Consider the following 144,179-nt stretch of genomic DNA (forward strand, 5'->3'; position numbering starts at 1 on the left):
GTTGCGGTTCAAAGGGTCAAAAGGCAGGACCTTCCGGCACAATCCGGGACATGTAGGCACCCTAAGTATATTCTACCTGGTGGTAGCCCTGTGTAGTAGCTGTGGTTCAGTAAGAGGTTTACTTGGTAAGTACTGTCACGTTCGTCATAAGGAGTAGACCAAGATGCAGTGTGGTATGCCAAATACAATTAAACTCAGTTTTTCACAATTCCTGACATTTAATCCTAGTAAAAATTCCCTGTCTGAGATCAGTTAGGATCACCACTTTATTTTAAGAAAGTGAAATTTCAGAATAATAATAGAGAGAATGAGGACACCAGGAATATCTCCCTTACGTAACTCTACAGTAGGTCATGCAGTGACGTCAATGGGAGTGGGAGATTTCCACCAAAGCTCCAGTTATACATGCAGATCTCAAGCTAGTATTGATTCAAGAATCTTTAGATTCAGAACAGTGGTGTTCTTTAATAAACAAATTAGGCACATTTGGACAGTCTTGATACAACATTTTGAACAGAAATGCAATGGTTCATTGGATCTGTCTGAAACATACACAGCTGCCATCTAGTGGCCAAAATATAAACCTGGGCTGGAATAATTCGTTGTTGCCTTTCTCTTGCATTTCAAAGATGATGGTACCAAAAAAATAATTCTTTGTATTATCTTTTACCAGATCTAATGTGTTAAATTCTCCTACAATCCTTTCACATTTCCACAAACTTCAAAGTGTTTCCTTTCAAATGGTACCAAGAATATTCATATCCTTTCTTCAGGGCCTGAGCTACAGGCAGTTAGATTTGGGTATGTCATTTTAGGCGAAAATGTTAAAAGGTTGAAGGTTGAAATTCAGAGGTTGAAATAACTTTCCATGTTCAAAACTGTGCACTCTCCTCAAACAATAGCATGGTATTATTTCACTGTAATAGCTACTGTAAATTGGTCAGTGCAGTTAGATTAACAATAATTTAAGCTTTCTACCAATATCAGATATGTCTATGTCCTGGGAAATGTTCTTGTTACTTACAACCTCATGCTAATCACATTAGCCTACGTTAGCTCAACCGTCCCGCAGGGGACCCACCAATCCTGAAGTTAAATACATTTCTAAGGCATTCTGTTTGGAGTGATAAATATGTCCTAACAGGACATGGATCTCAAGACAGGTATCAACCCTATTGGAGCCTGAGGGGTTTCACATCATAATTCTCCTTTCAACTGATAAAGCATTCTGCTTGGAGTGAGTGATACCTTTTGACTGTTTCCTCATCTTCACTCTGTTTCTCCTCCTCAGCTAGTCGTCTCGTCTCGTCCCGTCCGTCTGTCTGTGTGTGTCTTACCAGGCAGTCTCTTCTGGAGGTTAGCCATGGCCTCAGGCTTGTCAAAGTTAGCTTTCATGTGAAACAGCATGTCCATGTTTTCTATCACTAGTTTCTGACAGGAAAGAAGGAGAGGAAAAGGTAAGAGGAGAGGAGAGAAAGATAATATGATTAAAGGAAAGGACACAAGAGAGGACAAGAGAAGAGAAGAGAGGAAGAGGAGAGGGGAGGAAAAGGAGAGGAGAGGAGAAAGAGAATAAGATAAAAGAGAGGATAGGAATAGGAGAGGAAGAGGAAATTGGAGGAGAAAGAGAAAAATATGAAACGAGGGGAGAGAAGAGGAGAGGAGAGGAAGAAGGAGGGAGGGAGAGAAATGTTGGATACTGTCAAACTACCAGGTTAAGAGTGTAATCACAAAGTGGATGTCAAGTTCAATCTTATTGTCAACTTTCTATCATGTACTGTAAGAGGTCTAACATATTGATCAAGAGATCAGACTGTATGTGGATGGAGGCTGTAACACTCCATGGGATAAAAAAAAAAAGTGTTTTAAATAGAGATGTTAAAAGGGGATGTTCCGGTCACAACTACCTTCTCTTTTGGACTGGGTGAGGTGAGTAGAACTGACTTCATAGTTCCACAGCTGCAGATCAGGCCACTGTCAAATATTTATGAGCCACCTGTAATTGTTTGACGCTTAATCCGACCCCCAGTTCTCCAGTTCATGAGGTGATATGCCACATCCGGTTCTCACTGAGGAATTTGAGACCGTCCATATGGACCAATCAGCTGGGCCAGGGCCTGCATCTCTGGGCAGATTAGGGATGACGTGGAGAATATGGATGTGCTATGTTAGACTGTTAAACTGTTGTTTAGACTGTAGTTTAGACTGTGGCTTAATTCAATCCTACCTACATTCAGATATGTACAGTTGAAGTCGTAGGTTTACATACACTGAGGTTGGAGTCATTAAAACTAGTTTTTCAACCACTCCACACATTTTTTGTTAACAAACTAGTCAAAAATAGTTTTGGCAAGTCGGTTAGGACATCTACTTTATGCATGACACAAGTCATTTTTCCAACAATTGTTTACATACAGATTATTTCACTTATAATTCACTGTATCACAATTCCAGTGGGTCAGAAGTTTACATACACTAAGTTGACTGTGCCTTTAAACAGCTTGGAAAATTCCAGAAAACGATGTCATGGCTTTAGAAGCTTCTGATAGGCTAATTGACATCATTTGAGTCAATTGGAGGTGTACCTGTGGATGTATTTCAAGACCTACCTTCAAACTTAGTGCCTCTTTGCTTGACATCATGGGAAAATCAAAAGAAATCAGCCAAGACCTCAGAATTTGTTTTAGACCTTCACAAACCTGGTTCATCCTTGGGAGCAATTTCCAAATGCCTGAAGGTACCACATTCATCTGTACAAACAATAGTACGCAAGTATAAACACCATGGGACCACGCAGCCGTCATACCGCTCAGGAAGGAGACGCGTTCTGTCTCCTAGAGATGAACGTACTTTGGTGCGAAAAGTGCATATCAATTCCAGAACAACAGCAAAGGACCTTGTGAAGATGCTGGAGGAAACAGGTGCAAAAGTATCTATATCCACAGTTAAACGAGTCCTATATCGACATAACCTGAAAGACCGCTCAGCAAGGAAGAAGCCACTGCTCCAAAACCGCCATAAAAAAGCCAGACTACGGTTTGCAACTGCACATGGGGACAAAGATCGTACTTTTTGGAGAAATGTTCTCTTGTCTAATGAAAGAAAAATAGACTTGTTTGGCCAAAATGACCATCGTTATGTTTGAAGGAAAAAGTGGGACGCTTGCAAGCCGAAGAACACCATCCCAAACGTGAAGCACGGGGGTGGCAGAATCATGTTGTGGGGATGCTTTTCTGCAGGAGGGACTGGTGCACTTCACAAAATAAATAGCATCATGAGGTAGGAAAATTATGTGGATATATTGAAGCAACATCTCAAGACATCAGTCAGGAAGTTAGAGCTTGGTCGCAAATGGTTCTTCCAAATGGAAAATGACCCCAAGCATACTTCCAAAATTGTGGCAAAATGGCTTAAAGACAACTAAGTCAAGGTATTGGAGTGGCCATCACAAAGCCCTGACCTCAATCCCATAGAACATTTGTGGGCAGAACTGAAAAAGCGTGTGTGCGCAAGGAGACCAATAAACCTGACTCAGTTACACCAGCTCTGTCAGGAGGAATGGGCCAAAATTCACCCAACTTATTGTGGGAAGCTTGTGGAAGGCTACCCGAAATGTTTGACCCAAGTTAAACAATTTTAAGGCAATGCTACCAAATACTAATTGAGTGTATGTAAACTTCTGACCCACTGGGAATGAGATGAAAGAAATAAAAGCATACAGCTGTGTATGTTTCAGACTGATCCAATGAACCATTGCATTTCTGTTCAAAATGTTGTATCAAGACTGTCCAAATGTGCCTAATTTGTTTATTAAAGAACACCACTGTTCTGAATCTAAAGATTCTTGAATCAATACTAGCTTGAGATCTGCATGTATAACTGGAGCTTTGGTGGAAATCTCCCACTCCCATTGACGTCACTGCATGACCTACTGTAGAGTTACGTAAGGGAGATATTCCTGGTCTCCTCTTCCAGAACGTTCTGAAGAGGATGACGTAAGACACACTACTACTTATGATATACTGAATGGAGAATTTGGTAGTACTTTACCTTATAGCGTGGTAATAACAGGGTAATTACCATGTTATTATTAGGTCATTATTATTAGTAACCAGTAGTAGTTTGTTAATTTCAGTCTTTTTGGGCATAGGGTTGTTGTGTGTATTGTTTAGGTTATGTTATAACAGTGTAAAGTCAGTTGTCATAAGGTGACTCCAGCTGCCATGAAAATCTCCTGACCCAAGGTATGACCAATCTAATCTCTCTGTTCCCTGGCTTCAGCTCATGCACAAGCTGATGAGCCCATTGAGAGCCTGAGGGACCTGGTTTCCCCTCAAACAGACATCAAGGTACAGTAGAAACATTTTACATCAGCCCTGGTCTAGAGTAGAGTTTTGATGTTAACATCCAGATGTCAGGAACGGCTAAAATATCACAGCAAATGTTCTGTTTTTTCATACATACAGTGTTCTTTATATAGATTTATTTCAGAATGTGCGAACATGTGGGCCTACATGCATGTTTTGTTGACCATTGGTATAGAATACACTAGAACAGAATAGATAGAACGGAACATAATACAATAGAACACGTCTTTATTTTAACTAGGCAAGTCAGTTAAGGACAAAATCTTCTTTACAGTGACGGCCTACCCGGCCAAATCCGGTACTACAGTGACACCTCTTGCACTGAGATGCAGTGTCTTAGACCACTGCGCCATTCTGGAGCCCAGCAGAATAGAATAAAACAGAACAGAATACAACAGAACAGAATACAACAGAACACAATAGAACAGAACACAATAGAACAGCATACAATAGAACAGCATACAATAGAACAGCATACAATAGAACAGCATACAATAGAACGGAATACAATAGAACAGCATACAATAGAACGGAATACAATAGAACAGCATACAATAGAACGGAATACAATAGAACAGCATACAATAGAACGGAATACAATAGAACAGCATACAATAGAACGGAATACAATAGAACAGCATACAACAGAACGGAATACAACAGAACGGAATACAACAGAACGGAATACAACAGAATACAATAGAACAGAACGGAATACAATAGAACAGCATACAATAGAACGGAATACAATAGAACAGCATACAACAGAACGGAATACAACAGAACGGAATACAACAGAACGGAATACAACAGAACGGAATACAACAGAACGGAATACAACAGAACGGAATACAACAGAACGGAATACAATACAACGGAATACAATACAACGGAATACAATAGAACGGAATACAATAGAACGGAATACAATAGAACGGAATACAACAGAACGGAATACAACAGAACGGAATACAATAGAACGGAATACAACAGAACGGAATACAACAGAACGGAATACAACAGAACGGAATACAATAGAACGGAATACAATAGAACGGAATACAACAGAACGGAATACAACAGAATACAATAGAACAGAACACAACAGAACAGAACAGAATAGAACAGAACATAATAGAACAGAACATAATAGAACACAATAGAACAGCATACAATAGAACGGAATACAATAGAACGGAATACAATAGAACGGAATACAATAGAACGGAATACAATAAAACGGAATACAATAGAACGGAATACAACAGAATACAATAGAACAGAATACAACAGAACGGAATACAACAGAACGGAATACAACAGAACGGAATACAACAGAACAGAATACAACAGAATACAATAGAACAGAATACAACAGAACGGAATACAACAGAACAGCGTACAACAGAACGGAATACAACAGAACAGCATACAACAGAACGGAATACAATAGAACAGCATACAATAGAACGGAATACAATAGAACAGCATACAATAGAACGGAATACAACAGAACGGAATACAACAGAACGGAATACAACAGAACGGAATACAACAGAACAGAATACAACAGAATACAATACAACAGAATACAACAGAACGGAATACAACAGAACAGCATACAACAGAACGGAATACAATAGAACAGCATACAATAGAACGGAATACAACAGAACGGAATACAACAGAACGGAATACAACAGAACGGAATACAACAGAACGGAATACAACAGAACGGAATACAACAGAACGGAATACAACAGAACGGAATACAACAGAACAGCGTACAACAGAACGGAATACAATAGAACAGCATACAATAGAACGGAATACAATAGAACAGCATACAATAGAACGGAATACAACAGAACGGAATACAACAGAACGGAATACAACAGAACGGAATACAACAGAACGGAATACAACAGAACGGAATACAACAGAACGGAATACAACAGAACAGCGTACAACAGAACGGAATACAATAGAACAGCATACAATAGAACGGAATACAACAGAACAGAATACAACAGAATACAATAGAACAGAATACAACAGAACGGAATACAACAGAACAGCGTACAACAGAACGGAATACAATAGAACAGCATACAATAGAACGGAATACAATAGAACAGCATACAACAGAACGGAATACAATAGAACGGAATACAACAGAACGGAATACAACAGAACGGAATACAACAGAACGGAATACAACAGAACGGAATACAACAGAACGGAATACAACAGAACGGAATACAACACAACGGAATACAACACAACGGAATACAACAGAACGGAATACAATAGAACGGAATACAATAGAACGGAATACAATAGAACGGAATACAATAGAACGGAATACAACAGAACGGAATACAACAGAACGGAATACAATAGAACGGAATACAACAGAACGGAATACAACAGAATACAATAGAACAGAACACAACAGAACAGAACAGAATAGAACAGAACATAATAGAACAGAATATAACAGAACACAATAGAACAGCATACAATAGAACGGAATACAATAGAACGGAATACAATAGAACGGAATACAATAGAACGGAATACAATAGAACGGAATACAACAGAATACAATAGAACAGAATACAACAGAACGGAATACAACAGAACGGAATACAACAGAACGGAATACAACAGAACAGAATACAACAGAATACAATAGAACAGAATACAACAGAACGGAATACAACAGAACAGCGTACAACAGAACGGAATACAATAGAACAGCATACAATAGAACGGAATACAATAGAACAGCATACAATAGAACGGAATACAATAGAACAGCATACAATAGAACGGAATACAATAGAACAGCATACAATAGAACGGAATACAATAGAACAGCATACAATAGAACGGAATACAACAGAACAGAATACAACAGAATACAATAGAACAGAATACAACAGAACGGAATACAACAGAACAGCGTACAACAGAACGGAATACAACAGAACGGAATACAACAGAACGGAATACAACAGAACGGAATACAACAGAACGGAATACAACAGAACGGAATACAACAGAACGGAATACAACAGAACGGAATACAACAGAACGGAATACAACACAACGGAATACAACACAACGGAATACAATACAACGGAATACAATACAACGGAATACAATAGAACGGAATACAATAGAACGGAATACAACAGAACGGAATACAACAGAACGGAATACAATAGAACGGAATACAACAGAACGGAATACAACAGAATACAATAGAACAGAACACAACAGAACAGAACAGAATAGAACAGAACATAATAGAACAGAATATAACAGAACACAATAGAACAGCATACAATAGAACGGAATACAATAGAACGGAATACAATAGAACGGAATACAATAGAACGGAATACAATAGAACGGAATACAATAGAACGGAATACAATAGAACGGAATACAATAAAACGGAATACAATAGAACGGAATACAACAGAATACAATAGAACAGAATACAACAGAACGGAATACAACAGAACGGAATACAACAGAATACAATAGAACAGAATACAACAGAACGGAATACAACAGAACAGCGTACAACAGAACGGAATACAATAGAACAGCATACAATAGAACGGAATACAATAGAACAGCATACAATAGAACGGAATACAATAGAACAGCATACAATAGAACGGAATACAACAGAACGGAATACAACAGAACGGAATACAACAGAACGGAATACAACAGAACAGAATACAACAGAATACAATACAACAGAATACAACAGAACGGAATACAACAGAACAGCATACAACAGAAGGGAATACAATAGAACAGCATACAATAGAACGGAATACAATAGAACAGCATACAATAGAACGGAATACAACAGAACGGAATACAACAGAACGGAATACAACAGAACGGAATACAACAGAACGGAATACAACAGAACGGAATACAACAGAACGGAATACAACAGAACAGCGTACAACAGAACGGAATACAATAGAACAGCATACAATAGAACGGAATACAATAGAACAGCATACAATAGAACGGAATACAACAGAACGGAATACAACAGAACGGAATACAACAGAACGGAATACAACAGAACGGAATACAACAGAACGGAATACAACAGAACGGAATACAACAGAACAGCGTACAACAGAACGGAATACAATAGAACAGCATACAATAGAACGGAATACAACAGAACAGAATACAACAGAATACAATAGAACAGAATACAACAGAACGGAATACAACAGAACAGCGTACAACAGAACGGAATACAATAGAACAGCATACAATAGAACGGAATACAATAGAACAGCATACAACAGAACGGAATACAATAGAACAGCATACAACAGAACGGAATACAACAGAACGGAATACAACAGAACGGAATACAACAGAACGGAATACAACAGAACGGAATACAACAGAACGGAATACAATACAACGGAATACAATACAACGGAATACAATAGAACGGAATACAATAGAACAGCATACAATAGAACGGAATACAATAGAACGGAATACAATAGAACGGAATACAACAGAACGGAATACAACAGAACGGAATACAACAGAACGGAATACAACAGAATACAATAGAACAGAACATAATAGAACAGAACATAATAGAACAGAACATAATAGAACAGAATATAACAGAACACAATAGAACAGCATACAATAGAACGGAATACAATAGAACGGAATACAATAGAACGGAATACAATAGAACGGAATACAATTGAACGGAATACAACAGAATACAATAGAACAGAATACAACAGAACGGAATACAACAGAACGGAATACAACAGAACGGAATACAACAGAACAGAATACAACAGAATACAATAGAACAGAATACAACAGAACGGAATACAACAGAACAGCGTACAACAGAACGGAATACAATAGAACAGCATACAATAGAACGGAATACAATAGAACAGCATACAATAGAACGGAATACAATAGAACAGCATACAATAGAACGGAATACAACAGAACGGAATACAACAGAACGGAATACAACAGAACGGAATACAACAGAACAGAATACAACAGAATACAATACAACAGAATACAACAGAACGGAATACAACAGAACAGCATACAACAGAACGGAATACAATAGAACAGCATACAATAGAACGGAATACAATAGAACAGCATACAATAGAACGGAATACAACAGAACGGAATACAACAGAACGGAATACAACAGAACGGAATACAACAGAACGGAATACAACAGAACGGAATACAACAGAACAGCGTACAACAGAACGGAATACAATAGAACAGCATACAATAGAACGGAATACAATAGAACAGCATACAACAGAACGGAATACAACAGAACGGAATACAACAGAACGGAATACAACAGAACGGAATACAACAGAACGGAATACAACAGAACGGAATACAACAGAACAGCGTACAACAGAACGGAATACAATAGAACAGCATACAATAGAACGGAATACAACAGAACAGAATACAACAGAATACAATAGAACAGAATACAACAGAACGGAATACAACAGAACAGCGTACAACAGAACGGAATACAATAGAACAGCATACAATAGAACGGAATACAATAGAACAGCATACAATAGAACGGAATACAACAGAACGGAATACAACAGAACGGAATACAACAGAACGGAATACAACAGAACGGAATACAACAGAACGGAATACAATAGAACAGCATACAATAGAACGGAATACAATAGAACAGCATACAATAGAACGGAATACAACAGAACGGAATACAACAGAACGGAATACAACAGAACGGAATACAACAGAACGGAATACAATAGAACAGCATACAATAGAACGGAATACAATAGAACGGAATACAATAGAACGGAATACAATAGAACGGAATACAACAGAATGGAATACAACAGAACGGAATACAACAGAACGGAATACAACAGAACGGAATACAACAGAACGGAATACAACAGAACGGAATACAACAGAACGGAATACAACAGAACAGAATACAACAGAATACAATAGAACAGAATACAACAGAATATAATAGAACAGAATATAACAGAACACAATAGAACAGCATACAATAGAACAGCATACAATAGAACGGAATACAATAGAACGGAATACAACAGAACGGAAATCAACAGAACGGAAATCAACAGAACGGAATACAACAGAACGGAATACAACAGAACATAATACAACAGAACAGAACAGAATAGAACAGAATATAATAGAACAGAATATAACAGAACAGAATAGAACAGAACACAATAGAACATAACACAATAGAACGGAATACAACAGAACGGAATATAACAGAACAGCATACAATAGAACGGAATACAACAGAACGGAATACAACAGAACGGAATACAACAGAACGGAATACAACAGAACAGAATACAGCAGAATACAATAGAACAGAATACAACAGAACAGAACAGAATACAATAGAACAGAATACAACAGAACAGAACAGAACAGAATAGAACAGAATATAATAGAACAGAATACAACAGAATACAACAGAATAGAACATAATAGAACATGATAGAACATAACATAATAGAACATACCCTAATAGAACAGAATAGAACATAATAGAATACAACATAATAGAACATAATAGAACATGATAGAACATAACATAATAGAACATACCCTAATAGAACAGAATAGAATAGAACATAATAGAACAGAATAGAATAGAACAGCATACAATAGAACAGCATACAATAGAACGGAATACAATAGAACAGCATACAATAGAACGGAATACAATAGAACAGCATACAATAGAACGGAATACAATAGAACAGCATACAATAGAACCTAATACAATAGAACAGCATACAATAGAACGGAATACAATAGAACAGCATACAATAGAACGGAATACAATAGAACAGCATACAACAGAACGGAATACAACAGAACGGAATACAACAGAACGGAATACAACAGAATACAATAGAACAGAACGGAATACAATAGAACAGCATACAATAGAACGGAATACAATAGAACAGCATACAATAGAACGGAATACAACAGAACGGAATACAACAGAACGGAATACAACAGAACGGAATACAACAGAACGGAATACAACAGAACGGAATACAACAGAACGGAATACAACAGAACGGAATACAACAGAACGGAATACAACAGAACGGAATACAATACAACGGAATACAATACAACGGAATACAATAGAACGGAATACAATAGAACAGCATACAATAGAACGGAATACAATAGAACGGAATACAACAGAACGGAATACAACAGAACGGAATACAACAGAACAGAATACAATAGAACGGAATACAACAGAACGGAATACAACAGAATACAATAGAACAGAATACAATAGAACAGAACACAACAGAACAGAACAGAATAGAACAGAATATAATAGAACAGAATATAACAGAACACAATAGAACACAATAGAACAGAATACAACAGAACGGAATACAACAGAACGGAATACAACAGAACGGAATACAACAGAACAGAATACAACAGAATACAATAGAACAGAATACAACAGAACGGAATACAACAGAACAGCGTACAACAGAACGGAATACAATAGAACAGCATACAATAGAACGGAATACAATAGAACAGCATACAATAGAACGGAATACAATAGAACAGCATACAATAGAACGGAATACAACAGAACGGAATACAACAGAACGGAATACAACAGAACGGAATACAACAGAACAGAATACAACAGAATACAACAGAACGGAATACAACAGAACAGCATACAACAGAACGGAATACAATAGAACAGCATACAATAGAACGGAATACAATAGAACAGCATACAATAGAACGGAATACAACAGAACGGAATACAACAGAACGGAATACAACAGAACGGAATACAACAGAACAGCGTACAACAGAACGGAATACAACAGAACAGCATACAATAGAACGGAATACAATAGAACAGCATACAATAGAACGGAATACAACAGAACGGAATACAACAGAACGGAATACAACAGAACGGAATACAACAGAACGGAATACAACAGAACGGAATACAACAGAACGGAATACAACAGAACAGCGTACAACAGAACGGAATACAATAGAACAGCATACAATAGAACGGAATACAACAGAACAGAATACAACAGAATACAATAGAACAGAATACAACAGAACGGAATACAACAGAACAGCGTACAACAGAACGGAATACAATAGAACGGAATACAATAGAACGGAATACAATAGAACAGCATACAATAGAACGGAATACAATAGAACGGAATACAACAGAACGGAATACAACAGAACGGAATACAACAGAACGGAATACAACAGAACAGAATACAACAGAATACAATACAACAGAACGGAATACAACAGAACAGCGTACAACAGAACGGAATACAATAGAACAGCATACAATAGAACGGAATACAATAGAACAGCATACAACAGAACGGAATACAACAGAACGGAATACAACAGAACGGAATACAACAGAACGGAATACAACAGAACGGAATACAACAGAACGGAATACAACAGAACGGAATACAACAGAACGGAATACAATAGAACAGCATACAATAGAACGGAATACAACAGAACGGAATACAACAGAACGGAATACAACAGAACGGAATACAACAGAACGGAATACAACAGAACGGAATACAACAGAACGGAATACAACAGAACGGAATACAACAGAACAGAATACAACAGAATACAATAGAACAGAATACAACAGAATATAATAGAACAGAATATAACAGAACACAATAGAACAGCATACAATAGAACAGCATACAATAGAACGGAATACAATAGAACGGAATACAACAGAACGGAAATCAACAGAACGGAAATCAACAGAACGGAATACAACAGAACGGAATACAACAGAACATAATACAACAGAACAGAACAGAATAGAACAGAATATAATAGAACAGAATATAACAGAACAGAATAGAACAGAACACAATAGAACATAACACAATAGAACGGAATACAACAGAACGGAATATAACAGAACAGCATACAATAGAACGGAATACAACAGAACGGAATACAATAGAACGGAATACAACAGAACGGAAATCAACAGAACGGAAATCAACAGAACGGAATACAACAGAACGGAATACAACAGAACATAATACAACAGAACAGAACAGAATAGAACAGAATATAATAGAACAGAATATAACAGAACAGAATAGAACAGAACACAATAGAACATAACACAATAGAACGGAATACAACAGAACGGAATATAACAGAACAGCATACAATAGAACGGAATACAACAGAACGGAATACAACAGAACGGAACAGAACAGAATAGAACAGAATACAACAGAATACAACAGAATAGAACATAATAGAACATGATAGAACATGATAGAACATAACATAATAGAACATACCCTAATAGAACAGAATAGAACATAATAGAATACAACATAATAGAACATAATAGAACATGATAGAACATAACATAATAGAACATACCCTAATAGAACAGAATAGAATAGAACATAATAGAACAGAATAGAATAGAACATAATAGAACAGAACAGAATAGAACATAATAGAACATAACAGAAAATAATAGAATAGAACATAATAGAACATCATATAATATATTAGAACAGAACATAATAGAACATAACAGAAAATAATAGAATAGAACATAATAGAACATAATATATTATAATATAACAGAACAGAATAGAACATAACAGAAAATAATAGAACAGAAAAGAATAGACAGATTATTACCTTGTCAGCTCGGGGATTCAATCTTGCAACCTTTCTGTTACTAGTCTAATGCTCTAACCACTAGGCTACCTACCGGCCCACATAATAGAATAGAATAGAACATAATAGAACAGAACATAAAAGTACAGAACAGAACATAATAGAACAGAACAGAATAGAACATAATAGAACAGAATAGAACATAATAGAACAGAATAGAACAGAATAGAACATGATAGAACAGAATAGAACATAATAGAACATAATAGAACATAACAGAATAGAACAGAATAGAACAGAATAGAACAGAACATAATAGAACAGAATAGAACATAATAGAACAGAACAGAATAGAACAGAACAGAACAGAATATAACATAATAGAACAGAACAGAACATAATAGAACAGAACAGAATAGAACATAATAGAACAGAATAAAACACAATAGAACAGAACAGAATAGAGCAGCATATAATAGAACAGAATAGAACACAATAGAACAGAACAGAATAGAACAGCATATAATAGAACAGAATACAGTAGAACAGAATAAAAGAGAATAGAATAAAAGACAATACAATAGATTAGAATGAACTGAGCCACTTACAGAAATGCTCTGCTGACTCTGCTATAGTAAGCTGCTCATCGCAGAGAGATATAACTGAGTCCTTTGTGAAATGGTGCGAGGCCAATTACTTGGACCTAAATGTACTTAAGACCAAGGGGCTAGTTGTTATGCTGGTGAATGAGGACCCAAAAGCGACTTAATAGAAACAGAGTCTTTAATCCAGTCTTAAACAAACAATGATACTCCTGGATAATATCATAGGTAAATCCAAAACAGGAAACTGAAATCCTCTCGTCAGTAGAGAGGAACGACTGGAGACGCGACCACAGACTGCAGGTCGCTTCAGGAAGGCACAGGCCGTAGCTGACATAGACACCTGCTCACACGCAGCATCTGAAGAAGGCAAAAACACGACAGGGCGGAACAAGGACACAGAACAGCAAACATCAAACAAGAATCCGACAAGGACAGAAGCGGAAAACAGAGGGAGAAATAGGGACTCTAATCAGAGGGCAAAATAGGGGACAGGTGTGAAAGAGTAAATGAGGTAGTAGGAGAATGAGGAACAGCTGGGAGCAGGAACGGAACGATAGAGAGAGAGAGCGAGAGAGGGAGAGAGGGAGGGGGAGAGAGAGGGATAGAAAGAGGGAAAGAACCTAATAAGACCAGCAGAGGGAAGCACAGGGACAAGACATGATAATCAATGACAAAACATGACAGTACCCCCCCACTCACCGAGCGCCTCCTGGCGCACTCGAGGAGGAACCCTGGCGGCAACGAAGGAAATCATCAATCAACGCACGGTCCAGCACGTCCCGAGATGGAACCCAACTCCTCTCCTCAGGACCGTAACCCTCCCAATCCACTAAGTACTGGTGGCCATGTCCCCGAGAACGCATGTCCATGATCCTCCGTACCTTGAAAATAGGTGCGCCCTCGACAAGGACGGGGGGGGGGGAGGGAAGACGAACGGGGGCGCGAAGAAAAGGCTTGACACAGGAGACATGGAAGACAGGGTGGACGCGACGAAGATGTCGCGGAAGAAGCAGTCGCACAGCGACAGGATTGACGACCTGAGAGACACGGAACGGACCAATGAACCGCGGAGTCAACTTGCGAGAAGCTGTCGTAAGGGGAAGGTTACGAGTGGAAAGCCACACTCTCTGACCGCGACAATACCTAGGACTCTTGATCCTACGTTTATTGGCGGCTCTCACAGTCCTCCCCGCAGACAAAGGCAGACCGGTAATAAAGTCTAAGGCGATGTGAGACCATGGTCGAGAAGGAATGGGAAGCGGTCTGAGACGACCGGCAGGAGGAAAGTTACCTGACTTAGTCTGCGCGCAGTCCGAACAAGCAGCCACGAAACGGCGCGTGTCACGCTCCTGAGTAGGCCACCAAAACCGCTGGCGAATAGAAGCAAGCGTACCCCGAACGCCGGGGTGGCTAGCTAACTTGGCAGAGTGAGCCCACTGAAGAACAGCCAGACGAGTAGAGACAGGAACGAACAGAAGGTTACTAGGACAAGCGCGCGGCGACGCAGTGTGAGTGAGTGCTTGCTTTACCTGTCTCTCAATTCCCCAGACAGTCAACCCGACAACACGCCCTTCAGGGAGAATCCCCTCGGGGTCGGTAGAAGCCACAGAAGAACAAAAGAGACGGGATAAGGCATCAGGCTTGGTGTTCTTATTTCCCGGGCGATAGGAAATCACGAACTCGAAACGAGCGAAAAACAACGCCCAACGAGCTTGACGTGCATTAAGTCGTTTGGCAGAACGGATGTACTCAAGGTTCTTATGGTCAGTCCAAACGACAAAAGGGACGGTCGCCCCCTCCAACCACTGTCGCCATTCGCCTATGGCTAAGCGGATGGCGAGCAGTTCGCGGTTACCCACATCATAGTTGCGTTCCGATGGCGACAGGCGATGAGAAAAGTAAGCGCAAGGATGGACCTTATCGTCAGAAAGGAAGCGCTGGGACAGAATGGCTCCCACGCCCACCTCTGAAGCGTCAACCTCGACAATGAATTGTTTAGTGACGTCAGGAGTAACAAGGATAGGAGCGGAAGTAAAACGCTTCTTGAGGAGATCAAAAGCTCCCTGGGCGGAACCGGACCACTTAAAGCAAGTCTTGACAGAAGTCAGAGCTGTGAGAGGGGCAGCCACTTGACCGAAATTACGAATGAAACGCCGATAGAAATTAGCGAAACCGAGAAAGCGCTGCAACTCGACACGTGACTTAGGAACGGGCCAATCGCTGACAGCCTGGACCTTAGCGGGATCCATCTGAATGCCTTCAGCGGAAATAACAGAACCGAGAAATGTGACAGAGGAGACATGAAAGGCGCACTTCTCAGCCTTCACGTAGAGACAATTCTCTAAAAGGCGCTGGAGTACACGTCGAACGTGCTGAACATGAATCTCGAGTGACGGTGAAAAAATCAGGATATCGTCAAGGTAAACGAAAACAAAGATGTTCAACATGTCTCTCAGTACATCATTAACTAATGCCTGAAAGACAGCTGGAGCATTAGCGAGACCGAACGGCAGAACCCGGTATTCAAAATGCCCTAACGGAGTGTTAAACGCCGTTTTCCACTCGTCCCCCTCTCTGATGCGCACGAGATGGTAAGCGTTACGAAGGTCCAACTTAGTAAAGAACCTGGCTCCCTGCAGAATCTCGAAGGCTGACGACATAAGGGGAAGCGGATAACGATTCTTAACCGTTATGTCATTCAGCCCTCGATAATCCACGCAGGGGCGCAGAGTACCGTCCTTCTTCTTAACAAAAAAAAACCCCGCTCCGGCGGGAGAGGAAGAAGGCACCACGGTACCGGCGTCGAGAGAAACAGACAGATAATCCTCGAGAGCCTTACGTTCGGGAGCCGACAGAGAGTATAGTCTACCCCGAGGGGGAGTGGTCCCCGGAAGGAGATCAATACAACAATCATACGACCGGTGAGGAGGAAGAGAGTTGGCTCTGGACCGACTGAAGACCGTGCGCAGATCATGATATTCCTCCGGCACTCCAGTCAAATCACCAGGTTCCTCCTGAGTAGAGGGGACAGAAGAAACAGGAGGGATAGCAGACATTAAACACTTCACATGACAAGAAACGTTCCAGGATAGGATAGAATTACTAGACCAATTAATAGAAGGATTATGACATACTAGCCAGGGATGACCCAAAACAACAGGTGTAAAAGGTGAACAAAAAATCAAAAAGGAAATGGTCTCCCTGTGGTTACCAGATACTGTGAGGGTTAAAGGTAGTGTCTCACATCTGATACTGGGGAGAAGACTACCATCTAAGGCGAACATGGGCGTGGGCTTCCCTAACTGTCTGAGAGGAATGTCATGTTTCCGAGCCCATGCTTCGTCCATAAAACAACCCTCAGCCCCAGAGTCAATCAAGGCACTGCAGGAAGCAGCCGAACCGGTCCAGCGTAGATGGACCGACAAGGTAGAACAGGATCTTGATGGAGAGACCTGAGTAGTAGCGCTCACCAGTAGCCCTCCGCTTACTGATGAGCTCTGGCTTTTACTGGACATGACATGACAAAATGTCCAGCAGAACCGCAATAGAGGCACAGGCGGTTGGTGATTCTCCGTTCCCTCTCCTTAGTCGAGATGCGAATACCTCCCAGCTGCATGGGCTCAGTCTCTGAGCCGGTGGAAGGAGATGGTTGAGATGCGGAGAGGGGAAACACCGTTAACGCGAGCTCTCTTCCACGAGCTCGGTGACGAAGATCTACCCGTCGTTCTATGCGGATGGCGAGTGCAATCAAAGAGTCCACGCTGGAAGGAACCTCCCGGGAGAGAATCTCATCCTTAACCTCAGCGTGGAGTCCCTCCAGAAAACGAGCGAGCAACGCCGGCTCGTTCCAGTCACTGGAGGCAGCAAGAGTACGAAACTCTATAGAGTAATCCGTTATGGATCGATCACCTTGACATAGGGAAGCCAGGGCCCTGGAAGCCTCCTTCCCAAAAACTGAACGATCAAAAACCCGTATCATCTCCTCCTTAAAGTTCTGATAAACGTTAGAACACTCAGCCCTTGCCTCCCAGATAGCTGTGCCCCACTCCCGAGCCCGACCAGTAAGGAGTGATATGACGTAAGCGATCCGAGCTCTCTCTCTAGAGTATGTGTTGGGCTGGAGAGAGAACACAATATCACACTGGGTGAGAAAGGAGCGACACTCAGTGGGCTGCCCAGAATAACATGGTGGGTTATTAACCCTAGGTTCCGGAGACTCGGAAGACCAGGAAGTAGCTGGTGGCACGAGACGAAGACTCTGAAACTGTCCTGAGAGATCGGAGACCTGAGCGGCCAGGGTCTCAACGGCATGACGAGCAGCAGACAATTCCTGCTCGTGTCTGCCGAGCATTGCTCCCTGGATCCCGACGGCAGTGATGAGAGAATCCGTAGTCGCTGGGTCCATCTTGGTCGGATTCTTCTGTTATGCTGGTGAATGAGGACCCAAAAGCGACTTAATAGAAACAGAGTCTTTAATCCAGTCTTAAACAAACAATGATACTCCTGGATAATATCATAGGTAAATCCAAAACAGGAAACTGAAATCCTCTCGTCAGTAGAGAGGAACGACTGGAGACGCGACCACAGACTGCAGGTCGCTTCAGGAAGGCACAGGCCGTAGCTGACATAGACACCTGCTCACACGCAGCATCTGAAGAAGGCAAAAACACGACAGGGCGGAACAAGGACACAGAACAGCAAACATCAAACAAGAATCCGACAAGGACAGAAGCGGAAAACAGAGGGAGAAATAGGGACTCTAATCAGAGGGCAAAATAGGGGACAGGTGTGAAAGAGTAAATGAGGTAGTAGGAGAATGAGGAACAGCTGGGAGCAGGAACGGAACGATAGAGAGAGAGAGCGAGAGAGGGAGAGAGGGAGGGGGAGAGAGAGGGATAGAAAGAGGGAAAGAACCTAATAAGACCAGCAGAGGGAAGCACAGGGACAAGACATGATAATCAATGACAAAACATGACACTAGTGGTTGATTTTAGGAAAAAGAAAGATGTTATTAATCCTATTTCTGTTAAGGGTGAAGAGATTGGCACCGTTGATTCTTATAAGTACTTGGGTGTAAAAGTGGACAACAAACTGAACTGGAAAAAGAACGCTCACCGTGTCAATAAAAATGACCTATCCAGACTGTGCTTTATAAGGAAGCTTAGATCTTTTAAAGTATGTGACAAAATGCTTTGAATGTTCAATAGCAGTGTCGTGTCGAGTGTAATGACCTATCCCATTGTGTGCTGGAAAGGGAGTTTAACGAAAAAGGACTTACAAAAGATTGAACAAATCATTAAGAAGGACATTGCTACAATTGGCTGCAGCCTGGAATCACTGCAGGACATGATCATAACAAGGCTGCAAGTAACAACACATGATCATGGATAATGGCACCCACCCACACCACAGGGCTCTGATGACACACACCAGCTCCACAGGGCTCTGATGACACACACCCACACCACAGGGCTCTGATGACACACATCCACACCACAGGGCTCTGATGACACACACCAGCTCCACAGGGCTCTGATGACACACACCCACACCACAGGGCTCTGATGACACACACCAGCTCCACAGGGCTCTGATGACACACACCAGCTCCACAGGGCTCTGATGACACACACCCACTCCACATGGCTCTGATGACACACACCAGCTCCACAGGGCTCTGATGACACACACCCACTCCACAGGGCTCTGATGACACACACCAGCTCCACAGGGCTCTGATGACACACACCCACTCCACAGGGCTCTGATGACACACACCAGCTCCACAGGGCTCTGATGACACACACCCACTCCACAGGGCTCTGATGACACACACCCACTCCACAGGGCTCTGATGACACACACCCACTCCACAGGGCTCTGATGACACGCACAAACTCCACAGGGCTCTGATGACACACACCCACTCCACAGGGCTCTGATGACACACACCAGCTCCACAGGGCTCTGATGACACACACCAGCTCCACAGGGCTCTGATGACACACACCAGCTCCACAGGGCTCTGATGACACACACCAGCTCCACAGGGCTCTGATGACACACACCAGCTCCACAGGGCTCTGATGACACACACCCACTCCACAGGGCTCTGATGACACACACAAACTCCACAGGGCTCTGATGACACACACCAGCTCCACAGGGCTCCGATGACACACACCAGCTCCACAGGGCTCTGATGACACCCACCCACTCCACAGGGCTCTGATGACACACACCCACTCCACAGGGCTCTGATGACACACACCCACTCCACAGGGCTCTGATGACACACACCCACTCCACAGGGCTCTGATGACACACACCCACTCCACAGGGCTCTGATGACACCCATCCACTCTACAGCACTCTGATGCAACACAGGAGCAGCTTCAGTAGCAGGTTATTCCTGCCCAGATGTTTCACAGAAAGGTTTAGACAGTCATTTTTACCCACAGGCATTTAATGAGTGTAATTGATGAATTGTTTTGAGGTCGTCCTATTGGAAAATTATGCTGCCTTTTCCCCCCCCAGAGTAGGATAGAAAACAGCACTTGAATCAGACTATTATTTTAGGGACACTGTGGTGCATGTGCCTTTATGTGTCTTCATGTGTGTTGTTTTTTATATTGTGTTTGTCATTGTTAAGTGTCCTGTCATTGCAAGTCATTGATGATGCATGCTGTAATAAAACAGTTTCCCAAGTTGGGATTATTAAAAGTAATATTCTACTCTGTCTCTACTCTAGAACAAAATAGAATAGAACAGAAAATAACAGAATAGAACAGAATATAACATAGAATACAATGATAGCTAACTTGTTTACGGAACTTACGTAGGAAATATAGCCACAGAATTAGCATTTTTAGCATCAGCATGTGCTCTAATTTGAGAGGCAATCAGAGCAGGCGAACGCTTATTTTAATAGTTGTCTCTGACTGTGGAATGCCCCCTGGTCTACTTACGTCACTCCCCTGAGAGTGAGAGTGGAACAGACCGAGCAGACATGCCAGACTTGGGTTCAAATACTATTGGAAATCATTTGAAAAATGTTATCTGTGCTTGATTGAGCTTGTCTGACAGAATGGAACCACTAGAAAAGTCCCAAAATTGAAAACGTTACCCACTTGGCACTCCAGGCAGGCTAAAGCAAACACTCAGAGTATTTAACAGACTTCTAATAGTATTTGAACCCAGGTCTGCAGCGCAAACAGTCCGGTCCAGGATAACCCCTAAGACGTCAGAACCACCAGGCACCAAGCAGAGGCAGGCTGACCTCCCTGAGAGAGACACATATCATGTCTGTCTGCTCTGAAACCTCTCCGCTAAAATAACCGCCTTATCGGAAACATTCTGCTTCCACCGCTGTGTGCTCCAGAAAGAGGACACGGGTAGTTGTTAACTAATGATTTATTGTCTCAGTTTAGGAAAAATATTAACTTAATGGGTGCCCTTTTCAAGTATGTAAATGACAGTATCAGTAAGAGATGTATTTTTTGAGATATGATACAGGTACCCATAAGGGTGTTTAAGATGGCGTCTGCGGCAGGTCTGACTTGTGACATTGCCCCTGGTCTGGGGGAAGCCATTGCTAGTACGCGAATAGGTAAACACAATGGCCTCTGGTGGAATGTCACTGTTCATACTGGTAATGGTCCAAGACAATTGATCCTATCCGGCTCGTAGGACCACTATATGGGTTTATGACAAGATGGGAGGATAATACAACCTATTCCCCTTGAAAGTTGGACTCTGCACAATACAGCTTTATGACAAAATTACATGTCTTATGATGCCTCTCTACCCCCAATCCAGAGCATCCCAAACATGCTCAATGGGTGACATGTCTGGTGAGTATGCAGGCCATGGAAGAACTGGAACCTTTTCAGCTTCCAGGAATTGTGTACAGATCCTTGCGACATGGGGCCGTGAATTATCATGCTGAAACATGATGTGATGGCGGCGGATGAATGGCACAACAATGGGCCTCAGGATCTCGTCACGGTATCTCTGTGCATTCTTGCCATCGATAAAATGCAATTGTGTTCATTTTCCGTAGCTTATGTCTGCCCATACCTTAACCCCACCATAACCCTTACTATAGAAAACAGTAGGGAGGTGACTCCAACTCTTACTATAGAAAACAGTAGGGAGGTGAGTCCAACTCTTTCTGTAGCAGACAGTATGGAGGTAAGTCCAACTCTTACTATAGCAGACAGTAGGGAGGTGAGTCCAACTCTTACTATAGCAGACAGTATGGAGGTGAGTCCAACTCTTACTATAGCAGACAGTAGGGAGGTGAGTCCAACTCTTACTATAGCAGACAGTATGGAGGTGAGTCCAACTCTTACTATAGCAGACAGTATGGAGGTAAGTCCAACTCTTTCTGTAGCAGACAGTAGGGAGGTGAGTCCAACTCTTACTATAGCAGACAGTAGGGAGGTGAGTCCAACTCTTACTATAGCAGACAGTAGGGAGGTGAGTCCAACTCTTACTATAGCAGACAGTAGGGAGGTGAGTCCAACTCTTACTATAGCAGACAGTAGGGAGGTAAGTCCAACTCTTACTATAGCAGACAGTAGGGAGATAAGTCCAACTCTTACTATAGCAGACAGTAGGGAGGTGAGTCCAACTCTTACTATAGCAGACAGTAGGGAGGTGAGTCCAACTCTTTCTGTAGCAGACAGTAGGGAGGTAAGTCCAACTCTTACTATAGCAGACAGTATGGAGGTGAGTCCAACTCTTTCTGTAGCAGACAGTAGGGAGGTGAGTCCAACTCTTACTATAGCAGACAGTAGGGAGGTGAGTCCAACTCTTTCTGTAGCAGACAGTATGGAGGTGAGTCCAACTCTTACTATAGCAGACAGTAGGGAGGTGAGTCCAACTCTTTCTGTAGCAGACAGTAGGGAGGTAAGTCCAACTCTTACTATAGCAGACAGTAGGGAGGTAAGTCCAACTCTTACTATAGCAGACAGTAGGGAGGTAAGTCCAACTCTTACTATAGCAGACAGTAGGGAGGTAAGTCCAACTCTTACTATAGCAGACAGTAGGGAGGTAAGTCCAACTCTTACTATAGCAGACAGTAGGGAGGTAAGTCCAACTCTTTCTGTAGCGACAGTAGGGAGGTAAGTCCAACTCTTACTATAGCAGACAGTAGGGAGGTAAGTCCAACTCTTACTATAGCAGACAGTAGGGAGGTAAGTCCAACTCTTACTATAGCAGACAGTAGGGAGGTAAGTCCAACTCTTTCTGTAGCAGACAGTAGGGAGGTGAGTCCAACTCTTTCTGTAGCAGACAGTAGGGAGGTGAGTCCAACTCTTACTATAGCAGACAGTAGGGAGATACGTCCAACTCTTACTATAGCAGACAGTAGGGAGGTGAGTCCAACTCTTTCTGTAGCAGACAGTAGGGAGGTAAGTCCAACTCTTACTATAGCAGACAGTAGGGAGATAAGTCCAACTCTTACTATAGCAGACAGTAGGGAGGTAAGTCCAACTCTTACTATAGCAGACAGTAGGGAGGTGAGTCCAACTCTTTCTGTAGCAGACAGTAGGGAGGTGAGTCCAACTCTTACTATAGCAGACAGTAGGGAGGTAAGTCCAACTCTTACTATAGCAGACAGTAGGGAGGTGAGTCCAACTCTTTCTGTAGCAGACAGTAGGGAGGTGAGTCCAACTCTTACTATAGCAGACAGTAGGGAGGTAAGTCCAACTCTTACTATAGCAGACAGTAGGGAGGTGAGTCCAACTCTTTCTGTAGCAGACAGTAGGGAGGTGAGTCCAACTCTTACTATAGCAGACAGTAGGGAGGTAAGTCCAACTCTTACTATAGCAGACAGTAGGGAGGTGAGTCCAACTCTTTCTGTAGCAGACAGTAGGGAGGTGAGTCCAACTCTTACTATAGCAGACAGTAGGGAGGTGAGTCCAACTCTTTCTGTAGCAGACAGTAGGGAGGTAAGTCCAACTCTTACTATAGCAGACAGTAGGGAGGTAAGTCCAACTCTTACTATAGCAGACAGTAGGGAGGTAAGTCCAACTCTTACTATAGCAGACAGTAGGGAGGTGAGTCCAACTCTTTCTGTAGCAGACAGTAGGGAGGTGAGTCCAACTCTTACTATAGCAGACAGTAGGGAGGTGAGTCCAACTCTTTCTGTAGCAGACAGTAGGGAGGTAAGTCCAACTCTTACTATAGCAGACAGTAGGGAAATAAGTCCAACTCTTACTATAGCAGACAGTAGGGAGGTAAGTCCAACTCTTACTATAGCAGACAGTAGGGAGGTGAGTCCAACTCTTTCTGTAGCGACAGTAGGGAGGTAAGTCCAACTCTTACTATAGCAGACAGTAGGGAGGTGAGTCCAACTCTTTCTGTAGCAGACAGTAGGGAGGTAAGTCCAACTCTTACTATAGCAGACAGTAGGGAGATAAGTCCAACTCTTACTATAGCAGACAGTAGGGAGGTAAGTCCAACTCTTACTATAGCAGACAGTAGGGAGGTGAGTCCAACTCTTTCTGTAGCAGACAGTAGGGAGGTAAGTCCAACTCTTACTATAGCAGACAGTAGGGAGATAAGTCCAACTCTTACTATAGCAGACAGTAGGGAGGTAAGTCCAACTCTTACTATAGCAGACAGTAGGGAGGTGAGTCCAACTCTTTCTGTAGCGACAGTAGGGAGGTGAGTCCAACTCTTTCTGTAGCGACAGTAGGGAGGTAAGTCCAACTCTTACTATAGCAGACAGTAGGGAGGTGAGTCCAACTCTTTCTGTAGCAGACAGTAGGGAGGTAAGTCCAACTCTTACTATAGCAGACAGTAGGGAGATAAGTCCAACTCTTACTATAGCAGACAGTAGGGAGGTAAGTCCAACTCTTACTATAGCAGACAGTAGGGAGGTGAGTCCAACTCTTACTATAGCAGACAGTAGGGAGGTGAGTCCAACTCTTACTATAGCAGACAGTAGGGAGGTGAGTCCAACTCTTTCTGTAGCAGACAGTAGGGAGGTAAGTCCAACTCTTACTATAGCAGACAGTAGGGAGGTAAGTCCAACTCTTACTATAGCAGACAGTAGGGAGGTAAGTCCAACTCTTTCTGTAGCAGACAGTATGGAGGTAAGTCCAACTCTTACTATAGCAGACAGTAGGGAGGTGAGTCCAACTCTTACTATAGCAGACAGTATGGAGGTGAGTCCAACTCTTACTATAGCAGACAGTAGGGAGGTGAGTCCAACTCTTACTATAGCAGACAGTAGGGAGGTGAGTCCAACTCTTTCTGTAGCAGACAGTAGGGAGGTAAGTCCAACTCTTACTATAGAAGACAGTAGGGAGGTAAGTCCAACTCTTACTATAGCAGACAGTAGGGAGGTAAGTCCAACTCTTTCTGTAGCAGACAGTATGGAGGTAAGTCCAACTCTTACTATAGAAAACAGTAGGGAGGTGAGTCCAACTCTTACTATAGCAGACAGTAGGGAGGTAAGTCCAACTCTTACTATAGCAGACAGTAGGGAGGTAAGTCCAACTCTTTCTGTAGCAGACAGTATGGAGGTAAGTCCAACTCTTACTATAGAAGACAGTAGGGAGGTGAGTCCAACTCTTACTATAGCAGACAGTAGGGAGGTGAGTCCAACTCTTTCTGTAGCAGACAGTAGGGAGGTAAGTCCAACTCTTACTATAGCAGACAGTAGGGAGGTAAGTCCAACTCTTACTATAGCAGACAGTAGGGAGATAAGTCCAACTCTTACTATAGCAGACAGTAGGGAGGTGAGTCCAACTCTTACTATAGCAGACAGTAGGGAGGTGAGTCCAACTCTTTCTGTAGCAGACAGTAGGGAGGTAAGTCCAACTCTTACTATAGCAGACAGTATGGAGGTGAGTCCAACTCTTTCTGTAGCAGACAGTAGGGAGGTGAGTCCAACTCTTACTATAGCAGACAGTAGGGAGGTGAGTCCAACTCTTTCTGTAGCAGACAGTATGGAGGTGAGTCCAACTCTTACTATAGCAGACAGTAGGGAGGTGAGTCCAACTCTTTCTGTAGCAGACAGTAGGGAGGTAAGTCCAACTCTTACTATAGCAGACAGTAGGGAGGTAAGTCCAACTCTTACTATAGCAGACAGTAGGGAGGTAAGTCCAACTCTTACTATAGCAGACAGTAGGGAGGTAAGTCCAACTCTTACTATAGCAGACAGTAGGGAGGTAAGTCCAACTCTTACTATAGCAGACAGTAGGGAGGTAAGTCCAACTCTTTCTGTAGCGACAGTAGGGAGGTAAGTCCAACTCTTACTATAGCAGACAGTAGGGAGGTAAGTCCAACTCTTACTATAGCAGACAGTAGGGAGGTAAGTCCAACTCTTACTATAGCAGACAGTAGGGAGGTAAGTCCAACTCTTTCTGTAGCAGACAGTAGGGAGGTGAGTCCAACTCTTTCTGTAGCAGACAGTAGGGAGGTGAGTCCAACTCTTACTATAGCAGACAGTAGGGAGATACGTCCAACTCTTACTATAGCAGACAGTAGGGAGGTGAGTCCAACTCTTTCTGTAGCAGACAGTAGGGAGGTAAGTCCAACTCTTACTATAGCAGACAGTAGGGAGATAAGTCCAACTCTTACTATAGCAGACAGTAGGGAGGTAAGTCCAACTCTTACTATAGCAGACAGTAGGGAGGTGAGTCCAACTCTTTCTGTAGCAGACAGTAGGGAGGTGAGTCCAACTCTTACTATAGCAGACAGTAGGGAGGTAAGTCCAACTCTTACTATAGCAGACAGTAGGGAGGTGAGTCCAACTCTTTCTGTAGCAGACAGTAGGGAGGTGAGTCCAACTCTTACTATAGCAGACAGTAGGGAGGTAAGTCCAACTCTTACTATAGCAGACAGTAGGGAGGTGAGTCCAACTCTTTCTGTAGCAGACAGTAGGGAGGTGAGTCCAACTCTTACTATAGCAGACAGTAGGGAGGTAAGTCCAACTCTTACTATAGCAGACAGTAGGGAGGTGAGTCCAACTCTTTCTGTAGCAGACAGTAGGGAGGTGAGTCCAACTCTTACTATAGCAGACAGTAGGGAGGTGAGTCCAACTCTTTCTGTAGCAGACAGTAGGGAGGTAAGTCCAACTCTTACTATAGCAGACAGTAGGGAGGTAAGTCCAACTCTTACTATAGCAGACAGTAGGGAGGTAAGTCCAACTCTTACTATAGCAGACAGTAGGGAGGTGAGTCCAACTCTTTCTGTAGCAGACAGTAGGGAGGTGAGTCCAACTCTTACTATAGCAGACAGTAGGGAGGTGAGTCCAACTCTTTCTGTAGCAGACAGTAGGGAGGTAAGTCCAACTCTTACTATAGCAGACAGTAGGGAAATAAGTCCAACTCTTACTATAGCAGACAGTAGGGAGGTAAGTCCAACTCTTACTATAGCAGACAGTAGGGAGGTGAGTCCAACTCTTTCTGTAGCGACAGTAGGGAGGTAAGTCCAACTCTTACTATAGCAGACAGTAGGGAGGTGAGTCCAACTCTTTCTGTAGCAGACAGTAGGGAGGTAAGTCCAACTCTTACTATAGCAGACAGTAGGGAGATAAGTCCAACTCTTACTATAGCAGACAGTAGGGAGGTAAGTCCAACTCTTACTATAGCAGACAGTAGGGAGGTGAGTCCAACTCTTTCTGTAGCAGACAGTAGGGAGGTAAGTCCAACTCTTACTATAGCAGACAGTAGGGAGATAAGTCCAACTCTTACTATAGCAGACAGTAGGGAGGTAAGTCCAACTCTTACTATAGCAGACAGTAGGGAGGTGAGTCCAACTCTTTCTGTAGCGACAGTAGGGAGGTGAGTCCAACTCTTTCTGTAGCGACAGTAGGGAGGTAAGTCCAACTCTTACTATAGCAGACAGTAGGGAGGTGAGTCCAACTCTTTCTGTAGCAGACAGTAGGGAGGTAAGTCCAACTCTTACTATAGCAGACAGTAGGGAGATAAGTCCAACTCTTACTATAGCAGACAGTAGGGAGGTAAGTCCAACTCTTACTATAGCAGACAGTAGGGAGGTGAGTCCAACTCTTACTATAGCAGACAGTAGGGAGGTGAGTCCAACTCTTACTATAGCAGACAGTAGGGAGGTGAGTCCAACTCTTTCTGTAGCAGACAGTAGGGAGGTAAGTCCAACTCTTACTATAGCAGACAGTAGGGAGGTAAGTCCAACTCTTACTATAGCAGACAGTAGGGAGGTAAGTCCAACTCTTTCTGTAGCAGACAGTATGGAGGTAAGTCCAACTCTTACTATAGCAGACAGTAGGGAGGTGAGTCCAACTCTTACTATAGCAGACAGTATGGAGGTGAGTCCAACTCTTACTATAGCAGACAGTAGGGAGGTGAGTCCAACTCTTACTATAGCAGACAGTAGGGAGGTGAGTCCAACTCTTTCTGTAGCAGACAGTAGGGAGGTAAGTCCAACTCTTACTATAGAAGACAGTAGGGAGGTAAGTCCAACTCTTACTATAGCAGACAGTAGGGAGGTAAGTCCAACTCTTTCTGTAGCAGACAGTATGGAGGTAAGTCCAACTCTTACTATAGAAAACAGTAGGGAGGTGAGTCCAACTCTTACTATAGCAGACAGTAGGGAGGTAAGTCCAACTCTTACTATAGCAGACAGTAGGGAGGTAAGTCCAACTCTTTCTGTAGCAGACAGTATGGAGGTAAGTCCAACTCTTACTATAGAAGACAGTAGGGAGGTGAGTCCAACTCTTACTATAGCAGACAGTAGGGAGGTGAGTCCAACTCTTTCTGTAGCAGACAGTAGGGAGGTAAGTCCAACTCTTACTATAGCAGACAGTAGGGAGGTGAGTCCAACTCTTTCTGTAGCAGACAGTAGGGAGGTAAGGGCTTGGATTTGATTTGTTAACTTTATTTTCCACTGGGGAAATTCTTCTTGAAGGGCCATATGTTTACCTTACCTTGATACATGTTCTTCACTCCAAAAAACAACATTAGTCAAATGTTTTCTTTTGGATATCAAAATCTGGTCCAATATTGCATTGCCCATGTGTCTGGACTTCATCATGCTAACTGGTTCACTCTGGTTGACATTCCATGTGCATGGACTCTACCGTGCTAACTGGTTCAATATGGTTGACATTCCACACCAGTTTAACAGAATTTTGGAGCACAGTGACATCAGCGTAGTAGCACAGTGACATCTTTAAATACTATTAATTCCTCACTGACTTTAACTGATGGACATCACAGGGACTCTGTCTGTTACCAGGGACTCTCAGAGACTCTGTCTGTTACCAGGGACTCTGTCTGTTACCAGGGACTCTGTCTGTTACCAGGGACTCTCAGAGACTCTGTCTGTTACCAGGGACTCTGCCTTACCAGGGACTATGTCTGTTACCAGGGACTCTCAGAGACTCTGTCTGTTACCAGGGACTCTCAGAGACTCTGTCTGTTACCAGGGACTCTGCCTTACCAGGGACTCTGTCTGTTACCAGGGACTCTCAGAGACTCTGTCTGTTACCAGGGACTCTGTCTGTTACCAGGGACTCTGTTTGTGTCCCAAATGACACCCTATCCTCAATAGTGTGTACTACCTTTGAGGTGGCACACCCCATAGGGCTCTGGTCAAAGTTAGCGTACTATATAGGGAATAGCAGATTTTGTTTACAGGCAGGCAAATGTTGATGTGCTTTCATAAAGTTAGTCTTGGCCAACAGCCTGTTGACCTAAGTGACTTGGCACAGAGCCGGAATAAAAAGGAGTTAAAGGACACCTGAGATCTTGGAAATGCGCAGTTTCCTGCTGCACCACAAAGTGTTGTGTTTAACTTGTTTACTTGCTTTAGGTGGTACTGAATGCATCTAAAAAAAAAACACTTTGTTCTTCATGGAAGCTGCAAGGTCCTCCTTCTGATACCCGTGGTTGATGCTATCCACCAATGTCTTCTGAGAGATCTTTGTCAATATAAAAATAAGACCTCCCATTTGGTTTCTCGATACCTGTGTGATTGTGTCTTCTTTATGCAGGTCACCACAACAACATCCACTGTCTGGCTACAGCAGTCAACCAGCTGATTAATTGATTAAATTAATTTGTTGATTGATTGCAGGGCACCCCTGATTGTAAGTCGCTATGGACAAGAGCGTCTGCTAAATGACCGAAATATAAATGTTAAAAATGAACATTTGCAAAGCACATTACTGGGTATTATTCTAATGAGCTCCGCCCTCAAACTATTTGTATTTTGATCAAATTCGGTCTTGTTTGGGGGCGGAGCTCATTAGAATAATAACCACCAGTGTGCTTTGCAAATGTTCATTTTTAACATTCATATTTTGGTCATTTAGCAGACGCTCTTGTCCAGAGCGACTGACAGTCAGTGGAATCATCTCAGGTTGATTAAAAAAACAAACATCACACTCATAGAAAGTAAAAGGTATCTGTAACCGTTACTAGGAATGTTGTTGTAGTTGAGAATACATTGGTCTTCAAAACCTCATCTTTTTGTAACAAGATACCTTTTGGTTGAATCTTGGCCCATTGCTACCTGCTCTTTGGGGTCCAGGCCATGTAGCTGTCTCTGTCTCTGTACCTGTACAAGCACTTTGTGACAACTACTGAAGGGATTTATAAATAACATTAATTGATTGATTTGATTGGTAATTGATTTGGTACTATGCATAGCTAACAGAAGATACTGTATCTAACTTTGTAACTTTTCAGAAATGGTCTGTGCTTTAACTTTGTAACCTTTCAGAAATTATCTATGCTTTATTTAACCTTTAAAGGGTATACGAAACGAAATTAAGACGTTTTTGGAGAGGATTTGACAAAATGTAGACTAATAATTCGTACTTCCATTTTCTATGAATAAAGATGGCTAACATGTATTAAATGACATGTTTACAGTAAAGGAGAACAACAACATGTAAATGAACGGTAATTTGAGTGTATTTCCAGCCCACTGGAACCTTACCATCCTATATCCACAATCCCCTGTGTTCACCCTGGGGTCTGTTGTTAGGCTGGGGAAAGGTGGATGATCACATTCTGGTGTGTGTTTGTGCTGTGCTTCCCAATGGTCTAGATTAGAAGTTCTAGGTAGGACCTCTATGTACAGTACTCAGTGGAAGGACACAGTCTACTGGCTGGAGAGTTGGCGGGCCAAATGTAGCCTCAAACCAAGACACCCCACATCCCAGTGGACAGGAACACCCCACAGGTTTCAGAACATCACTATTTATAAAAATTTTACTTCCCCATACTACTAGCATGCTCCCTTTGTCACGATGCATACACAGTGAACGGTTAAGAAACACATTTTAATGAAATTGTGTAGACATGACTAACCTTGATCAGATAGGGATTGGATCATATTGATACTCACATGTTAGCGCAACGAAGCTTCTTTGTCTGTTTGTGTATGGGTGGGGTGGAAGGGGAGGGAGGGGAGGGTGATAATGACAAAATAAGAATAGTGTGGCTCCTGACAAATGAAACTACTAAGCAGATATTTGGGTTTAGCTCTGATAGTCCATTTATTTTTAGATATAAGACTGTATATTCCAAATCTAAAGACCTGTTTATACCTGGTGCTAACATGCATCATTTGTCCTGATCTTTGCCACATTCTGATTAAGCCCACATTTTTGGACAGCTGTAGATAATTAAAAGACACATTGTGATCTGTATGTGATCAGATCTTTCTGACCGTCTACGGAGGTAGTCAGGCACTCATTGTTTCTGGATATCGATCAAGTGTAAACAGAACTGGATGGTCAAAGCATTTTAATCATCATTAACCCGACCTTTATAATCATTGACAGGTGGCACCATTGACTTATGACATCGGTAAATAAATGAATCCATATTATTTTTAAAGAATATCTGTCCAAATTATTTGCATACAGAGAGGAACCAACTAATCTGGTCACAATGCGGACACAGTGGCCAGATAAGAGACATTTTAATACAGTGTTGATCATATCACAGAACTCAAATGTTAGCGCAAGGCTTTTGATCAGTTGGTGAATGACCTTGCTTGAACCCTCTTATCACAGTGTATCCTCCCTGCCGGATCTTGTCCCTAGCTTCCTGTCGGAACTTGTCCCTAGCTTCCTGTCGGAACTTGTCCCTAGCTTCCAGTCGGAACTTGTTCCTAGCTTCCTGTCGGAACTTGTCCCTAGCTTCCTGTCGGAACTTGTCCCTAGCTTCCTGTCGGAACTTGTCCCTAGCTTCCTGTCGGAACTTGTCCCTAGCTTCCAGTCGGAACTTGTCCCTAGCTTCCTGTCGGAACTTGTCCCTAGCTTCCTGTCGGAACTTGTCCCTAGCTTCCTGTCGGAACTTGTCCCTAGCTTCCAGTCGGAACTTGTCCCTAGCTTCCAGTCGGAACTTGTCCCTAGCTTCCAGTCGGAACTTGTCCCTAGCTTCCTGTCGGAACTTGTCCCTAGCTTCCTGTCGGAACTTGTCCCTAGCTTCCAGTCGGAACTTGTCCCTAGCTTCCTGTCGGAACTTGCCCCTATCTCTCTGTCGGGCCTTGTTCCTAGCTCCATGTGAGGCCTTGTCCCTAGTGCCCTGTCGAACCTTGTCCCTTGCTCCCTGTGAGGCCTTGTCCCTAGTGCCCTGTCAGTCCGTGTCCCTATAGCTCCCTTTGAGGCCTTGTCCCTAGCTTCCTGTCGGGCCTTGTCCCTAGCTTCCTGTCGGACCTTGCCCCTATCTCTCTGTCGGGCCTTGTTCCTAGCTCCCTGTGAGGCCTAGTTCCTAACTCCATTGACAGTGAGGACAAACACAGCCTGCCTCTCTCCATCCACACTGAGTCCACAAGATGGCACCGACAGAGAGGGCTGCCTCGCTTTTAGTCCTTAGGAAACTTTGCAGTATTTTGTTTTTAGATGTATTATTTCTTACATTGCTAGCCCAGAATATCTTACGTGTTATTGCATACAGCCTGGAAGAACAATTAGATATCAGAGCAGCGTCAACTTTCCAGCACTACGACCAGGAATACGACTTTCCTGAAGCGGATCCTTTGTCAGAACTACCCAGGGCATTTGAACTGATTCCAGAGGCTGACCCAAAACAACGCCGCCAGAGAAGAGGTAGAGAGAGCGGTCTTCTGGTCAAACTTCGGGGGGGGACGAACACCATCCACCGCTTCCGAGTATATTACTCGCTAATATCCAGTCTCTAGATAACAAGGTATACGAAATTAGGGCAAGGATTGCTTTCCAGAGAAAAATCAGGGATTGTACCATACTCTGTTTCACGGAAACATGGCTCTCTCGGGATATGCTGTCGGAGTCGGTACAGCCACCTGGATTCTCTGTTCTCTAAACATCTCTCCGGGAAAAAGAAGGGCAGGGGTGTATGTTTCATGAATAACAACTCATGGTGTAATTGTAACATCATACAAGAAATCAAGTCCTTTTGTTCACCTGACCTAGAATTCCTCACAATCAAATGCCAACCGTGTAGTTATTCCCTCCGCAAGGCAATCAAAAAAGTGAAATGTCAGTATAGAGACAAAGTGGAGTTGCAATTCAACGGCTCAGACACGAGACGTATGTGGCAGGGTCTACAGACAATCACGGAATACAAAAGAAAAACCAGCCACGTCACGAACACCGACGTCTTGCTTCCAGACAAACTAAACACCTTCTTTCCCTGCTTTGAGGATAATACAGTTCCACCAACGTAACCGTTAACAAGGACTTTGGGCTCTCCTTCTCCGTGGCCGACGTGAGTAAGACATTTAAACGTGTTAACCCTCGCAAGGCTGCCAGCCCAGACGGCATCCCTAGCCGCGTCCTCAGAGCATGCGCAGACCAGTTGGCTGGTGTGTTTTCGAACATGTTCAATCTCTCCCTATTCCAGTCTGCTGTCCCCACATGCTTCAAGATGGCCACCATTGTTCCTGTAACCAAGAAGGCAAAGGTAACTGAACTAAAAGACTACCGTAGCACTCACTTCCGTCATCATGAAGTTCTTTGAGAGGCTAGTCAAGGATCATATCACCTCCACCTTACCTGTCACCCTAGACCCACTTCAGTTTGCTTACCGCCCCAATAGGTCCACAGACGATGCAATTGCCATAACACTGCACACTTCTCTATCCCCTCTGGACAAGAGGATTACCTATGTAAGTGAAAGATTAGTGGAATCTGTGTGGGTAGCTGGACAGGTAGGATGACTGACAGTGAAGGTGAACAGGTGGTCACGTGTCAGGTGACAGAGGAATGGATGAGACTGAGGCAGGAATTCCTTTAACCATAAAGTGGTATATTTACTGAGTAGTCTGTGCTGCATAACAAAGGAAACAAAATAACATGTATCCAATCAAATTCATAATCACAAAGATCAAATCATAACAATCATTCATTATTAACATAATTAGGGAATTCAACAATCCAGTTCATTTAGAAGTCAATAGTAATCACCCGTGAGTCATTTAGGCTCTTAACTATTTATCATAAATCATGAAAGAATACAAACAGTGAATGGTCATTCAATCCATAATCCCCTTTAGTTTGATATGAAAGTCAATCAGTTAGCAAACAATGACGTTCACCCTTTCAATTGTCTCCATGTGTACATGTAATTAATTTAATTACATATACAACCATATCGATTGCATAATTGGCCTATGAGGATCCGTATGGCCGTGATCATTGACCATTCACATTACACAATATGTTTGAAGCGTGCGCTCCAAGCCGCGCTCCGCGGTAATAACTATAAACAATAACTGATGGCCCACTCTCCCGATCGCAACAGATAGTTCAGATGAAAGGTAACAGAGTCGGTGGACTTACGTGGATTCATAGAACGCACAGAACTTCTGGAGCAGACGGAGTTAAGGAAGAGAAAGCAGCGAGATCAGGCGATGCCGTTTTCCTGCTTTTATGTGGATGAGATCTGTCGATCATTGCCACCTGACCTAATTAAAGCGCCCCTGGCCCAGCTGAGTAAGTGGCCATGAATTAAAGGATTAATCCACCAACTCCATGGGCCTTTTCTACAGTAAGAATGCTGTTCATTGACTAAAGCTCAGCATTCAACACCATAGTACCCTCCAAGCTCATCGTTAAGCTTGAGGCCCTGGGTCTCAACCCACCCTGTGCAATTGGGTCCTGGATTTCCTGAGGGGCTGCCCCCAGGTGGTGAATGTAGGTAACAACTCCACTTGCTGATCCTCAACACCCACAAGGGTGCGTGCATAGCCCCCTCCTGTACTCCCTGTTCACCCATGACTGTATGGCAATGCACGCCTCCAACTCAATCATCAAGTTTGCAGACGACACAACAGTAGTAGGTTTGATTACCAGGTGAGGGCACTCAGAGTGTGGTGTCAGCAAAACAACCTCTCACTCAACGTTAACAAAACAAAGGAGATGATCGTGGACTTCGGGAAACAACAGGGGGAGCACCCCCTTATCCACATCGACGGGACAGCAGTGGAGAAGGTGGAAAGTTTTAAATTCCTCGGCGTACACATCACGGAAAAGCTGAAATGGTCCATCCACACAGACAGTGTGGTGAAGAAGGCGCTACAGCGCCTCTTCAACCTCAGGAGGCTGAAGAAATTTGTCTTGTCACCTAAAACTCTCATAAACTTTTACAGATGCACAATCGAGAGCATCCTGTTGGGCTGTATCACCGCCTGGTATGGCAACTGCTCCGCCCACAACCGCAAGGCTCTCCAGAGGGTGGGGCGGTCTACACAACGCATCACAGGGGGCAAACTACCTGCCCTCTAGGACACATTTACATTTACATTTACATTTAAGTCATTTAGCAGACGCTCTTATCCAGAGCGACTTACAAATTGGTGCACCTACACCACCCGATGTCACAGGAAGGCCAAAAAGATCATCAAGGACAACAACCACCCGAGCCACTGCCTGTTCACCCTGCTATCATCCAGAAGGCGAGGTCAGTACAGGTGCATCAAAGCAGGGACCGAGAGACTGAAAAACAGCTTCTACCTCAAGGCCATCAGACTGTTAAACAGTCATCACTAACACAGAGCTGTGTACTAGGTATTTGTTGTGGAATTGTTAGATTACATGCTAGATATTGCTGCACTGTCAGAACTAGAAGCACAAGACATCTGCTAATGCAATAACATCTGCTAACCATGTGTATGTGACCAATATAATTTGATTTCATTTGATGTGGGACCCTGTTCCTCGCACCATGTGAGGCCTTGTTCCTAGCTCCTTGTGAGGCCTTGTTCCTAGCTCCTTGTGAGGCCTTGTTCCTAGCTCCTTGTGAGGCCTTGTTCCTAGCTCCTTGTGAGGCCTTGTTCCTAGCTCCTTGTGAGGCCTTGTTTCTAGCTCCTTGTGAGGCCTTGTTCCTAGCTCCTTGTGAGGCCTTGTTCCTAGCTCCTTGTGAGGCCTTGTTCCTAGCTCCTTGTGAGGCCTTGTTCCTGGCACCATGTGAGGCCTTGTTCCTAGCTCCTTGTGAGGCCTTGTTCCTAGCTCCTTGTGAGGCCTTGTTCCTAGCTCCTTGTGAGGCCTTGTTCCTAGCTCCTTGTGAGGCCTTGTTCCTAGCTCCTTGTGAGGCCTTGTTCCTAGCTCCTTGTGAGGCCTTGTTTCTAGCTCCTTGTGAGGCCTTGTTTCTAGCTCCTTGTGAGGCCTTGTTTCTAGCTCCTTGTGAGGCCTTGTTCCTAGCTCCTTGTGAGGCCTTGTTTCTAGCTCCTTGTGAGGCCTTGTTTCTAGCTCCTTGTGAGGCCTTGTTTCTAGCTCCTTGTGAGGCCTTGTTCCTGGCACCATGTGAGGCCTTGTTCCTGGCACCATGTGAGGCCTTGTTTCTAGCTCCTTGTGAGGCCTTGTTCCTAGCTCCTTGTGAGGCCTTGTTCCTAGCTCCTTGTGAGGCCTTGTTCCTAGCTCCTTGTGAGGCCTTGTTTCTAGCTCCATGTGAGGCCTTGTTCCTGGCACCATGTGAGGCCTTGTTCCTGGCACCATGTGAGGCCTTGTTCCTGGCACCATGTGAGGCCTTGTTCCTAGCTCCTTGTGAGGCCTTGTTTCTAGCTCCTTGTGAGGACTTGTTTCTAGCTCCTTGTGAGGCCTTGTTCCTGGCACCATGTGAGGCCTTGTTCCTGGCACCATGTGAGGCCTTGTTCCTGGCACCATGTGAGGCCTTGTTCCTAGCTCCTTGTGAGGCCTTGTTTCTAGCTCCTTGTGAGGACTTGTTTCTAGCTCCTTGTGAGGCCTTGTTCCTAGCTCCTTGTGAGGCCTTGTTGAGGAGACATCCTCCTCCTACTGTACTCCACAGTGGCTGCTCTGCTATGTCCCGAGGCACTGATGACGGTCACTGATGGAAAAATGGGCTTACATAAAGACTCACAGCTTGTAGTGTTGGTGACACAGTTGGTAGAGATGCTCACCTGCTGAGAGCTGGGGAGCTGGAGATCTCTAAGGCGCAGGATCTCTGACACACATACTCACACACGTCACATACACTCTGTCACACACCTTCCAGATATACATTTACGCGCACAATCTCACACACACTCCAACCTCTGCAGCACCAACCAACAGCCAGGAACCACGCTATGCAGGCTAGAATATCGAATTCTGACATCCGCCTGGAGACATGGAAGACAAATTTCAAACAGTAAGAACCGAAGCTGTAATAGAACTATGCTATAGTTTCATAATGGTAGACAAAGTGGTAGGTAGTGGTTCCTAATGGATAATGTTAGATAAGAGAATGTTAAACTACAAATGTATGATCTGTTGGTGATTCATGTTTAAATATAAGACGAGACAATGTATTGTCTGTTTGCAGTTTGTACGTAAAGTTACTTTGAATCTTCAAACTGCTCCTGATAATGCTGAATCCTCACAACATTTTTAAACGGGGACTAAAGGTTCCCGTGTCTCTGGGATTTATTGAGATACTGTAAGAATTCAAGTCTCTGCAATAAAAGTAAATAGACAGTGAATTACATCTGCTCTGAGGTCAGTTCCTGGGCAGAGAGACCAGAGGTGGTGGTTGACATAGTTAATGGGGATAGAGAGAGGAGTGGAGAAGGAGAGAGAGATAGAGGGGGAGAGACAGGGGAGAGGGAAAGAGATACTCAGTGGGAGGAGAGGAGTGGCCAGGACCAGACTAGCACGTTTAATCTACACAAGATGAAGAGGTTTAATCTTGACTAGATGAAGAGGTTTAATCTAGACTAGATGAAGAGGTTTAATCTAGACTATATGAAGAGGTTTAATCTAGACTAGATGAAGAGGTTAATCTAGACTAGATGAAGAGGTTTAATCTAGACTAGATGAAGAGGTTAATCTAGACTAGATGAAGAGGTTTAATCTAGACTAGATGAAGAGGTTTAATCTAGACTAGATGAAGAGGTTTAATCTAGACTAGATGAAGAGGTTTAATCTAGACTAGATGAAGAGGTTTAATCTAGACTAGATGAAGAGGTTTAATCTAGACTAGATGAAGTGGACGTCCAGCAGTCATTATAAAATCAGATCAATCATTCTAAATGCAATCAAAAGACACTGAGAATCCTTGGCTAATGAACACTGGAAGACTCCTCCCACTCTGCTGTTTGATTGGTTCTCGGTTTTTAATTCTCCCACTGGGCACAGAGGTCAATTCAATTTCTAATTTTGATTTACAATTGGTTGAAATTTCAACTAATAAGAAATCAACAAAAAAAGTAACTATGTGATTGGATTTAGGTTAAATGTTGGGTGTAAAAAATACAAAATTCTCTTACGTTGATTACTATTTTCAAATCCTGTCATTTTCCCACGTTGATTCAGCATCCTCATCACATATATTGTTGTTGTTGAAATGACGTGGAAACAAATATGATCCAAACAGTTTTTGGCCAGTGGGCTAATACTTCTACTAAGTCATTATATCCGGTTAAAGATTCATTATCCTTTTTTAGCATTTTTTCCCCTTTCGATGGTGAAGATTTTCCCCAACCACCCTGATGCCAAAGCGTAAACGTAATTTTTGGCAACATATCAAACATTTAACAACCAACTAATTAAAAATGCCTTTGAATGTAACAACAACAACAAAAAAATTATGGAAATTGAAACCTCTGAATCGACTTAATCGATAAGAGTCTATTGATGCACACGTGCTTCAATCTCAGTAACATAATTTAAAAAATCCCTATCAAAATCCGTATATATCGGCCTTCCACATCTTCAGTGGAAGGTGGCCGAGCTACAGCGGTGTTTGTCAGACCATGAGATGTCCCGAAAATGTCTTCTCACGAAAAATTACCATTTAGCATTTAGTGTCATGAAACTCATGTGAAGGTAACCCATACAAATGAATGGAAGTATGGAGATATATATATATAGATATTAAACATTCATCTGAAGGTAACCCATACAAATGAATGGAAGTATGGAGATAGTTTTGTGCCAACAAAAATAAGGGGTTAAATATGTGTTCCAAAAAGCAAAAATATTTCTGGATCTTTCTTGGTAAAGGACAGACACTTCAAAACCTTATTCCTTCTGATAAATGTTTTGACTGTCCTTTTTTTGTTTATTTATGAATGCATTCATAAAAATGAAATAAGAATGCGTCTATGGTCTATAGTAGTGAAGCACAAATTCTATATTTTTTGTATACCTAAAGAGGTCCTACAATTCAAAACCAAATCGCTAAATGATCCATGGTATGACCATCTTAAAACATTTCTATTTGTTCTCTTAGTAGAACCCACCCCCTTTTATACAATTCTCAGAATGAAATGCAGTCATACGCTCTGAAATGAAGAGGCAAGTCAAAGAGCATGGGAGCATGGGAGTGACCCAGCCACCAAGCAAGACAAGCAACCAGGGAAAGTCACTCTGCTGCATTTCCCCAGTGACGTCGCCAGACAGCTCTCACAGCCTCACAGTTATAAAATGAGGCTTAATGAATTGAAGCTATACATGATGTATGTATGCCCCAGCAGTGCTCCAAGTTAAAAATGAATTGAATGTCATCTCTGATCTTGTACTGTAAGTGACTAGAATCTCTTAGATTTTTTTTGCATGAAAGCTATGAAAGAGAAGGAGATTAAGGTGGGTAGAGAAGATGACACTATACCAGATAATACTGTAGCTTCAGCCTCCACATCTGACATGTTGTTGGTTATTGACTCTTGTTATGGTTGTATGTTTTCATTTGACCTGGCCTGTAAGGTTGTTGTTTTTCTGGGTAGTCGAAGAGTAGTTAGCCTGCGGAGAATTGTTGTGGGTGACTTTCCGGGACAGTTTTTATTGGTTTATTTTGGTTTGGTCATTCTATCACACAGGCTTTGTAGTGAACAAGACTTTGGTCTGTGCTTTGCCATTGCAGTGGAAAATTCTCATTGGGGTTTAGAGTACACACACACATTGCCTCGAAAGCAACACCCCAACAGTGAGGTTGCCTCGCCCCCCCCCCCTCTCTCTCTCTCTCTATTTCTATCTATCTCTCCCTCCAGCCCAGCCCTGCTTCCTTTCACAGCATTGACAGAACTGACACACTTTGGCCTGGACCAATCACAGTTCAGCTAGGTCCCCTCAGATATGGGTGCTGGCTACGCAGGCTGGGGTGTACCAGAAGTCTTTCTCGGGACAGAGAACTTTGTCTGATTCAGTTGAACAGTAGGCTATCTGAGAGAACTTTTTGCTTTCTAGTATTTTCTGGATAGTCTCTCTCTGTTCTCTGTGTCACTGCGCCTGAGCTCTGAGCTTAGGGCTGTAAGAGACAGTACCTTTGGGCTGTGCAGGCAGTGTTTAACTGTGGGCTATAAGGGGTTGTAAAGGTTTTGCCTTGCTGTGGGCTGGATGGCTGAGTTGGTGAGAGTGAGGAAGAAACATCTCCAGACACCTATCTCCAGGTAAGAGAAGGGGGAGAAAAAGTGAGTAGCAATGAATTTCTGAACCGTATTAACCTTTCCTGTCTGTGAGAAGGTAGGAAGTAAGGGGTTATACTGTAAATACTGAGGTTACTGTACATACTGAGGTTACTGTGCATACTGATGTTACTGTAACATCCTGAGGTTACTGTACATATTGAGGTTACTGTACATACTGAGGTTACTGTGCATACTGAGGTTACTGTAACATCCTGAGGTTACTGTACATACTGAGGTTACTGTACATACGGAGGTTACTGTAACATCCTGAGGTTACTGTAAATACTGAGGTTACTGTGCATACTGAGGTTACTGTAACATCCTGAGGTTACTGTACATACTGAGGTTACTGTACATACTGAGGTTACTGTGCATACTGAGGTTACTGTACATCCTGAGGTTTCTGTAGATACTGAGTTACTGTAACATCATGAGGTTACTGTACATACTGAGGTTACTGTACATCCTGAGGTGAATGTACATACTGAGGTTACTGTACATACTGAGGTTACTGTAACATCCTGAGGTTACTGTAAATACTGAGGTTACTGTGCATACTGAGGTTACTGTAGCATCCTGAGGTTACTGTACATACTGAGGTTACTGTACATACTGAGGTTACTGTGCATACTGAGTTTACTGTAACATCCTGAGGTTACTATAGATACTGAGGTTACTGTAACATCATGAGGTTACTGTACATACTGAGGTTACTGTACATCCTGAGGTTACTGTACATACTGAGGTGAATGTACAGACTGAGGTTACTGTACATACTCTACTGAGGTTACTGTACATACTGAGGTTACTGTAACATCCTGAGGTTACTGTAACATCCTGAGGTTACTGTATGTACTGAGGTTACTGTAACATCCGGAGATTATTTCAACATACTGAGGTTACTGTACATACTGAGGTTACTGTACATACTCTACTGAGGTTACTGTAACATCCTGAGGTTACTGTAGATACTGAGGTTACTGTAACATCCTGAGGTTACTGTACATCCTGAGGTTACTGTACATACTCTACTGAGGTTACTGTACATCCCGAGGTTACTGTACATCCTGCGGTTACTGAGCATCCTAAGGTTACTGTACGTACTGAGGTTATTTTAACATCCTGAGGTTACTTTAACATCCTGAGGTTATTGTACATACTGAGGTTACTGTACACACTGAGGTTACTGTATGTACTGAGGTTACTGTAACATACTGAGGTTACTGTATGTACTGAGGTTACTGTAACATACTGAGGTTACTGTATGTACTGAGGTTACTGTAACATCCTGAGCTTACTGTAAAATACTGAGGTTACTGTACATACTGAGGTTACTGTACATACTGAGGTTACTGTACATACTGAGGTTACTGTAACATCCTGAGGTTACTGTAGGTACTGAGGTTACTGTACATACCGAGGTTACTGTAACATACTGAGGTTATTTTAACATCCTGAGGTTACTGTAGGTACTGAGGTTACTGTAACATCCTGAGGTTAGTGTACGTACTGAGGTTACTGTAACACCCTGAGGTTACTGTAACACCCTGAGGTTACTGTAACATCCTGAGGTTATTGTAACATCCTGCGGTTAATGTAACATACTGAGGTTACTGTACGTACGGAGGTTACTGTACGTATTGAGATTACTGTAACATACTGAGGTTACTGTACATACTGAGGTTACGGTACGTACTGAGGTTATTGTAACATCCTGAGGTTGCTGTAAAATCCCGAGGTTACTGTACATACTGAGGTTACTGTACATCCTGAGGTTATTGTACATACTGAGGTTACTGTAACATCCTGATGTTACTGTGCATACTGAGGTTACTGTACATACTGAGGTTACTGTAATATACTTAGTTTACTGTAACATCCTGTGATTACTGTATATACTCTACTGAGGTTACTCTTCATACTCTACTGAGGTTACTGTAACATCATGTGGTTACTGTACATACTCTACTGTGGTTACTGTACATACTCTCCTGAGGTTACTGTAACATCCTGTGGTTACTGTATATACTCTACTGAGGTTACTCTACATACTCTACTGAGGTTACTGTACATACTGAGGTTAATGTACATACTGAGGTTGCTGTACATTCTAAGGTTACTGTAACATCCTGAGGTTACTGTAATATCCTGAGGTTACTGTAACATCCTGTGGTTACTGTACATACTCTACTGTGGTTACTGTAACATCCTGTGGTTACTGTACATACTCGACTGTGGTTACTGTACATACTCTACTGTGGTTACTGTAACATCCTGTGGTTACTGTACATACTCTCCTGAGGTTACTGTAACATCATGTGGCTACTGTAACATCATGTGGTTACTTTACATACTCTACTGAGGTTACTGTAACATCCTGTGGTTACTGTACATACTCTACTGTGGTTACTGTACATACTCTCCTGAGGATACTGTAACATCCTGTGGTTACTGTATATACTCTACTGAGGTTACTCTACATACTCTACTGAGGTTACTGTACATACTGAGGTTACTGTACATTCTAAGGTTACTGTAACATCCTGAGGTTACTGTAATATCCTGAGGTTACTGTAACATCCTGTGGTTACTCTACATACTCTACTGTGGTTACTCTACATACTCTACTGTGGTTACTGTAACATCCTGCGGTTACTGTAACACCCTGTGGTTACTGTACATACTCTACTGTGGTTACTGTACATACTCTACTGTGGTTACTGTAACACCCTGTGGTTACTGTACATACTCTACTGTGGTTACTGTACATACTCTACTGTGGTTACTGTACATACTCTACTGTGGTTACTGTAACATCCTGTGGTCACTGTACATACTCTACTGAGGTTACTGTAACATCCTGTGGTTACTGTACATACTCTACTGTGGTTACTGTACATACTCTACTGTGGTTACTGTACATACTCTACTGTGGTTACTGTACATACTCTACTGTGGTTACTGTAACATCCTGTGGTTACTGTACATACTCTACTGAGGTTACTGTAACATCCTGAGGTTACTGTACATACTCTACTGTGGTTACTGTACATACTCTACTGTGGTTACTGTAACATCCTGCGGTTACTGTAACATCCTGTGGTTACTGTACATACTCTACTGTGGTTACTGTACATACTCTACTGTGGTTACTGTAACATCCTGCGGTTACTGTAACATCCTGTGGTTACTGTACATACTCTACTGTGGTTACTCTACATACTCTACTGTGGTTACTGTAACATCCTGTGGTTACTGTACATACTCTACTGTGGTTACTGTACATACTCTACTGTGGTTACTGTAACATCCTGTGGTTACTGTAACATCCTGTGGTTACTCTACATACTCTACTGTGGTTACTGTACATACTCTACTGTGGTTACTGTAACATCCTGTGGTTACTGTACATACTCTACTGTGGTTACTCTACATAGTCTACTGTGGTTACTGTACATACTCTACTGTGGTTACTGTAACATCCTGCGGTTACTGTAACATCCTGAGGTTACTGTATATACTCTACTGTGGTTACTGTGACATCCTGCGGTTACTGTACATACTCTACTGTGGTTACTCTACATACTCTACTGTGGTTACTGTACATACTCTACTGTGGTTACTGTAACATCCTGTGGTTACTGTACATACTCTACTGTGGTTACTCTACATACTCTACTGTGGTTACTGTAACATCCTGCGGTTACTGTAACATCCTGTGGTTACTGTACATACTCTACTGTGGTTACTCTACATACTCTACTGTGGTTACTGTAACATCCTGCGGTTACTGTACATACTCTACTGAGGTTACTGTAACATCCTGTGGTTACTGTACATACTCTACTGTGGTTACTCTACATACTCTACTGTGGTTACTGTAACATCCTGCGGTTACTGTAACATCCTGTGGTTACTGTACATACTCTACTGTGGTTACTGTACATACTCTACTGTGGTTACTGTAACATCCTGTGGTTACTGTACATACTCTACTGTGGTTACTGTACATACTCTACTGTGGTTACTGTACATACTCTACTGAGGTTACTGTACATACTCTACTGTGGTTACTGTAACATCCTGTGGTTACTGTACATACTCTACTGTGGTTACTCTACATACTCTACTGTGGTTACTGTAACATCCTGTGGTTACTGTACATACTCTACTGTGGTTACTGTACATACTCTACTGTGGTTACTGTAAAATCCTGTGGTTACTGTACATACTCTACTGTGGTTACTGTAACATCCTGTGGTTACTGTACATACTCTACTGTGGTTACTGTAACATCCTGTGGTTACTGTACATACTCTACTGTGGTTACTCTACATACTCTACTGTGGTTACTGTAACATCCTGTGGTTACTGTAACATCCTGTGGTTACTCTACTGTGGTTACTGTACATACTCTACTGTGGTTACTCTACATACTCTACTGTGGTTACTGTAACATCCTGTGGTTACTGTAACATCCTGTGGTTACTGTACATACTCTACTGTGGTTACTTTACATACTCTACTGTGGTTACTGTACATACTCTACTGTGGTTACTGTAACATCCTGTGGTTACTGTACATACTCTACTGTGGTTACTTTACATACTCTACTGTGGTTACTGTACATACTCTACTGTGGTTACTGTAACATCCTGTGGTTACTGTACATAATCTACTGAGGTTACTGTACATACTCTACTGTGGTTACTGTACATAATCTACTGAGGTTACTGTAACACCCTGTGGTTACTGTACATACTCTACTGTGGTTACTGTACATACTCTACTGTGGTTACTGTAACATCCTGTGGTTACTGTACATACTCTACTGTGGTTACTGTAACATCCTGTGGTTACTGTACATACTCTACTGTGGTTACTGTAACACCCTGTGGTTACTGTACATACTCTACTGTGGTTACTGTACATACTCTACTGTGGTTACTGTACATACTCTACTGTGGTTACTGTACATACTCTACTGTGGTTACTGTACGTACTCTACTGTGGTTACTGTACGTACTCTACTGAGGTTACTGTACATACTGAGATATTACAACTGGTACTGTATCTCATGAAACTGACACGGTACATTAAACACATGTTTTCCTTCCTTTTTGATCCACAACAAAGCAGTCACATTATCAAACAGATTATTATAAATTCACCATCAAGCATGAAGCCCTCCCGCTGTGTCGCAGCCTTCCCATGCCTGCTATTTTTATGACTGGACAGCTTTCAGAACCCCCTCGCTGACGTGTGATAAACACACAAGCGTCTCATGTCACTTTCATGGAGTTGGCGCCGTCTTCATTTTGTTGGCCAACAGTGCAACTGTGATTAGAAATGAAGTGATTGTGGTCCCACTGTGACTAACCTCTTCATAATGCATGCTGTGCATAACGCATTATAATGCAGGCTAGATCTTAATAGCTGCTCATAAACATCTATAACAACATTCATAGAGCATTATGAGCAGGCAGCGCACGAGAACTGGAACACTCATAAACCCTATTTTATGAGAAATGGATTATCACCATCCCTTAAATCAATTGTCAAATGCCAGTGGTTGTTTTTGAACTCTTGAAGTGCAGTGTAGTCTACTCGGGGGGTATTTTATGTTCTAAGATTGGCATATGAGGTCAGAGCAATAGTATGTGAGTTAGTGTTACTGATTTCCCTGTCAATTTTATTTCCTGTGAAGGTATTATTCCTTGGGGGGGCTGTAGTTTTAGCCTGGGCTGTGTTGTGTTTGATCCAGCGCGTTATAGGCTACATGTGTTTTTTTATATTCTTGAATTAGTAACTGTAGACCATAATGGATAGCAGCCTTATAACAGAAATGTAGTGAAACACTTGTGGTGTCAAGAGTCAGTTTGAAGCAGCAACTAGTAACGCACCAGAGAAAAAGTTCAGATTTGCATTATATATGGTGAAAAGCACTTACTGTATGTATTGCTAGGATGCACTATCAGCATTCTATGAGCTTTCCATCTGGATTCTATCAGCCTTCTATGAGCATTCCATCTGGATTTTATCAGCCTTCTATGAGTATTCCATCTGGATTTCATCAGCCTTCTATGAGCATTCCATCTGGATTTTATCAGCCTTCTATGAGCATTCCATCTGGATTTTATCAGCCTTCTATGAGTATTCCATCTGGATTCTATCAGCATTCTATGAGCATTCCATCCGGATTTTATCAGCCTTCTATGAGTATTCCATCTGGATTCTATCAGCCTTCTATGAGCATTCCATCTGGATTTTATCAGCGTTCTATGAGTATTCCATCTGGATTTTATCAGCCTTCTATGAGTATTCCATCTGGATTTCATCAGCCTTCTATGAGCATTCCATCTGGATTTTATCAGCCTTCTATGAGTATTCCATCTGGATTTCATCAGCCTTCTATGAGCATTCCATCTGGATTTTATCAGCCTTCTATGAGCATTCCATCTGGATTTTATCAGCATTCTATGAGCAGTCCATCTGGATTCTATCAGCATTCTATGAGCATTCCATCTGGATTCTATCAGCGTTCTATGAGCATTCCATCTGGATTCTATCAGCGTTCTATGAGCATTCCATCTGGATTCTATCAGCGTTCTATGAGCATTCCATCTGGATTCTATCAGCGTTCTATGAGCATTCCATCTGGATTCTATCAGCGTTCTATGAGCATTCCATCTGGATTCTATCAGCGTTCTATGAGCATTCCATCTGGATTCTATCAGCATTCTATGAGCAGTCCATCTGGATTCTATCAGCGTTCTATGAGCATTCCATCTGGATTCTATCAGCGTTCTATGAGCATTCCATCTGGATTCTATCAGCGTTCTATGAGCATTCCATCTGGATTCTATCAGCGTTCTATGAGCATTCCATCTGGATTCTATCAGCGTTCTATGAGCATTCCATCTGGATTCTATCAGCGTTCTATGAGCATTCCATCTGGATTCTATCAGCGTTCTATGAGCATTCCATCTGGATTTTCTCAGCGTTCTATGAGTATTCCATCTGGATTCTATCAGCGTTCTATGAGCATTCCATCTGGATTTTCTCAGCGTTCTATGAGTATTCCATCTGGATTCTATCAGCGTTCTATGAGCATTCTATTTAGATTCTATCAGCGTTCTATGAGCATTCCATCTGGATTTTATCAGCGTTCTATGAGTGATCCATCTAAATTCTATCAGCATTCTATGAGCATTCCATTTGGATTCTATCAGCGTTTTATCAGCACTCAATCAGCCGATTCGACCCTTTGAATTGATATACACTAAATATAAGTATGTGGACACCCATTCAAATGACTGGATTCGGCTACTTCAGCCACACCCGTTGCTGACAGGTGTATAAAATTGAGCACACAGCCATGCACAAACGTTGGCATATTTATTTTTATTTATTTATTTTACCTTTATTTAACTGCATAGATAAACATTTGCAGCAGAATGGCCTTACTGAAGAGCTCAGTGACTTTCAACGTGGCACCGTCATAGGATGCCACCTTTCCTACAAGCTAGTTCCTCAAATTCCAGCCCTGCTAGAGCTGCCCCGGTCAACTGTAAGTGCTGCTTTGGGAAGTGGTAGGCCACACAAGCTCACAGAACGGAATCATCGACTGCTGAATAGCGTAGTGCGTAAAAATCGTCTGTCCTTGGTTGCAAAACTCACCACCGAGTTCCAAACTGCCTCTGGAAGCAATGTCAACACAATAACTGTTCATCGGGAGCTTCATCAAATGACTGAACAGGCTGAACAGCCACACACAAGCCTAAGATCACCATGCGCAAAGCGTTGGCTGAAGTGGTGTAAAGCTTGCTGCCATTGGACTCTGCAGCAGTGGAAGCGTGTTTTCTGAAGTGATGAATCACACTTCACAATCTGGCAGTCCGACGGACGGGTTTTGCTTATGCCAGGAGAACGCTACCTGCCCCAATGCATAGTGCCAACTGTAAAGATTGGTGGAGGAGGAATAATGGTCTGGGGCTGTTTCTCATGGTTCGGGCTAGGCCCCTTAGTTCCGGTGAAGGGAACGCTTAATACTACAGTATACAATGACATTGTAGATGATTCTGTGCCTTCAACTTTGTGGCAACAGTTTGGGGGAAGGCCCTTTCCTGTTTCAGGATGACAATACCTCCGTGCACAAAGCGAGGTCCAAACAGAAATGGTTTGTTGAGATCGGTGATGAAAAACTTGACTGGCCTGCAGCCCTGACCTCAACCCATGTTCCTTCTAATTCTAATTGACCTGCCAATGCATTGTTGTTCTGGACATTTATTTAAATTATATTTGAACATTTGAGGTAGGCTATATTATCACAGGCTATAATAGATCCGTTGTTGTATTGCTTGTGAGGCACAGCCGTACAATTAAATCATTTTTTAATTTAATTTAATTTTACTGGGCTGAAGATATATGCATCTGATGGTCAGTCGGAAGGAGAGAGCATGCCTCCACTCTCCCTTTCCTCCACTGACACTGACCAAAAAAGGACACAGTATTCAAGCTGATGGCTAAACTCTAAACATCTTTGCAATCTCTCAGTATCGATCTTTCAGTAACATTCTTGTATGCCTGCTATGTTACTGAGACATCCGATTGGCCAGCAGCAGGCCTATAGTGCACTTGATTTACTCTCTGTGCCCGCTGGGAAGGCAGAGTTTGTACCTTCAGACACTTTAAATGATTAAAAATGGCAACAATTGGCCTACCCTGGGCAGCTGAATCGGGTGCACCTACTGCCAACAGCCCAAGACGAATACAAATAATAAGAACACAAGGCTTTATAGTTGGGTTTTTACAGAAATGTTTGGTGATCGACTAGGAATGCCTTGGAGATCGTGATCGACCGGTTGGTGACTACTCCTCTAGAAAGTTGAGTGAAGTTCAAGCTCGTGCTTCTCTCCGTGGGCTGATATTTGACCTCCACCCCATCGAACACCTTCGGGATGAATTGGAACACCAGCTGCCAGTTCTAATTGCCCAACATCAGTACCCGACCTCACTAATGCTCTTGTGGCTGAGTGGAAGTAAGTCCCCGCAGCAATGTTCCAACATCTAGTGGAAAGCCTTCCCAGAAGAGTGGAGGCTGTTATAGCAGTAAAGGGGGACCAACATATTAATGCCCATGATTTTGTAATGAGATATTCGATGTGCAGGTGCCCACATACTTTAGGTCATGTACTGTATCTAATTCTGTATGCATTTTAAGACAATGCGGCGGCCGTATAACCAAATGATGGAACGTTTGGGCAGTTTTCCTATTTAATGGAAAATGTGGGGCTAATGGAAAAAGTGGGGCTAATGATGCCTTCTTGCCACTGGTTCTCTGGTCCGCTCCACACATCACGGAATAGTATTACAACTCTTCCAAATGATTGATATTTATTAATTTTCTCTCTGTCCCTCTCTCTCCCTCCATCTCTCACTTTCTCTCTTACTCTTTCTCTTTCTTTCTTTTTCTCCCTCTCTCTCTCTCACACTCTTCTCCCCCTCTCTCTCTTTCCCTCTCTCCCAGTTTCCCAGACCTTTCATCCTATTGTCAAAGCATTGCCAGCTCATAACATTGAACCGTAACATACAAACACAAGGCTTTTCGGGGGGAAATTGCTTAGTAATTGCTCCCATCACATACCTGACTGTGTTTTGAAAACACTGCTGTCTTACTGATTATCTTGTTGTTGATGATAGTGTTGTGCTATGACAGGAACCAAGGTTATTCATCAACAAAATGACGTCCTCCACTCCTACTTTAAATGAAACACAACTTTAAAGGCTTTAAAGCTCTGGTGAAGGCCGTGAGGCTGATACTAAGCAAGTGCAGCGTGCAGGATTTTCTTTCCTCTAAAAGTTCATTAGTAACACCATCATAAATCCTTTATATTGCCTATATCATGTATAAAGTGCTTATGAAGACATTTCTAAGCTGTTTGTTCAAAGTGGGACTCTCTTTCCAGGCTGAGGTGTATGGTCAAGCAACTGGAGGCGAAAGACGTGGACTTCGAAGATCTGAAGAAGAACCTGGACTACACAGCATCATTACTGGAGGCTGTTTACATTGATGGGACCAGGTACAGTGTGGCCTTTAGTGTGATTATATTGTATGATACTGTAAGGCCCTACTGCCTGCTTAAGGCCTGAAACGCACACACACACCAACTATATCAGCATATCCTTGTTTCCACTCTGAACACAATGCTCCACATTATGTGTTGTCTATATTTAATATTTGAGCCATAAGGTGTTCCAAGGCAACCCTGTCTACTTGTCTATATTTAGTATTTCCCTAAGCCACCCTGTCTCCTTAAATATGACCGCAAAGCACCTTGATGAAGGCTGTGATGAAGGCTGTGATGAAGGCTGTGATGAAGGCTGTGATGAAGGGTATAAAGAAGGCTGATTTGCTCTCTTTTTCCTCTCTCAGGCAGGTCTGATTTGTTCTCTCTCTGCCCTTTCAGACATGGTCTGACTTGCTCTCTCTCTCTCTCCCCTCTCAGGCAGGTCTGATTTGCTCTCTCTTTCCTCTCAGGCAGGTCTGATTTGCTCTCTCTCTCCTCTCTCAGGCAGGTCTGATTTGCTCTCTCTCTCTTCTCTCTCAGGCAGGTCTGATTTGCTCTCTCTCTCCTCTCTCAGGCAGGTCTGATTTGCTCTCTCTCCTCTCTCAGGCAGGTCTGATTTGCTCTCTTTCTCCTCTCTCGGGCAGGTCTGATTTGCTCTCTCTCTCTCCTCTCTCAGGCAGGTCTGATTTGCTCTCTCTCTCCTCTCAGGCAGGTGTGATTTGTCCTCTCTCTCCTCTCTCAGGCAGGTCTGATTTGCTCTCTCTCCTCTCTCAGGCAGGTCTGATTTGCTCTCTCTCCTCTCTTAGGCAAGTCTGATTTGCCCTCTCTCTCCTCTCTCAGGCAGGTCTGATTTTCTCTCTCTCTCTCCTCTCTCAGGCAGGTCTGATTTTCTCTCTCTCTCCTCTCTCAGGCAGGTCTGATTTGCTCTCTCTCCTCTCTCAGGCAGGTCTGATTTTCTCTCTCTCTCCTCTCCCAGGCAGGTCTGATTTGTCCACTCTCAGGCAGGTGTGATTTGTCCTCTCTCTCCTCTCTCAGGCAGGTCTGATTTGCTCTCTCTCTCCTCTCTCAGGCAGGTCTGATTTTCTCTCTCTCTCCTCTCTCAGGCAGGTCTGATTTGTCCTCTCTCTCTCTCTCCTCTATCAGGCAGGTCTGATTTGCTCTCTCTGTCCTTTCAGACAGGGTCTGGACGCAGAGGACGACCTCCAGAAGCTGCACTCTGATGGCGTGCCCACGGAGGTCACTGATTGGCTGGCTTCAACCTTCACTCAGAGGGCCCGCCGCCCCGCCCGCCGCTCTGACGACAAACCAAAGTTCCGCAGCATCGTCCACGCAGTGCAGGCTGGGATCTTTGTCGAGAGGTAGATGGAAAACGTTATTATCTTCAATGAGGGCATGAATTTGTAATATAAAGTAAAGGAGGCTCGCTCTGGTCCTCCTCATTAATTTGAGAAAAACAATGCAACATTAAAAAACCCTCCTTCTATATAATATTGTGAATGGGGTTTGTAAAGTGTGTGTTATAGGGTCAGGATAAATTCACTTCTGTACATTTGCAGTGGAATTCTTGATCCACATTCTGTTGTAACAAGGACATTACAGATTCACTACTGAGATTGTCCGATGCAAAGCATTTAATATGCTGTTGTTCCAGGATGTTCAGAAGGGCCTACACTGCTGCCATGCCTGACCAGCCTGCAGCAGTAGTTAACTGTCTCAGGGTAAGAATATATGATCTGTTATCATTTCTAAAGTCTTTAATTGGGCTACAACATAAGGAGCAGAGCCAGGAGTTTCCCTGACCGTATGACTACAGTATGAGCTTTTTCAATTTCAGACTCTAATTCTTGAAAAACTCAATGTGCATTGGACATAAACAGATATCTGTTATCTGTTTGTCTCTATCATCTCCATCTTAAGGACATTGACCGGTGGAACTTTGATGTGTTTGCCCTGAACACAGCCAGTGATGACCACGCACTACAGACCCTGGTCTTCGAGCTGGTGACACGATACGAACTCAACAGCAGATTCAAGGTCTCCACATATCACTCTGCATGTCCTTACTATTTTACCATAACTCCTTCTGTTTCTGTACAGCTTTAATTTTACATTAGCCTCTAAAAATTCTAACTTTTCTCACTGCCATAAACAGCTGATGCAAACACACATATTATTGTCTACCTTTTCTAGTGTGTAAAGCTGTTTCCATAAGTAGTACCCTAGAGGGCAGACTCAGACACAGGCCAGTTATGATGTAGTGTGCTCGAACACAACAGATGAACTCCGTGTGAACTTTCCATGTCATACTGTGTGGTATTACAGATCCCAATCTCCTGTCTGATGTCCTTCTTGGAGAAGCTGGAGAAAGGGTACAGTAAACACAGCAACCCCTACCACAGCAGTGTCCACGCAGCCGACGTCACACAAACCCTACACTGTCTGCTCCTCCGTACAGGACTAGTGGTACAGTACAGTTCGTCTTCTCTCAGTTTACAACAGGTCATCCCTGTCATGTATTTGTTTGTCATAGCTCAGGAAAGGAGATTTCCCAAATTGTGTCTGCCTGGTCAGGTCACTAGCTACAGTGTATGCACGGACTTGTATGAAATAGCAGAAGAAAATGTATAGGGTTTGTGGGAAATAATAAAGGAAAATATATTTTTTAAAGATATGTATGTTTGTATGTGTATTTGTATGTGTATATTTATGTATGTATATGTATATACATATGGGTATGTGTATGTACAGTGGGGAGAACAAGTATTTGATACACTGCCGATTTTGCAGGTTTTCCTACTTACAAAGCATGTAGAGGTCTGTAATTTTTATCATAGGTACACTTCAACTGTGAGAGACGGAATTTAAAACAAAAATCCAGAAAATCACATTGTATGATTTTTAAGTAATTAATTCGCATTTTATTGCATGACATAAGTATTTGATCACCTACCAACCAGTAAGAATTCCGGCTCTCACAGACCTGTTAGTTTTTCTTTAAGAAGCCCTCCTGTTCTCCACTCATTACCTGTATTAACTGCACCTGTTTGAACTCGTTACCTGTATAAAAGACACCTGTCCACCCACTCAATCAAACAGACTCCAACCTCTCCACAATGGCCAAGACCAGAGAGCTGTGTAAGGACATCAGGGATAAAATTGTAGACCTGCACAAGGCTGGGATGGGCTACAGGACAATAGGCAAGCAGCTTGGTGAGAAGAAAACAACTGTTGGCGCAATTATTAGAAAATGGAAGAAGTTCAAGATGACGGTCAATCACCCTCGGTCTTGGGCTCCATGCAAGATCTCACCTCGTGGGGCATCAATGATCATGAGGAAGGTGAGGGATCAGCCCAGAACTACACGGCAGGACCTGGTTAATGACCTGAAGAGAGCTGGGACCACAGTCTCAAAGAAAACCATTAGTAACACACTACGCCGTCATGGATTAAAATCCTGCAGCGCACGCAAGGTCCCCCTGCTCAAGCCAGCGCATGTCCAGGCCCGTCTGAAGTTTGCCAATGACCATCTGGATGATCCAGAGGAGGAATTGGAGAAGGTCATGTGGTCTGATGAGACAAAAATAGAGCTTTTTGGTCTAAACTCCACTCGCCGTGTTTGGAGGAAGAAGAAGGATTAGTACAACCCCAAGAACACCATCCTAACCGTGAAGCTTGGAGGTGGAAACATCATTCTTTGGGGATGCTTTTCTGCAAAGGGGACAGGATGACTGCACCGTATTGAGGGGAGGATGGATGGGGCCATGCATCGCGAGATCTTGGCCAACAACCTCCTTCCCTCAGTAAGAGCATTGAAGATAGGTCGTGGCTGGGTCTTCCAGCATGACAACGACCCGAAACACACAGCCAGGGCAACTAAGGAGTGGCTCCGTAAGAAGCATCTCAAGGTCCTGGAGTGGCCTAGCCAGTCTCCAGACCTGAACCCAATAGAAAATCTTTGGAGGGAGCTGAAAGTCCGTATTGCCCAGCGACAGCCCCGAAACCTGAAGGATCTGGAGAAGGTCTGTATGGAGGAGTGGGCCAAAATCCCTGCTGCAGTGTGTGCAAACCTGGTCAAGAACTACAGGAAACGTATGATCTCTGTAATTGCAAACAAAGGTTTCTGTACCAAATATTAAGTTCTGCTTTTCTGATGTATCAAATACTTATGTCATGCAATAAAATGCGAATTAATTACTTAAAAATCATACAATGTGATTTTCTGGAATTTTGTTTTAAATTCCGTCTCTCACAGTTGAAGTGTACCTATGATAAAAATTACAGACCTCTACATGCTTTGTAAGTAGGAAAACCTGCAAAATCGGCAGTGTATCAAATACTTGTTCTCCCCACTGTATATGTATATATAAATATATATATTTACCCCAAAAATATATGGGGGATTGGAAATGACGAAGACAATTACATTGATGGAATCTACAATCAAAAAAAGGGGGGAAAAAGTATCCAATACAGAAGATGTATTTACTGTAAGCCAATGTAAATGAAGGGGGTGTCTGTGTTGGTCTAGCCTCCAGCACTGGTTACTCTATAATAACGATACACTAACTCTATATGTAGGTTATGTATGTGATGTTTATAACAAGGGTATCCGTGTGGTTCTCACGTGCAGCACTGGTTGACTGAACTGGAGGTCCTGGCGTCCCTGTTTGCTGCGGCCATCCATGACTACGAACACACTGGAACTACAAACAACTTCCACATTCACACAAAGTAAGAGAAAGTAAAGAATTACTGAGGTGTTTGAAGATGCATTTGATTTCAGAGTGAAATCGAATCCACATTTACACCAACTAAGATAAACAATAATTGTATGTTTTAATCTCTGAATTTATTAAATGACTGAGGTGCTCAAAATGCATTGAAGAGTGGGAAAGGGGGAGAGAGAGAGAGAGAGAGAGAGAAAGAGAGTGAGAGACAGAGAGAAAGTGGGCAGGACGGAGAAAGAGAGAGAGAAAAAAGAAAGAAAGTTCATCATGTAAGAGAGAGAGAGAGAGAGAGAGAGAGAGAGAGAGAGAGAGAGAGAGAGAGAGAGAGAGAGAGAGAGAGAGAGAGAGAGAGAGAGCTCCTATTTCTTCTTAAGCAAACATGTCTTATGGAGGGAAGCTGCTAATTTGAGCAGTAGATTTTCCACATAGAGACACAGAGGCACCTAAGAACTCTGTCTCCTGGCACACAGATCAACTCGTTATTTTGGGAACAAAAACACAAGGGCCTATAAACACTACAAAGAACAACACTGTGATCACACTTCACCAGACCCGGCGCCAGGATACAGTGATTAAGGGGGCAGTTGAAATCGGCAAGGGGTAAACATTTTTGAGGGTTCTTGCATTGGAATTATATTGAATAGTCACACTATACATAAATAAACAATAAACATAAAGTTCAAATGCAGAGACTCTGAGATCATAGAGTGCTTTCGACATTTGTGGCATATATCTGCTGCACTGCATCAGCACACTGGACAGCGCCATACAGCTAGGACATGTTGGTAATGAATATAGGCTACAAGATAGATAGGGAAATTCACCAAATACAAACAGCCTATGTGAATGCAGCCGTACACACAGCTGTCTTAACTAAAATAATGCTAACAATAATGCTAACTAAGTGCTGAAAGTAGTAGCCTAGTTATTCACGCATACTAACAAAAATGTGAATAGCAGTTTAGCTTAGAATACCGACACAACGAATGAGAACAGAACAAAACAGCGATACCAAGTAGCAGGCCGAGTAAACTAAATATCTGATCGATAAAGACATGACACAATCTATATTCAGGCTAGTTTCATGAACAGTAAACAAAATATCTGATCGATAAAGACATGACACAATCTATATTCAGGCTAGTTTCATGAACAGTAAACTAAATATCTGATCAATAAAGACATGACACAATCTATATTCAGGCTAGTTTCATGAACAGTAAACTAAATATCTGATCAATAAAGACATGACACAATCTATATTCATGCTAGTTACATTAGCAGCAAACAGGCGAATGGACATCCAAATAACCAGAACAGCCTACTACAGTGAGATGCAGCCCTGCACAGCCGTCTATACAGGCCCATTTCAAACATGGAGAATCATGCCTCTCGCTCATGAGTTCAGCAACATGTCGTGATATGGAACAATACACTTCTGTGATTCAAATTCGACCCACGTAATCAATTAAGCAATGCCGGCCTACCATAAACACCATTATGTACAGTTCCATTTACAGCAATGAAAACCAACAGGCTACCAAGAAAACCACAATAGAATGTAGCCTATGTAATTTCTTGTACTTTTTTATTAGGATCCCAATTAGCTAACGCCGTAATGCTAGCTAATCTTCCTGGGGTCCAACACCAATTAACAAGACATTACAAACAACCATAATTAAGACTTCACAAACATTCAACAAGTAAACAATACAAACAATTAAAATACCGGTGCAGGAAACACATTTAACATTCAATTGATTTGCTATTTGCTGTCTAGTCATATGGTCTATCGCATTAGATGTTCTGTTATTTTTTTCTTGAAGGTGGATTTACTTTTTGTCTGAGAAATATGGTTTGGTAGTTCCATTCAGCTATGGCTCTATATAAAACTAGATTTAAGGCGATTTGTCCTTGGCTTGGGTTGTTTTAGCTGCCCTGAATTTGCCTGTTTGGTTTGGTGCTTATGTGTGTTGCTAGTATGTACTAACTAGACTGACAAATACTGTGTGTTTTTAAAAAATATAACATTCCTAAAGAAAATCAGAAGACTAGAAAGTAATATGTTTTTAACATGAAGCCATGAGAGATTCTGATAATATTTGGATAATATTCATACGGTCAAATAATCTGGCAGCCCTGTTTTGAGACTTTTGGAGCTTTTTATATATATTTATTTGCTGCAGATTACCATATAACTGGACAGTACTCTAAGTGTGATAGGACCAGGGATTGACCATATAACTGGGCAGTAGTCTAAGTGTGATAGGACCAGGGATTGACCATATGACTGGACAGTACTCTAAGTGTGATAGGACCACGGATTGAATCACCTGATTCAGTGTGCTAGATGTTACATACTCTGAACATTTTCTTGTGACAGCGATTCCCTTACCCATCTTAATAACAATAGTATCTATGTGTTCTGACCATGATAAAGCTGGGTCCAATGTGACGCCTATTAGTTTTTTAAAAATTCACTCACTCTACATGCGTTCTATTCATCGACAAATTCATTAGGGGATCATCAGCAAGCATATATCTTGAACCAAATACAATACATTTAGTTTTAGAAATGTTCAACACCAATTTGTCCATATCAACCCACTCAGACACCATTCTTAGTTCACTGCTCTGTTAGCTCATTACATTCTGATGCTGCGCTATACGTTGTAGAGTCATCAGCATACATTACCACTCTTGCTTTGTTCATTACTGAAGGTAAATCATTAGTAAAGATAGAGTAGAGAAGTGGGCCTAGGCAACTTCCTTGAAGAACACCACAGTGTATATCTTTACTGTTTGAAAAGCTACCATTAAATAACCATTTTTGCCTTCTCCTGAATAGATAGCTTTCCATCCAGGATAGAACTGCAGACTTAAAACCATAACATTTGAGTTTACCTAGTAACAGTTCATGATCAATTACATCAAAAGCAGCACTGAAATCTAGCAACACTGCACCAACTAACTTCCTGTCATCCATACTCTTTAACCAATCACCTGTCATTTGTGCTAAGTCCGTACTCATAGAATGCTCTTCTTTGTATGCTGGGAACCCGTTATCAGACCATTACATGAGAAATGATCCTTGATTTGTACAGATACAATTGACTTAACACAGGCAGCAAGCTTATAGGACGGCTATTAGGACCAGTGAATGCAGATTTTTTATCCTTAGGTAATGTATCTCTTTAATGAAACATACCAATATGTAGCTATTACCACCGGAATCATTTGGTTCTTGCTTTGGAATTATATTGAATTCTGCTTATATCACACTATACCACAATAAAAATACGTTTTATTCTGCTTATATCACACTATACCACAATAAAAATAAGTTTTAAAAAATTATTTTGAGCAAGAAGTGACAGATTCAATCCCATGGAATCTCGCTGCACTCGATCAGCATCATGGACAGCGCCATGCACACTAAAGCAAGATTTAGATTTTTAAAAAACTACCAGCTAGATTGTTTCAATCTTACTTTTTTCAAAAGAGTTACAGCTTCCTTGACTCTCTGTGGAATTTCCTGAGTAATTGATTATTCCATTCTCCCCGAAATCTTCTGGTAAGATCCCCTTCAAATGCCAATTGGATTAGTTGAGCTTTCCTCGTGTGCAGCATGTCTCTTCTGTGTTGACTGAACACGTTTGTCAAAGTGGGAAATGAGTTATCGCATGTAGCTGTGGATGCCCCAGAAGTCAGTCCATGTTTAAGTGAGGTAAGCAGAGAGCGGCCCAGAGAATCATTGCAGCATATCAAGTGGGATCCATTTGTTCTCATTGGAGCCAGAGCGAGCGATTTCAGTCTGCAAAAACTGCCGAGCGACACTAAATTCAGCTTCCCATCTAATCTTTTGCTTTGATTAAGCAGTGGTTTCACAGTTTTCATATCTAGAAAGTCATGCCCATATGGGTCAAGGGCACACAGGGCCTCCACCAGTTGGCTGTAGCGTTCACTGAATCGTTCGGACATTTCACCGTTGACAGCATCCAATGTGCTGAAGAACAGTCTTTTAAGCCTCTTCTCCTCTGTCCTGCTGGCCTATTATACTGTTCTCCATATATTGCTGGAGATGTGTATGTACAATACGTCATAGTTAGCTTGGAGCTGGTGGTGCTGGTGCATTAGTACTACCGGCACTGTGCCCAAATGGCTTGGAACTCGCTGTCGCACCTCAGCTTCTCGACGCTCTCCATCTCACTGTGGACCACTTTGACTCCAGTGTAAAGTTCCATTGCTTTTGCCTGCAGTGATAGGATTGAGAAGACTGAAGATTCTATGCACCATGATGGCTGTAAACTTAAAGCCCGGGCTACCGTCACCGGCTTCAGCAGCCCTGTAGGCTCGAGTCTTAGGAACACATGCGGTTCCCCCCCCCCCCCGCTTTTTATGGAAACCCAAAGGAGTCCTACTAATGACCCTAGTGGCTTTCCATAGCCCTCCTACACACAGCACAGCGCACCCTGTCCATTGCGAAGAGGAAATACATACATTTTTGTTCCGCCAATCTGTCACTCAATCATTGAAAAGCCCCCTTTAGCCCCCTCGTGGTACCGGGCCGTACCTCACTGACATCTTCAGAGGTTCAAAAGTAGGCTGCCACAGACATGCCTAATCAATCAGAAAATACTCTTTGTTGGGAAGTCTGTTCAGATCTACTGTTTGCATTTTAGACAAATAAACATTTGACATTAAATTATGAAACACCCCACAGCTAATGTGAAGTGGCAAAACCAAGTAAAACCATGACACAAGAATTCAGCTGTGTCCCAAATGGGACCCTATTGGCCCTGGTCAGAAGTAGTGTCATTGGGATTCCCAGTGTCTTCTTTATAAACTGTGACCTAACTGTTCATCTCATTAAACAAACTACTGTGACCTGACCTAACTGTTCATCTCATTAAACAAACTACTGTGACCTGACCTAGCTGTTCATCTCATTAAATAATAATAGAACCTGGGTGTAGGAGAGCGAGAGAGAGGGGAATGCCACGATCTATACTCAGAAAGGGCCACGTCATGACACCTGTCATAGCTGTACATCTCATTAAATAAACTACTGTGACCTGACCTAACTGTTCATCTCATTAAACAAACTACTGTGACCTGACCTAACTGTTCATCTCATTAAACAAACTACTGTGACCTGACCTAGCTGTTCATCTCATTAAACAAACTACTGTGACCTGACCTAACTGTTCATCTCATTAAACAAACTACTGTGACCTGACCTAGCTGTTCATCTCATTAAACAAACTACTATGAACTGACCTAACTTTTCATCTCATTAAACTAACTACTGTGACCTGACCTAGCTGTTCATCTCATTAAACAAACTACTGTGACCTGACCTAGCTGCTCATCTCATTAAACAAACTACTGTGACCTGACCTAACTGTTCATCTCATTAAACAAACTACTGTGACCTGACCTAGCTGTTCATCTCATTAAACAAACTACTGTGACCTGACCTAACTGTTCATCTCATTAAACAAACTACTGTGACCTGACCTAGCTGTTCATCTCATTAAACAAACTACTGTGACCTGACCTAGCTGTTCATCTCATTAAACAAACTACTGTGACCTGACCTAGCTGTTCATCTCATTAAACAAACTACTGTGACCTGACCTAGCTGTTCATCTCAGTAAACAAACTACTGTGACCTGACCTAGCTGTTCATCTCATTAAACAGCATTTACCAGCATTTTGTGAAGTGCACCAGTCCCTCCTGCAGCAAAGCACCCCCACAACATGATGCTGCTACCCCCGTGCTTCACGGTTGCTTCACGGTTGGGATGGTGTTCTTCGGCTTGCAAGCGACCCCCTTTTTCCTCCAAACATAACAATGGTCATTATGGCCAAACAGTTCTATTCTTGTTTCATCATTCCAGATGACATTTCTCCAAAAAGTACAATCTTCGTCCCCATGTGCAGTTGCAAAACGTAGTCTGGCTTTGTTATGGCGGTTTTGGAGCAGTGGCTTCTTCCTTGCAGAGCGGCCTTTCAGGTTATGTCGATATAGGACTCGTTTTGCTGTGGATATAGATACGTTTGTACCTGTCTCCTCCAGCATCTTCACAAGGTCCTTTGCTATTGTTCTGGGATTGATTTGCACTTTTCGCACCAAAGTACGTTCATCTCTAGGAGACGCGTCTCCTTCCTGGGCGGTATGACGGCTGCGTGGTCCCATGGTGTTTATACTTGCATACAATTGTTTGTACAAATGAACGTTACACCTTCAGGCATTTGGAAATTGCTCCCAAGGATGAACCAGACTTGTGGAGGTCTACAATTTCTGAGGTCTTGGCTGATTTATTTTGATTTTCCCATGATGTCAAGCAAAGAGGCACTGAGTTTGAAGGTAGGCCTTGAAATACATCCACAGATACACCTCCAATTGTCAATAGCTTATCAGAAGCTTCTAAAGCCATGACATCATTTTCTGGAATTTTCCAAGCTGTTTAAAGGCACAGTCAATTTAGTGTAAACTTTTGACACACTAGAATTGTGATACAGTGAATTATAAGTGAAATAATCTATCTGTAAACAATTGTTGGAAAAATGACTTGTGTCATGAACAAAGTAGATGTCCTAACCGACTTGCGGAAAAGATGGTTTGTTAACAAGAAAATTGTGGAGTGGTTGATAAAGTAGTTTTAATTACTCCAACCTAAGTGTATGTAAACTTCTGTCTTCAACTGTATATTCCGTTCTGATATTTCAGATATTTTTTTACTTGTGGATGATGTGTGTATTGTTGTTGTACTGCTAGATATTACTGCACTGTTGGAGATAGAAACACAAGCATTTCACTGTACCTGAGATAACATCTGCAAATCTGTATACTTACCAATAAATGTTGATTTGATTTGACGTGTGTGTGTGTGTGTGTGTGTGTGTGTGTGTGTGTGTGTGTGTGTGTGTGTGTGTGTGTGTGTGTGTGTGTGTGTGTGTGTGTGTGTGTGTGTGTGTGTGTGTGTGTGTGTGTGTGTGTGTGTGTGTGTGTGTGTGTGTGTGTGTGCGTGCAAAGCTTCATGTTTTATTTTGATTTCAGGCATTTTTACTCCCCAGTAAAATGTTATTTTTACTCCTGAATCTTGGGCACCTCCATTGGGATTATTCAGTTGCATTGCATCGCATTTCCTCATTATACTGTTACAACAGAATTACATATATGCTCTTTTTGTTCTGCTTGCAAATGGAAGCAGATGAATCCTAAAAACACAACTAAGCTGTTGCTGCAGTCTTGAAAATGTGTTGTACATCCAAAACATTGACAATTAAATATCTCCTTTTTTTGCACTTGCCTAAGTTTTCTATGCAGTGTTTATCCCTACGGGGAGTCCCATTTACGGTGTAGCGCTGATATCTGTTTATTATCCATTTCTAAGTGCCTAGTAAACATGTATGCAAATTACTTTCGACAGGGGGCTTGATAATGGATGTGACTCAATTAACTTGCTCCTGCTCCTTTCTCCTGAGTCATTTATGTCCATCTGTTCTCTTCTCTCATTACCACATCTCTTTCTTCCAGTTCCACCACTCAGAGTCTCACTATATGGTGCTGTCTCTATACATATGAGCCTGGTCATCTATGTACAGTGCCTCGGAAAGTATTCAGACCCCTTGCCTTTTTCAGCATTTTGTTATGTTACAGCCTTATTCTAAAATTGATTAAATTCTTTCTTTCCACTCATCAATCTGCACACAATACCCAAATGTGACAAAGCAAAAACAGGTTTTTCAAAATGTTTGCTAATTTATTAAAAATGAAAAACGGAAATATTACATTCACATAAGTATTCAAACCCTTTGCTCAGTACTTTGTTGAAGCACATTTGGCAGCGATTACAGCCTCGAGTCTTCTTGTGCCTTTGAATGAGGAGTGGCTTCCGTCTGGCCACTCTACCATAAATGCCTGATTGGTGGAGTGCTTCAGAGATGGTTGTCCTTCTGAAAGGTTCTCCCATCTCCACAGAGGAACTCTCGAGCTCTATCAGTGACCATCGGGTTCTTGGTTACCTTCCTGACCAAGGCCCTGGTACTTCAATTGCTCAGATTGGCCGGGTGGCCAGCTCTAGGAAGAGTCTTGGTGGTTCCAAACTTCTTCCATTTAAGATTTGTCAATTCCTTTGACCTCAGAGCTTGGGTTTTGCTCTGACATGCACTGTCAACTGTGCTACCTTATATAGACAGGTGTGTGCCTTTCCAAATTAATTGAATTTACCACAGGTGGACTCCAGTCCAGTTGCAAAAACATCTCAAGGATGGTCAATGGAAACAGGTTGCATCTGAGCTCAATTTCGAGTCTCATAGCAAAGGGTCTGAATACTTATGTAAATAAGGTATTTCCTTTTTTTATCTTTAATACATTTGCAAGAATGTACAAAAAACTGCTTTTGCTTTGTCATTTTGGGCTATTGTGTGTAGATTGCTGAGGATTTTTTTGCATTTAATCTTATTCTAAATAAGGTTGTAACGTAACAAAATGTGGAAAAAGTCAAGGGGTCTGAATACTTTCCGAATGCACTGTATGTGCTTTAGCCAACCCCTCTGACTGTCATTGTCATGCTATACATGTTTCTGTAAGACAAAGGACAAATTATACCCTGGTCCCAGATCTGTAGGATTAGGGTTAAAGCTAAGGGATGACAACAGTAGTCAGATGATTTAGCTAAAGCCCGATCATTGTAGTAGAACCAATCTAGCTATTACTTCATGATTGTTTTTCATCTGTGTGTTTTGTGTAGGTCAGACTTTGCTATGATCTACAACGACCGGTCAGTCCAGGAGAGCCATCACATCAGTGCTGCGTTCCATCTTCTACAGGACGACCAATCCAACATCTTCACGAACCTCTCCAGAGAACAGTGGATGTAGGAGAGATGTACTATATCAATATGCTGTGAGACAGACAGACAGACAGACAGACAGACAGACAGACAGACAGACAGACAGACAGACAGACAGACAGACAGACAGACAGACAGACAGACAGACAGACAGACAGACAGACAGACAGACAGACAGACAGACAGACAGACAGACAGACAGACAGACAAACCCAACCTCAACTCTGCTTTGAGCAGCACAAATCTATGTTACCATGGGAACAGGGAAACCCATCAGGACAGTCTGGAAAGGTTAGATGGGTGTGTTTATGCGTTTGTGTGTGAAAGGGCAGTCTGGAAAGGTTAGATGGGTGTGTTTCTGTGTGTGTGACAGGGAGCTGCGAGCGCTGGTGATAGAGATGGTGTTGGCTACAGACATGTCGTCTCACCTTGTCCAGGTCAAAGCCATGAAGGGGTGTCTGCAGCAGCATGAAGGGTACGTGCTGCTCCACACTTTACCCAGGTCACATCATCAACCGAGATGTAGAATTTGTTGGTACAGATGTAGGATCTTAATTTGAGACAATTTGCTACAGCAGGAAAATAATTCTGCAGCAACAGGAAATGTGAAGTATTATGTGGATTATAATGAATGTATGGGTTGATATAATTTTCGTTAGGAGCAAGTCAAGTCTGACATTTTTAAGTGGAAATGACAAACTTTAGAATACTTTTTAATCCTCAAATATACTACAAGTTTGCATTTCCTGCCATGCAGGGAAATTCTCAGCAACAAATAATGATCAAATTAACTGTAGGCCTACTAGATAGCACATTGTGAGAAAGGTACTATATTAAATGTCATCATATTTTTTTTGACATATTGATGGATTTCCTGTTATTATTTGAAGAGCAATTTATTTTTCACAACTTAAAATGAATGTGCTGTGTAATTCTCCCATTGACTCCAATGATTAACATGACAGCCAAAGAAGCTCAAGTTCTGTTCTGGTCCATATCCAGCAGTCACTCGTGGTCATTTGTTTCCTGTGGTCAACAGCATAGACAAACCAAAAGCGCTGTCCCTACTACTGCACACTGCAGACATCAGCCACCCCTCTAAGCCCTGGAGTCTACACTCTCGCTGGACCAAAGCCCTCATGGACGAGTTCTTCAGACAGGTAGGACCCATGGAGGAACATACAACTAGGTACAGGGTTTTCTTGACTGTTTCAGTTTTAGATAGTCTTTGGTACTGTGTTGGTCCTGTATCGTCTTGTGTACTGTGTTGGTCCTGTATCGTCTTGTGTACTGTGTCGGTCTTGGATCGTCTTGTGTACTGTGTCGGTCCTGGATTATCTTGCTCATTGTTGTTGATTGTCTTTGAAACATTTTTTTCTCTCTTTCTGTCTCTCTGAGGGTGACAGAGAGGCAGAGCTTGGTCTTCCCTTCTCTCCACTGTGTGATCGGAACAGCACCCTGGTCGCAGAGTCACAAATAGGCAAATTATAAGACATTACTGCACATGGTCATCACTGAGTCATCCATTTGAGTCATCACTGAGTCATCCCTGAGTCATCATCAACAATCAATATATATGCTCTCATTTGATATACTTTGGACAATGTGTACGCAAAACCATACTGTCTAAAGCACATATGCAGGTTGTGCATGAAGATGTGATCTTTAACATATAAAAAACAGAGTTGTTACATAATGTATAATATTAGTATTATTAGACATACATGTTAGTCATTTAGCAGACGCCCTTATCCAGAGCCACTTGTAAGTGCATACATTTTCATACTACGTAGCAATTTTTTTCATAGTATATAGCTAACAATAGTGTTTTTGTGCGCAGGTTTCATAGACTTCATAGTAGACCCTACCTTCTCCCTACTGACTGACGTGGCTGAGAAGATAGTCATTCCCCTGGTGGAAGACAACCCAGGCCCACCGGACCCCTGCAATCGACATAGGTGGCACTCAAAGCATGTTTATGAGACTAGAACCCCAGCCGAGACATTAGTTAGCTAGTTGGTTTCTTAACTTGTGCCTACACACGACAAATACTTTCAAACACTTGGGCTGCTGTACAATGGAACCAATGGAATAGTTCCAAAAGCACAACCCCAATTACATTTGACATATGTGTTTGACTCAGGTGTGATGCATTTTTTTGTCGTTTTTCCAGTAATCTGTGGAAGGAGAGTTCCAGAGGACTACAGTGGAGCTTGTCTCACATCACCTCAGAACTGGTCAGCTTCAGATCCACCTGGACACGACACACAGAAGACAACAAGTTCAAATGGAAGGAGAGCGGCTCCAATGGTAATGTGACAGACTTCTATTAACACCTTGTTGTAGCCCAGAGGTGGGCAATCTTACCATGCCAGGTGTAACGGATGTGAAATGGCTAGCTAGTTAGCGGTAGTGCGCGCTAATAGCGTTTCAATCGGTTACGTCACTCGCTTTGAGACCTTGAAGTAGTGGTTCCCCTTGCCCTGCAAGGGCCGCGGCTTTTGTGGAGCGATGGGTAACGATGCTTCGTGGGTGACTGTTGTTGATGTGTCCAGAGGGTCCCTGGTTCGCGCCCGGGTCGGGGCGAGGGAACGGTCTAAAGTTATACTGTTACACAGGCATGGCTGGTTGGGGTGGTGTTTTGACGCTTGGCTGGAATCCCGACACCAGCTGTCGCAGTGTATGATTGATTGCTCACCCCTTGGCTTGGCTCTATGAATACTCAGTGGGTGCATCCCAAAAGACACCCTATTCCTATGCAGTACACTACTTTCGACCAGGGCCCATAGTTCACTATATAGGGAATAGGGATCCATTTGGGGCGCAGCCAGTGTCTCTCTTTGATTTCCAAAATGATTGAGGAGATATCAAGGAGATGAACAGACATACAGTATGCCATGTTTATACCTGGTACTAACATCCATCTTGTGTCTGGATCATGTCCACATTCTGATTATGCCCACATTTTCAGCCAGGTTTAGATGATGAAAAGAAGCATTATGAACTGATTTCGATCAGTGTAAATGGACAAGATCAGGATGAATATACTGTAGATATGGTTTTCTTTCCAACCTATTGTATTTCAATCAAACTATCAGACTATCATGCTATCATGTTATCATACCATCATGCTATCGAGCAATCATGCTATCATTATTTATTTATTTATTTAATCTGTTATTTTACCAGGTAAGTTGACTGAGAACACGTTCTCATTTACAGCAACGACCATCACCATCATACCATCATGCTATCAACCCATCATGCTATCATGCTATCATACTATCATGCTATCATGCTATCAAACCATCATGCTATCATACTATCATGATATCATGCCATCATGCCATCATGCCATCATGCTATCATACCATCATACCATCCTGCTATCATACCATCATGCTATCATGCACACTGCTATCATACCATCATACTATCATACCATCCTGCTATCATACCATCATACTATCATGCTATCATACCATCATGCTATCATGCACACTGCTATCATACCATCATACTATCTTACTATCATACTATAATCATACTAAATATATTTGAATCCTCTTCCCCTCTCAGGGCTCTTGGATCAGATCGTGTCGAAGGAGCCGTCGGCTGGTGAAGACAATGAGCTCTCTGAACAACTGCTGCAGTCCCCTTCTAATGATGCTCAACAGTAGATAGGCTTCTCATGTAGTATGATGCCTATGTAAACGATATGTAAACGGAGGGTTGGGGAGTAACTGTTGACATGTAATCATTTACATGTAATCTGATAATAATACTAAAATGTAACTGTAATCAGCTACTTTTCCAGATAAAATATTGTAAATGGATTACAAATACTTTAGAAAAACTAGATGATTACTTCTTCAATTACTTTTAAATTCAGAAAGGATGTTTGGGAAAGAATACAGTACGCCACCTTTCTGTTTTCTCAATGACATTCGATTCAGCACTGAAAAAAGGTTCCAGTTTAAGTTTGTTCCACCTGGTTTTATGGATCATTTTCATATTCTTCTGATGTCTCTTAAGGGGAAAGTAATCAGTTGACATTACTGAGTGGAGGGGAAAGTAATCCAAAAGTAACTGAAAGTAATCAGATTATGTTACTGAGTTAAGGGGAAAGTAATCCAAAAGTAACTGAAAGTAATCAGATTATGTTACTGAGTTAAGGGGAAAGTAATCCAAAAGTAACTGAAACTGAGTTTGGGTATCCAAAAGTTAAGTTACTGATTACAATTTTGGACAGGTAACTAGTAACTGTAACTGATTACATTTAGAAAGTAATCTATCCAACCATGTGTAAATTATAGTAATTTAATGAAGATTACCAAAACATGCTGGTCATGTTATATGCTAATTCCAATATATGTTTTTACGGTGGCTTGCTTGTTTAACCAGTTAGGAAAACGTTCATGGAGAAACTTAGCAAAGATCATGTATCATGGGTAACATGGGGTAGCATGTATGTTACATGGAATAGATGGGTAATGTCAAAGGTGCCAGCAGTGAAAGGCTGGCCTTATCATGTGGAAGATGTACGACGTAATCATGTGACTGTTGTTGTTGATGTAAAGTACAAGACAAAGAGTTTTCTACTTCTTTATATTCTACCCGTACCACTGAGGAGATGTTGAAGTGCTTTATATTCTACCCTTACCACTGAGATGTTGATGTGCTTTATATTCTACCCGTACCACTGAGATAGATGTTGATGTGCTTTATATTCTACCCGTACCACTGAGATGTTGATGTGCTTTATATTCTACCCGTACCACTGAGATGTTGATGTGCTTTATATTCTACCCGTACCACTGAGATGTTGATGTGCTTTATATTCTACCCGTACCACTGAGCTGTTGATGTGCTTTATATTCTACCCGTACCACTGAGATGTTGATGTGCTTTATATTCTACCCGTACCACTGAGATGTTGATGTGCTATATATTCTACCCGTACCACTGAGGAGATGTTGAAGTGCTTTATATTCTACCCGTACCACTGAGATAGATGTTGATGTGCTTTATATTCTACCCGTACCACTGAGCTGTTGATGTGCTTTATATTCTACCCGTACCACTGAGATAGATGTTGATGTGCTTTATATTCTACCCTTTATCACTAAGGAGATGTTGAAGAGTGATTATTTATCTAATTCTTCATCTGCTTTCTTTGAATCCAAAGAATTGGAATCGTGAACTATACTGAACATACAGGATATCAGTAGCCAATGTCCCAGATCATTAGCTAATCTTCTGACTATCAGCCAGGAACATAGCCTGGCGACCCATCTATGGCCAAACTAGTGTTTCTTCTCCACGATGAGTCTTGATTTGCTTGCCTCCCTTAAGTTTTGTAGAATGCGGACACATTCTGATCATTCTGATTGGTTCCAGAAACCGGTGGGTTGGGCCAGAGCCGGCCTACATGATGACTGTATCAACTTTGATACTCTGATTGGTTAGATTGGTTTGAGACAATCCAATCACTGATTCAATTGTTTTGTACAACGCCCCTCATTTTCACACCAGCACAAATTACTTCTAGGATGGCAGTTTCATATTTCAGGATGGCACGGTCATAGAGCATCAGGCAACCCAGAACTGCCATACTGTACAAGTCTTATATCTTTAATGTTGTGATTCTGAGGCCGTCCTAATATGGACACAGCACATCAAAGGCATGACAGACAGTAATAGTCAGAAGAGTTGAACGAAGCACTGCAGATCTGGGACCAGGCTGAGATATCAGTCCAATCCTTCAGCATAGTCCCGTTCACTGGTCCTCCAGTAGGAGGAGCCAAAACTGTGGGGAGGAAGATTGAACCAGGCTACAGTGGTATTATGAAATGCATTGGGTGAAAACTGGTCACGTTGTGAAATATTTATGTGTTTTATGCTCGCAGCACCACGTCGATTGAATAATTGATAATAGGGTTTTGTTATAAGTCAACCTTACTTACTCAACATTATAGGTCAGTGATGCAACACTAAAGTCAGAGCCGTATTGTTGGCCTACTATGGGTAGTTCTTGGCATGAATTAAAATGGATTATAAATTGGGCGGTTCGAGCCCTGAGTGCTGATTGGCTGACAGCCGTGGTATATCAGACCGTATACCACGGGTATGACAAAACATTTATTTTTCCTGCTTTAATCACACTGGTAACCAGTTTATAATAGCAATAAGGCACCTCAGGGGTTTGTGGTATATAGCCAATATACCACGGCTAAGGGCTGAATCCAGTCACTCCGCTTTGCGTTCTTGCCTAAGAACAACCCTTAGCCGTGTTATATTGGCCATATACCACACCCCCTTGGGCCTTATTGCTTAATTATAGCATGGATTATGATTGGAATAATATGTTTTGTTTAAAGAAGTAAACACAAACGTTTGTCCAATTTCAACACTTTATTGTAGCAAACCATTTTTTAAATTTATTACATATGTAATCATTACCAGGTCAAACAAAGTTGAACTAAAATACAGATATAGATGGATTTGATGTACCGTAATTTATCATTAATAAAATTAAATAAATACACAATCATTTATGGTGTTCATACATTGAAAATTAATTACAAGATAATGTTTTTAACAAATGTAGAGTGTTCAATGCTAAATAACTGGAAAACTTTCTAAAAGCAGAATATAATTGTGGGTCAGATTCCCGGGACCACCCGTACATAAAACGTAGGAACACATGACTGTAAGTATATTACTTTTATGTTGAAATCCTTACACCTGTCTAATTCAGTAGACCTCTCTAGATTGACATGTCATTCATTTGCTGTGTACTATACATACAGTACATTGAAGTAACACGCCTAATCTGTCATCAAAATGATATGATGACACTGACGAATATTAGGTCTAAAATGTCACCCAATCAGGACCCTAATGTCACATCAGTGAAGCAGAGTATGGGATTGAACTAGTGGAAAACAAATATAATTACCAAAGATAAAATAAGTTACATATGCTTCTGGACGTTGTTATGGTACAGAAAACAATACGATATACTTATATACTGGTAGTGAAATAAAAACTCTGAATGATGTACTGGGGGGAGTACAGCACTAAGGTGTGTGTAGTACTAAAGTTGTACTATGCATGACTGGTATGTCAATAGACACGTAAATAAATGTTGTTTTAGTTTTTAAAAGGTCAAATTTCACCCAGAGTCCTGTCCAATGAATTGGTCCCTTAATCAGATATGTCATGGAGACTTCAGAGACTCAAATAGACGGAGACTCAAAACAGACTCTGATCACAGCTCCAGATTGGATCATTGATGATTCCCAGGATGCCTCCCAAATAAGCACCGTGTCCCCAATAATACAGTAGTACACTACTCCACTTGGCTCTGGTCAAAGGTAGTGCACTATATGAGGAATGATGTGCCCTAAGTGATGCAGTGATACTGCTCTGTGACTCTTAAAAATAGACAATGTGTCGTGGCACAAATATGAATAAGGACTAAATGCTGTTCTTGTTGTTGTTTATGAGAGTCTCTTTTGGCCCATCGAGGTCTAGTTCCTTCAAGAGTCCTGGACGGAATGTCTAAAACATCAAATCAATCTTAGAATAATCTTGAGACAATTTTTGGATTCATGAGTATTATACAGGGGCCATATTAGACATGTGAGTGCTAGGTTGTTACAACAAACCAAAAACTGTCATGAAAAATAGCCAAATATTTCCTGTCCTGGTTTGGAACATTAGACAATTAGTTACAGATTAGTAGGGGCAATCAAATGAGTAAAGCAATAGAAACAATGAACTGTATAATGGACTCAGATCATAAATAAACGCCTAGTCATCTCTCCACCTGCACGGTATAGCACCTGGCCGGACATATATCCTGATGTCTCCGTATCTACAGTGTGTCTGTTTATCAAAAGGATGATCACTTGTCTGTCTGTTGTCTGTAGTTATTGACTGAACACTCAGGTCCCAAATGGCAACCTATTCCCTACATAGTGCACTATTTTTGACCAGAGCCCTGTGGGAATAGGGATCCATTTGGGACACACACAGGTTGGTGTGGAGGCTGTTCCATGGTTCTATTTGTCTTCTTTTTCCTGGCTGGGTTTCTTTGTGTTCTTCTCCTCTGGACTCACTACGGATGCAGATTTTGTGTCTGTGGTTGAAATATTGGACACATATGCACACACGCAGGGAGAGAAAGAGGGAGAGAGGGATAGAAAGATAGAAAGATGGAGAGAGATAAATCAGTGAGATCAAGATAGATATTTGAGAGCTTGTGAGCTTATTCCTACAGTATTTCTTTGACATTTTTTAATTAAACATGTCTTTAAAATGTTGATACACGTAAAATTTTAGAGTCAGTATGCAATAGGTTATAAAAAATGCTCCATTGTTGGCACACATTCAAACTATTGCAGGCGTATTGCAAAAAGTTGCTGTGTTCTGAAGCTACGTGATCGAAGCACTATTACAGATGCTAGCTTCATTATTATGCAAAATGAAGCCAAATCGTTAAATAGTTTAACAGATGAAAATAAACACTGTCTGGCTGAATTCTAAAGATTGCCATTGATTATATCAAAGGGATTAGGATAGTGTAACACTACTGTCTGCCATGGGTGCAGGGGCTCCACCTACCTGCTTGTGTGTGTTGTTTTTGTTGTGATGATGATGTTGCTGCCATGGGGACGGTGGAACATCCCACTTCTTCCTTGGAGAGGGAGCACTCATGTCCCCCTGCAGCGTCTGATAGACTGTCCCGCGAAAACTCTGCTGGAAACGCACAAAGTGTCCTTTACAGAATAGATGTGGTTAGCAGGTCAATGGAAAACAGACTGTGAAGAATGGCGCCGGATTGATTCAACAAATCAAAGTGGATATTCTTTAAATCCGTCATGATTGATGTATTGTAACAGGCCCACAATGTGGTGACTAACATATTAGATATGTGTGTCTGCGAGCAGGGGTTGTAGGAGTGATTTCAATTCTGTACAGATATGAGATATACATTTTAAAATAGATTATAAATATAGTTTATTTATTTATTGTCCTATCATGATGGAATGGTCCCCAACCCTATAGCCTAGACACCCACCTGAGCGATCCATACACTAAGGAGAAGTCCTTATCTGTTTTATGGGTCTACTGTAAGTAGCCTGTACACAGCCAAGACAGAAAAATGAATGCAGTCAGAGACCAACTAAAGCAGCACCGCCCCCTCTAGACTCTGAGCCTACCTGGCAGGGTTGGTCCTACAAAGCCAAAGCCCCCTGATGGGAGAGCATAATATACCAGGAATTGCTCAAAGCTGCTAATGAGAACCTTGATGACCTTGTACCTAGCCGGTGGGAGTCCCGGTGGGGTGCCCCCACCCAGGCAGTAGCTGTGCTGACAACACTAGCTGCAGTAACCCATGGGGAAGGGGTCACAGTCGGACATTCAGAGAGGGAGAAAATTATTGTGGCCCTGGTGGCACAGAATAATCAAAGGTCTGACTTCACAGAGAATCTTGGGAAAATGGTCAGAACTGGGGACCAGTGTGTTTCAGGAGAAGTATGTAAATAATTTTGCTCAAATTTGCATGCCTTCTCAAACAGCTGTAACTGTATATACATTCGCACATCAAGTCCTTTCTTGAGTTGGGCTCGGGGATGGAACTACTGTTGACCATCTGAGCTTGTGGTTGTTTGTGGGGGAATGGGATCGTTTGTATGTGTATGTGTGTATGTATCCCACATCTGTTGCTATGGGGTAATGATGTTAGGGACAATATAGGATGAATCACAGTAATTGTTTGCTAAAATACTAATTGCTTGTCAGAAATATAAATGTTGGATGGTCAATCCTGGTTATAGGTAACTGCCTACAATATTAAGCATATTATTCGTTAATTGTGTAAATTAAGATATCCAAGATTTTTTTATATATACATATTTTCTTACATCTATATACACTGCTCAAAAAAATAAAGGGAACACTTAAACAACACAATGTAACTCCAAGTCAATCACACTTCTGTGAAATCAAACTGTCCACTTTGGAAGCAACACTGATTGACAATAAATTTCACATGCTGTTGTGCAAATGGAATAGACAAAAGGTGGAAATTATAGGCAATTAGCAAGACACCCCCAATAAAGGAGTGGTTCTGCAGGTGGTGAACACAGACCACTTCTCAGTTCCTATGCTTCCTGGCTGATGTTTTGGTCACTTTTGAATGCTGGCGGTGCTTTCACTCTAGTGGTAGCATGAGACGGAGTCTATAACCCACACAAGTGGCTCAGGTAGTGCAGCTCATCCAGGATGGCACATCAATGCGAGCTGTGGCAAGAAGGTTTGCTGTGTCTGTCAGCGTAGTGTTCAGAGCATGGAGGCGCTACCAGGAGACAGGCCAGTACATCAGGAGACGTGGAGGAGGCCGTAGGAGGGCAACAACCCAGCAGCAGGACCGCTACCTCCGCCTTTGTGCAAGGAGGAGCACTGCCAGAGCCCTGCAAAATGACCTCCAGCAGGCCACAAATGTGCATGTGTCTGCTCAAACGGTCAGAAACAGACTCCATGAGGGTGGTATGAGGGCCCGACGTCCACAGGTGGGGGTTGTGCTTACAGCCCAACACCGTGCAGGACGTTTGGCATTTGCCAGAGAACACCAAGATTGGCAAATTCGCCACTGGCGCCCTGTGCTCTTCACAGATGAAAGCAGGTTCACACTGAGCACATGAGCACGTGACAGACGTGACAGAGTCTGGAGACGCCGTGGAGAACGTTCTGCTGCCTGCAACATCCTCCAGCATGACCGGTTTGGCAGTGGGTCAGTCATGGTGTGGGGTGGCATTTATTTGGGGGGCCGCACAGCCCTCCATGTGCTCGCCAGAGGTAGCCTGACTGCCATTAGGTACCGAGATGAGATCCTCAGACCCCTTGTGAGACCATATGCTGACACATGCACATTCCCGGTCATTTCTGGGGGGAATGGCCCTAGCCCTCACCCTCCGATCCAACAGGTCCCTGATGTGCTCAATGGGATTGGGATCCGGGCTCTTCGCTGGCCATGGCAGAACACTGACATTCCTGTCTTGCAGGAAATCACGCACAGAACGAGCAGTATGGCTGGTAGCATTGTCATGCTGGAGGGTCATGTCAGGATGAGCCTGCAGGAAGGGTACCACATGAGGGAGGAGGATGTCTTCCCTGTAACGCACAGCGTTGAGATTGCCTGCAATGACAACAAGCTCAGTCCAATGATGCTGTGACACACCGCCCCAGACCATGACGGACCCTCCACCTCCAAATCGATCCCGCTCCAGAGTACAGGTTTCGGTGTAACGTTCATTCCTTCGACGATAAACGCAAATCCGACCATCACCCCTGGTGAGACAAAACCGCGACTCGTCAGTGAAGAGCACTTTTTTCCAGTCCTGCCTGGTCCAGCGATGGTGGGTTTGTGCCCATAGGCAACGTTGTTGCCTGTGATGTCTGGTGAGGACCTGCCTTACAGCAGGCCTACAAGCCCTCAGTCCAGCCTCTCTCAGCCTATTGCGCACAGTCTGAGCACTGATGGAGGCATTGTGCATTCCTGGTGTAACTCGGGCAGTTGTCGTTGCCATCCTGTACCTGTCCCGTAGGTGTGCTGTTCGGATGTACCGATCCTGTGCAGGTGTAGTTACATGTGGTCTGCCACTGCGAGGACGATCAGCTGTCCGTTTTGTCTCCCTCTAGCGCTGTCTTGTCTCACAGTACGGACATTGCAATTTATTGCCCTGGCCACATCTGCAGTCCTGATGCCTCCTTGCAGCATGCTTAAGGCACATTCACTCAGATGAGCAGGGACTCTGGGCATCTTTCTTTTGGTGTTTTTCAGAGTCAGTAGAAAGTCCTCTTTAGTATCCTAAGTTTTCATAACTGTGACCTTAATTGCCTACCGTCTGTAAGCTGTTAGTGTCTTAACGACCGTTCCACAGGTGCATGTTCATTAATTGTTTATGGGTCATTGAACAGGTATGGGAAACAGTGTTTAAACCCTTTACAGTAAAGATCTGTGAAGTTATTTGGATTTTTACGAATTATCTTTGAAAGACAGGGTCCTGAAAAAGAGACGTTTCTTTTTTTGCTGAGTTTATTATGATAAATAGAATTGAAACTTGTGTCTCATTATGGTAAATGGTGAAATAAGTATCGCCAGTTATAATTGTAATGGCCTAGCAGATAATATGAAAAGACAATCAGTATTTACCTGGCTAAAAGAGAAGGAATATAATATCTATTGCTTACAGGAAACTCATTCAACAATTTTAGATGAAGTTGTGTAGAAAAAAGTGTAGAAAAAGGACTGGGGGGGGGCGAAATATACTTCTCCCATGGGCAAAGTAACTCAAAAGGGATGATGATATTAATTAACAATAATTTTGATCCGAATGTGCAAATTGTCCAAACAGATCCGCAAGGTAGATGGATGATTTTAAATATGTAATTGAATCATAAACAGATATGGCTCATTAATCTATACCGGTGCAAATAATGATCAAACCTACAAGCAATACAAGACTATTATTATGGTGGGAGATTATAATACTGTTTTAAATACCTCAATGGACCGTAAAGGAAATCACACTACAAACTATCACCTTCATGCACTTTTAAGGAAATCCCGAATATCATGGATATGTTGGAATTAGTGGCTATGTGGAGGCTTAAATATCTTGACCGTGTGAGATATACAGTGCATTCGGAAAGTATTCAGACCCTATACTTATGTAAATGTAACATTTGCAAAAATTTCTAAAACACTATTTTTGATTTGTCATTATGGGGTATTGTGTGTAGATTGATGAGGGAAAAAACACTTTTAAATACATTTTAGAATAAGGCTGTTACGTAAAACAAAATGTGAAAAAAGTCAAGGGGTCTATGTGAAATGCACATAATCGATAGGTAAAATGTAGGCACATTTCACTTGGCGGCAATGAGGAGATTCGGGATCTTTCACCCACGGCATCTTTCCGACACACGTTTCCATGGCATTTACATTGTTTTGGTTGAGTTCCATTGACCTCTTTACCATTTTTATTAATGGGTTGCATGGTTCTTCACAATATTGTTTTGAACGTTCGTTTTAGGACTGATGCTCAACCAAGCATTCTACTCAATGCAGTCTCAATTGGTGCTGATAAAAAATGTGTCTAAAGTGCATTACTGTGGCTTAGAAACACAATGACATTTCAAAAGGAGGCAAAACATTTGTAGGTAAAACATTTTTTTGTCATCATTGTGATGTCCCCAGATTGACTTTAGATGCAGTTTAACTTTAGCTAGCTAGCTAATATTGAGGGGAGAGCACATACATTTTAGCTAGCCAACGTTAGCATTGCTAACTTTTTCTAACAAACGTTACTAGCTCATGGCAACATTGCCATCTCTCTAAAGTAAACTTGACGACATCACAATAATGGCAAAGTTATTTTCTACAAATGATTTGTCTATGTTAGCAATGTCATCATAATTCCAGAGGAAACAGCCATTAGCCCAGTACAGAAAGTCTTGGCATTAACCATCAGTCAGAATTCAATATGCTGCGGCGTCTGTAGAACGCTGATAACCATGGCAACAACACAACCGAGTGACGGAGATGCAATCCAAGAACAGTATGGTAATGACTTTTTGGAATATAGTTCTAATTCCAATTCCCTTGTTCCAGTTCCATTGTTCCAGTTCCAAACCTGTTCTTATTGTATTGAGGGGAGAATCACCTCTTTGTCTCATCAGTCAATGTTATTACTGATGCTGAGTGAGTTTTAAAGGTTGATATTTTTAAAAGTCCAAAGTTGACTATTGATGGTAATGATTCAGATGGGGTTGGGTTAAATGCGGAAGACACATTTCGGTTTAATGGATTCAGTTGTGCAACTGACTAAGTGTACTCTTTTCCCTTTCCCATTGATTATTTTCATCCACTGGTTCTCATTTCTTTCTAGACGTTGCCGTTTAATACATTTTTCCATTCTGATTTTCAATAGTCTATACTAAATTGGACTATGGGACAAAAACATAGTGTGTCTTTGCGAGACCCAGCATAGTATCAAAGGCACCAATATTGAGGCAGTATTGCAACCTACATACAGTTGAATCCGAGGTTTACAAACACTTAGGTTGGAGTCATTAAAACTAGTTTTTCAACCACTCCACACATTTCTTGTTAACAAACTATAATTTTGTCAAGTCGGTTAGGACATCTACTTCGTGCATTACACAAGTAACTTTTCCAACAATTGTTTACAGACAAAGTATTTCACTTATAATTCCAGTGGGTCAAAAGTTTACATGCACTAAGTTGACTGTGTGTCACGCCCTGACCTTAGAGAGACGTTTTATTTCTCTATTTGGTTAGGTCAGGGTGGGTGTGATTTGGGGTGGGAATTCTATGTTGTCTATTTCTTTGTTTTTGGCCGAGTATGGTTCTCAATCAGAGGCAGCTGTCTATCGGTGTCTCTGATTGGGAATCATACTTCGCAGCCGTCATAACACTCAGGAAGGAGACGCGTTCTGTCTCCTAGAGATGAACGTACTTTGGTGCGAAAAGTGCAAATCAATCCCAGAACAATAGCAAAGGACCTTGTGAAGATCCTGGAGGAAACAGGTACAAAAGTATCTATATCCACAGCAAAATGAGTCCTATATCGACATAACCTGAAAGGCCACTCAGCAAGGAAGAAGCCACTGCTCCAAAACCGCCATAAAAAGCAAGACTACGGTTTGCAACTGCACATGTGGACAAAGATTGTACTTTTTGGAGAAATGTCCTCTGGTCTGATGAAACAACAATAGGACCGTTTGGCCATAATGACCATTGTTGTGTTTGGAGGAAAAAGGGGGAGGCTTGCAAGCTGAAGAACACCATCCCAACCGTGAAGAACGTGGGTGGCAGCATCATGTTGTGGGGGTGCTTTGCTGCAGGAGGGACTGGTGCAATTCACAAAATAAATGGCATCATGAGGTAGGAAAAGTATGTGGATATATTGAAGCAACATCTCAAGACAGTCAGGAAGTTAAAGCTTGGTCACAAATGGGTCTTCCAAATGGACAATGACCCCAAGCATACTTCCAAAGTTGTGGCAAAATGGCTTCAGGACAACTAAGTCAAGGTATTGGAGTGGCCATCACAAAGCCCTGACCTCAATCCTATAGAAAATGTGTGGGCAGAACTGAAAAAGTGTGTGCGAGCAAGGAGGCCTACATACCTGACTCAGTTACACCAGCTCTGTCAGGAGGAATGGGCCAAAATTCACCCAACTTATTGTGGGAAGCTTGTGGAAGGCTACCCAAAACGTTTGACCCAAGTTAAACAATTTAAAGGCAATGCTACTAGATACTAATTGAGAGTAGGTAAACTTCTGACCCACTGGGAATGTGATGAAAGAAATATAAGTTGAAATAGATAATTCTCTCTACTACTATTCTGACATTTCACATTCTTAATATAAAGTGGTGATCCTAACTGACCTAAGACAGGGAATTTTTCCTCAGATTAAATGTCAGGAATTGTGGAAAAACTGAGTTTAGATGTATTTGGCTAAGGTGTATGTAAACTTCCAACTTCAACTGTATATACAGTAAACCTGGATCCATCCAGCCACAGAATCAGCCACAGCAGGGAATCTGAGCACAGCTCGAGGGTTCATTTTACTACTGAATTTAAAGCAGTTGGCACGGTAAGAGGTCAGCACTGCTGGCATGCCAGGACTGCATTTCCTTTTCCTATTTATTATCTACCTCTTACTCTCCTACCGCACCCCCCGACTGCCTGTCCCCTCTGCCCAGGTCTCTCTCTTCCACCCATCTATCGCCCACCCCTCTCTCCCAACCCCTCTCCCTTTTTTACTCCCTCCACCCTTACCCTCCATCTGGCAGCGCAGCTTCTCGAAGGCCTCCGCAGTGACATTGTCGCCGGTTCCCCAGGCCTCCTCGTCCTCTGGTAGCTCCAGCTCCTCTCCGGTGGGCAGAGTGTCCGGGCTGGGTCTGTCTGACAGACAGCTCTCTGAGGAACACTCATCATCTCCACCTATATATTGTGTTGAAAAAAAATATGCAGAAGACAAATGTATGTTGTTCCCTGTAGCCTACGGAGAATAAAGTTGCAGTGTATTCTATTCTGGTGTCACGGTGTCCTGTGCAAGCAAACAATAAGGTATAAACTCTTTTCATACCGTGCTGCTGCTTGTACAGGTGGTGTTCTACCATGAACTGCAACTCTGCAGGGAGGGAGGGAGAATGTGAGAGAGGTAGAGAGGGAAGGGAAATACACAAATAAAGGTGTAGGAGTCAATGTACTGTACAGTACGCCAATATGAACACATGAACTCTTCACCGTCTTGCTGTAACACAGCCTTCTCAAGCGCGTTCATTAGAGTTGAAGCTGCTTGTAATGTAATGGAAGTGACTTAGCCCATATTATTGTGTGAGCGATGAATGTGTTGATTGATTATACCTTTAGAGGCTCACCTAGGGGTCATGATAGGGGCTGTACCAAATGTGTGATTTATTATAATAATTGATTATGCTCATGTTGTATTAATAGACGGGGAGGGGTTATAAGACACCTCCCTGCTTACATTTAAAGGGTCCTAGACTAAAGATTAACAATATATATATACATTATGAGGTTTAATATTGTTTCACAGTACTTTTCTAGGCTCACTGCCTCTTATAAAGAAACTGTCTGAGAAATGTGTGACTGTAAAGACAAAACTCTGCAGGGGCGTGTAAGAGATAGGAGACTAGTCAGACATTCCACTACAAATCAACTTGGACATTTACTGCTAAGCTTTTAGATAGCTATATAAACAACAGTTTTAGTGTTGAGTAGGCATGGTTTTGGTCTCAGGAGTAGAAGACAATGACGTAGGCAGTGACATCACTAGGGCTGGACTTTGGGTTTACTAAAACAACTTGGGACCTTTTATGCAGAACTTACTGGGAAACATGCGTTATGTTCCTGTTGTCAACTTCTGTCTGCAATTGCATTAAAAAAGGGTTTTGAATGTTTTAATTAAAGATATTGTCATAATGCTAATTTCACTGATGAGCCAATGATTGACAAGGAACAAGGAAACGAACCCCAACAATACCTACAGTGCCTTCAGAAAGTATTCATACCACTGGACGTATTCCACACTTTGTTGTGTTACAGCCTGAATTCAAAATTGATTAAATACTTTTTCTTCTCACCCATCTACACAAAATACCCCATAATGACAAAGTGAAAACATGTTTTATTTTTGTTTAGCACATTTATTGAAAATTAAATACAAAAATATCTCATTCACATAAGTATTCAATCAATAGTTTGTAGAAGCACCTTTGGCAGCGATTACAGCAGTCTTTCTAGGTAAATTTATCAAAGCTTTCCACACCTGGATTTTGCATCATTTGCCCATTATTCTTTAAAAAATTCTTCAAGCTCTGTCAAATTGGTTGTTAATCATTGCTAGACAACCATTTTCAGGTCTTGCCATAGATTGTCAAGTAGATTTAAGTAAAAACTGTAACTAGGCCACTCAGGACATTCACTGTCTTCTTGGTAAGCAACTCCAGTGTATATTTGGCCTTGTGTTTTAGGTTGTTGTCCTGCTGAAAGGTGAATTCATCGACCAGTGTCTGATGGAAAGCAGACTGAACAAGGTTTTACTCTAGGATTTGACCTGTGTTTAGCTCCATTTTGTTTATTTTTATTCTGAAAATCTTCCCAGTCCTTAACATTTACAAGCATACCCTTAACATGATGCAGCCACAACCATGCTTGGAAATATGAAGAGTGGTTCTCAGTAATGTGTTCTGTTGGATTTGCCCCAAACATTACACTTTGTATTCAGGACATAAAGTGATTTTTTTTGCAATTTTTTTTCAGTTTTACTTCAGTGCCTTGTTGCAAACAGGATTCTTGTTTTGGAATATATTTATTCTGTACAGGCTTCCTTATTTTCACTCATTCAGGTTAGTATTGCTCAGTTTTGTCCTATCCTAGCCATTAAAAGTGTCACAAAAAGTACAAAGTGTTTGTTATGTGTTAAGCCTCTGTTAAAATACGCTTAAAATTATTTAAAGACAAGAAAGCGATTGTGATTGTGTTGAATTTTGTTTGGAAAATAAAAATGGACGTGGTTTGAAAAAGGTAGTGGTGATTTTTCATTCAGTAAAGAAATGTGTAGACGGCTTAATTTATCGTGTTCCGTGGCTCAACTTACCCCATATCTGTAGTGCTTACCTGAATTCTGATTATTTTCAGGGATACACAACATCCTGAAATATATGTAGATACTGTCTCTTTGTTAAAAATAATACGATATTTCCCTTGACGGAGTAATGCTGAATGTACAAAAATGGCTCAACTTACCCAACTCTTCCCTACTGTTAGTTTCCCTACTGTTAGTTTCCCTACTGTTAGTTTCCCTACTGTTAGTTTCCCTACTGTTAGTTTCTCTGATGATAACGTGGCCAAGATCTATTCACTTCCCACTCTATTCCGAAACAGATCATAGACTCCTTAACACGCTGAGATAAAACTGGAACCAAAATACCATTCTCCTTCTGCAGAAGAACCTTTTCTGAACCCTTTGTTCGGACTGTTGTGTTCGTTTCTTTGATCATTTGTCCAGGAGAGTCCTACAGCACCTTCAGGAAGTATTCACACCGCTTGACTTTTCACACATTTTGTTATGTTACAGCCTGAATTTTAAAGGGATTAAATTGGGTTCATTGGCTTACACACAATACCGCATCATTCTAAAGTGGAATTATGTTTTTCGGAATTCTTACAAATTAATTAAAAATGAAAAGCTGAAATGTCTTGGGTCATTAACTATTCAACCCCTTTTTTATGGCAAGCCTAAATAAGTTCAGGAGTAAAAAAATGTGCTTAAACAAGACATAATAAGTTGCATGGACTCAAACATGACGTTTGAATGACTACTTCATCTCTGTACCCCACACATACAATTATCTGTAAGGTCCTTCAGTCGAGCAAGTCATTTCAAACACAGATTCAACCAAAAAGCCATGACCAATGCCTCGCAAAGAAGGGCACCTATTGGTAGATGGGTAAAAAAAAGCAGACATTTAATATCCCTTTGAGCATGAGGAAGTTATTAATTACACTAAGGATGTTGCATCAATACACCCAGTCACTACAAAGATACAGGCGTTCTTCCTAACTCAGTTGCCGGTGAGGAAGGAAACTGCTCAGGGATTTCACCATGGGGCCAATGGTGACTTTAAAACAAGTACAGAGTTTAATTAGGGATAGGCGTCTCGCTAGTGGGACAACTTCCGGTGACACTGGAGGGTGTGCAATTCAAATAAATAATCATAAAAATGATGGACATTAAACCTTTAGGTACATATAAGTGTCTTATATTCACAAATAACGATTAAATATTCACTTACTTTTTGAAAATCTTCCTCTGATTTGTCATCCAAAGGGTCCCAGCTATACCATGTAGTGTCATTTGATTAGATAAAATCCTTCTTTATATCCCAAAAGGTCTGTTTAGTTGGTGCCATCGATTTGAGTAATCCACTCGTTCAACATGCAGAGAAAGGAATCTGAAAATCTACCCCTAATCTTTGTTTCACCAAGTCAAAATACGTTTCTATTTACTCCTCAGATACCCTAAAATGAAACCGGGTCTCGCCGGTGTAGGCCGTCATTATAAATAAGAATTTGTTCTTAACTGACTTGCCTAAATAAAGGTTACATTTAAATGTTAAAACTTTTAATTTGACTAGGTGAAAATCTGTTTTTTGGACCTAACTTGTTTTTTTACTTCACAGATTTCACGAAATTATGGCCTCTTCCTAAATATTTGGTCAAATCATTAATTTTGTGCATGGTTTCCTAGAAACAAGGGTGGCTCAACTTAGCCCACTCTCTTATTTGTTCTGTTTAGGAAGTGAAGAGAGTGCAAAATGAGAGGACACAATCAGAACTTTGGGCGGACTAACATATTATTAAACTGAAGAAAGTCACACTGCAATAACCCCATGTTTATTAAATAAATAAGAGCCAATCTTAATAAATGACTATGTTGATGCACACATGATGCTTATGTGTTACCTTCTCTACAATTCGTAAGCTATATGACCTCACCTTTCATGGTGGGCGTGCCTCTTGCTCCCTTCCTCCTCTGCCTGGGAGAGTTCAACAGGGCTGCCTGCAACAACATGTCAACATTAATAAGGTAAGCAGGCCAGAAGATATTCATTTGTCCATGGGTTGTAGTTACTAATGATTTCTCTATAGATGCATTCCATATGAAGTACACAGTTGATTACCTTGTATAACTGGTTAGGAAGACGGTCTTCGTCTATTTCTGTAGGAGGGAAAATGAAAGATGGGTTGTGAATTAAACTGTAACATAAACAATTCCAATGAACTGTGTAGGGTGGCAGGTAGCCTAGTTGTTAAGAGCTTTGGGCCAGCAACCGAAAAGATGCTGATTCGAATCTCGAGACAACTAGGTGCAAAATTAATTTGATGTGCACTTAACCCTAATTCCTTCTATAAATCGCTCTGTAAGAGTGTCTGCTAAATGCCTAAAATAAAATGTAAAATGATGAACCCACACATAGACTTGGCAGGACAGTATAGTCCGACAGCTCTGCCAGTCTACAGCTGTGTTCCAGTATATAGTCCTATAGCTCTGCCAGTCTACAGCTGTGTTCCAGTATATAGTCCGACAGCTCTGCCAGTCTACAGCTGTGTTCCAGTATATAGTCCTATAGCTCTGCCAGTCTACAGCTGTGTTCCAGTATATAGTCCTATAGCTCTGCCAGTCTACAGCTGTGTTCCAGTATATAGTCCTATAGCTCTGCCAGTCTACAGCTGTGTTCCAGTATATAGTCCTATAGCTCTGCCAGTCTACAGCTGTGTTCCAGTATATAGTCCTATAGCTCTGCCAGTCTACAGCTGTGTTCCAGTATATAGTCATATAGCTCTGCCAGTCTACAGCTGTGTTCCAGTATATAGTCCTATAGCTCTGCCAGTCTACAGCTGTGTTCCAGTATATAGTCCTATAGCTCTGCCAGTCTACAGCTGTGTTCCAGTATATAGTCCTATAGCTCTGCCAGTCTACAGCTGTGTTCCAGTATATAGTCCTATAGTTCTGCCAGTCTACAGCTGTGTTCCAGTTTAAAGTCCTATAGCTCTGCCAGTCTACAGCTGTGTTCCAGTATATAGTCCTATAGCTCTGCCAGTCTACAGCTGTGTTCCAGTATATAGTCCTATAGCTCTGCCAGTCTACAGCTGTGTTCCAGTATATAGTCCTATAGCTCTGCCAGTCTACAGCTGTGTTCCAGTATATAGTCCTATAGCTCTGCCAGTCTACAGCTGTGTTCCAGTATATAGTCCTATAGCTCTGCCAGTCTACAGCTGTGTTCCAGTATATGGTCCTATAGTTCTGCCAGTCTACAGCTGTGTTCCAGTATATAGTCCTATAGCTCTGCCAGTCTACAGCTGTGTTCCAGTATATACAGTGGGGCAAAAAAGTATTTAGTCAGCCACCAATTGTGCAAGTTCTCCCACTTAAAAAGATGAGAGAGGCCTGTAATTTTCATCATATGTACACTTCAACTATGACAGACAAAATGAGGGAAAAAAATCCAGAAAATCACATTGTAAGATTTTTTATGAATTCATTTGCAAATTATGGTGGAAAATAAGTATTTGGTCACCTACAAACAAGCAAGATTTCTGGCTCTCACAGACCTGTAACTTCTTCTTTAAGAGGCTCCTCTGTCCTCCACTCGTTACCTGTATTAATGGCACCTGTTTGAACTTGTTATCAGTATAAAAGACACCTGTCCACAACCTCAAACAGTCACACTCCAAATTCCACTATGACCAAGACCAAAGAGCTGTCAAAGGACACCAGAAACAAAATTGTAGACCTGCACCAGGCTGGGAAGACTGAATCTGCAATAGGTAATCAGCTTGATTTGAAGAAATCAACTGTGGGAGCAATTATTAGGAAATGGAAGACATACAAGACCACTGATAATCTCCCTCGATCTGGGGCTCCACGCAAGATCTCACCCCGTGGGGTCAAAATGATCACAAGAACGGTGAGCAAAAATCCCAGAACCACAAGGGGGGACCTAGTGAATGACCTGCAGAGAGCTGGGACCAAAGTAACAAAGCCTACCATCAGTAACACACTACGCCGCCATGGACTCAAATCCTGCAGTGCCAGACGTGTCCCCCTTCTTAAGCCAGTACATGTCCAGGCCCGTCTGAAGTTTGCTAGAGAGCATTTGGATGATCCAGAAGAAGATTGGGAGAATGTCATATGGTCAGATGAAACCAAAATAGAACTTTTTGGTAAAAACTCAACTCGTCGTGTTTGGAGGACAAAGAATGCTGAGTTGCATCCAAAGAACACCATACCTACTGTGAAGCATGGGGGCGGAAACATCATGCTTTGGGGCTGTTTTTCTGCAAAGGGACCAGGACGACTGATCCGTGTAAAGGAAAGAATGAATGGGGCCATGTATCGTGAGATTTTGAGTGAAAACCTCCTTCCATCAGCAAGGGCATTGAAGATGAAACGTGGCTGGGTCTTTCAGCATGACAATGATCCCAAACACACCGCCGGGCAACGAAGGAGTGGCTTCGTAAGAAGCATTTCAAGGTCCTGGAGTGGCCTAGCCAGTCTCCAGATCTCAACCCCATAGAAAATCTTTGGAGGGAGTTGAAAGTCCTTGTTGCCCAGCAACAGCCCCAAAACATCACTGCTCTAGAGGAGATCTGCATGGAGGAATGGGCCAAAATACCAGCAACAGTGTGTGAAAACCTTGTGAAGACTTACAGAAAACATTTGACCTCTGTCATTGCCAACAAAGGGTATATAACAAAGTATTGAGATAAACTTTTGTTATTGACCAAATACTTTTTTTTTTTTAAACCTACAATGTGATTTTCTGGAATTTTCTTTCTAATTTTGTCTGTCATAGTTTAAGTGTACCTATGATGAAAATTACAGGCCTCTCTCATCTTTTTAAGTGGGAGAACTTGCACAATTGGTGGCTGACTAAATACTTGTTTGCCCCACTGTAGTCCTATAGCTCTGCCAGACTACAGCTGTGTTCCATGTTCCCAGACTCCAGAGGGACTTGAAGATGTATGGTGACTAAGGTGACCTTGTGCCAGTCGTGTGTGTGTGTGTGTGTGTGTGTGTGTGTGTTATTGTAAATCTAGGATCAGTCCAGTAGTAGTTAATAGTTAATGTCAGCATGGTGACTATCCAGCCACTGGTCCTGCAGACGTCAGGCCATCTGGACTGACTGGCACAAGGTCACACACACACACACACACACACACACACACACACACACACACACACACACACACACACACACACACACACACACACACACACACACATGTTTATACACACACACACAACATACATGTTTATACACACTCAGACACACAACATACATGTTTACACACACACGCACACACACAGTATTTTTCTAGGACACCACCACCTTGTTGCCTAGCAACCTAAACATCCCCAGACACCAGTACAGTTCCGTGTGTCTGTGTGTGTCTGTGGGTGTGTCCATGCGACCTCCATGCATGTGCGTGTACACTTGAGCATGTTTGTGTGTGTTTGTCTGAGTGTATGTCTGCATATGAAATGTGAACAGCTCTTCAACACGCCTGTGATGTGTCTGTATCTGTTTCATCACTCCTCTCTGCACCAAATAACAATTCAGCATGTTTTAATAACTACATCAACTGAATAAAAAAAATACAAAATTAACGACTTCTCATAATAACACACCAAGACAGCCCCTTTTCATTTTTATGCATCAAACATCCATATTTTTAGCAAGTCCCAAGGGTCTGGCCATCAAGATTTATGTTTCTAAACCATTAAAATAAGTAGGGCAGTTCTCTCCTCTCTCTCTCTCTCTCTCTCTCTCTCTCTCTCTCCTCTCTCTCTCTCTCTCTCTCTCTCTCTCTCTCTCTCTCTCTCTCTCTCTCTCTCTCTCTCTCTCTCTCTCTCTCTCTCTCTCTGAGGGTAAGGGTTACAGCTCAGTGTGTGAATGTGAATAAGCTGATAGGTCTTCTCCAAACTGACTAGGAGTGAATCTCAAATGGAATCCTACTCCTAAGAGCCTATGTGGTCCCTGCTCAAAAGTAATGCAGGATATAGGGCTATAGGTCAAAAGTAGTAGACTACATTGTAGGGGTTAGGGTGTTATTTAGTGAAAAACAGGAGCTGGTGCTCACCTAAACAAGGGTATTATCTTTATTACTATAGCTTATAGGGTGTCATCTTTATTATTATAGCCTATAGGGTGTTATCTTTATTATTATAGCCTATAGGGTGTTATCTTTATTATTATAGCCTATAGGGTGTTATCTTTATTATTATAGCCTATAGGGTGTTATCTTTATTATTATAGCCTATAGGGTGTTATCTTTATTATTATAGCCTATAGGGTGTTATCTTTATTATTATAGCCTATAGGGTGTTATCTTTATTATTATAGCCTATAGGGTGTTATCTTTATTATTATAGCCTATAGGGTGTTATCTTTATTATTATAGCCTATAGGGTGTTATCTTTATTACTATAGCCTATAGGGTGTTATCTTTATTATTATAGCATATAGGGTGTTATCTTTATTACTATAGCCTATAGGGTGTTATCTTTATTATTCTAGCATATAGGGTGTCATCTTTATTATTATAGCCTATAGGCTGTTATCTTTATTATTATAGCATATAGGGTGTTATCTTTATTACTATAGCCTATAGGGTGTCATCTTTATTATTATAGCATATAGGGTGTTATCTTTATTATTATAGCCTATAGGGTGGTATCTTTATTATTATAGCCTATAGGGTGTTATCTTTATTATTATAGCCTATAGGGTGTTATCTTTATTATTATAGCCTATAGGGTGTTTTATCTCTCTCTCTCTCGACAGGCATCCAGCTACAGCTCACTGTGATACAGATATCAGTGGAGAGTGGTGTGTGTGCCTGTGGGCGTGTTTTGTGTGTGTGCCTCTGTGTGTGTGTGGGAGTGTGTGTGAGTGTGTGTGAGTGTGTGTGTGAGTGTGTGTGAGTGTGTGAGTGTGTGTGTGTGTGTGTGTGTGTGTGTGTGTGTGTGTGTGTGTGTGTGTGTGTGTGTGTGTGCGTGCGTGCGTGCGTGCGTGCGTGCGTGCGTGCGTGCGTGCGTGCGTGCGTGTGTGTGTGTGTAGAACGGAACTGTTCTTTGTCTTCAGGGAGAAAATCAAAGACTCAGTTAATCTCCTGTGAATCTCCTGTTGAGAGAAAAATCCCTAAGATCAAAGACAGAAAAGAGAGTTTATATATGGTCTATAAATACCTATCACAATGACTAAGCAACATTTACTATACCACAACCACCACACACACACACACACACACACACACACACACACACACACACACACACACACACACACACACACACACACACACACACACACACACACACACACACACACCAGGGAGAAGAGAGAGAGAGAGAGAGAGAGAGAGAGAGAGAGAGAGAGAGAGAGAGAGAGAGAGAGAGAGAGAGAGAGAGAGAGAGAGAGAGAGAGAGAGAGAGCGAGAGAGAGATTTTTTGTGAGTGTATTGTTTACTGTTAAAAAAGTATTGAAATTTACACTTTTATGACACCAGGGAGAAAGAGAGAGACAAAGACAGAGATAGACAGAGAGAGTGAGAGAGAGAGACAGAGAGAGAGGAGAGGTATTCCACAAGGAAGGAGAGAGAGAGGAGAGGAGACGATATGAGACGAGAGATGGAGGTATCCCACAGAGAGAAGAGAGAGAGACGTTTGGTTCCAAATATCAGGAAGGACAACAACACGAGCCATATGAGGATAAGGGGGTTAGTTCCGATGGTAAGGAAGGACAGAAGGACAGATGGACTAGAGCCAGATGGGGCTAGGGAACCTAGATCCAGTAGTCAGGAATGATAGGAAGGACCAAGTGGGAGCACGGACATACTACATTATTGATATGGAAATGACATGCTGTACATACCGTATGTACGACACAGATCTAACCATGGCAACCTGGACATCTTATGTCACTATGTAGGAGTAAAACGGTAGGAAGGTAGGAGATATAAGAGTAGAAGGGTAGGGGAGGTATAATATAAAGGTAGGAGGGTAGGGGAGGTATAATATAAAGGTAGGAGGGGAGGTATAATATAAAGGTAGAAGGGTAGGGATGTATAATATAAAGGTAGGAGGGTAGGGGAGGTATAATATAAAGGTAGGAGGGTAGGGGAGGTATAATATAAAGGTAGAAGGGTAGGGGAGGTATAATATAAAGGTAGGAGGGTAGGGGAGGTATAATATAAAGGTAGAAGGGTAGGGGAGGTATAATATAAAGGTAGGAGGGTAGGGGAGGTATAATATAAAGGTAGGAGGGTAGGGGAGGTATAATATAAAGGTAGGAGGGTAGGGGAGGTATAATATAAAGGTAGGAGGATAGGGGAGGTATAATATAAAGGTAGGAGGGTAGGGGAGGTATAATATAAAGGTAGGAGGGTAGGGGAGGTATAATATAAAGGTAGGAGGGTAGGGGAGGTATAATATAAAGGTAGGAGGGTAGGGGAGGTATAATATAAAGGTAGGAGGGTAGGGGAGGTATAATATAAAGGTAGGAGGGTAGGGGAGGTATAATATAAAGGTAGGAGGGTAGGGGAGGTATAATATAAAGGTAGGAGGGTAGGGGAGGTATAATATAAAGGTAGGAGGGTAGGGGAGGTATAATATAACTAGATTATAATACATAATAAATTGCTTCACTGTGCGTCTGCCTCTGCATTGCTGCTCTTTGGAGTTTTACGCTGAGTCCTTTTTACTTTGTGATGACTGCTAACATTAAAGGGCTTTATAAAATACGTTTGATTGATTGATCTGCTGCCAGCGGACCAGTAGACTGAAGACGGGCAGAAGACACATTTCAGTTCCACACAGAAATGGGCGCTAGAGTCAGGGGCGAAAATCTGATATCAACCTTGGAGGGGACAATTACATGACATTTTCTCAGGAGCAATTCCTGAGGGGGACACCAAAAGTAGTGCTGTAACACATAGACTATGTTGTAATATGTTAAATGTATATTGAGGGACCATAATCACTACTACTGGATAATTGTTAGGTACAGTAGTTAACTGAAGGGTTGTCCCAACTTGTTTAAATCATTATAATACTACTAATAATAATAGTTATAGCAATGTTCCTTATCAGTGCAGTGTTCCTCTCTCTTGAAACGTCAACACTCTGTTTGCAAGAGTTTGCGGTTCTATAAATTGTGGGTGTGGCTGATATGGTTCTGTGTCATCACTGAGGTAACTGGACGATGCTGTGCCACTGTCCCCTATACTGGTGCTGCTGGCAACAAGGGTGACACCTGGTCCTGCCGTGGCTGTGACACTGTCCTCTGAAGTCTCTCTCCTTGGCTCTTTCCCTTTCATCACCCTCACAGACTCAGTCTGTCTCCTAGAAAAGAAATAAGGTGTTTGCTGTACTCCTAACTACCGGTACCCAAAACTACACAATTAATCACAACAGCAATACCATTGCCTTAAACAAATCTTAGTTTAGTCACCAGTTTAAGTTGAGAGCTGGGGTATCCATGGCATTTTCCAATTATGTCCCTATTTTACAAGTAAAAAAAATGGAGAACCTTTCATAATGTTGCCAAACAAAGACTCAACAAACTTACCTGAGACTCCCTGTCTCTGCCAGTCTGTCTCTGCCAGTCTGTCCCTGCCTATCTGTCCACAGCTCTGCTGTCTGTGTGCCATCTGTTGCCTGCTCTGCCTAATGACATCATTGTACAACATTCCATTAGCATTTCACTTCTTTCTTATGAACATTTTATCAACTGGTCTTTGAGATATTAGGCTACTAGAATTCTTACTTTGCGTTTTGGTGTCCTGAAAAATACTCTGATGTCCGTCTTTTTTCTGACATTTTTCTACCTGGCTGGCTGGCTGGCTGACCGGTCTAGCTGCACACACACACATTTACACAACACATGCTGCAACGTTTTGAAATTTTAACCTAGTTTGTTTCATATTGGCAGGCTTCCAACAATAGCTGAATTTGCAAAACTAGCGAGCACCAATTCCGTTTCTGTGGTGTTTGCACTACAGCTGCATGCTAATCTTGGAATAAACTCACGATAGCAAATATTCCATCTTTGACGACGCCACATAAATGGAATAGGTACTAGCTAGCTTGATAGTTAATGTTTGCTTTAGTTTGCGCGCTGGCTCTGCAAATTCAGCTAGTGTGTGAACCCTGCAACATGAAAAAAATATATACATTGCTAAGGCGCGATTGACTGGATTACCTCACGTCAGTTACGTACATTGAGTGCCTTTCGGACAGTAGATACGAACCCTCTATTACCTTGCAAGCTAAAGAACTGGCAGTGGATCAAATCATTGTGGGGCAAAGGGCGGGGGGGTCGCAATCTTGTGAAACTTAAAAACGCGCTATTAAGTGTCTATAATCAGCACAAGTGCTTTCATTGCGTATTATTAATATTATTGAAATTACATAGTTATGTTTACAGTGACATATTGGGGGGGACAAATCATATTTTTCCCAGGATGGGGGGGTCGTGTCCCCCCCGTCCCCCCTGGGATTTCCGCCTATGGCTAGAGTAGGCCCATGTATTAAAGTGAATAAGATGCTATTTAGTTACCTGGAGAAGACTGGTCACTGGAAGCTACCAGAGTAGCAGGGGTGGGCCGACGTCTTCTGATCTGGAGAGAAACACACAGCACTGACATCACTATTCAAGAAATCGAGAAAAAGTACATTATGAAACCAAGTAAAACACAATAAGATTTTGTGGTGGTGGTGTTTGCTTAGAGCTAGAATGAAGATGTGTTGTGGGGTTATAAAAGACTCCAACAACAGTATTGCACCCACACAAACAGCTGACCTCATCCTCAACTCCCTCAGTTGCACAGACACACACACATACACACACACATACACACACACATACACACACACCAGCAGTTCTGAGCTGTAGCTGCCAGCCTTGCTGAGTAAGGACGAAAGACATGTGAGGTCCAATCCTAATGTTGCTTCTAAATGCTGAAATCTGCAATTACAAAACAGTCTAGTTTGCTTTCTGTTCACAGCCAGTATCCCACACACTGTTATTTATGTGTATATTGTACTGGAGTGACAAAAACAGTCAGCACCATGATGATAGTTTTAGAGGCAGAGTTAGGAGAGCTTCTTCACCTGATGTTTAGCCTACATGTCAGGAAGACAAGATGGAATTCATAGAACAACACAGTTGCAAAACTCCTAACCCATCCGAGGTTGGGATACAAAACAGTCCACACACAGAAACAAGAACCGGAGGCTGAGTTCACACAGGCAGCCCAATTCTGATGTTTTATTGGCAAAAGAGTTGATCCGATTGGGTCAAAAAAACAATTAGTGGGAAAATATCATAATTGGGGCAGCCCGTGTAAACACAGCCTCTGAAAATCTTTGAAATGCATATGTTACTACTGCAGAAAATGCTTACCTAATGAGAGTCTTGCTCTGCTTTCTTAGTGAACGATAAGGGTTTATTTAATAGGGACTCATTATGGGATTCGATGTCATCTCCTTGATGACGTATTGCTCACTAGTCAATGTTATCTCCTTGATGACACACTGCTGCTCACTAGCCAATGTTATCTCCTTAATAATACACTGCTCACTAGTCAATGTAATCTCCTTGATGACGCACTGCTCATTAGTCAAAGTTATCTCCTTGAATGACACACTGCTCATTAGTCAATGTTATTTCTTTGATGACACACTGCTCATTAGTCAACGTTATCTCCTTGAATGACACACTGCTCATTAGTCAACGTTATCTCCTTGAATGACACACTGCTCATTAGTCAACGTTATCTCCTTGAATGACACACTGCTCATTAGTCAACGTTATCTCCTTGAATGACACACTACTACTCAGTAGTCAATGGGTTGTTTTGCACCAATGAAAACAAGTGATAAACAACAATACATTTAAACGATGTGCAGGTGTGGTTGGAAGCCCAAGGGCTGAAATGAACAGATAACAAAACCTACTAATTATAAATATATAAATTAATTGATCAGTAAAAATGTTTTGTTTAAATGTGTGTGCACATTTGTGCATGTGAGTGTGTGAGAGTAAGGCTATATGGAGGAGATTATTGAGTAGTTTGGTTCATCAGACTGACCTCCAGTTTTCTCTTGAAGTTTTTGAAGGAGATTGAGGTTTCGGCATAATAATTCCAGAGTATGGTACCTCTGTATGTTATCTCCTTGATGACACACTGCTAATTGTGACCAAAAGAGGATTCATTTCCTTTCACACACAGCCAGAGAAAGACTGTGTATAAGAAGCAACATCTCTCTTTCTTTCGGTCTATCTTTCATACCAGATGGAGAGACTATGAAAGCATATTTGGGTCCTTGAAAAGCCAGGTATTAAACCCATGTCTTTTTATTGCTGTTAGAAGTGTCCCACTGGGGCCAACACTGTGGTCAGTGTTTTCACTTTTACAGGAACATTGCTCACCTCATATCCTGTCTGTCGAGGATATTAAAAGGTTTCTTTCTTTTGTTTGCTTGTGTCAATACATTTTCATGTTCACCCACCTCGCAGCTGAAGAGCTACTCCAGTACCGCTCTCCTCAGGATTCCTTCCAGCCCTCCAACCCTCCAACCCTCCAGCCCTCCAACACTCCAGCCTTCCAGCCCTCCAGCCCTCCAGTCTTCCAGCCCTCCAACCCTCCAACCCTCCAGCCCTTCAGCCCTCCAGCCCTCCAGCCTTCCAGCCCTCCAGCCCTCCAGCCCTCCAACCCTCCAGCCCTCCAACCCTCCAGCCCTCCAACCCTCCAGCCCTCCAGCCCTCCAGCCTTCCAGCCCTCCAGCCCTCCAACCCTCCAGCCCTCCAGCCCTCCAGCCCTCCAGCCCTCCAACCCTCCAGCCCTCCAGCCCTCCAACCCTCCAGCCCTCCAGCCCTCCAGCCTTTCAACCCTCCAGCCCTCCAGCCCTCCAGCTCTCCAACCCTCCAGCCCTCCAGCCCTCCAGCCCTCCAGCTCTCCAACCCTCCAGCCCTCCAGCTCTCCAGCTCTCCAGCCCTCCAGCCCTCCAGCCCTCCTGCTCTCCAACCCTCCAGCCCTCCAGCCCTCCAGCTCTCCAACCCTCCAGCCCTCCAGCCCTTTTAATTTGCTGTTTTATGATTTTGTTATACTCTTGAGAATTCTATGTTTTTTACTAGATGACTTGTAGTTTTTCATGTTGCCTGTCTGTAATTTTTGTAATGACTTGGTGCTGCCTATCTTGGCCAGGACGCTCTTGAAAAAGAGATTTCAAATCTCAATGAGCCTTTCCTGGTGAAACAAAGGTTAAATAAATAAATAAAAACACCATACTTACCACACCTCAATATCATATCTACCATACCATACCTCAACAACATACCATATCTTACCTGAATACCATGTCTTACCATCAATGCCATTCCTTATCTTACCATATAATACCGCACATATCTTACCATACTATTCCTCAATACCATACCATACCGCATATCAAATCTTATCATACTATACCTCATTACCATACCATATATTTTATTTAACCTTTATTTAACTAGGCAAGTCAGTTAAGAACAAATTCTTATTTTCATTGACGACCTAGGAACAGTGGGTTAACTGCCTTGTTCAGGGGCAGAACGACAGATTTTTACCTTGTCAGTTCAGGGACTCGATCTAGCAACCTTTTGGTTACTGGCCCAACGCTCTAACCACTAGGCTACCTGCCGCCCCATATCTTACAATACTATACCTTAATATCATACCATACCTTAATATCATACCATATCTTACCATACAATACCTCAATACCATACAATACCTCAATACCATACCATATCTTACTATACCATACCTCAATACCATACCATCTAGTAAAAACCATAGAATTCACAAGAGTATAACAAAATCAAAAACAGCAAATTAAAAACTTTGACAGGTCAGGGAATCAGTCTCAAGATCATTCATCAATGATTTAAAAATACCAATCGGGACAAGTTCTTCCAGTTTAAAAGTATTTTGTAAGGCGTTCCAAGACGATGGCACAGAGTACACAAAAGCCCTTTTACCAAATTCAGTTCGGACATTTGGAACAGTTAGCAGGATAAAGTCCAGTGAACGAAGAGAGTACCCACCACATTTCTGAACAATAAAAATGCCCAAATAAAAAGGTAGTAAACCCAAAATGGCTTTGTAAATAAAAGTATACCAGTGACTGAGCCTACGAGTGACTAGAGAAGGCCAGCCAACCCTGGTATACAAAGTGCAGTGGTGCGTAAGGGTTTTGCAGTTTAACATAAATCTCAAAGTGCCATGGTAAAGGGTGTCAATTGATCTCAAACACTGAGCGGAAGCATTCATATATAAAATATCCCCATAGTCTAGTAAAGGCATAAATGTAGCTGATACTAGCCTCATTCTGGCTTCAAAAGAAAACAGGCCTTATTCCTAAAATAAAATCCCAATTTCAGCTTAAATGTTTTGTTAGTTGTTGAATATGCAATTTAAAAAAGAAGCCGTCATCAATTAAAATTCCTAGATATTTATATGAGGTTACAGTCTCAATCTCAATGCCCTGACAGGTAGTAATAGGTGAAAAGTTCAGAGGTCTATTTCTTTCTTTAGAAAACACCATTAGTTTAGTTTTGTCAGTATTGAGGATAAGCTTCAATTGACACAAGGTATGTTGAACAGTATAAAAAGCATTTTGCAAGTTCTGGAAAGCTTTTGTAAGAGACGAGGCACAACAGTAAATAACAGTATCATCAGCATAAAAATGAAGTTGCGCATTTTGGACGTTTTTGTCTAAATTATTTATATAAATAGTGAATAAGAGAGGACCAAGTACAGAGCCTTGTGGCACACCATTACATACAGACAATTTAACAGACACGAGCCCATCAAATTGAGTGCACTGAGTTCTATCAAACAGATAGTTAGCAAACCATGCAACTGCATGCTCCGAAAGATCTACACTCAACAATCTCTGCCTTAGTATAGCATGATCAACTGTATCAAAAGCCTTAGAGAGATCAATAAAAAGTGAGACACAGTGCTGTTTTTTGTCAAGGGCTTCAGTGATATCATTTAAAACCTTCATAGCTTCTGTAATTGTGCTATGCTTCTTCCTGAATCCCGATTGGTACATTGATAAAATAGAGTTAGTATTTAAAAACTCTTTTAGCTGTTCACTCACAAGGGTTTCAAGTATTTTCACCAGGGGTGACAGCTTTGAGATTGGCCTATAATTATTTAAAAGAGTTGGATCTCCCTCTTTTAAAAGTGGTAGGATAAATACTGATTTCCAGATCTTTGGAATTTCATTACATTCCAGGGTTAGATTGAACATATATGTAAGTCGTTCAGCTATCTCTTATAAAATGGGTAAAAATTATGTATAGTAACCCTAGGTGTAAAATAGTAAATAATGGCTACATCTCAGAAAGTTTTAAACTATCTAGAGGAGTAAAACAAGGTTGTCCACTATCGGCATATCTATTTATTATTGCCATCGAAATGTTAGCTGTTAAAATTAGATCAAACATTAATATTAAGGGATTAGAAATCCAGGGCCTAAAAACTAAGGTGTCATTGTACGCTGATGATTCATGTTTTCTTTTAAAACCACAACTAGAATCTCTCCACGGCCTCTTAGAGGATCTAGATACATTTGCTATCCTCTCTGGATTAAAACCAAATTATGATAAATGTACCATATTACGTATTGGATCACAAAAAAATACACATTTTACATTGCCATGTAGTTTACCAATTAAATGGTCTGACGGTGATGTGGACATACTCGGTATACAAATCCCAAAAGAAAGAAATGATCTCACTCCAATAAATTTTTATAGAAAGTTAGCAAAAATAGATAAGATCTTGCTACCATGGAAAGGAAAATACCTGTCTATTTGTGGGAAAATCACCCTGATTAACTCTTTAATCATATCACAGTTTACCTATTTGCTTATGGTTTTGCCTACACCTAGTGACCTGCTTTTTAAATTATATGAACAAAAAATATTCAATTTTATTTGGAACGGCAAGCCAGATAAAATTAAAAGGGCCTATTTATATAACGAATATGAATTCGGAGGGCAGAAATTATTAAATATTAAAGCATTAGACCTCTCACTAAAGGCATCAGTCATACAAAAGTTATACTTAAGTCCAAACTGGTTCTCTAGTAGATTGGTACGAATGTCTCATCCTATGTTCAAGAAGGGCCTTTTTCCCTTTATTCAGATTACACCTGCTCACTTTCGGTTGCTTGAAAAGGAAATAATCTCCAAAATATCTTTATTTTTTAAACAATCCTTAGAAAGTTGGTTGCAATTTCAGTTTAATCCACCTGAAAGGACGGAACAAATAGTACAACAAATCTTGTGGTTAAATTCAAATATAGTAATTGATAAAAAAACTGTATTTATCGAAGAAATGTTTAAAAAAGGTATAATTTTTGTGAATGATATCATAAATAGGACTGGTGGAGTAATGTCACACATGCAGCTAACACAGACATATGGAAATGTCTGCTCTACCCAAAATTACAACCAATTAATTGCAGCATTACCACAAAAATGGAAGAGGCAGGTGGAAGGGGATAAAAGTAAGGAACTTGTATGTCGGCCTTATATTAAAGAACATAAATGGTTAAAGAAAAGTGTGATAAATAAAAACATATACCAATTTCATTTAAGGACCAAAAAACTTACAGCTGTGCCATATAAATTGCAAAATAGTTGGGAAGAGATTTTCGATGTACCCATTCCATGGCACATGGTTTATGAATTGATACGCAAAACAACGCCGGATTCAAAACTTCGAATTTTTCAATTTCAATTATTGTACAAAATTCTTGCAACTAATAGAATGTTATATATATGGGGGATACAATCTTCTCAGCTCTGTAGATTCTGCTGTGAGGAGGCAGAGTCATTAGACCATTTATTTTGGTATTGTCCGCATGTAGCTCGTTTTTGGTCACAGGTCCAGGAATGGTTGAAGAATTGCAACATTTGCGTAGAACTAACGCTACAGATAGCAATACTGGGGGATTTGAAAAGCCATAGTCAATCAATCAATAATATAATAATTATTTTAGCAAAAATGTTTATTTTTAATTTACAATCCGTGGAAGCTATGAGAATAGGAAGATTCAAATCTTTTGTGAAGCATCACAGCACAGCTGAAAAATATATGGCAAATAAAAATCCGAAATGGATGATGTTGGAAGATAGATGGGAAAGGTTGAGTGGAGCTGAAGGGTGGGACTAATAACAAGATAAACAATGTAGGGCATACGGGATCTGTGAAATGTGTATAGGTGCGGAGCTATTGTGAAATAGCACAGTTACAAGTGGAAATCAAACTGGATGGACAACAGAAATAGAGGAAGGACTAAGAACAAACAAGAGAGAACTATTATAAAGTAGACTGTGTCTGTAAATGTGTATAAGATGTATAAATTGAAGGTAAAAACAGAAATGTTTATCAGTTTACTCCAATTGGGGGATCGGTGGTAGGGTTTGCAGGTAATAATAATAAAGGTATACTCTTTAAAAAAAGTATGTATGTCTATGTAGGTATGTGTATGTATATATGTGTATATGTATGCATACGTGAATGGATATATATATTTACCCAAAAAAATATGGGGGATTGGAAATGATGCAGACAATTACATTGGAAACAACATTCTTTCCGCAATATTAAGCTGATCCACCCCCCGAGAAAAAAAATAAAAATAAAAATAAATAAATAATAATAATAATAAGTCGTTCAGCTATGAAATCAGCTGCCAAATTTAAAAAGCAGGGATCCAAAAGATTAGGACCTGCAGGCTTTCTCTGATCTAAGGATTTCAGGGCTTTATGTACCACCTGCACTGAGAATGGCAAAAAGCTAAAAGTTTGAACAGCTCTCACTGGTTCATCCACACAGGGTTGTACAGAGACAGAGGACACTGAATCAAACAGCCTACCAGATGATACAAAGTGCTCATTGAAACAATTCAGCATTTCAGTTTTGTCATATACAGCAACAAAGTCCTTCAATACACATGACGGTAATTCATTAACATTACTGTTACCAGACATAGACTTAATAGCCTTCCAAGACTTTCTAGGGTCATTCAGGTTATCAGTGGTAGCAGACATAAAATATTCAGACTTGGCCTTCCTGAGAAGAAAAGAACACTTGTTTCTTAACTGCCTAAAAATAAGCCAATCAGCATCAGAACATGATTTCCTTGCTTTAGCCCAGGCTAGACTACGGTCGTGAATAATACAGCTCAGAAGAAAACCATGGATGATCCCGCCCTTTAACTCTGAACCTGCGGAATGGGGCATGTTTGTTTACTATTTGGGAAAAACCATCATGAAAGAATTTCCAGGCAGTTTCCACATCAGGGATAAGCTCAATCTTGCTCCAGTCAAAATAAAACAAATCATGAAAGAAAGCCTGCTCATTAAAACACTTCAAATTTCTCTTACGAATAAAACGTGGGTTTGTCTTTGGAACCTTAGTATTTTTAACAGCAACAACAGCACAATGGTCACTTAAATCATTACAACAACAAAAAACGCAAAATATTTATGTGGAACATTTGTCAATATCAAATCAATCAGGGGCAATTTTTTGGGGCATTTGAGATTTGGGCGAGTGGGTGAGTTAATCAACTGGGTAAGATTCATAGAATTACAAAACATTTTTAAATCATCAGACACCGGCTTTAACCAACACCAGTTGAGATCACCAATCAAGATCATTTCACTGTAAAGAAGTTGAGACATAAGGTTTATCAGAGAAGAAAATGCATCACCGAGAGCAGAGGGCAAAGGGGGGTCTATAACAGCCAATCACAGTTATAGAGAGACCCTATGAAACCTCAATATTCAAAGCAAGAAATTCCAATGTTCGTTTTCTCCAGAGTTCAGTAAAGTCAGTGCACAAAGCAATACCACGAAAATTGTCATTTTCTCGGAGAAATGTAAAAAATAGAGGCCAAGGAAGGTCAGGGGAGAGAGGGTGTATGTATGAGTCTGAATGTGAGTGTTTGCTCGTGTGAGTAGATTGGGTGTTGAGGTCGATTGAGAGAACGAGTTGGGGATTGTTGAGCTGCCACTGACAGCCAAGCGAAGAGCAAAAAGGAGCAGCTTAGACGAGAAACTCCGCGGACGAAGAAGGAACTCAGGCCAGCCAGAGGTAGGGTTACTTTGGAAAACGTCAAGTAGTGAGTTGAGGGAGACCTTACACCAGCAAAAAAAAAATAGTTTGCACTACACAACAAGGAAGTTACTCAACCATAAAATAAATAGGTTATTAGTAGGTTAAAATGTACTAGTCACAGACAAACGACATGACATGCTGCCCTCTTGGACACTCGTGGACCACTAAGTAGAAAAAGTAGATCTTACCATACCATACCTCAACTCCATACCATATCTTACTATACCATACCATACCTCAATACCATACCATACCTCAACTCCATACCATATCTTACTATACCATACCATACCTCAACTCCATACCATACCTCAATACCATACCATACCTCAACTCCATACCATATCTTACTATACCATACCATACCTCAACTCCATACCATACCTCAATACCATACCATACCTCAACTCCATACCATATCTTACTATACCATACCATACCTCAACTCCATACCATATCTTACTATACCATACCATACCTCAACTCCATACCATATCTTACTATACCATACCATACCTCAATTCCATACCATATCTTACTATACCATACCACAATTCCATACCATATCTTACTATACCATATCTCAATACCATACCATACCTTAATACCATACCATATCTTACCATACCATACCTTAAAGCATACCATACCATAACTTAATACCATACCTTAGTCCTGGTAACCCCAGGGGGTACACATTTTGGTTTTTGCCCTAGCACTACACAGCTGATTCAAATAATCAACTCATCATCAAGATTTAATAATAATAATAATATATCAATAAGATAATCAGCTGTTATTTGAGTCAGCTGTGAAGTGCTAGTGCAAAAATCATAACTAGGGGAGCCTCAGGACCGAGTTTGGGAAACGCTGTATTAATACCATACCAAGCCCTCGTAGCTGCTCTCATTGACACACACACACACACACACACACACACACACACACACACACACACACACACACACACACACACACACACACACACACACACACACACACACACACACACACACACACACACACACACACACACACACACACACACACACACACACCACTGCCCCCCACCACACACCATCCCATTTTCCTTTCAGCTGCTTCTCCTTCACATTCAACACTGCATAATTCACAAATTGAGAAGAAAAGAGAGAAAGCCATAGATTCTGTTATTGTTGCTTCTGTAAAAGAAGTGTCAAATATGAAGCGATTCCAGCTCTTCTGATGGCTGGAGCAGAGTAACAATAGAATGAATCGAACGGGCTGATTCACATGGAACACCATACTCCTCTCTCGGATTCATACGCAATATTGCTCCCAGTGTAACGAAAGACGCTCCGTCTATGTCCTGACGTTTTTAATCTATTGTTCCCATAGTGTATCAAATCAAATCAAATAAAACCTTATTTGTCACAAGCGCTGAATACAACAGGTGTAGACTTTACAGTGAAATGCTTACTTACAAGCCCTAAAACCAACAATGCAGTTTTCAGAAAAAAATGTTTTAAAAGAAAGTACTTACAAAAATAAACTGAAGTAAGAAATAAAGGAAGACAAAATTTGAAAAAATAACGAATAATTAAAGAGACACAATAATACAGTAGTGAGGCAATATACAGGGGGTACTGGTACAGAGTCAATGTGGAGGCAATATACAGGGGGTACTGGTACATAGTCAATGTGGAGGCTATATACAGGGGGTACTGGTACAGAGTCAATGTGGAGGCTATATACAGGGGGTACTGGTACAGAGTCAATGTAGAGGCTATATACTGGGGGTACTGGTACAGAGTCAATGTGGAGGCTATATACAGGGGGTACTGGTACAGAGATGCCAGATCTTTTCAGTCTCCTGAGGGGGTATAGGCGTTGTCGTGCCCTCTTCACGACTGTCTTGGTGTGTTTGGACCATGATAGTTTGTTGGTGATGTGGACACCAAGGGCCTTGAAGCTCTCAACCTGGTCCACTACAGCCCCGTCGATGTGAATGGGGGCGTGCCCGACCCTCCTTTTCCCGTAGTCTACGATCATCTCCTTTGTCTTGATTACGTTGAGGGAGAGGTTGTTATCCTGCCACCACACTGCCAGGTCTCTGACCTCCTCCCTATAGGATGTCTCATTGTTGTCGGTGATCAGGCCTACCACTGTTGTGTCATCAGCAAACTTAATGATGGTGTTGGAGTCGTGCTTGAACATGCAGTCATGGGTGAACAGAGAGTAGGGGACTGAGGAAGTCCAGGATCCAGTTGCAGAGGGAGGTGTTTAGTCACAGGGCCCTTAGCTTGGAGATGTGCTTTGAGGGTAGTATGTTGTTGAACGCTGAGCTGTAGTCAATGAATAGCATTCTCCCGTAGGTATTCCTTTTGTCGAGGTGGGAAAGGGCAGTGTGGAGTGCAATAGAGATTGCGTCATCTGTGGATCTGTTGGGGCGGTATGGAAATTGGGGTGGGTCTAGGGTTTCTGGGATAATGGTGTTGATGTGAGCCATGACCAGCCTTTTAAGTCGCTTCATGCCTACAGACATGAGTGCTATGGGTCGGTAGTCATTTAGGCAAGTTACCATGTTGTTCTTGAGCACAGGGACTAAGGTGGTCTGCTTGAAACATGTTGGTATTACAGGCTCGGTCAGGGACAGGTTGAAAATGTCAGTGAAGACATTTGCCAGTTGGTCAGCGCATGCTTGGAGTACACGTCCTGGTAAGCTGTCTGGCCCTGTGGCCTTGTGAATGTTGACCTGTTTAAAGGTCTTACTCACATCGGCTACAAAGAGTCTGATAACATAGTCGTCCGGAGAAGCTGGTGCTCTCATGCATGCTTCAGTGTTGCTTGCCTCGAAGCGACCTTAGAAGTCATTTAGCTTGTCTGTTGGGCATATGTCATTGGGCAGCTCGCTGCTGTGCTTCCCGTTGTAGTCAATAATAGTTTGCAAGCCCTGCCACATCCGACGAGCATCAGAGCTGGTGCAGTACAATTCAATCTTAGTCCTGTATTGACACTTTGCCTGTTTGATGGTTCGTTGGAGGGCATAGCGGGATTTCTTATAAGCTTCTGGGTTAGAGTCCCGCTCCTTGAAACCGGCAACTCTACCCTTTAGCTCAGTGCGGATGTTGCCTGTAATCCATAGCTTCTGGTTGGGGTATGTACGTACAGTCACTGCGGGGATGACGTCATCGATGCACTTATTGATGAAGCCATTGACTGATGTGGTGTACTCCTCAATGGCATCGGAAGAATCCCGGAACATATTCCAGTCTGTGCTTGCAAAACAGTCCTGTAGCTTAGCATCTGTGTCATCTGACCACTTCCGTATTGAGCGAGTCACTGGTACTTCCTGCTTTAGTTTTTGCTTGTAAGCCGGAATCAGGAGAATAGAGTTAGAGTCAAATGTGTCAATTGGAGGTGGAGGGAGAGCTTTGTACGCATCTCTGCGTGTGGAGTTAAGGTGGTCTAGAGTTTTTTTTCCTCCGGTTGCACATGTAACATGCTGGTAGAATGAGGTAACGGGGATTTAAGTTTCCCTGCATTAAAGTCCCCGGCCACTAGAAGTGCTGCCTCTGGATGAGCATTTTCTTGAATGCTTATGGCCCTATACAGCTCGTTGAGCGCGGTCTTAGTGCCGGCATCGGTTTGTGGTGGTAAATAGAAAGCTATGAAAAATATAGATGAAAACTCTTTGGTAAATAATGTGTTTTAGAGCTTATCATGAGATACTCTATCTCAGACGAGCAAAACCTCAAGACTTCATTAATATTAGATTTCGTGCACCAGCTGTTATTGACAAATAGACATAGACCGCCACCCCTTGTCTTACCGGAGGCAGCTGTTCTATCTTGCTGATGCATTGAAAACCCCACCAGATGTATGTTATCCATGTCGGCGTTCAGCCACGACTCTGTGAAACATAGGATATTACATCGGAGCTCATCCATTTTAATATCCAATGATTACAAGTTGGCTTATAAGACTGATGTTATAGGCGGATTACCGACACGCCGTCGGATCCTTACAAGGCATCCTGACCTACATCCCCAATATCTCTGTCTCTTCTTCATGCAAATGGACCTCGTCCAGTGTCTGCAGTAAATCCTTCACGTCCGACTCATTAAAGAACAATCTTTGTCCAGTAAGAGGTGAGTAATCGTTGTCCTGATGTACAGAAGCTCTTTTCGGTCATAAGAGACGGTGGCAGAAACATTGTGTACAAAAGAAATTACAAATAACACAAAAAAACACACACAATATCAGAATTGGTTAGGAGTCCGTAAAACGGCAGCCTCCTCCGGGGCCATTAGTGACATACAAGACAGGTATCGTACAGACAGGGGTCTTTCCACATCCATCACATAATCTATATATAGACCTGTCCTTATAACAGCAATCCTGTTCAACTTTGAACTATCAGAATTATTCATGGTCTTTGAGCAGTGAGACATCCAATTCCCTATATAAGGCTCTTCCTTTGACTAGAGCACTATAGGCCTGTATAAGGAATATGGTTCGGTTTAAGATGCCAGCCTGAGTCTTTTTCCTGCCTCCATCTGCTTTTCTACCATGACTTATGTCTTAATTCTTCTTCTATATGATGCTTAGTGGTTTTGTACAACAGAAGAGTAGCAGAGAGCTGGTTTAATAGCAGGTACAGTATAATAAATGTACATCAGCCGATAATTAAATCTCATGCTGTTATGGATACTGTTCAAACTCATAAAAATAATTGAAGCTGAATCAGGAAGGAAGTAATTCAGAGGACAAGGCATACACCACTATAACTACTCTCCTTCCCTCTGGTGTCTGTGTAGGTCAGTGGTGGCTGGTAACCTAAAACACTGAGGAGTACAATGGATGAAATAACCTAATAGGAGGACAATGTTATTAACTTCTTGTGGCTCCTTTTTTCTCAATTTCCGCCTGACTGGCGTGCCCAAAGTAAACGGCCTGATGCTCAGGCCCTGTAGAAATGTTAAAATAATGTATGAGACTATAACAGAATAGTCTCATAAAATTTCTTTTTTTGAGAGAGACCATGCTCTTACAATGGAAAGTATAGGAGCATTCTGAATTCTAGTTCCCAGGATGCAATTCCTATGACTTACACAGAGCGTCAGCAGTCTATGTTCAAGGTTTCAGGCTTGTAACTTCCAAAACGAATGAGAAATATGAGTTTTAGTTCATGGACACAGTCTTGAAAATTCATGTTTGGATGCGAAATGAAGACAAGACGCACCTGCTAAAATCGTTTGCCTATTGAATCATAATGTGCTGTGCACCAGGAAGTGCAGTTGTAATGCAATTTCAGTAATAGGAGATGTAGATATATCCATTTTAGTCTAAAAGTAATAAGGTATGAAAAACAGTGCTGACTTCTCTCAGTATTACAGTAGCTAAGAATAGAACTGGCCTAGAGCGTGGACTTACTTCAGTTACAGTAATCTCAGGCATGTATTCAAACAGATGTGCTTTCAGAACCTTTTTTAAATCTAGGACAGATGAGGGGTGTGACAGCCAAAACATTATCTCTGTACTGCCTCTCAGAAATGTCCTCTCAGAAGCACTAGGAATTAACAGTGTTGACCCAGTGAAGGACAAATATATGTCTAGACATCAGCTTATACAAGATGTTAAATCAAACCTACCCAAGTACATCATGGAGTTACATGACCTTGAAATGCCATGATTCCTCATGTTAACTAACTAGGGACAGAAGGGTTTTATCATGCACAGAGAAGCTCTTATCTAAAGGATTGAGGTTGCTCAAATTAAAGAGAAAGGGAATGTCTCAGAAATTGATACACTGTCATTCTAACACTGTGGGGAAAGAGATTAGGGAAGTAGAAATGGATACATTGTCATTCTAACACTGTGGGGAAAGAGATTAGGGAAGTAGAAATTGATACACTGTGGGGAAAGAGATTAGGGAAGTAGAAATTGATACACTGTCATTCTAACACTGTGGGGAAAGAGATTAGGGAAGTAGAAATTGATACACTGTCATTCTAACACTGTGGGGAAAGAGATTAGGGAAGTAGAAATTGATACACTGTCATTCTAACACTGTGGGGAAAGAGATTAGGTAAATAGAAATTGATACACTGTCATTCTAACACTGTGGGGAAAGAGATTAGGTAAGTAGAAATTGATACACTGTCATTCTAACACTGTGGGGAAAGAGATTAGGTAAATAGAAATTGATACACTGTCATTCTAACACTGTGGGGAAAGAGATTAGGGAAGTAGAAATTAGAACCACATTATGATGTCATACAAGGAACTCAGCGTTTGTTTTGAAACATGTAGAAGTACGTTCCAAACCAAATGCTAGTTCCTTGAAACTGATTACAGTTGTTAGTCAGCAGCATATTATAATATTTGAGTTGTATCTACAAAATGAAGTACAGAATGCAGCTGCCTTGGCACACTGTGGTACCTAACACAAGCATAAAGCATTCATATCTGTACATGGATGAGTGTACTTCCTGAGTGGGGGGTCCACTGCATCTCCCAGGACTCCAACCCCCAGGACCATCCCCCAGGACTCCAATAGCCAGGACTCCAACCCCCAGGACTCCATCCCCCAGGACTCCAATAGCCAGGACTCCAACCCCCAGGACTCCATCCCCCAGGACTCCAACCCCCAGGACTCCAACCCCCAGGACTCCAACCCCCAGGACCATCCCCCAGTACTCCAACCCCCAGGACTCCATCCCCCAGTACTCCAACCCCCAAGACCATCCCCCAGGACTCCAACCCCCAGGACTCCAACCCCCAGGACCATCCCCCAGTACTCCAACCCCCAGGACTCCATCCCACAGTACTCCAATCCCCAGGACCAACCCCCAGGACTCCATCCCCCAGTACTCCAACCCCCAGGACCATCCCCCAGGACTCCAATAGCCAGGACTCCAATAGCCAGGACTCCAATAGCCAGGACTCCAATAGCCAGGACTCCAACCCCCAGGACTCCATCCCCCAGGCCTCCAACCCCCAGGACTCCAACCCCCAGGACCATCCCCCAGTACTCCAACCCCCAGGACTCCATCACCCAGTACTCCAACCCCCAGGACCATCCCCCAGGACTCCAACCCCCAGGACTCCAACCCCCAGGACCATCCCCCAGTACTCCAACCCCAGGACTCCTTCCCCAGTACTCCAACCCCCAGGACCAACCCCCAGGACTCTATCCCCCAGTTCTCCAACCCCCAGGACCATCCCCCATGACTCCAATAGCCAGGACTCCAATAGCCAGGACTCCAATAGCCAGGACTCCAACCCCCAGGACTCCAACCCCCAGGACCATCCCCCAGTACTCCAACCCCCAGGACTCCTTCCCCAGTACTCCAACCCCCAGGACCAACCCCCAGGACTCTATCCCCCAGTTCTCCAACCCCCAGGACCATCCCCCAGGACTCCAATAGCCAGGACTCCAATAGCCAGGACTCCAATAGCCAGGACTCCAACCCCCAGGACTCCAACCCCCAGGACCATCCCCCAGTACTCCAACCCCCAGGACTTCTTCCCCAGTACTCCAACCCCCAGGACCAACCCCCAGGACTCTATCCCCCAGTTCTCCAACCCCCAGGACCATCCCCCAGGACTCCAATAGCCAGGACTCCAATAGCCAGGACTCCAATAGCCAGGACTCCAATAGCCAGGACTCCAACCCCCAGGACTCCATCCCCCAGGACTCCAATCCCCAGGACTCCAATAGCCAGGACTCCATCCCCCAGTACTCCAACCCCCAGTACTCCAACCCCCAGGACTCCAATAGCCAGGACTCCATCCCCCAGTACTCCAACCCCCAGGACTCCAATAGCCAGGACTCCATCCCCCAGTACTCCTTCCCCCAGAGAGATAGTTTTATGGACGGGGAATGCTGCTTCTCTCCAGAGCCTGATCTACACACTATGAGGTGTCCAGGCACAACAGGGAGTACTGAGGCATGGAGGAAGGCCTGTGATACCAACACAGGCACACTGAGACACTGTGATGCCATGGCTGTTCTATGACAAATCCCTGAAAATACTGAAACACCAGTGTTGAGGAAGCTACTGAAAATATAGTTTATCAAGCTACCAATTACTTGACAGTGGAAGAATTTAAGCTACAATAAAGCTACCCTTAAGAAAAATGGAGTTTACCTAACTCAAATTACTTTGAAAAAGAACATGCAAAATACTTCGTGAAAAATAATACAAATCGCAAAAACAGATAACTTTGGGGTCAGATGTTAACAGAATGTGTAATTTAGCCTATTAAACCCCAAAACTATGTTTCACGTCAGAATTAGGCTGGTCTGATGCTAATAAAGAAAATAAATTCTTACCTATTTCAACCGTATTTTATTTTTGCAAATAAAGTACCCACTGGGCACAGACGTCAATTCAACGTCTCATCCACATTGGTTCAACGTAATTTCATTGAAATGACGTGGAAACAATGTTGATTCAACCGGTGTGTGTCCAGTGGGTCGTTCCAGTAGTTGGCTACACTGCTACACAACAACAAAAAGCATTTAACTAACACTGTGAAACACTGAAACATTACAACACAGAAATGTTGAAACACAAACCACTTAAATCACCTAAGCACTGAAACACCGAAACTGACACGGAAACAAAGTAATTCCATTGCTACCCCACCCTGAAATACTGTGATGCCCACACCACGTCAGTCAGCTCTGATAGGCTCCGTGATGACCACTCCACGTCAGTCAGCCAGCTCTGATAGGCTCTGTGATGCCCACTCCACGTCAGTCAGTCAGCTCTGATAGGCTCCGTGATGACCACACTCTGCTCTGATAGGCTCTGTGATGCCAGTCAGCCAGCTCTGCTCTGATAGGCTCTGTGGTTGACTACACCATGTCAGCCAAGCCATGCAGGTCTCAGCATCTCAGGATTCATAAGAGTGTCATCTCTGAGTGGCACCCAGCCACGTCTCTCTCTGCAGGGCGGCTGAGAGCTACATGATCAGTGCTCAAGGCTGTCTGACTCTAACAGAGGGAGAAGGAGATTTACACAACTTATATCATTACAGTAGAGGTAACTGTAGGACAGCAAAGCAGCCTACCAACGTATGCACGGGCAAAATAACACACACACACACACATGCGAATGTGCAAACACACACACACACACACACACAACCTCATACAGCACCAAAGAGTGTTCGAACAGATGGTTCACTTCCTCCTCAGTATTTAGTGCCTATTGATATCGTAACAAGAGGACAGAGTGATTCATGGTTCACTTCCTCCTCAGTATTTAGAGCCTATTGATATCGTAACAAGAGGACAGAGTGATTCATGGTTCACTTCCTCCTCAGTATTTAGAGCCTATTGATATCGTAACAAGAGGACAGAGTGATTCATGGTTCACTTCCTCCTCAGTATTTAGAGCCTATTGATATCGTAACAAGAGGACAGAGTGATTCATGGTTCACTTCCTCCTCAATATTTAGAGCCTATTGATATCGTAACAAGAGGACAGAGTGATTCATGGTTCACTTCCTCCTCAGTATTTAGTGCCTATTGATATCGTAACAAGAGGACAGAGTGATTCATGGTTCACTTCCTCCTCAGTATTTAGTGCCTATTGATATCGTAACAAGAGGACAGAGTGATTCATGGTTCACTTCCTCCTCAGTATTTAGAGCCTATTGATATCGTAACAAGAGGACAGAGTGATTCATGGTTCACTTCCTCCTCAGTATTTAGTGCCTATTGATATCGTAACAAGAGGACAGAGTGATTCATGGTTCACTTCCTCCTCAGTATTTAGAGCCTATTGATATCGTAACAAGAGGACAGAGTGATTCATGGTTCACTTCCTCCTCAGTATTTAGAGCCTATTGATATCGTAACAAGAGGACAGAGTGATTCATGGTTCACTTCCTCCTCAATATTTAGAGCCTATTGATATCGTAACAAGAGGACAGAGTGATTCATGGTTCACTTCCTCCTCAGTATTTAGAGCCTATTGATATCGTAACAAGAGGACAGAGTGATTCATGGTTCACTTCCTCCTCAGTATTTAGAGCCTATTGATATCGTAACAAGAGGACAGAGTGATTCATGGTTCACTTCCTCCTCAGTATTTAGAGCCTATTGATATCGTAACAAGAGGACAGAGTGATTCATGGTTCACTTCCTCCTCAGTATTTAGTGCCTATTGATATCGTAACAAGAGGACAGAGTGATCCATGGTTCACTTCCTCCTCATAGCGATTCTATACCAGCTAAATGAACAATCTCATTAATTGACCACCATGCTCACATTACAGCTCACAGAGAGCTGACTCCACTCTCAATCAAGCTGAGATATAGCCAGAGTGTAACGGCAGTCTATTTCTTCCTCCTCCTCGGACGAGGAGAGGCGAGAAGGATCAGAGGACCAATGTGCTGAGTGGTAAGTTTCCATGATTTTAATATCCACGAAAACAAGACACAATACAAAATAACAAAAGAACTAACCGTAACAGTCCCGTGTGGCACAAACACTGACACAGGAAACAAACGCCCACAAACCAAACGTGAAACCCAGGCTGCCTAAGTATGATTCTCAATCAGGGACAACGATTGACAGCTGCCTCTGATTGAGAATCATACCAGGCCGAACACAAAACCCCAACATAGAAAAACACACATAGACAACCCACCCCAACTCACGCCCTGACCATACTAAATAAATACAAAACAAGGGAAATAAGGTCAGGAACGTGACACAGAGACTGACTCCACACTCAGTACATCAGACAGAGATATAGCCAGAGACTGACCACACTCAGTACATCAGACAGAGATATAGCCAGAGACTGAGTCCACACTCAGTACATCAGACAGAGATATAGCCAGAGACTGACCACACTCTCAGTACATCAGACAGAGATATAGCCAGAGACTGAGTCCACACTCAGTACATCAGACAGAGATATAGCCAGAGACTGACCACACTCTCAGTACATCAGGCTGAGATATAGCCAGAGACTGACCACACTCTCAGTACATCAGACAGAGATATAGCCAGACTGACCACACTCTCAGTACATCAGGCTGAGATATAGCCAGATGCTGACCCCACTCTCAGTACATCAGGCTGAGATATAGCCAGAGGTTGACCCCACTCTCAGTACATCAGGCTGAGATATAGCCAGAGGCTGACTCCACTGTGATCCCTGAGCAACACCTCTCTCTCATCACGCACCCTCACACACACACACGCACGCATACACTTAACCTAAAGTTACATACAATAAATCACGGATAGAAGGGCAGTGCACCAGAATTGTATGGGACCTAGAAAGTGGGACCTAGAAAGAGCATTTTGTTATATTTACATTCAGCACTGACTTTAGAGTCAATAGTGACCTCTACAGTGCTAGAAAATCTGTCTTCCAATTTGAAAAGGCTTGGTCAACTGATGGAGCAATGGAATACAACACTGGAGCAATGGAATACAACACTGTATCTGTGGAATATAACACTGTATCTGTGGAATACAACACTGTATCAATGGAATACAACACTGTATCTGTGGAATACAACACTATATCAATGGAATACAACACTGTATCTGTGGAATACAACACTGTATCAATGGAATACAACACTGTATCTGTGGAATATAACACTGTATCTGTGGAATATAACACTGTATCTGTGGAATACAACACTGTATCTGTGGAATACAACACTGTATCAATGGAATACAACACTGTATCTGTGGAATATAACACTGTATCTGTGGAATATAACACTGTATCTGTGGAATACAACACTGTATCTGTGGAATACAACACTGTATCTGTGGAATACAACACTGTATCTGCACACAAATTAATATGTATATATATGTTTTGACATCATCTACCTTGATGGCCTGAGTTCTGTAATTGAGATAATTATGAAACCATCGGGAAGCATCAGTACCATACTCAGCAGAATTACATGGTCTACAGTACTAAAAGCTTTTGACAAGTCTACAAACATGGTACAAAAATGTATGCTATCATCTAAGGCATTTGCAATATTACTTACAACAAGCACGGTAGCCATAGTGGTACCATGTTTAGGTCTGAATCCGGATGGGTTAATATAAAGAACACCATTTACTGATAGATAATAACGTAGCTGTTTGTTGACAAATGATTATAGGATTTTTGCAAGACAAGGGAGCCTGGAAAAGGGTGGATAAACAACACTTAGGCTTCTACTTGCAGCGTATACATACTATATACATTTTACGGACACAGTATATTTTACATTGGTTAACTTGTTTTTAGTCCCACCCTTCAGCCCCACTCAACCCCTCCCGGCTATCTCTGAACACCATCCTGCTTTGATTTCTATTTGCCATATCTTTTCAACTGTGCTGTGATGTTTCACAAAAGTTCTGAACTTTTCTATTCTCATAGTTTCTACAGATTGTAAATCAAAAATCAAATGTTTTGCTATTATATTATATTGCATTATATTATTGATCGATTGACTATGACTTTTCAAATCACCAAGTAAATGTTGCAATTCTTCAGCCAATTCTGAACCTGCTACCAAAAACATGCTACTGTACATGTGGACAGTACCAAAACAAATGATCTAATGATTCTGTCTCTTTGCATCAAGATTTGCAGACCTGGGATGGTTGTATCCCCCATATATACATAATATTCTATTGGTTGCAAGAATTTTGTATAATAATTGAAATAGAAAAACTCTAAGTTTTGAAACAACCGTCATTTTGTGTATCAGTTCATAAACCATGTGCCATGGAATTGGTACATCAAAAATCTCTTCCCAACTATTTTATGACTTAAAAGGCACAGCTGTCCATTTTTTGGTCCTTAAATAAAAAGGGTATACTTTTTTATTTATCACAATTTTCTTTAATCAATTTTGGTCTTTAATGTCGACAGACAAGTTCCTTACCTTCTCCCCTTTCCACTTGCCTCTTCCATTTTTACAGAAATGCTGCAATTAGTTGGTTGTAATTTTGGTTAGAGCAGACATTTTCATATATTTTTGTTAGTTGCATGTGTGACAACTCCACCAGTCCCATTTATGATATAATTTACAAGGATTATACCATTTTTAAAACATTATTTCAAAAATAATCGGATTTTATCAGTTTTTATGAGTTTAAGCATAATATTTAGCAGATTTTTTATGAAGAAGATGTCTGAGAGTACAGGAGAGTACCATGGATTAGTCTAGTTTTTTTACTCGGAGTTGCTCAGCCAGAGAGATAAAAAATGGATGAGAAAAATGTGAGTGCCAAAACAGGGTCTAGTAGAAAAAAGCTCTCAATAATAACGATCATGAAGGAACGCCCGGGGCGAGAATTTTTTTTATCTTCACAATTATACGATGGTCAGAGTTTTCCAATTTGGTACCTCTAAGACGAATCAATAGGCCAGTGGTCGCTGACATAATATGCAAAAAAACCAGTAGCCAAATACTTATGGGGACGGTTAGTCAGGATAAGGTAAGCCAATCAAGATTTACATCTCCAAACACAACCAGTTTAGATACCAGAAAGGGTTTAAAATAATCAGAAATAGTACCAACAGCCTCCGCGAAGCGGCTGGGAGGCAGTATACCTCAGTAATAAATATATGCACATTCTAGCTTATGGCCACTTTTACAACCAACAGCTCATACATTTTGGGGACAGAGATGCTAAGAGAGCATTATGCCATAACAGCAGTCTATCACATCTAAAAATGTTGTAGTCCGCAACGGCAACGTCCTTCTCCATAATCAAATTATTCAGCCAGGTCTCTGAGATGACCGTAACGTCTGGGCTAGTGTCATGCACCCATACATCCAGAAATGTTAAACATCAGGCTTTGCACATTTATATGGAACAGTCCGAGCCCTGTGCAAGATGTGAAAACAGCAGGAGTGTCCATGGTGGATACATGGTGACACAATTATTAATAGAACTGGATGAGCTAGCCACACTGGGCTTCCTGATTGCATACAAAATGGCAGAAATAATAATAGAATTCAGGTAAATGTGCACAAGATTACTATTAAAAGTACCCCTGGGCTTAGGAGCACATACAGCAATACGATATCTTGATATGACAATTAGTAGCATAGGTGGAGCTAACAACAGTGTGTTCCGTATGGTAACTAACAGAGCTTTCAATGGAAATTAAATTAACTGGCACAGAATTACTATTTACAATATCCACTATCAACATGGGAAGCTGTGACAGAATGATATCAGCTCACCTGTGTAATATTGACATAAGCTCAGAACCACTTGTTTTTTCAAACATGGTCCTGTTTTATCAATTGCTGTGCTGAACAATGGACAGTTCATTACCTCTGAGATGTGTTATGTGTGTGTTTGTATTTAGTGTTGCTATAAAGGTGATGACGATACAATAATACACATGCACAACAAATAGGCCTATATCTAAAAATACATACAGCCTCATTGTATATATTTATATATATATACAGTACCAGTCAAATATTTGGACACACCTACTCATTCAAGGGTTTTTCTGTATTTTTACTATTTTCTACATTGTAGAATAATAGTGAAGACATCAAAACTATGAAATAACACATGGAATCATGTAGTAACAAAAAAAGTGTTCAACAAATCAAAATATATTTTATGTTTGAGATTCTTCAAAGTAACCCTTTGCCTTGATGACAGCTTTGCACACGCTAGGCATTGTCTCAACCAGCTTCACCTGGAATGCTTTTCCAACAGTCTTGAAGGAGATCCCACATATGCTGAGCAATCGGTGGCTGCTTTTCCTTCACTCTGCTGTCCAACCCAAACAATCTCAATTGGGTTAAGGTCGGGTGATTGTGAAGGCCAGGTCATCTGATGCAGCACTCCATCACTCTCCGTATTGATCAAATAGCCCTTACACAGCCTGGAGATGTGTTTGGTCATTGTCCAGTTGAAAAACAAATGATAGTCCCACTAAGCGCAAACCAGATGGGATGGCGTATCGCTGCAGAATGCTGTGGTAGCCATGCTGGTTATGTGTGCCTTGAATTCTAAATAAATCACTGAGCGTCACCATCAAAGCACCCCCACAACTCCTCCTCCATGCTTAATGGTGGGAACCAAACATGCAGAGATCATCCGTTCACCTTGCATCTCACAAAGACACGGCGGTTGGAACCAAAAATCTTAAACTTGGACTCATCAGACCAAAGGACAGATTTCCACCGGTCTAATGTCCATTGCTCATATTTCTTGGCCCAAGCAAGTCTCTTCTTATTATTGGTGTCCTTTAGAAGTGGTTTCTTTGCAGCAATTCGACCATGAAGGCCTGATTCACGCAGTCTCCTCTGAACAGTTGATGTTGAGATGTGTCTGTTATTAGAACTCTGAGGCTGGTAACTCTAATGAAGTTATCCTCTGCAGCAGAGGTAACTCTGGGTCTTCCTTTCCTGTGGCGGTCCTCATGAGAACCAGTTTCATCATAGCGCTTGATGGTTTTTACTACTGCACTTGAAGAAACTTTCAAAGTTCTTGAAATGTTCTGCATTCACTGACCTTCATGTCTTAAAGTAATGTTTATTTTTGTTTATTTGAGCTGTTCTTGCCATAATATGGACTTGGTGTTTTACCAAATAGGGCTATCTTCTGTTTACCCCCCTACCTTGTCACAACACAACTGATTGGCATTAAGACGGAAAGACATTTCACAAATTAACTTTTAACAAGGCACACTTGCTAATTGAAATGCATTTCCAGGTGAATACCTCATGAAGCTGGTTGAGAGAATGCCAAGAGTGTTCAAAGCTGTCATCAAGGCAAAGGGTGGCTACTTTGAAGAATCTCAAATATAAAATATATTTTGAATTGTTTAACACTTTTTTGGTTACTACATGATTTCATGTGTGTTATTTCATAGTTTTGATGTCTTCACTATTATTCTACAATGCAGAAGATAGTAAAAATTAAGAAAAACCCTTGAATGAGTAGGTGTGTCCAAACTTTGACTGGTTCTGTAAGTCTAATGGTCACCTTATGGACGCTGTATCCTTGTTTTTATCCGATGAGTAGATTTTGAGTTACGTAGGTTTTGGTAAAAAATTGTCTGATGACCCCTTATGCTGACAGCCCTGTAAACAATCCAGTATGGTGGTTCTCGGTAACGGCTGGACGGATCATGAAAGGCGGGGAGAGTGTTGTGTACATCGACATTGGTGTCTTGTTGGCTTACATATGATGGTGAAGAGATTTTAATTTAACATTGAGCTTTAAATCAAATCAAATAAAATGTTATTTGTCACCTGCGCCGAATACAACAGGTGTAGACCTTACAGTGAAATGCTTACTTACAAGCCGTTAACCAGCAATGCAGCTTTAAGAAAAATTTGAGTAAAAATAATATTTACTAACTAAAGTAAAAAATTTAATAAAATAACACAATAAAATAACAATAACAACTCTATATACAGGGGTACCGGTACAAAGACAATGTGCAGGGGGTACAGATTAGTCCAGGTAATTGAGGTAATATGTACATGTAGGTAGGGGTAAAGTGACTATGCATAGATTATAAACAGTGAGTAGCAGCAGCGTAAAAAAATATATATATAATAATTTAATAAAACAGAAGGAGGAGTCAATGCAAATAACCAATTTAATAGTCGCACCAACTATTGAGATTCACACTCTGCTCGGTAAGGGCTTTAACCTCCCCGTGTCATAACTAATTGATCCCGACACACCGACTGCTCTCAGAACGGACACTATTGAGAGACTATGAGGTCCTGTGCCATAACTGCCTGCGACCCACTAGCCTAGCCCCATTTCCAGCCTGCCCCCATGTCTTTTCAGATTGAAGACTGGCTGCGACCCACTAGCCTAGCCCCATTTACAGCCTGCCCCCATGTCTTTTCAGATTGAAGACTGGCTGCGACCCACTAGCCTAGCCCCATTTACAGCCTGCCCCCATGTCTTTTCAGATTAAAGACTGGCTGCGAACGCACCGGTAAAACTGTAAGTCATTGATCCTGTAAGTAACAAGCTATCTGCTTGTGTAAGGTCCTGTATGATCCACCCCACTGCCTCCTCACCTGTTCAGCAGCCTCTGGGTCCAGGTGTGAGTCCAGGAGAGGCATGGTGAACTGGATCTTCCTGGGGCTGCCTGTCTCCATGGTCCTGCTGGTGGTAGAGTAGTAGTCGTAGAGTTTAAGCTGCACAGATCACTATCGAGCACTTTCTCTCTCTATCTCTGTCTCTCTGACTCTGTCTGTCTCTCTGTCTCTCTATCTCTTCACACCTGTCCCCTTCTTTTACGCCCTTTCTCTCTCTCTCACCCTGTCCTTTCTATGCCGTACTCTTTCAGTCTCTTTCTTTCTTTTCCAGCTCTACTATTACTGTGTTCCTCTGTTCCTCTGTTCCTCTGCCCGGTCTCCTTTCAGTTCTGTACTAGAGAGGGAAGCAAGGGCATATTGCGCTCTGAAGACCTCTCTCTCTTTCTCTCTCTCTCACTCTCATTCGCTGAGTCTGCCTCCCTCTCGCACTTGACCCCGCCCCCTCTACCCTCTCTCTCGTTCTATTGGCTGGTCTTGCACTGGGACTTAACTGCAGAGCCAAACCAAGCCGGCGGCTGAGGCTCTCCTAACTCCTACAAGCAGCCAAATACATCACACCACCACGCTCAGTAAAAATAATTTTGTGATGAACACCTACACAGCACATCACACCTACACACACACCTACAAACACACATACAGATGTACACAACACATACACTGCATAACATATTGATGGGTACTGAACATGACACAGCGGACGTCCCTTTCATCTCCAGACATATAATATTGACCTGTTTTTATTAACATTTACAGACAAGCCACGAGACAGAGATATGTTCAGTCGTCATAAGCTCATGATATGTCACGTCAGAAAATATATGATATCAAGACATCATGGTCATTTATGATAAGATCCTGATGAATCAGGTCCGATCAGACATGATATTAAGATGTCATTGTCAGTCATGATAAGATAAAGCTGTGACAGATAGATGCTCTGCTGTATTCATTCTGATAAGACATGTCCTGTAACATAGCCTCCCTCCACTCTGATCAGGTATGTCCTGTAACATAGCCTCCATCCGCTCTGATCAGGTATGTCCTGTAACATAGCCTCCCTCCACTCTGATCAGGTATGTCCTGTAACATAGCCTCCCAACACTCTGATCAGGTATGTCCTGTAACATAGCCTCCCTCCACTCTGATCAGGTATGTCCTGTAACATAGCCTCCCTCCACTCTGATCAGGTATGTCGTGTAACATAGCCTCCCTCCACTCTGATCAGGTATGTCCTGTAACATAGCCTCTCAACACTTTGATCAGGTATGTCCTGTAACATAGCCTCCCTCCACTCTGATCAGGTATGTCCTGTAACATAGCCTCTCAACACTCTGATCAGGTATGTCCTGTAACATAGCCTCCCTCCACTCTGATCAGGTATGTCCTGTAACATAGCCTCTCAACACTCTGATCAGGTATGTCCTGTAACATAGCCTCCCTCCACTCTGATCAGGTATGTCCTGTAACATAGCCTCTCAACACTCTGATCAGGTATGTCCTGTAACATAGCCTCCCTCCACTCTGATCAGGTATGTCCTGTAACATAGCCTCTCAACACTCTGATCAGGTATGTCCTGTAACATAGCATCTCAACACTCTGATCAGGTATGTCCTGTAACATAGCCTCCCTCCACTCTGATCAGGTATGTCCTGTAACATAGCCTCCCTCCACTCTGATCAGGTATGTCCTGTAACATAGCCTCTCAACACTCTGATCAGGTATGTCCTGTAACATAGCCTCCCTCCACTCTGATCAGGTATGTCCTGTAACATAGCCTCTCAACACTCTGATCAGGTATGTCCTGTAACATAGCCTCCCTCCACTCTGATCAGGTATGTCCTGTAACATAGCCTCCCTCCAATCTGATCAGGTATGTCCTGTAACATAGCCTCTCAACACTCTGATCAGGTATGTCCTGTAACATAGCCTCCCTCCAATCTGATCAGGTATGTCCTGTAACATAGCCTCTCAACACTCTGATCAGGTATGTCCTGTAACATAGCCTCCCTCCACTCTGATCAGGTATGTCCTGTAACATAGCCTCTCAACACTCTGATCAGGTATGTCCTGTAACATAGCCTCCCTCCACTCTGATCAGGTATGTCCTGTAACATAGCCTCCCTCCAATCTGATCAGGTATGTCCTGTAACATAGCCTCCCAACACTCTGATCAGGTATATCCTGTAACATAGCCTCCCTCCACTCTGATCAGGTATGTCCTGTAACATAGCCTCCCTCCAATCTGATCAGGTATGTCCTGTAACATAGCCTCTCAACACTCTGATCAGGTATGTCCTGTAACATAGCCTCCCTCCAATCTGATCAGGTATGTCCTGTAACATAGCCTCTCAACACTCTGATCAGGTATGTCCTGTAACATAGCCTCCCTCCACTCTGATCAGGTATGTCCTGTAACATAGCCTCTCAACACTCTGATCAGGTATGTCCTGTAACATAGCCTCCCTCCACTCTGATCAGGTATGTCCTGTAACATAGCCTCCCTCCAATCTGATCAGGTATGTCATGTAACATAGCCTCTCAACACTCTGATCAGGTATGTCCTGTAACATAGCCTCCCTCCACTCTGATCAGGTATGTCCTGTAACATAGCCTCCCTCCAATCTGATCAGGTATGTCCTGTAACATAGCCTCCCAACACTCTGATCAGGTATGTCCTGTAACATAGCCTCCCTCCAATCTGATCAGGTATATCCTGTAACATAGCCTCCCAACACTCTGATCAGGTATGTCCTGTAACATAGCCTCCCTCCAATCTGATCAGGTATGTCCTGTAACATAGCCTCTCAACACTCTGATCAGGTATGTCCTGTAACATAGCCTCCCTCCACTCTGATCAGGTATGTCCTGTAACATAGCCTCTCAACACTCTGATCAGGTATGTCCTGTAACATAGCCTCCCTCCACTCTGATCAGGTATGTCCTGTAACATAGCCTCCCTCCAATCTGATCAGGTATGTCATGTAACATAGCCTCCCAACACTCTGATCAGGTATGTCCTGTAACATAGCCTCCCTCCACTCTGATCAGGTATGTCCTGTAACATAGCCTCCCTCCAATCTGATCAGGTATGTCCTGTAACATAGCCTCCCAACACTCTGATCAGGTATGTCCTGTAACATAGCCTCCCTCCAATCTGATCAGGTATATCCTGTAACATAGCCTCCCTCCAATCTGATCAGGTATATCCTGTAACATAGCCTCCCTCCACTCTGATCAGGTATGTCATGTAACATAGCCTCCCTCCACTCTGATCAGGTATGTCCTGTAACATAGCCTCCCTCCAATCTGATCAGGTATGTCCTGTAACATAGCCTCCCAACACTCTGATCAGGTATGTCCTGTAACATAGCCTCCCTCCAATCTGATCAGGTATGTCCTGTAACATAGCCTCCCAACACTCTGATCAGGTATGTCCTGTAACATAGCCTCCCTCCAATCTGATCAGGTATATCCTGTAGCATAGCCTCATTCCTCTCTGATCAGGGATGTCCTGTAACATAGCCTCCCTCCTCTCTGATCAGGGATGTCCTGTAACATAGCCTCCCTCCAATCTGATCAGGTATGTCCTGTAACATAGCCTCCCTCCTCTCTGATCAGGGATGTCCTGTAACATAGCCTCCCTCCAATCTGATCAGGTATGTCCTGTAACATAGCCTCCCTCCACTCATATCAGGTATGTCCTGTAACATAGCCTCCCTCCACTCTGATCAGGTATGTTCTGTAACATAGCCTCCCTCCACTCTGATCAGGTATGTCCTGTAACATAGCCTCCCTCCGCTCTGATCAGGTATGTCCTGTAACATAGCCTCCCTCCACTCTGATCAGGTATGTCCTGTAACATAGCCTCCATCCGCTCTGATCAGGTATGTCCTGTAACATAGCCTCCCTCCACTCTGATCAGGTATGTCCTGTAACATAGCCTCCATCCGCTCTGATCAGGTATGTCCTGTAACATAGCCTCCATCCGCTCTGATCAGGTATGTCCTGTAACATAGCCTCCATCCGCTCTGATCAGGTATGTTCTGTAACATAGCCTCTCAACTCTCTGATCAGGTATGTCCTGTAACATAGCCTCCCTCCACTCTGATCAGGTATGTCCTGTAACATAGCCTCCCTCCACTCTGATCAGGTATGTCCTGTAACATAGCCTCCCTCCACTCTGATCAGGTATGTCCTGTAGCATAGCCTCCCAACACTCTGATCAGGTATGTCCTGTAACATAGCCTCCTTCCGCTCTGATAAGGTATGTCCTGTAACATAGCCTCCATCCACTCTGATCAGGTATGTCCTGTAACATAGCCTCCCTCCACTCTGATCAGGTATGTCCTGTAACATAGCCTCCCTCCACTCTGATCAGGTATGTCCTGTAACATAGCCTCCCTCCACTCTGATCAGGTATGTCCTGTAACATAGCCTCCCAACACTCTGATCAGGTATGTCCTGTAACATAGCCTCCCAACACTCTGATCAGGTATGTCCTGTAACATAGCCTCTCTCCACTTTGATCAGGTATGTCATGTAACATAGCCTCCCAACACTCTGATCAGGTATGTCCTGTAACATAGCCTCCCTCTGCTCTGATCAGGTATGTCCTGTAACATAGCCTCCCAACACTCTGATCAGGTATGTCATGTAACATAGCCTCCCAACACTCTGATCAGGTATGTCCTGTAACATAGCCTCCCAACACTCTGATCAGGTATGTCATGTAACATAGCCTCCCAACACTCTGATCAGGTATATCCTGTAACATAGCCTCCCACCACTCTGATCAGGTATGTCATGTAACATAGCCTCCCAACACTCTGATCAGGTATGTCATGTAACATAGCCTCCCAACACTCTGATCAGGTATATCCTGTAACATAGCCTCCCAACACTCTGATCAGGTATGTCCTGTAACATAGCCTCCCAACACTCTGATCAGGTATGTCCTGTAACATAGCCTCCCAACACTCTGATCAGGTATGTCCTGTAACATAGCCTCCTTCCGCTCTGATCAGGTATGTCCTGTAACATAGCCTCCCTCCACTCTGATCAGGCATGTCCTGTAACATAGCCTCCCTCCACTCTGATCAGGTATGTCCTGTAACATAGCCTCCCTCCACTCTGATCAGGTATGTCCTGTAACATAGCCTCCCAACACTCTGATCAGGTATGTCCTGTAACATAGCCTCCCAACACTCTGATCAGGTATGTCCTGTAACATAGCCTCCCACCACTCTGATCAGGTATGTCCTGTAACATAGCCTCCATCCACTCTGATCAGGGATGTCCTGTAACATAGCCTCCCAACACTCTGATCAGGTATGTCCTGTAACATAGCCTCCCTCCACTCTGATCAGGTATGTCCTGTAACATAGCCTCCCCCTGCTTTGATCAGGTATGTCCTGTAACATAGCCTCCCTCTGCTTTGATCAGGTATGTCCTGTAACATAGCCTCCCTCCACTCTGATCAGGTATGTCCTGTAACATAGCCTCCCAACACTCTGATCAGGTATGTCCTGTAACATAGCCTCCCAACACTCTGATCAGACATGTCCTGTAACATAGCCTCCCTCCGCTCTGATCAGGTATGTCCTGTAACATAGCCTCCCTCCGCTCTGATCAGGTATGTCCTGTAACATAGCCTCCCTCCACTCTGATCAGGTATGTCCTGTAACATAGCCTCCCTCCGCTCTGATCAGGTATGTCCTGTAACATAGCCTCCCTCCGCTCTGATCAGGTATGTCCTGTAACATAGCCTCCCTCCACTCTGATCAGGTATGTCCTGTAACATAGCCTCCCAACACTCTGATCAGGTATGTCCTGTAACATAGCCTCCTTCCGCTCTGATCAGGTATGTCATGTAACATAGCCTCCCTCCACTCTGATCAGGTATGTCATGTAACATAGCCTCCTTCCGCTCTGATCAGGTATGTCATGTAACATAGCCTCCCTCCACTCTGATCAGGTATGTCCTGTAACATAGCCTCCCTCCACTCTGATCAGGTATGCCCTGTAACATAGCCTCCTTCCGCTCTGATCAGGTATGCCCTGTAACATAGCCTCCCTCCACTCTGATCAGGTATGTCCTGTAACATAGCCTCCTTCCGCTCTGATCAGGTATGTCATGTAACATAGCCTCCCTCCACTCTGATCAGGTATGCCCTGTAACATAGCCTCCTTCCGCTCTGATCAGGTATGTCCTGTAACATAGCCTCCCAACACTCTGATCAGGTATGTCCTGTAACATAGCCTCCCTCCACTCTGATCAGGTATGTCCTGTAACATAGCCTCCCTCCACTCTGATCAGGTATGTCCTGTAACATAGCCTCCTTCCGCTCTGATCAGGTATGTCCTGTAACATAGCCTCCCTCCGCTCTGATCAGGTATGTCCTGTAACATAGCCTCCCTCCACTCTGATCAGGTATGTCCTGTAACATAGCCTCCCTCCGCTCTGATCAGGTATGTCCTGTAACATAGCCTCCCTCCGCTCTGATCAGGTATGTCCTGTAACATAGCCTCCCTCCACTCTGATCAGGTATGTCCTGTAACATAGCCTCCCAACACTCTGATCAGGTATGTCCTGTAACATAGCCTCCTTCGGCTCTGATCAGGTATGTCATGTAACATAGCCTCCCTCCACTCTGATCAGGTATGTCCTGTAACATAGCCTCCTTCCGCTCTGATCAGGTATGTCATGTAACATAGCCTCCCAACACTCTGATCAGGTATGTCCTGTAACATAGCCTCCTTCCGCTCTGATCAGGTATGTCCTGTAACATAGCCTCCCTCCACTCTGATCAGGTATGTCCTGTAACATAGCCTCCCTCCACTCTGATCAGACATGTCCTGTAACATAGCCTCCCTCCACTCTGATCAGGTATGTCCTGTAACATAGCCTCCCAACACTCTGATCAGGTATGTCCTGTAACATAGCCTCCCTCCACTCTGATCAGGTATGTCCTGTAACATAGCCTCCCCCTGCTTTGATCAGGTATGTCCTATAACATAGCCTCCCTCTGCTTTGATCAGGTATGTCCTGTAACATAGCCTCCCTCCACTCTGATCAGGTATGTCCTGTAACATAGCCTCCCAACACTCTGATCAGGTATGTCCTGTAACATAGCCTCCCAACACTCTGATCAGACATGTCCTGTAACATAGCCTCCCTCCGCTCTGATCAGGTATGTCCTGTAACATAGCCTCCCTCCGCTCTGATCAGGTATGTCCTGTAACATAGCCTCCCTCCACTCTGATCAGGTATGTCCTGTAACATAGCCTCCCTCCACTCTGATCAGGTATGTCCTGTAACATAGCCTCCCTCCGCTCTGATCAGGTATGTCCTGTAACATAGCCTCCCTCCGCTCTGATCAGGTATGTCCTGTAACATAGCCTCCCTCCACTCTGATCAGGTATGTCCTGTAACATAGCCTCCCTCCGCTCTGATCAGGTATGTCCTGTAACATAGCCTCCCTCCGCTCTGATCAGGTATGTCCTGTAACATAGCCTCCCTCCACTCTGATCAGGTATGTCCTGTAACATAGCCTCCCAACACTCTGATCAGGTATGTCCTGTAACATAGCCTCCTTCCGCTCTGATCAGGTATGTCATGTAACATAGCCTCCCAACACTCTGATCAGGTATGTCCTGTAACATAGCCTCCCTCCACTCTGATCAGGTATGTCCTGTAACATAGCCTCCTTCCGCTCTGATCAGGTATGTCATGTAACATAGCCTCCCTCCGCACTGATCAGGGATGTCCTGTAACATAGCCTCCCAACACTCTGATCAGGTATGTCCTGTAACATAGCCTCCTTCCGCTTTGATCAGGTATGTCCTGTAACATAGCCTCCCTCCACTCTGATCAGGTATGTCCTGTAACATAGCCTCCCTCCACTCTGATCAGGTATGTCCTGTAACATAGCCTCCTTCCGCTCTGATCAGGTATGTCCTGTAACATAGCCTCCCAACACTCTGATCAGGTATGTCCTGTAACATAGCCTCCCTCCACTCTGATCAGGTATGTCCTGTAACATAGCCTCCTTCCGCTCTGATCAGGTATGTCCTGTAACATAGCCTCCTTCCGCTCTGATCAGGTATGTCATGTAACATAGCCTCCCTCCACTCTGATCAGGTATGTCCTGTAACATAGCCTCCCTCCACTCTGATCAGGTATGCCCTGTAACATAGCCTCCTTCCGCTCTGATCAGGTATGCCCTGTAACATAGCCTCCCAACACTCTGATCAGGTATGTCCTGTAACATAGCCTCCCAACACTCTGATCAGGTATGTCCTGTAACATAGCCTCCCTCCACTCTGATCAGGTATGTCCTGTAACATAGCCTCCTTCCGCTCTGATCAGGTATGTCCTGTAACATAGCCTCCCTCCGCTCTGATCAGGTATGTCCTGTAACATAGCCTCCCTCCACTCTGATCAGGTATGTCCTGTAACATAGCCTCCCTCCACTCTGATCAGGTATGTCCTGTAACATAGCCTCCCTCCACTCTGATCAGGTATGTCCTGTAACATAGCCTCCCTCCACTCTGATCAGGTATGTCCTGTAACATAGCCTCCTTCCGCTCTGATCAGGTATGTCCTGTAACATAGCCTCCCAACACTCTGATCAGGTATGTCCTGTAACATAGCCTCCATCCACTCTGATCAGGTATGTCCTGTAACATAGCCTCCTTCCGCTCTGATCAGGTATGTCCTGTAACATAGCCTCCCTCCACTCTGATCAGGTATGTCCTGTAACATAGCCTCCCAACACTCTGATCAGGTATGTCCTGTAACATAGCCTCCCTCCACTCTGATCAGGTATGTCCTGTAACATAGCCTCCCTCCACTCTGATCAGGTATGTCCTGTAACATAGCCTCCTTCCGCTCTGATCAGGTATGTCCTGTAACATAGCCTCCTTCCTCTCTGATCAGGTATGTCCTGTAACATAGCCTCCCTCCGCTCTGATCAGGTATGTCCTGTAACATAGCCTCCCTCCACTCTGATCAGGTATGCCCTGTAACATAGCCTCCCTCCGCTCTGATCAGTTATGTCCTGTAACATAGCCTCCCTCCGCTCTGATCAGGTATGTCCTGTAACATAGCCTCTCTCCACTCTGATCAGGTATGTCCTGTAACATAGCCTCTCTCCGCTCTGATCAGGTATGTCCTGTAACATAGCCTCCCTCCGCTCTGATATTCACTACGACACACTGGCACGAGGTCTGACACCTGATAACGCAGACACATTTTTTTTAGAAACATTAATAAGCAAAAAAACGCTGTCCAGGGGAAATACGGATATGCTCTTTCTGTAATATTTATAAATATATTTGCGCTATAAAATGTGTCTTTTGTCGAGTGTTTCTGTAGGTATGTGATATATATGCACATCCCACGTCTCCATTCTGCTTGGTCAAAAATGACCTAGAATAAAGAAAGATGTCAATGTTGGTTCAGGAATAAAACATTAAAGGGGGCGTTTTATATCAGTGCCAGTCGGTGCCAGTTAAGATGAGGGAGGACGATCATTTTTTGAATGAGCATGGCCATGTTTCTATTACAGCATATTGGAAGACTGTCATTCACCCAGCTCAATGTAATCATTAATCCAACAGCTGCAAACAAGAGTTTCTATTGGACACATTCAGGTACGTTTATCCCTGTTTCGTTCCGATCCCTTCTGTTTAAGAAATGTTTTTCAACAGAATCGGCTAATTAAATATCCTTGATCACACGCAAACACAGATCACTTTTATAGCAGCCAGATCATTGTATGAATCCTTTTCACACCTCCTCTCACCTTTTCCTTCGCTTGTTGACTTCAGTGCACAAAACATCAGCTGTCTGTGACCAGGGGAAAAAATAATTTCAAGCCAAACCTTCATATCATAACCGCTAACCGCTACACACAGCCTACGTCGGTGTCACATGGGATCGGTGGTCCCTATGGTTGTTGCAAATGTAACTAGAATGACGTTGTAAGTAACAGCCAACTTTCCAGGACAAAGACATGTCTGTTATGGGCAGAAATCTTAAATTCTTGTTAATCTAACTGAAGTGTCCAAATTACAGTAGCTACTACAGTAAAATACCATGCTGATGTTTGAGGAGAGTCCACAACAATGACAAAAAAATGTATCATGGCAACTGGTTTGATACATTTACCTCTGAAAGTATATAATGTACTTGTAAGGATCGACACTGGTAAAGACGAGAAGCAGGTATAGGGAGTGAAAATTTAATTGGAATGGACATGGAACAGGATAGGACAGCGTCTGGACATGAACACATAACATGTGCGTAATGAAGGGCAGCCTGGCGCCCTCGAGCGCCAGAGAGCGTGAACGGGAGCATGCGTGACAGTACCACCCCTCTAAGGGCACCACCCGTCACCCCACTTGGGCCCGACGGGCCGGCCGAGGCATGGGCGCTGGACAAGCCGGCTGGGGGCGTAGAAGCCTGATGAACCGGCAGAGGCGTGGGATCCTGGAGAACTGGCTCAGGCATGGGATCCTGACGATCCGGCTGTGGCGTGAAAGCCCGACAATCCCGCTAAGGCGTGGGAGTCCGACGAACCAGCTGAGGCGTGGGAGCCTGATGGGCCGGATGAAGAATGATGTGGGTTGGGTGCCTGCCGAGCCCACCGAGGCAAGACGACCTCTCGAGCCAGCTAAGGCGTGGAAGCCCTCGAGCTCCAGAGAGGAAGAGCAGGAGCAGGCGTGACAGTACTTACATTCAGTAATCTTGCTCTGATTTGTCATCCTGAGGGTACCAGAGATAAAATACAGCATCGTTTTTTTATAAAATTAATTTTATATTCAATTGTAGGAATTGAGTTCTACAGTTTCAACCCTTGCTCTGTCTGGCCTTTCTCTTGCATTTCAAAGATGATGGAACAACAACAAAATAGAAAACATATGTTTTTTTCTTTGTATTATCTTTTACCAGATCTAATGTGTTATTTTCTCCTACATTCATTTCACATTTCCACAAACTTCAAAGGGTTTCCTTTCATATGATATAAATAATATGCATATCCTTGCTTCAGGTCCTGAGCTACAGGCAGTTAGATTTGGGTATGTCATTTTAAGCGAAAATCTATAAAAAGGGTCCGATCCTTTAAGATGTTTTATGTAACGTCAAGTCAACATCAACATAACTACTAGAACATAGCTACTAGAACTAACGAGTTAGTAAACCCACTGGTGTACAATCATGCAGTACAGTGTACAGTTAGCAAGCAGTTTAGCAGTTACACCGGCAGGTCTCGGTGGCAATAAATCAACAAAACCAAAAGCTTACCTTGACTTGAAAGAGTTCAAGGGTTGGATGGCCGTAGCCAGCTAGATTATATAGCATCCTTCCTGTTTGAGCCGGGTGTTTAAGTAAGCTAGCTCTCTCTTTCTCTCTCTCTCTCTCTCTCTCTCTCGCTTCTCCTTCATTTTTGAAAAAACGTATTTGTTCAAAACTGTTCAACTTTTGTCTTTCTCTCTCTTTGAGTCAACTACTAATTGTATGTACTGCTGTGCAAGCTGGCTGTAGCTTATGCGTTCAGTGCTAGATTAATCAAATCAAATCAAATCAAACATTATTTGTCACATGCGGCTAAAATACAAGTGTAGACCTTACCGTGCAATGCTTCCTTACCGTGCAATGCTGCCTTACAAGCCCTTAACCAAGAGTGCAGTTCAAGAAAGGTTAAGAAAATATTTACCAAATAAACTTAAGTAAAAATTTTAAAATAATAAAAAGTAACACAATAACATACCAATAACGAGGCTATATACAGGGGGTACCGGTACCGAGTCAGTGCCGGGGTACAGGTTAGTTGAGGTAATTTGTAGATGTAGGTAGGGGTGAAGTGACTATGCATAATTCTCTGATCCTTTGATTGGGTGGACAACATGTCAGTTCATGCTGCATGAGCTCTGATAGGTTGGAGGACGTCCTCCAGAAGTTTTCATAATTATTGTGTTATTCTACGGAAGGGGGTGAAAACCATGAGCATTCTAGGTTTTGTATTGAAGTCAATGTACCCCGAAGGGGTATAAATTGTCCTCCGGATACACCATGGTGCAACCCTACAGAGTGCTGTTGAGGCTACTGTAGACCTTCATTGCAAAACAGTGTGTTTTAATAATAAATTATTTGGTGAAATGTGAATATATTTAGTATAGTTTTATCTAAAAAATAGAATATTTTAATGAAATTCACTGAGGAGGATGGTCCTCCCCCTCCTCTGAGAGGTCTCCACTGGTTTATACTGTGTGCAGCTTGTCCTTCCTGTCTCTTATGTACACAGACAACAGTTTGTTTTGAACACTGTCGTCCTTTTCAACCTTGGTTAGAAAACAGTAATTAAGAGATATCACTGTGACAACAGGTCAGGACTCTCAGGAATAGGTCTTTGTCATCAAAGCAGTGACAGCTGCTCAGAGTGGGACTGTGTCCCAAATGGCACCCTAATCCCTATATAGTGCACTACATAGGGGATAGGGTGCCAATTGTACTGTACACTGGGTCTAACACAACAACATGTTGAGCTTGTACAGCCACAGCCCACCCGCTCTCGCTCTGTCTGTCTGTCTGTCTGTCTGTCTGTCTGTCTGTCTGTCTGTCTGTCTGTCTGTCTGTCTGTCTGTCTGTCTGTCTGTCTGTCTGTCTGTCTGTCTGTCACTGTCTGTCACTCTCTCTTCCTCTCGCCGTCTGTCTCTCTCTCTCTTACTCTTTCTCCCTCTCTCTGTCTGTCTATCTCTCTCTTACTCTTTCTCCCTCTCTCTCTGTCTGTCTATCTCTCTGTCTCTCTCCCTCTGTCTCTGTTTGTCTCTCTCTTTTACTCTCTCTCCTTCTCTCTGTCTCTTTTGCTCTCTCTCCTTCTCTCTGTCTCTAACTCTCTCTCACTCTCTCCCTGTCTCCCTCTCTCCCTCTCTCTGTCTCTCTCTCTCACTTTTACTCTCTCTCCCTCTCTGTCTACCTCCCTCTCTCTCTCTCTCTCTCTCCCTTTGTCTCCCTCTGTCTCTCCTCTCTCTCTCTTGTTCCATCTCTACCTCGCTCACCCCCTTTCATTCCCTTTAGCAGCCCTTTTCGCTATCATCTTCCATCACATATAGAAAACCCCTATTGAATGGGTCTGCATTGATGAGCAGGACAATGTCTGACTCAGGTTTTCTAAGGATCAGTCTTCATACAGGGTCCGTAGGTACTCTAAGCTGCCTTAAGCTTTTGTAAGTGTATGGTAAACCAGCCTTAACTAAGACACGTTTACGAGATTTAAAAACATGAATGATACACTACATGACCAAAAGTATGTGGACACCTGCTCGTCGAACATCTAATTTCAAAATCATGGGCATTAACATGGAGTTGGTCCCCTCTCCACTCTTCTGGGATTCATCACTCCAGAGAACACGTTTCCACTGCTCCAGAGTCCAATGGCGGAGAGCTTTATATCACTCCAGCCGACACTTGGCATTGCACATGGTGATCTTAGGCTTATGTGTGGCTGCTCGGCCATGGAAACCAATTTCATGAAGCTCCAGACAAGCAGTTCTTGTGCTGATGTTGCTTCCAGAAGCAATTTGGAACTCGGTAGTGAGAGTTGCAACCGAGGACAGACGATTTTTACGCGCTACACACTTCAGGACTCGGCGGTCCCATTCTATGAGCTTGTGTGGCCTACCAGTTCTCAGCTGAGCCGTTGTTGCTCCTAGACATTTCCACTTCACAATACTAGCTGCTCCGTATTGGAGCAGCTCTAGCAGGGTAGAATTTTGACGAACTGACTTATTTGAAAGGTGGCATCCTATGACGGTACCACGTTGAAATCACTGAGAATCTTCAGTAAGGCCATTCTACTGCCAATGTTTGTCTATGGAGATTAAATGGTGTGCTCGGTATTTTATACACCTGTCAGCAACGGGTGTGGCTGAAATAGCCGAATCCACTCATTGGAAGGGGTGTGTATATATAATGTATGTACAGTACATGTGGTGGAGGCAATATGAAAGATGGTATTATGTTATATTACATATTAGTCACTTTCAGGGACTGAAGATATGTCGTTTTTGAATTCATGAAGCAAATGACCTAATCTCTCATTGTTTTGTGTTGTTTTACAAGTTTTTTAATTACATTAGACCTCATGCTTTTATTATATTATATTAGCTTCATGCTAATTCAACATAACTCCATCAAAAGACTTGGATGAAAGACTGTAGCGTTCATTTACCACACTGAGTGAAGTTGGATTAAATGATGGGGGGAAAATATGATGTTGTGTCTCAAAGACTGTTTTAATATGCAACCTGTGCTCCCAGCCTGTGATGGGAATGTTAATACTATTGGTGAGAGAGAGATTCAACTACACCGGCAGAATAATTCCAATGTGTTTTATAATGCTAGTTTACTACAGCCTGATGGTATTGGATTTCCAAGTCTCAAAACTCATTTCAGATTTAAAATGTGTAGATTTTTGATTTCTATGTTCATTTGAAGATATGTGAATTTCATTTCGCTGCGTCTCTCCAGATTGTCTTCCATAAGATGAACTGCAACCTTCTTCAACCTTGTCGGTGACATTGCAATATTTTGCCATTCCACGTCCCTTGCCAGCAAACCTTCACGTGTCCAGTGATGTCAAAGGGAATCAATGTGATGATACCAAGATGGAGGACGATAATGATGTTAAGGAAAGGAAGGCAAAGAAGAGGTGAGCAGAACATCTGAGAAATGTTGGATAAAAAAAATACAAACCCATAAACACTTACTGTTATAATAACAAAAAATGATAAGACATTATATTTGATACATGCCTTTCGGGAAACTCGAGGACAGTTTATATTACACTATACTCTTGTTCTCACATCTCTCTCTTGCTTTGTCTCTCTCTCTCTGCATCAGACCGCCTGCTGTGTTGACTCATGAAAATCCAGATGAGTTGTGCATGGCTTTGTTGTTGACTACAGGATGCCTCTCCCCTAATTGACCTAGATTGTTTGTGTGTGTGTATTGATATGAAGGCTACGTGTGCCATTTTTTAATTGATGTAGTTCTATCCTTGAGCTGTTCTTGTCTTAAAAATAATAAAATACCAAATATAAAAAATGAGCTCTCTCTCTCTCTCTCTCTCTCTCTCTCTCTCTCTCTCTCTCTCTCTCTCTCTCTCTCTCTCTCTCTCTCTCTCTCTCTCTCTCTCTCTCTCTCTCTCTCTCTCTCTCTCTCTCTCTCTCTCTCTCTCTCTCTCTCTCTCTCTCTCTCTCTCTCTCTATGTCTCTCTCTCTTTCTCCCCCCTCCATCCTTTGTCTCTTCCATGGCCACACTTGTCATTTCACTGTGGTACATCTATAGCAGAAAAGATAACAGAAGGTGTCACTGACCTACAGGTGAACCAGTTTGTTACAGCAGGAAAATAATCATGCAGCAACAGGAAATTAGAATTATAACGTGGATTAGAATTAATGGAAATATTTTGTAGGGGTTGATACATTTTTTGTTAGGGTAAATCGAGTCTGACATTTTAAAGTTGAAATTACAAACCTAGGTCTTTTAAAACCTTGAATAACCTACATGTTTGCATACAGTATATTCTCCATCATATAAACATTATATGCCAGTAAAACCTTCTCCAACAACCATCGAAAATGACTTGATTGACTAGGTTTAATAATCCATGAGTAATCTGACATTCAGGGAGGCCTACAAACTAAAGGAAAGAAAAGCCATTTAAACCAATGGCCATTTAAAATCATCAATAAACCTCAATCAATACATGCTTAATTGCTTCGTTTAGCAAAATATATCCAACGTCATTCAATACTGAACTGAAACATTTGGCCTTCAAAACAAACACAAGACTGACATAAATTAACAAAGGAAAAGGTTTATGTTCAACTTTGCAATAACAATAGCAATGTCAGGAAAATAAAGCATTTCTATTTGGGGATGAAAAACCGTTCTACTGATACCAATAATTTCCAGCTATATAAAAACTGCTCCCTCCCCTCCCTCCCTCCCTCCCTCCCTCCCTCCCTCCCTCCCTCCCTCTCTGTCTCTCTCGCTCTCCCAGGTTCCTCCAGAGTGCCTTGCAAAAGTATTCATCCCCTTGGCGTTATTTATATTTTGTTGCATTACAACCTCTAATTTAAATTTTATTTTATTTGGATTTCATGTAATGGACATAGACAAAATAGTCCAAATTTGTGAAGTGAAATGAAAAAAATAACTTGTTTAAATTATTATTTTTTAATTGTAAACAGAAAAGTGGTGCGTGCATACGTATTCACCCTCTTTGCTATGAAGCCCCTAAATAAAATCTGGTGCATCCAATTACCTTCAGAAGTCACATAATTTGTTAAATAAAGTCCACCTGTGTGCAATCTAAGTGTCACATGACCTGTCACATGATCTCTGTATATATACACCTGTTCTGAAAGGCCCCAGAGTCCATTAAATCCATTATTAGAAAATGGAAACAATATGGCACTACAACAAACCTGCCAAGAGAGGGCCACCCACCAAAACCCACGGACCAGGCAAGGAGGGCATTAATCAGAGAGGAAACAAAGAGACCAAAGATAACCCTGAAGGAGCTGCAAAGCTCCACAGAGGAGATTGGAGTATCTGTCCATAGGACCACTTTAAGCCATACACTCCACAGAGCTGGGCTTTACGGAAGAGTGGCCAGAAAAAAAGCCATTGCTTAAAGAAAAAAATAAGCAAACACGTTTGGTGTTCGCCAAAAGGCATGTGGGAGACTCCCCAAACATATGGAAGAAGCTACTTTTGGCCATCAAGGAAAGCGCTATGTCTGGCGCAAACCCAACACCTCTCATCACCCCGAGAACACCATCCCCACAGTGAAGCATTGTGGTGGGCAGCATCATGCTGTGGGGATGTTTTTCATCGGCAGGGACTGGGAAACTGGTCAGAATTGAAGGAATGATGGATGGCGCTAAATACAGGGAAATTCTTGAGGGAAACCTGTTTCTGTCTCCCAGAGATTTGAGACTGGGACGGAGGTTCACATTCCAGCAGGACAATGGCCCTAAGCATACTGCTAAAGCAACACTCGAGTGGTTAAAGGGGAAACATTTAAATGTCTTGGAATTGCCTAATCAAAGCCCAGACCTCAATCCAATTGAGAATCTGTGGTATGACATAAAATTGCTGTACATCAGTGGAACCCATCCAACTTGAAGGAGCTGGAGCAGTTTTGCCTTGAAGAATGGGCAAAATTCCTAGTGGCTAAATGTGCCAAGCTTATAGAGACATACCCCAAGAGACTTGCAGCTGTAATTGCTGCAAAACGTGGCTCTACAAAGTATTGACTTTGGGGGCGTGAATAGTTATGCACGTTCAAGTTTGTTTTTTTGTCTTATTTCTTGTTTGTTTCACAATAAAAAATATTTGTATCTTCAAAGTGGTAGGCATGTTGTGTAAATCAAATGATACAAACCCCCAAAAATACGTTTTAATTCCAGGTTGTAAGGGAAGAAATTAGGAAAAATGCCAAGTGGGGTGAATACTTTCGCAACCCACTGTATAGCCCCACCACCCACCCAGTACTCACAGCCAGTCAGAACACTACAGACTGGGTTCCCAGGTTCCTCTATAACCCCACCACCAACCCAACACACAGCCAGTCAGAACACTAGACTGGGTTCCCAGGTTCCTCTATAACCCCACCACTAACCCAACACACACACACAACCAGTCAGAACACTACAGACTGGGTTCCCAGGTTCCTCTATAACCCCACAGCCAAACAGAACACTATTGTCACGTTCGTCATCGTAATCGGACCGTGCGTAGAGTTCCACATCTTTAATAAACAGAAACTCACCATACAAAACAACAACAGCACAAACGAAACATGCCGCTACTGATGTGCACACAGGCAACTATCTGTAGACAAGATCCCACAAACACAATGGGGAAAATGGCTACCTAAATAAGATCCCCAATCAGAGACAACGATAAACAGCTGTCTCTGATTGGGAAGCATACATAAACCATTAATCACCTAGATGACCCACCCTAGTCACTATCACGCCCCAACCAACATAGAGAATAAACAGCTCTCTATGGTCAGGGCGTGACAACTATAGACTGGGTTCCCAGGTTCCTCTATAACCCAACACACACATACAACACAGCTAAACACTGCTAGTTACTTGAAGATATTCTACATCAGAGTTGTTATGACATCATATATTGGCCAGGCTCATTTTAAAAAGAGATGTCAACCTCGATATGACTTCCCTAAATAAATCTAGAATTATGGCTATACTTCTGTATTTGATGTCTGTGGAGATTTCCCCCAAGGGTCAGGACTCAATAGAATACACAGGAACTTGTCGCTCTTGCTTTAGATTCTAAAATCATGTGCATCATTAGTTCTTTTGATAGCTTGTATGCCTCAGGGAAGGAATATAGAACATGGAATCAAAAACTGTTCCTCATGGAGTGTTGCTCGGAATAAATATCCTCAAAATGCCTGTATGATGAATCTGAATACCCTCGTTAGGACTACAAACAACATTGATTGTGCATCTGTGTGTGTGCATGTCTCCGTGTGTGTCCGGTGAATGTGTGCGTGTCTCCGTGTGTGTCCGGTGAATGTGTGCGTGTCTGTCTCTATGTATTTAAGTCGCTTTAATCTCACAGGGAGGCTATTAAGAATGTCAGAATTAATCCTTTTAAAAAGTGACAGACAATTATGACTTTCTCTCTCTCTCTCTTCAAGCCTCTTTCCATCTCTCTCCCTCCCTCTCACCCGTTCCCTCTCTCTATCTCTCTCTCTCGGTCACCCTGCCTCTCTACCCTCCCTCTTTCTCTTTCTCGCTCTGCTGAGACTGTGGTAGAGCAATATTGGTGTGCAGAATAATACCAGGCAAGAGAGTGACGGACTCCACAGCAACATATTTCTGTCTGTTGCTCATCTAAAGTGGATCAGAGAAACTCAAGTGTCTAAACATATTGAATCAATTTTTACCTTCTCCAATCACTTATAACACTCATAACAGACTCTTTCAAGTCAGAAGCCTTTATTGGTTAAACAGAAATCGGCAGATCAACAATCAAACATATTGTTTTTTAACAGCGCTCAGTCTAGGTGCGCTTGATTCATCTCGACCAGCACGCCGGAAGAGTGTAGTTTACCTCATGTCTCTCTGAGTGAGATGAATCAAGCGCAGACAGTACCAGTCAAAGGTTTGGACACAACTACTCATTCAAGGGTTTTTCTTTATTTTTAATATTTTCTACATTGTAGAATAATAGTGAAGACATCAAAACCATGAAATAACACATATGGAATCATATAGTAACCAAAAAAAGTGTTAAGTAAATCAAAATGTATTTTAGATATTAGATTCTTCAAAGTAGCCACCCTTTGCCTTGATACCAGCTTTGCACACTCTTGGGATTCTCTCAACTAGCTAACCCTGGAATGCTTTTCCAACAGTCTTAAAGGAGTTCCCACATATGCTGATCACTTGTTGGCTGATTTTCCTTCACTCTGCGGTCCAATTCATCCCAAACCATCTCAATTGGGTTGAGGTTGGGTGATTGTGGAGGCCAGGTCATCTGATGCAGCACTAAATCACTCTCCTTCTTGTACAAATAGACCTTACACAGCCTGGAGGTGTGTTGGGTCATTGTCTTGTTGAAAAACAAATGGTAGTCGGACTAAGCACAAACCAGATGGGATTCGCTTCATAATTATTGAGACGTAAAACGTGTAGTGTATTCAAGGTTTAAAATGTCAGACTTGATTTGCCCTAACGACAAATGTATCAACCCCTTCAAAAATCGTTCGTTAATTGTAACCTACATAATAATTCAAATTATTTTTTATTCTTTAGCAAACTGGCTCAAGACAAGATCCTATATCTGTACTCTGTGTTCAATGTTTTCCCAGTTACCCCCGGTATGCACCAATCAGCAATGTTTTCCCAGTTACCCCCGGTATGCACCAATCACCAATGTTTTCCCAGTTACCCCCGGTATGCACCAATCACCAATGTTTTCCCAGTTACCCCCGGTATGCACCAATCACCAATGTTTTCCCAGTTACCCCCGGTATGCACCAATCAGCATGCTGGAAGTCTCTCAGAACTGCTAAGAGAACGAGGGATGCTTGTTTAATCATTAGGGCCAGGAGGTTTTCCTGACCACAGGACTAGAGCAAGAAAAACTCCTGGCCCTTTACAACTTAATGGATTGGAATTTCAGGAGGACAGGGAAAGAGAACATTTATGTTCCCGAATGATTTATTTATTCATCTGTTACAGTCGGCCTATATTTCCTAGGTCATTGCTGAGTGCTGAACCAAATTATTTATTTCCAGCAGAGATGTGTATGTGAGTTGGAGGTTATTTCTTGCCAAATCTTTGCGGCACAGCCATGCCCCAGATATGTCCTGGAGGCTGCTCTCAGTCCTGTCCCCTGTCAACAAGTCTACTCTGGTGTTAAGGCCAAACCTTCAGAGAGAGAGAGAGGCAGAGGATACAGTCACATTACAGTATCAGTTTGCATCCCAAATGGCACCCTGTTCCCTATGTAGACCACAAAAGTAGTGCACTACATAAGGATTAGGTGCCATTTGCCCTTGTCAAAAGTAGTGCACTACATAAGGATTAGGTGCCATTTGCCCTGGTCAAAAGTAGTGCACTACATAAGGATTTAGGTGCCATTTGCCCTAGTCAAAAGTACTGCATTACATAAGGAATTAGGTGTCATTTGCCCTGGTCAAAAGTAGTGCACTGCATAATGAATTAGGTGCCATTTGCCCTGCTCAAAAGTAGTGCACTACATAGGGAATAGGGTGGCATTTGGGACACATGTTCAGTCATGTGAGGTGGTTTTCAGAGAAGCTGAACTTCTAATGAACAGATGGGGGAAGTGAGCATGAATTACTATTCCCACCTTACAATTAAAACTTGACTAATCCCAATCTAGTATTCCCAAATTAGTGATACACCTTTACTATTAAAACTTGACAATTCCCAATCTACTATTCCCAATTTAGTATTCCCACTTTACAATTAAAACTTGACTATTCCCAATCTAGTATTCCCAAATTAGTATTCCACCTTTACTATTAAAACTTGACTTTTCCCAATCTACTATTCCCAATTTAGTATTCCCACTTTACAATTAAAACTTGACTATTCCCAATCTACTATTCCCAATTTAGTATTCCCACTTTACAATTAAAACTTGACTATTCCCAATCTACTATTCCCAATTTAGTATTCCCACTTTACAATTAAAACTTGACTATTCCCAATCTACTATTCCCAATTTAGTATTCCCACTTTACTATTAAAACTTGACTATTCCCAATCTACTATTCCCACTTTAATATTAACACTTTTTATTTATTTTATATTTTTTAGGGCGTAGATCAGCTTTAATAATGCGGATAGATTGTAGCTTCCATCAATTTAATTGTCTGCATCATTTCCAATCCCCCTTATTTCTTTTTTGTAATGATATATACATACGGCGTATAAAACTAAGCTACACTGCATTACACTGTGCAGCGGATAGGCTATCCCAATCACAAGCACTGGCCTGCGCTGCTATTGCTGACGTAGACCCTTTTGTGCTGCCTAACCAAGGCTTCCTCCGAAGAAAAAATATATATATATATATTTTTGAAATGCTATATCTGTGTGTGTGGACTACTGTAGGCCTGCTGATGTCCTGTTCAGTTGGAGAGGGAGAACACGAAGATGATTCTATGTATCGTGTGTCGAATGATGAGGAATATGTTTTTATTTAATCCATTTTAGAATAAGGTTGTAACGTAACAAAATGTGGAAAAATGAAGGGGTCTGAAAACTTTCCGAATGCACTGTATATAGATATTTTCCGTTATTATTTTCCCCTAACCTTATCACCCCTCCCCTAATTTGAGTAAACTAATAGACAACAACATGTAGGCTTCTACTTCCAGCTTATACATACTACATACATTTTACAGACAAAGTGTATTTTACAATAATTAACTTTTGTTTGTTTTTAATCCAACCCGTCAGCTCCACTCAACCCCTCCCATCTATATCTGAACACCATCCAGTTTTTTCAACTGTGTTGTGATGTTTCACAAACGTTCTGAATCTTTCTATTCTCATACAGTAGTTTCTACAGATTGTAAATTAAAGATGAACATTTTGCTAAAAGTATTATTATATTATTGATCGATTGACTACGACTTTTCAAATCACCCAGCAATACTAGAGTTAGCTCAAGCTAAATGTTGCAATTCTTCAGCCATTCCTGAACCTGCGACCAAAAACAAGCTACATACAGTATGGACAGTAGCAAAACAAATTATCGAATGATTCTGTCTCTTCGCAGGCAAAATCTACAGATCTGGGTTGGTTGTATCCCCCATATATATAACATTCTATTGGTTGCAAGAATTTTGTTTAAAAAATTTGAACTTTTGAATCCGCCTTCATTTTGTGTATCAGTTCATAAACCATGTGCCATGGAATCGGTACATCGAAAATCTCTTCCCAGCTATCTTGCAATCTATGTGTCAAAGCTTTTTTTTAAATCGTCCTTAAAGGAAATTGCAATAAATAAAAAAGTATACCAGTTTCATTTAACCAATTGTGGTCTTTAATACAGGGCCAACAGACAAGTTCCTTTCCCCTCCCCCCCTTCCACTTTCCAATCCTCCATTTTTGCGTTAATGCTGCAATTAGTTGGCTGTAATTTTTGGTAGAGCAGACATTTCCATATATTTGTGTAAGCTGCATGCATGACATATCTCCACCAGTCTTTTTTATGAAATAATTTAAAAAGATCATACCTTTTATTTTATTTTTATCGATTAGTATATTTGAGTTTAACCATAATATTTGTTGTATTATTTATTCAGTATTTTCTGGTGGATTAAACTGAAATTGCAACCAACTTTCTATGGCGTGTTTTAAAAATAGTGACATTTTGGAGATCATTTTCAAATAACCGAAAGTGAGAGGTTGTAATCTGAATAAAGGGGAAAAGCCATTCTTGAACATGGGGTGAGACATTCTTACTAATCTGCTAGAGAACCAGTTCGGATTTAAGCATATCTTTTGTATGACTGAAGCCTTTAATGAGAGGTCTAATGCTTTAATATTTAATCATTTCTGCCCTCTGAATTCATATTCATTATATAAATAGGCCCATTTAATTTTGTCTGGCTTGCCGTTCCAAATAAATGGAATATTGTTTGCTCATATATATATTTTTCTTTCAAAGTCGCTAGGTATAGGCAAGGCCATTCGCAAATAGGTAGACTGAGATATGACAAAATAGTTAGTAAGGGGGATTTTTCCACAAATAGACAGGTATTTTCCTTTCCATGGTAGCAAGATCTTATCTATTTTTGCTAACTTTCTATAAAAATGTACTGAGATCATTTATTACTTTCGGGATTTGTATACTGAGTATGTCCACATCACCATCAGACCATTTTATTGGTAAACTACACAGTTATGTAAAAAAGAAAATTGGGGGTGATCCAATACGTAACATAGTACACTTATCATAATTTGCTTGTCATCCAGAGAGGTTAGAAAAATTATCTAGATCCTCTATGATGCTGTGGAGGGATCCAAATTGTGTATTTAAAAGAAAACGTGAAACATCAGCGTACAATGAATCTTTTGATTTTAAGCCCTGGATTTCTTGCCCCTTGATACTATTGTTGGATCTGATTTTAATAGCTAACATTTTGATGGACATAATAAATAGATATGCCGACACTGGACATCCTTGTTTTATTGCTCTTGACAGTTTTATTCTTTCTGAGAAGTAGCCATTATTTACTATTTTACACCTATGGTTACTTTACATACCTTTAACCCATTGTATAATTTAAATATTCCTGGCATTTATAAATGAATTCCAGTTGTACTTTATCAAAAGCCTTTTCAAAGTCAGCTACCGTATGAATACCAGGACTGGTTTCCCAGATTTTTCACACTGTTCTATTGTTTCCAGTACTTACTTGTCTTATATTATCGCCAATGTATCGTCCATGTAAAAAAAAACTGTCTGATTAGGATGAATAATATCCAACAATAATTGTTTTATTTCATGTGGTATGCGGTTTGTTAGAATTTTTGCATAACAACAATGAAATGTAAGGGGCCTCGTTTAAATTGACTGAATCTTTATGTTTATCACGTCGGTCCTGTTTCAGTAATAATGAAATCAGACCTTCTTGTTGAGTACCTGATAATCTACCATTTTTATAGGAGTGGTTAAAACATGCTAATAACGGTCTTCTGAGTACATCACAAAAGGTTCGGTATACCTCAACTGGTATGCCATTCAGTCCTGGAGTTTTCCCAGCCTTCAAGGCTTTAATTGCATCATGAAGTT

The 144,179-nt window shown here is 42.1% G+C and overlaps 2 protein-coding genes across 5 annotated transcripts; one reads left to right on the plus strand and one right to left on the minus strand.

Annotated features, from left to right (window-relative positions):
* Nucleotides 1-692: 692 nt before the first annotated feature.
* Nucleotides 693-120,221, minus strand: LOC139536326 (protein phosphatase 1 regulatory subunit 1A-like). 4 transcript variants are annotated; one of them, XM_071336767.1, is made up of 8 exons: nt 119,761-120,215; nt 94,079-94,139; nt 85,637-85,674; nt 85,452-85,515; nt 81,514-81,558; nt 81,204-81,368; nt 73,952-74,106; nt 71,716-73,466 (listed from the first exon to the last, which is right to left on the minus strand). In XM_071336767.1, the coding sequence occupies exons 1-8, from the start codon at nt 119,839-119,841 to the stop codon at nt 73,446-73,448; spliced, it is 630 nt and encodes a 209-aa protein (XP_071192868.1). In that variant the 5' UTR covers nt 119,842-120,215; the 3' UTR covers nt 71,716-73,445. The 4 variants fall into 4 exon arrangements, with proteins under 4 accessions (XP_071192870.1, XP_071192868.1, XP_071192866.1 ...); XM_071336765.1 differs by having other exon boundaries at nt 73,952-74,086; nt 119,761-120,208; XM_071336766.1 differs by having other exon boundaries at nt 73,952-74,083; nt 119,761-120,207.
* Nucleotides 41,352-72,503, plus strand: LOC139536325 (dual specificity calcium/calmodulin-dependent 3',5'-cyclic nucleotide phosphodiesterase 1B-like). The gene is made up of 14 exons (XM_071336764.1): nt 41,352-41,641; nt 51,628-51,741; nt 52,905-53,087; nt 53,381-53,447; nt 53,647-53,763; nt 54,052-54,192; nt 56,360-56,460; nt 65,219-65,344; nt 65,694-65,795; nt 66,360-66,480; nt 66,719-66,800; nt 67,161-67,278; nt 67,494-67,630; nt 68,900-72,503. Exons 1-14 carry the CDS (start codon nt 41,589-41,591, stop codon nt 68,998-69,000), a joined length of 1,563 nt encoding a protein of 520 aa, XP_071192865.1. The 5' UTR covers nt 41,352-41,588; the 3' UTR covers nt 69,001-72,503.
* Nucleotides 120,222-144,179: the final 23,958 nt, after the last annotated feature.

This window comes from Salvelinus alpinus, chromosome 12, assembly GCF_045679555.1.
Source record: "Salvelinus alpinus chromosome 12, SLU_Salpinus.1, whole genome shotgun sequence".
Classification (NCBI taxonomy): domain Eukaryota; kingdom Metazoa; phylum Chordata; class Actinopteri; order Salmoniformes; family Salmonidae; genus Salvelinus; species Salvelinus alpinus.

Bases quoted from the DNA above. Each gene is read 5' to 3' on its own strand.
- LOC139536325 (XM_071336764.1), top strand. From the start codon at position 41,589: ATGGCTGAGTTGGTGAGAGTGAGGAAGAAACATCTCCAGACACCTATC. The intron at 51,742-52,904 runs GTACAGTGTGGC...CTGTCCTTTCAG, and splicing joins GTTTACATTGATGGGACCAG to ACAGGGTCTGGACGCAGAGG. The intron at 53,764-54,051 runs GTCTCCACATAT...GTGGTATTACAG, and splicing joins AACTCAACAGCAGATTCAAG to ATCCCAATCTCCTGTCTGAT.
- LOC139536326 (XM_071336765.1), bottom strand. From the start codon at position 119,841: ATGGAGACAGGCAGCCCCAGGAAGATCCAGTTCACCATGCCTCTCCTG. The intron at 94,140-119,760 runs GTGAGGAGGCAG...GTTTCTCTCCAG, and splicing joins ACCCAGAGGCTGCTGAACAG to ATCAGAAGACGTCGGCCCAC. The intron at 85,516-85,636 runs GTAATCAACTGT...ATGTTGTTGCAG, and splicing joins TTCCTAACCAGTTATACAAG to GCAGCCCTGTTGAACTCTCC.